The sequence below is a fragment of the Ipomoea nil genome, unplaced genomic scaffold, assembly GCF_001879475.1.
Source record: "Ipomoea nil cultivar Tokyo-kokei standard unplaced genomic scaffold, Asagao_1.1 scaffold2926, whole genome shotgun sequence".
Lineage (NCBI taxonomy): Eukaryota > Viridiplantae > Streptophyta > Magnoliopsida > Solanales > Convolvulaceae > Ipomoea > Ipomoea nil.
Window position 1 is genome coordinate 738,424 of NW_017619354.1, and position 102,583 is coordinate 841,006.

The following is a 102,583-nucleotide window of genomic DNA, read 5'->3' on the forward strand; positions in this document are numbered from 1 at the left end:
TGAAGACGGGGCTGGCTTTGGAGCAGTGGTTCGGGATCGCACTGGCCGGTTTATAGCAGCAAGAAGTGGCAGAATCGAGTGGCTTATGAACTTGCTAGGGCAACAGGTTCTTCGTCTGTCTCACAGTCGTGGGCTGTTATCCCACCTGAGTGTATTTTGTTAGATATACAATAGTCTAACTATAATGAATAACAGTATACGAGAAACCTGACCTCGTATGATAGCGGAAGCGTAGCCATGTAGATCTCCAGCCATAGTTGATGTTCCTGTAGTATTGCCTCTTAACGGTAGACCGTTAGCCATGTTTTGCCTCAGACCTGACTCAGAACCCTAGATGGTGTATTGGTATCTACTGAGCGGTCTGAGTACCGTAACTGAATGTGCTAACTAATCCATAATCCTGTATCCCATCAATCCAGGTTATATTAGGCACAGAGTTTGGTTGACTAACAACTACTAGTTATTAAGTCCAACCATACCACTTAATAAGCCTAGTCAACTTGCACCACTTAATTAAGGCCCTAATATATAATATCAATATATATTATAAGGGAAAATCTTACATTCTCCCACTTGGTGCAAGTACTAGCACAACCTTCATCAAAGAACAAAACACACGAATCATAGTGACATGTCCTCTATTTAATCAGAGTAGTATCCATTATGGTCACATGCATTTTAATTCTCCAACTTAGGTCCTTAATGAACAAACCCTATGTTTATTCTCGGTACCTTAAGGGATGTTTCTCAAAATACAATATGTGCACAACTGAAGGAGAAAACAAATCCAAATTGTACAAAAGAGTACACTGTACGATCTCTAAAACTTTATAAGCATGCCTTAAGTAGAGATCTCTTCATGTTAGCTATATTCCATGACTTCTTTATAAGTTAACTTTAAGTACTATCTCTAACAGCTAAGAGCTTGAAGTTGACACGTCTGTCACTCTCACTCATCAAAAATAGCCAAAAGATAGTCAAGTCACAGAAGCATTCCAATAACTTAGACAATAAACCAAAGGTCCAAGTCCATAAATTTGGAATCTTAAACATACACCATAACTTCCCAAATAACTTCAATGTTCACTTTAAATGAACTGAACATAATGAGTCTTACTTATATGTCTCACAAAATTGTTTTGAGCCTTACAACTGAAATGGTCCAGGATCAATTTTGAAGAAACTAAAGACTCTATTCATCACTGAAGAATTTATTAAATGACAGTGCCCCACAAGTTAAATGCTTTTGTTCTAATAAATTTCATAATATTGTTACAACATTTTCATAAATATGTTGTACAACCGAATGTTCAATAATTTGAAATTATGAATGGGAAAATTGTAAAAACTGCCCCTCTATAATATGCCAATTATCAATGTCACCCCTGAATTATGAGTGATACAAATGTTGCCCCTCAATTATCAAAACGGTGCACATATAGCCCCTCCCGTAACGGACATGTGGTTCCCCGTTAGTGTATGACATCGTTAAATCGGAGTAAATATGTAATTTAGTTGTTTTTTCCCTCCCTCGATTCGAAGTACTAGCGATGGACAGCGGTGGGGAACCACATGTCCATTACAGGAGGGGCTATATGTGCACCATTTTGATAATTGAGGGGCAACATTTACACCACTCATAATTCAGGGGTGACATTGATAATTGACGTATTATAGAGGGGCATTTTTTACAATTTTCCCATTATGAATTTATATGAACAAATACAATATTAATATTTGTGGAATCTTTTGGACTTATTGTCTAACATACAACCCAATTTGGAATGTATGAAGCCATTTAAATCCAAAAACTTTAGTGGAGTATCTTAATGATCTTTTTTCTAAATGATCACTCCCACTGATTAAAATATTCTTCAGCGAAATTAATAAAATGAACTTAATAATATACATACTCATAATTGATTTATTGACCAACTAACAAATGAAGACATAATTCCCCACCATTAGTTGGACATACTAAATAATCAATTTTTGGTTCCAATTAAAGTCCAACTAAATAATGAAGATATATTTCCCCACCATAGTTGGACATACTAAAAAAATACAAAATACATCTTTCAAAACCAAGTTAGAATTTGGCTCAAAAGATACATTTTATTATTAATGGAATCCAAAAGATGTATGTCAAATCACGTAACTTACTACAGTTAGTCCGAAGAACCGAGCAAGATCCGTGGATCAATTAATAAAAGTTGCTAAATTTTGGGAAGTGACTGAATACATGTTTTGCCAATGCAAACCATGAAACTTAGAATTATAATTGAACTGAATTTATAACTCTAAGAAATTGTGATAAAATTATCATCTAATGGGTTGAAGGATTTATTGACATAAAACTTGCCTGTGGGCTAAAGTTTTAATTCTATTAAATCCAATTAAGAAACCCTTATGATAATATTTTTCACAATTACTAAAGAGCCAGAAGAATCTAGTGACATAAAACTTGCCTGTGGGCTAAAGTTTTACTCAATTAGATCCAACTGAAAAATTTATTTATGATGAAACCATTATCAAATGAGTTGAAGAATCAAATGACACAAAACTTGCCTGTAGGCTAAAGTTTTAGTCAATAAGATTCATTACTACCATTATGATAAAAAACTTAAGAGATCATGTTCCTTTTCTTAATCCCTGTGGGCAAATTAAGAAATATGATCTAAAGTTTACATCATAAAATTTAAACTTCATGATAGAATTGAAAATTATTTACAAATAACCATAAAGTAAATAAATTGATTTATTTCTATCGTAAACTACTAAACTACATTCCGATACATAATTGCTTGTGGGCTAAATTATGACCGTAGTCTAGTATTTCATCCTGATTAATTATACAAATATAACGAAATTGCCTGTGGGCTAAATTTCATCATATTACATACAATTAATCACAAATGATATGTCTAAAACTTTATGTGATCAAAATAAACCGCTTAATATATAATTTTAACAGATTAAGGATGCTGTGGCTACTCCCAAATCAAATTAAAATTATAAGATCACTAGACAATTATCAAATTCTTGCCTAAACTTTATGTGATTAAAACTTAATAATCTTAGGTAGCTGAATATGCTGTAACTATTCCTTAATTAACCAAGATTGAAAACTTAAGAGACTTCAATAAATTAAAGATGCTTTGGCTATTCTTTAAGGAACCGAAATCAAATCACATTGGCAAAGAATACTTAAAATTTTGACAAACAGATTATACCAGATTGTGATGGGAAAATCTAAATATACTCCAAGGAAAGGTGGTTAGAGACTAAGTCTCACTGAAAACCAATTCCTTAAATAGAGTATCAATTTAAGGAGACTAGTGACTCAAGATATTCTTAACTCATGGCCATTAAAACTAGTATGTCTCCCCGATTCATATATACTTGATGTATAACTGTTTGGGGGTATGAACTAAAACTGTAGGGTTCACCTATGATTAAAGCTTAAATGGTGAACCAAATTAGCGGACTAAATGTGCTTAAATTCAGGTACTACCGCAACTAAAGTTTATGCATAAGTCCAACTTAAATAGGAACTAATATAATTCCATCTCAAAGAATGCATTGCTAAAGGCATAATAAAATTGCATAATTTAAAACATAATATTATGCTTAGGACAAATATGCATAAAATTAAACATTAAACTCATATATTCCAAATAAATTGCATAACTTAAAACAATTTACAATATGAGATTTTAAAGTATAAACTTAATATTCAAACACCGATGAGTACAAACCAAAAGAGACCCAACATTTTGAATAATAATGTACTGAATATATACTTTAACTGTAAGTCCATGGTAAAATGTTTTAATGCATAAAGATCAAATTCATGAGAAATAACTGAATTTACAAATTCAAACAATATCAAACCAAAAGGATATGCTAGCATTTGTAAATTAAAATCTCACAAACCCTAATTGCATAATTAAACTTAATATTATGCACTTAATGTGATCGAAATGCATAAAACAATCTAGAAAGTATGAACCAACTAAAGAATATGAATTTAAACAAAATATTCATTTATTCATACTTAACCAAATATGGACAGTCATAATTCAAAGACCTAAATGAATTATGAAATTAATGGCAAAAGTCAAATGCCTAGAAAATATGCTTTTCCAACATTACTAAATTGATTCAAAATCACTCTCCATAACTCAGTTAATAATAATATTATTATTATTAATGGCAAAATTGCAAATAACCAAAATAGCAATAAATAGCCATAATAATATTATCACATTAAGTAGGAGACTAAATATGAAAAAACAATGGTTAAAACCGCTAACATTTATGAATGTTTTCGGATAAAATTTTGAAAACTTAATAAAATTTGAAGTCCGAAAAATCTTAATGTCAAGAAAATTATTTTCTGACTGGAATATTGTCACATAAATTTATTTGGAAACAGTTCAAGGCACATAGCTGAATACCATAACAATATCAATGTTATCACTAATCAATTATTAATAGCAATAAATAACATTATAATCACTATTAACATTAATAATAATGACAAACTAAAGTATGGTAATGCACTTTAATGTTTCCATTTTCTAAAGATAAAATATGTGACTAGTCCAAATTAGTGGTTAACTGTAACTGTAGCACTAATTATCAATAATAACTGTAAAAGATAATTAATGGCTAACCTTAATGATGCAAACCGCATCTCTCCATTGCGCTAACAACGATGATGATCCACAAGAGAAGAAAAAACTCCAAAGTTCTCCCATCTTCACTATCGGTGTCACTAGCCTCGATGCAGCGTCCAATGGTACATTTAGAATTTATTGGTAGGACTTAATTACCAACATTAATAGTCATGTGAAATGAAGTGGTAATCATGTCAATGTACCAAATATAGCATATTACCATGAAATAATACTTATTATGAAAGGTAATAAAATAAGAGTAGTCCCTAAACTTAATAACAGTAATTAATAATGCCGAATTTTAACTTAATAAATGGCAAAACTGTAATTAAGGGATGCCAAATACTAATCTCAATTTATCACATAATAATTAACCATGACTATTATGATACTTAGGGAGACTGTAGTTAAGGTAATAACCAAATTACCATTAAACAAACAATATACCAACTATATTGTTTTTGCCATAAAATTAAAGACTTAATATTATTATTAAGGCCCTGAAACTATTGATAGATTAAAAATTAATCAACTTAAACAATAATTTGTAATTCTTAATGGCCAAAATAACAATTAAATCCTTAATCCTTAATGTCTCAAAATAGATCAAGATAAAAAATTATAGCCCTTAATCACTTAAATTAGGCTCATAAACCTCAATGGCCTAAGTAAATTATAACATGGATGGAAAATGGTCTAATACCGAAGTAGACTCAAAACTTAATATTATTACCAACGATGAATACAAAAATATGGTAGTTAGTAATAATTAAAAGTTAATAAACATGTTATAAGAAGCTATAATTATTATTTAAATTTAAATATCAATCAAAATGATGGTATTTATACTTTAATGACCCAAGATAGGTCCCAAATAGCTTGTTCAAAATAGGTTCTAAAGTCCCAGAGACATAAAACTAAAATGTGCTCAAAATTAGTGGGAAACCAAAACAAGCTACCTTAATAGGTCATAATATCTAAAATTGACCTAAGGATCCAAAATTGAGTGATAATTAATAATGAATTTATGAGTTAATAATATGCTAAATCCAACCTTAATGCATGCTATTATGAATGTATAATTATAACAATAATTTATGAATATACGTAGCATGCTTGGATGTGCAAATTAATACATTATTAACCTATATATACTAAATAAATTGCAATACTCGAGGCAATTTAATTTGCACCTTAACATTAAATTAAAATTCAAATAGCAAATTAAAACTTAATATTTGCTACAAATTGAATAATAATTTAATAATTAATTAAGGGAGAATTAAACTGAAAAATTAAGCTAAAAGAAGTCCAAAATATGATGATGGAAGCTGAAGCAAGCCCAAAATGCTAAATAGGCTCAGTTTTTTTTTTTTTTTTTAATGGTATTGGACCAGGTCTGCCCCAATGGGCCTGACCCGGCCCAAAATCATAACCCATCATCATCATCTTCTCTCTTCAGCCAAAGCCAAACCTAGCGCAGCCATGAGAACAACCAGCGCCGTCCGACAAAGAGGAGCAGCGCCAACTGCCCTCAGCCACGACGTCGCCCGTCGTCCGCCGCCATCACGCTGTCTTCCCAACGGTGGAGCTCGTCGATACACGGAAGTGACACTGCCTGAATGAGGAGAGACAGCGACGACCGAAGCCAGCGCTGCCTGAAGAAGAGGGAGACAACCACGGCGAACCGGAAAAACCAGTCCACCTCTGCCGTCTGTCCTTGTCGCGGCACCAATGCCGTCGCTCGCCGCCGTCGTCTCCAAGTCGCGATGCCACCGCCGCCAACGCCATCCACCGCCGTCAACACCCAAAGCTCGTCGTCATTGACGATGGCAACCGGCGAACTGAAGGATTTTTCCTTTTCTTTTTTCTCTTTAAACTGTAGCTCAATCACCGGAAAAACAACAAATTCGAGACCGAATCCATATAATAAATCCGGTAATTCCAAAGGCCGGCAACTCTCCGGCGAAGACAAGTAGTGGGCGAAGAGAAAAAAAAACAGTAGGCTAATTTCCCGATTAAAAAAAAAATATATGCTGAAGGGATTAATTCACACACACGTAAAATTACAAAATTATATCCTCTGACTGAATAGATATATTTTAACGTATGTATTTTAAAGAATTACAAGATATACGAAAACTCAATGTATATGAAATTTAATGTTGATTTTAGGCAATACAATCAACCAGGCAGAGATTATAAAGGCTCTGAAACCAAATGTTAGATATACAATAGTCTAACTATAATGAATAACAGTATACGAGAAACCTGACCTCGTATGATAGCGGAAGCGTAGCCATGTAGATCTCCAGCCATAGTTGATGTTCCTGTAGTATTGCCTCTTAACGGTAGACCGTTAGCCATGTTTTGCCTCAGACCTGACTCAGAACCCTAGATGGTGTATTGGTATCTACTGAGCGGTCTGAGTACCGTAACTGAATGTGCTAACTAATCCATAATCCTGTATCCCATCAATCCAGGTTATATTAGGCACAGAGTTTGGTTGACTAACAACTACTAGTTATTAAGTCCAACCAGACCACTTAATAAGCCTAGTCAACTTGCACCACTTAATTAAGGCCCTAATATATAATATCAATATATATTATAAGGGAAAATCTTACATATTTAGGGTCTTTTGTGTTCTGAATGAATGGTTTTGACGTTGTTGTGTTCAAAAAAAGAACCATTTTGGGCATGACGGACATGGCTGATCAACGTGGTACATTTGCTTCTGACAATGACAATGGTACGATGATGATGAGCAGCATCCCACATATGACATCTATACCCCCTTCTGATCATGTCTTTAAAACATGGACCTCTCCTAACGTGACACTCAATGTGTGTGGCAATGATGCACCCATTAACGTTTGCTGTTCTAAGAAGTTTGGTGTCTTAGCTGCCATTTGCTCTGTGCTGGAGAAGTACAAAATTGATGTGCTATCTGCTCATGTGTCATCAGATCATAATAGGAGCATGTACATGATCCATGCCCGTGTAAGTCTTCCTCATCCTTATCATAGTACCCTATAAACAATGAATCCCATGACCTCTGGCATGAGTTGGTTCTGATACCAAATAGAAGCATAATGTGCTCCATCTTAATTAATTAAAAACTAAATTTGATAGTTGAACTGTATATTTATGTTTATATATTATATGTTCATTACGTTCTTTTAATTCAATATGTTGAAACAGGTGATAGCAGGTGGATATGAAGGTCAATTTTCAGTAGAAGAGATTTACAAGGAAGCCGCAACAGAGATTATAGGAGTTTGTGGGTAACTGCATGCCCATCGCTGATCCATGTTGCATTGATATCAATATTGGGGAAATACTAGCTAGTGCCATGTCTTTTCTTGATTTTTTTTGTCTTTTCTTGATTTTTTTTGGGTGCGTATATGAATATTTAGTTAAATATTGCTTGGGGGACATTTTAAAATTTTAATTAATATGTTGCATGTGTGTTTTTATATATTGGAACGGTTTGGTAAAATAATTAGTCTATTAGTCAATTTTGACTTATTTGACCACTATTAGTTGTTTAACTAACAATCAATATGGGTGGCCAAGACCTTGTGGTCTAATCGCACCAAGGTTGCACTTCCATTTGGGAGGTTGTGGGTTTGAGGCTTAGTGGAGGCGACATTGATTCTTTGTGTTTCTGTAGTCAATATGAGTGTGATTAATTAGCTTTTTGTAATAACTTATTGTTTTAAAATGTTAAAATTCAAAAAGCTGCTCTAATCTAATTAAGATTAAATTTTCTTATTAATTATTAAAAATAAAAGAGGTAATCTTTTGAGAAAATTGAGGGAAAATAATGGGGTGGATTCAAATTGTAAATTCACACTTAATTAGCTTGTGCTCTTCCTCATATATATGTGCATCTATTCGGCACAATTGCTCTATACACAATTAGGCTTTATTCACATTTTAAGGGGCATGATTTTTGTGCTTAAGGTGTGTGGTTTGTGTGCTTAGTGTGAGTAATTGTTGAAATTTAATGTGCGTCAACCTAAAGCTTAAGGTGCGTGATTTTCCTTCTTAAGATGCGTTGTTTTCCTTCTTAAGGTGCGTGAGTTGTTGAAACTTAAGATTGCAACTGTCAAATTTTATCATACTCTTTTAATTTTATGACATTACATCATTGAATTTCATTTACTTGTCACAATTAGTCATTCTTTTGAAATTTTGTCATTCCATCATTTAATAAATATGACTAATTTCAATCCATAATTCAATTGAAAGAGTTTAGACGAAGAGAGAGATAGATAGAGTTCCAAAGTGTTTTTGTTGGGAGTTTTGACAACTCAAAATTCATAGTTTAATACCAAATAGGGAACTCTGCTCTAGTTGATGACAATGAAATCGAAGAAACTGTTTGAAATTTCTTATATACAAGGTGATACTTTCTAATTGATTAGTTATCAAATAATCAATTGATTATAAAACACTACAATTATATCGTGGACAAGGTCGACCATGCATATATAATAGACCCTAGTTCAAAATGGCATAATTTTATATTAAGCAATGTTGCAAAAAACGTTAGGCGCCCCCTAGGCGCCAAGGGGGAGCCTAGGCGTCGATTTTTTATTTTTTATTTTATTTTTATTTTATTTTTTTAATTAAAAAAAAATTAAAAATTAAAAATTTTCAAAATTTAGTACTAAAACATAAGGTTTTCATAGTTATTTCTTAGAAACTATTTACAAAAGTGGTTGTAAAATTGTTCAAAAGATTGTTTAAACCATCTAAATACATAAAAAAACTAAAATTAAGAGCTAAAGAAGCATTTTTTGAGAAATTAGTGGACCAAACCGCCTTTGGCCGTTTGCGGTGTATAGATCTCGAAAAAATACGCGATTTGAAAAAAAAAAATTGTCCGAATCGAACAACCGAGTCAAACATTATGCCTTCCGAATCTTTTCCGACATTTTAAAAAAAAAAAAAAAAAAAAAAACGCCGAACCGCCGAACCGGCCGGTTAGGCGGTCTAGGCGGCCGCGTAGGAGGCCGCCGAGGCCATTCCTCGCGGCGGCCTCCTAGCGCCTAGGCGCGATTTTTGCAACCCTGATATTAAGTATCAATTTGTGCATTATATTTATATAGTAATATTTTCATAATATGTATTCTATATATCTATAGTCCTAAACATTAAACTATATGCATATTATATGTATTTCTATTAACAATGTAGTATGGTCATAAAATTGCTTCTATATATTTATATACGCAAATTTTAATCTTAATTTACATAAATATTATACTGCAGATGTATCATGTTTAATAATGGGTATCATGCGTGACCATGCAGGGCGATTTATCGCAGCACATGGCGGGCGTTTGGGGTGTCTACATGATCCTTTTTTAGCCGAAGCAACCGCGGTCGAAAGAACTCTAACTTGGCTGAAGGGTCTGAATATGAATAATTTAAATTTTTCTACTGCTTTTAATTCTAGTTATGTTGATTTTTCTTATGTTGGATCCATTGTAAAGCAATGTTTAAAGCTTGCTAGTGATATTGGGAACATCAGAGTTCGCCATATCAAAAGGTCAGCGAATCAGGTCGCTCATGTACTAACTCGGACAACCGATTCCCCGTCTGTCCTAGGGACGTGGTTTGATCACCCGCCCTCGTGTATTGCTTCTCTTTTGAGTTATTAATGAAATTGTTCCCTTTTTTTGCTTCAAAAAAATAATGGGTATCATGCACTATGTGTTGGAAGACATTTAAAGGGAAAATGCTTCTTATTCTTTAAAAATGTTGTCCCACATTGGTTTTGGAAATCCCTTTTTTCCCACTTTATATAGTATTAACTCTTTTAAGGAATTAAGGGTATTGACAGCTTATGGAAAAGAAATAAAAGGGAGATCTCTATATAGTATAACTCTTTTAAGGAATTAAGGGTATTGCCATTTTTCCAAAATTTGGACGAAAAAGATTGACTTTCTAATTTGTTCCAGCAAAGCTCCTTCATTTCATTAGCTATGCTTCTTCTTCCTTATTAGCTATGGCTGGAGAGAAACAAAGTTATCCGGCCAGCAAATGCTCAATTTTTCTTCTCCCAACTCGCAGACACTGCCATTGCCGTCTTACCATCACCAAATTTCTGCCGCTTTTAGCAAAAACTCAGGTACGCTTTGCTTTATTATGACCCATGGTGGGTGCATAAATGGTAATAATGACATATGATGTGTTTGGTTAATTAGTAGACCTCTCGGCTTGTCATTTTGGAAGGGAAATGATTCTCTACCAACTCCCCTCCAAAACTTGAGTTGATGTTTAAATTGGGTTCACATTCGATCTGCTTATGACTTTTTAGGAAATTAAAGACTGTTTCTTTCTTGCATGGATTTTCTGTTTTTGAGTTTTAAATTCCCAACACAGTCTTGTATGTGCTGGAAACCATGTCTTTTCACACCATCTTCCACAACAGAATCTTGGTTTGCAAAGATACCAGTTTGGCCGGTGCTAATAAGAAGGTAGAAAAGTGGGGAAAAAGAACATTTTAATTAAACATCTGTCACTCATGCACGTACATTCCTCCTCAGAGGTTTTGTTTTTACTTAATTGGTCTCTCTAAACTCAGATTTTCTACATTGTTGTAGCCAAGCACTTTTATGATCCCCTTTTCAAAGTGTGATGTTACTTGCCCCGGCCTCATACATTCTTGATACCAAAGGCCTTTTTTCATTTTCCACCCACCAATCAAGATAGCTGTTTTAGTTTTTGGCTTTCTTGAAATTTGTTTTTGAGGTAATTTAGTTCTTTCCATTTCAGGGTATGCAGGATTGAATTCTGGAACCTGCATGGGTTAGTAATTAAGTGGAGTGAGAGGTCCATTCACTCCATCTTAGTGGATGGAGCTGGAACACTAGGCTTTGATCTATAAGTACATAACTACAAATGTGCCTATTCCTCCTTATCTTCTCGATCACCCCTATCAAAAAGGCCTTTGATTCTGCAGCTTATTCTCGCCTAAGAGCCAATTCTTGTAAGTTCTGCTCTTCCCCCCTTTGATTTCATATTCTCCAACAAGACATTATTATATTGATTTTGTGCTGCAATAAAGGTGTTGTCTTACACCTCCCACTTAGGGGTTGCCTTTACGTATTTATAGATTAATTTTTTTTTTTAAAATAAAATATATCAATATACATATGGATTATTATTTAAAACATCTTAATTAAATTTTTTTTTTTAATAATTTAGTGTTTATACCGAGCACCTTGTGTTAGATGACATGTAATAATCTCTTTCATGTGCTCGATCATGAGACCGAGCCTCAATGGAGGCGTTGTTAACTCTTTGTGTTTCATTAGGTTGAGAATGTATGTTTGAACAGATACTACAATGTAATAGATTCAATAGTATTCAAAAAAACAAAAAAGTGTTTATACGTGAATTTTATTTATAAAAAATAAATTTAAGTTGCTTTAAGACATTACTAGTTTGCTGTATGCCATTGTTTCCTGACAATGCCAAAATGCCGACGGCCATATCGAATTGTTGCTTTGAAGACATGCTTGGGAATCTGAAGCTTAAGGTGTGTGATTTATATGCTTTAAGGTGTGGGAGTTGTTAAAATCTTATGTGCATGATTTGTGTTATTAAGGTGCGTGATTTGTGTAATGAATGTGCGTCATTTTCATGTTAAGGTTAAGTTGCTTGGTTCCTTTTAGATGCGCCTTTTTAAAAAAAAAAAAAAATTCATTGATTTGAGTCGTTGATTTAAATTTGAAGGATTTAGATTAAACCGCACCTCTGCACCTGAGAGCAAATTCCCGCACCAGAAAGAGACTTGAAAATACTTTGAGCGACCTATAGAGATAGAAGTCGGAAATGCTTGAAAGTTCGAAAACAAGAACCGTCTTGGGCATGACGGACATGGCTGATCAACGTGGTACATTTGCTTCTGACAATGCTACGATGATGACGAGCATCCCACATATGACACCTATACCCCCTTCTGATGATGTCTTTAAAACATGGACCTCTCCTAACGTGAAACTCAATGTGTGTGGCAATGATGCACCCATTAACGTTTGCTGTTCTAAGAAGTTTGGTGTCTTAGCTGCCATTTGCTCTGTGCTGGAGAAGTACAAAATTGCTGTGCTATCTGCTCATGTGTCATCAGATCATAATAGGAGCATGTACATGATCCATGCCTGTGTAACTGTGTAAGTCTTCCTCATCCTTATCATACTACTTACCCTATAAACAATGAATCCCATGAAATGCTGTATGTGTGTTTTTATATATTAGACCTGTTTGGTAAAATAATTAGTCTATTAGTCAAATTTGATTTGTTTGACCACTATTAATTGTTTAACTAACAATCAATCTGGGTGGCAAGACTTTGTGGTCTAATGGCACCAAAGTTGCACTCCCATTTGGGAGGTTGTGGGTTTAAGCCTCATTGACTCTTTGTGTTTTAGTAGGTTGGGAAAGTGGTTATGAACAGGTGTTTGATTAATTTCAATCCATAATTCAATTAAAAGAGTTTAGACGAAGAGAGAGATAGATAGAGTACAGTTCCAAAGTGTTTTCGTTGGGAAGTTGATTCGTGAGGATGATATGGATGTAAATGGTGTTCAAGATTCCTTCCTATCGAGAAATAATGAAGAATGGGCTTTTCTCAACTCTGATTATTCTGATGGTGTGAGCAATGAAAATTCAGGAAAGAAAGTAGCAGATTTCCATGCATCCTATAGTGAGTCGTCATTGGAGCCTAAAGTGGATGTGGCAACATCAACAGGTGTGACGAGAGTTGTGTTATCAGGGGATATTAACGACAGTGGTGATGATGATAAGAACAATGAAGATGACGTTAAAAAGTCTGCAGGGAATCATGAAAGACATCTATGGACTGAAAGAGAGAGGAGGAAGAAGATGAGAAACATGTTCACTAATCTTCAAGCTTTGCTTCCTCATCACCTTCATCCTGCCAAGGTAATCTAGTTAAGTATTTTTATTTTTTTTAAAATACAATTATTATTATTATTATTTTTTCTTTTTTTTTGCATTTGATAAGCTAATTGAATTTTTTTTTTTTTTTCACAATGCTGCAAGCTAGTGTCTGTGTTCTTCTATTAGGAAGTCTATTATCATTAGTAGTCATATTGTAACAGGACTTGTAGTCTAGTATTTTTATACTCTAGTTCAGACTTGTATTATTGATTATTCAGAAATACTAATCCTCATCTGGTATCAGTAATTTTTCGATCCCTATTCCCATGACAAATCTCGGTGATGGCGTCGGTAGCTCCAAACGGACTGTTTCCGAGGCCGCTCTTGGGGCTCCATTGCATTCGGGTGTTTCGTTCTCCTCTGCGCACCACTTTGTTTCAATCAATTTGTCTTCCCGGAATTATCTCTTCTGGCGGACTCAGCTTCTGCCCTTTCTTGATGGTCAGGGGCTATTGGGGTTTGTTGACGGTACCACCAGGGACGGAGGGAAGTGCAAGCTTAGGGGGGCCTTGGCCCCCCTCCCCCACCCCAATTTTTTTTAATATTATATATGTATTAAATTTTTTAAAAAAATATTATATAGAATTTTAAAATTTTGTTGTTTTTTCAAAATATTTGGCCCCCATCCACTTAATTAATCTTACAGGTGAAGTTATAAATTTCTTCTATCTTCTCAACTTTTTCAGTTCTCTCATATTTTAAATTATGTATTCCATATATTGTTGATTCACATTCAAATTAAACCCCATCTAACCTACTTAATAGTTTCTCTCTCTAGAACCATGCATATATGCGGCATATACGTTATAATAAGATAATTTGTCATTAACAAAATATATGCATATTTTTCAAATTAATTTTTGTTTCTAACTACTTGTTTGGTTAATTTTTGTTTCATATTCTATTGTTTATCTTTTTTTCTTTTTTCTTTTTTTTTTTGAAGAAATTCTATTGTTTATCTTAAATACTTGTTTTGTTTGATTCTAAATCATGGATATCAAGGTGCATTTGTTTGGTTAATTATGTAAATTTGTGGTTGTGTGATAAATTTTGTATTTAATTTAAAATGCATAATAATGTAACAATTGTGTAGTATATGTATTTGAGAAAACAATTGCTATTATGTTATGTTGTGAAGAGGGTTTTTCAAGAAATAATTAATAGTCTTTTAAAACATGCGTGAATGTTTTCATTCTTTCAACCGTACAAAGCAATGTGCATTGAAAAGCATATTGCAAAATAATTTAATATAGATTCAATTATAAATGATTTATTCTAAACTTTATTGAATTTGTAATGTAATGATTATTTTGAAATATGTTAACGGGATATCAATCGTACGTAGTTGGCCCTCCGCACTATTCCGTCCTGGCTCCGTCCCTGGGTACCACACCGTGCCTGCCGCTGCCGGACGTTGCACCGACTAATGGTGCGACCACCGCCGATCATGTTGCCCTCTCTGTTGCTCGCGTTGCGTGGTTGTGACAGGACAAGACGGTTCTGTCTCTTCTCTCTCCGAGGAGATGATGCATTTAGCGGTGGGTCGACCATCTTCTTGATAGCTCTGGTTGTCGGTTGAACAAATCCTAGGGTCGACAACTCGGGCGCGTGCTCTTCCACAACAGAATCTTGGTTTGCAAAGATACCAGTTTGGCCGGTGCTAATAAGAAGGTAGAAAAGTGGGGAAAAAGAACATTTTAGTTAAACATCTGTCACTCATGCACATTCCTCCTCAGAGGTTTTGTTTTTACTTAATTGGTCTCTCCAAACTCAGATTTTCTACATTGTTGATACCAAAGGCCTTTTTTCAAAGTGTGATGTTACTTGCCCCTCATACATTCTTGATACCAAAGGCCTTTTTTCATTTTCCACCCACCAATCAAGATAGCTGTTTTAGTTTTTGGCTTTCTTGAAATTTGTTTTTGAGGTAATTTAGTTCTTTCCATTTCAGGGTATGCAGCCATGCAGGATTGAATTCTGGGAACATGCATGGGTTAGTAATTAAGTGGAGTGAGAGGTCCATTCACTCCATCTTAGTGGATGGAGCTGGAACACCAGGCTTTGATCTATAAGTTCATAACTACAAATGTGCCTATTCCTCCTTATCTTCTCAATCCCATCAAAAAGGCCTTTGATTCTGCAGCCTTATCAGCTTATTCTCGCATAAGAGCCAATTCTTGTAAGTTCTGCTCTTCCCCCTTTGATTTCATATTCTCCAACAAGACATTATTATATTGATTTTGTGCTGCAATAAAGGTCTTGTTCTTTAGATAAATGAATGACTTCTGGTCTGTAAATATGTAATTATAAACTGAAGTGGTGTTCATATGTTGGCAGTTGGATGGGGGTGCTTTCCATTTGAGATTCTCCAACACCACTGATCCAGAGCCAGGGATTACGAACTGGTTATGAACTCACCATAGATGTATTCTTGATTCCTTGAAGATGAAGAGTTTTCACTAGTATACCTTGTAGACATTTCAATAATGAAGGAATCACCCTATATTTTGGGCTATGTGAGAAGGAAATTTCAGCCACCGAGGAAGAATAAACATAGCTAATGAGGAAGAAGAAGCATTGGTTCTCTAGGTCAAATGCGTACATATACTGCCCAAAATGAGGAAGAAGAAGCATAGCTAATGAAAAGCCCATTTTGCCCCCTAAACTAAACTAGCGGCTAAGAGACGGATGGATAACAAAAGGACCTTTGCTGGATCAAATTAAAAAGTCAAGTGTCTTTTTCGTCCAAATTAAAAGTCGCGAATTAATTTTGGAAAATCGCAATAGTCGGAGGACCATTGCTGGAATTAACTCTACCAGCTTTATGCAGTTCATATGTGTTACTGATCGAAAGCAACCCGGAATTTCATACTGCACCAGTCGTCGAAATTTGCTTTTCACGCTACCAATTATCCTCGTCATTCCTGTAGACATTGTTCCATACAAATCCCAATAGTATGTTCATGTTTTAATTCGACCTATCAACTCGTTAGTTCTCGCGTGGTGTTTGCACGATAATGCTTGGAGATTGTATGTATATGAGTATATAAAATAGATAAGTAAAAGGGAGAGGAAGAACACAATTATATGAGATCATCTTTTCATTGAGCCTTCACCCTCAATTTATAGGGACCATTACAACCTTTCACATCCTTTAACATAAGTAATGAAATAAGTAAAAGCTAACAAAAGGTCACAAGTTTAATAGCCATAATAATAATAAAATAGTTATAACACTCCCTTTTGGCCATTAAATAACTATACTCATGCCTCGTTAAAAATGTCGCTAGAAAATCCAGTGGAAAAAAATCAGACAAGGAAACGAGTACACAAAGTATATTAAATCGTTGTGTTGCACCGGTTGCCTCATTAAAAACCTTAGCCTAAGAAAACCCAATGGGAAAAAACTTAGTTAAGGGAAAAAGAGTGCAACCATATGCCTTCAAATATTGGCAGTATCAGTATATATATATTGGCAGATTAATTGTCTTTTGAGCTTCCAGTTCAGTTTACTTCTTATGAACTTCTAGTTCAATCTACCTAGTACGTGGATTCAAATATTGAAGATCTTTTCATCAATCATCCATAGAATTTCTCGGCATTTTTTTAAATTTGATCATTTATCTCCCCCTAATGCCGTGAAATGATCTTCATAAAGTGTGCAGTCAGCGTACCTAATTATATATTGATCCCTTATCATGGGCTCTAATGAATTAAATAATAGATAGAAGTTTATAATCAACATATACATGCCCACAAATGTACGCTATGGTGGTGATATAGGAAAAAGACTGCACATTGTGAATAAAATGCAGATGAGAAATGTTTGGTTTTATACCACGCACTAGGTTCTAGGGGGAATAATTATGATATGTAGTACGTCAGATTGTGATATCCACAATAGCATTTAAAGCTGATGTCCCCAACTAGAAAATATATAATTGTCCAAGGCAACCCACTAGTTCATGCTATACTATAAAATCATTTGAGTCTTTAAGGCCTTTAAAAATCTATCACAACATATGAAGTACCAAAAACATATATGCAATAATCTAAGAGTAACATATAGAGTACTCTAACATATATAATCAGGTATGAAAGCATACATATCAAATGATATTATAAGGGTACACAACAATCGTAGGGAAGCTGTGAAGATTGTCAAATAAAATAGATCTTCAAGATCTCCCAAAAATCCTTATCCTCAACTTTCCATTAGGTCACTCACTGGTTTGGGAATTGCTTCGTGAAAATTCACATGATATAATTCACTCTCTCATTTGCTTAGGACAAACTGATATGAAATAATTCATTCCCTCGTTTGCTTCGGGCAAACTGATATGATATAAATTGCTTATATCTTTCATACCAATGACATTTAAATCAATCATATTATGTATGACATTAGTCCAGGATCATTTTTATAAATGGGTATACCACTCCTTAAATAACACATAATTGTACTAAGCCATATTCGGAGAGGGATTTGTCATGTTGACATCTTAAATTTAGTCAAAAGATGATTATCATAATTTATTGATAATAGCAATCCTTTCGGGATTGATAATAATTCAATTTTGAAATAGCAAACAGTCAATTTCATACGAGAGTCATGTTGTATGCATGAGAAAAATTGCATAAATAAGAATGCAAACTAAGAGAAGTAAACTTTCTTCGGAAAATAAGGTTCCAAGTAAAATTTCAAGAAGTAATATTAGAAAGTTAAGCTTAGATGGTAAGCTTAGAGAAGTAAACTTTCTAAATAGTCACTTCGAGTAGTAAAATCAGCAAAGTAAAATAACTTTGCACACATCATAATTTGCGTCCAAAAATAACTTTGCGCTTAAAAACACTTTTGGAGTATATATACTTCTCGGCCATGCAATAAATATTGCGTCTATGAATTAACTTTTTGAGTGCTTCAAGCATAAACTGACTTCTCGGATGCTTCAAGCATGAGCTAACTTCTCGGATGCTCTATGCTTCAGGCATGAACTAACTTTTTCGGCAATGAATATATTTTCATGCATTGTTCAAAACATTATCATCACACCAACCATTTCTTCATCAATACCTCATCATTTCATTATCATCATTTATCATAGTATTTGCTTCAGGCAAATTACCTAGAATCATCAAGATGAGGTGCATTCTTCGACGACCAAATGCTTTGGTGTGCGGCACGTAGGGATCAATGCCCTTCAGACCTACATTGTTAGCAAACCTGCTTCTAGATAGGATTTTACCTCGATGAGTTTGGTTGTCCTTGAATATCTTGAACACTTTGTTTCTTATTCTTAGCTCGAAAATCACACCGCACCTGTTATAATTTCAATTCGACCGCAGCCCCTTATAAAGTTGCTCAACTGGATAACATTATGTGCTTCAGGCACCTATGCAAAAACCAACCAGACATGCATGCATTTTGATTCTTCATCAACAACTAGTTATGTTTCTTAGCCACAAGGAGTGCAAAAATCAACTTAGGATGCTTCTCATAATTTGTTTTCTTATACTACTGCTAGAGTACATATTACTCGCATGAAAAGTTGGCAATGTCTTTCCAATTAAATATTTCTTTGAAACTTCTTGTTTAGAGTTTCACATGCGAGACTATTTTGTGTATAGTTGAATTATAGTTAATCACTGACTTACATTATAATCTCAAAAGTAAACATGAGATTAAACTAGTCAAAATGTGTCTAAGGAAGAACATTTTATGACTTCTGGTCGGAATAGTCCTTCAGAGACTTCCATTAATTCAAGGAGTTCTTTTTCAATCAGATACTCATTTTTTAAGGTTGTGGTTTAAGTGGTGACGTATGAAAATGAATGCTTGTGCCTTCTAGGCATCGGTGCTCTATAACTTAGCAACAAAAAACTAGGCTCAATTCTTTAGATGCCGAATATATTTTAATATCAAGAGGCCAAGCTAAATAATTGCTTCATTCACAAGTGAGCTCAATAAATTCACATTTGGCAATGGAAGGCGTAATCTACAAGACATATATCATATGTTCTCATATACATTCATAATATCACATGTCCATAGCAAAAATAAGGAATTTGACATCTTCTAGATGCAAATCAAACTTTCAGAGATGAAGTTGAACGGTAAAGTTTGAAAGAACAAATTAACCTTTCGAAAACTTTCGAAAACACACAAGAGACCATAAAAATGACCTTTCGAGTATTCAACCTTTTAGCAGAAAACAAAATATCCTTTCGGATCCATGCAAGGAAAACATAATTTTCCATTTGCAAACATGAAAAGATTTTGAAGCATTGCAACCTTTCGAATACCATGCTCATATTGCAACAATATATATAACGAAAATATTTATGTAAATTTAGCAACAACATCTGTGCAGTTTGATATGAATGTTCTTATGTGCAGCATATATTATCAACATGGTGTACATACATTGTATATACGAAAAATCACTTCTATTTACACAAACATATATATCCCATGCTTTCTTCCGATTCAAAAAAAAAAAAAAAAAAAAAAAAAAAAAAATCAGAAATCCATATTCAAGAATTTGCAAGCATATATACGAATCATATGAACATGTGCAATATAAAACCATGTAATATACGAATCATATGAACATGCTTGCCTAAACATGTATTGTAACAGATTCAGGCATACCGTTCGCCGAAGATTACGATAGAGATTCGTGCTGATAACGTGTTGTTAGGCACAGATTCAGGCATACCCTTTTACTTAGTCCCTATCAACTCGTTAGTTCTCACGTGGTGTTTGCACGATAATGCTTGGAGATTGTATGTATATGAGTATATAAAATAGATAAGTAAAAGGGAGAGGAAGAACACAATGTATAGAACACAATCATATGAGACCATTTATTCATTGAGCCTTCACCCTCAATTTATAGGGACCATTACCACCTTTCACATCCTTTAACATAAGTAATGAAATAAGTAAAGGCTAACAAAAGGTCACAAGTTTAATGGTCATAATAATAAAATATTTATAACAGTTCATAATATTTGTTCTATATAATTATAAATCTAAACATTAAAGTACATAAACACTAAACTGGATGTACATCATATCTATTTTCATTTACTCTCGGTTCATAATATTCCTTTGATATATATATATATATATATATATATATATATATATATATATATATATATATATATATATATATATATATATATATGTTGATAAAAATAAACTTTATTTGTGTAAAATAAAGTAATGCCTTTATGTATTTATAGATTTAATTTTTTTAAAAAAAATAAAATATATCAATATATACATACGGATTATTATTTAAAAGATCTTAATTAAAATTTTGTAATAATTTAGTGTTTATATGTGAGTCGAGCACCTTGTGCTAGATGCTAATGAAGGTGTTGTTGACTCTTTATGCTTTATTAGGTTGAGAAAGTATGTTTGAACATATATTACTGTACAATGTAATAGACTCAGTAGTATTAAAAAAAATGTTTATACGTGAATTTTATTTATAAAAAATAAATTTAAGTTGCTTTAAGACATTACTAGTTTGCTGTTTGCCATTGTTTCCTGGCAAAGCCAAATGCCGGCGGCCATATCGAATTGTTGCTTTGAAGACATGCTAGGGAACCAGAAGCTTAAGGTACGTTGTTTTTCTTTTTAAGATGCGTGATTCGTATGTTTAAGGTGTGTGAGTTGTTAAAATTTAAAGTGCACCATTTTAAAATCTGACCTTAGGTGCATGATTTGTGTTCTTAAAGTGCGTGATTTGTGCACTGAATGTGTGTCATTTTCATGCTTAAAGGTTAAGTTGCTTGGTTCCTTTCACCAGAAAGAGACTTGAAAGAAGGTTGAGCCACCTACAGAGACAGAAGTCGGAAATGCTTGAAAGTTCGAAAACAAGAACCGTTTTGGGCATGACGGACATGGCTGATCAACGTGGTACATTTGCTTCTGACAATGCTACGATGATGACGAGCATCCCGCATATGACACCTATACCCCCTTCTGATGATGTCTTTAAAACATGCATGGACCTCTCCTAACGTGACACTCAATGTGTGTGGCAATGATGCATCCATTAACGTTTGCTGTTCAAAGAAGTTTGGTGTCTTAGCTGCCATTTGCTCTGTGCTGGAGAAGTGCAAAATTGATGTGCTATCTGCTCATGTGTCATCAGATCATAATAGGAGCATGTAAATGGTGTTCAAGATTCCTTCCTATCAGAAAATAATGAAGAATGGGCCTTTCTCAACGACTGTGATTATTCCGATGGTGAGAACAATGAAAAGTCAAGAAAAAAAGTTTCAGATTTCAATGCATCCTATAGTCAGTCACCATTGTCGCCTAAAGTGGATGTAGCAATTCCAGCATCAACAGGTGTGACGATGGTTGTGTTATCAGGGAATATTAACGAGAGTGGTGATGATATTAGAGACCTGTAGGAAATCATGAAAGACATCTATGGACTGAAAGAGAGAGGAGGAAGAAGATGAGAGACATGTCTACTAATCTTCAAGCTTTGCTTCCTCATCAGCTTCATCCTAATAAGGTAATTAATCTAATTAATTCAATATGTTGAAACAGGTGATAGCAGGTGGATATGAAGGTCAATTTCCAGTAGAAGAGATTTACAAGGAAGCCGCAACAGAGATTATAGGAGTTTGTGGGTAACTGCATGCCCATCAGTCATCCATGTTGCATTGATAACAATATTGGAGAAATACTAGTGCTATGTCTTTCTTGATTTTTTTTGTGTTCTTAAGGTGCATGGTTTGTGTATTTAAGGTGCGTGGTTTGTGTACTGAACATGCGTTATTTTCATGCTTAAGGTTAAGTTGCTTGGTTTCTTTCAGAGGTGCATTTTTTTAATATAAATTTTCATTAATTTGAACAGTTGATTTAAATTTGATCACGGGCTTAGATTAAATCGCACGTTCGCACCTGAGCAAATTACCGCTCCAGAACCATTCCTATATATATATATATATATATATATATATATATATATATATATAGACCACATATTATTGTAATTAATATAATCCATGCGTGTAATACACAGAAATTACAAAAACCAAACTAAACCCGGAATAAATAGACCACATATTATTGTAATTAATATAATACAGGAGTATAATATATTTATTGCAAATCCATTGTCCATGTGTGGTAATTTTTGTAAGTTGGTATTAGAGTAATAATTAATTTGAGATTTTTTCCATTTTGGGAGAGGAAGTGCATACACTACTGGAAATTATAGAATTTCCGACCACCTGAAAATGATCTTAAATTAAGTTGATACCAAAAAGTCCAAAAAGTGGTCGGAAATAGCAACAAAGGTTCTTCCGGATACCAAAAGTGGTTGGAACAAGACTTTCAACTTGATTTAAGACCACTTTCAGGTGGTCGAAAATTCTATAATTTCCAGTAGTGATATGGCCAGCTAATACAAAGAAAAAGATAGAGAGAAAATATAAGTTGGTTCAATTTACGACGACGACGACGACGACGACAACGACGACGACGACGACAACGACGACGACGACGACGGCGACGATGATGATGATGATGGTGATGATGGTGATGGTGATGGTGATGATGGTGATGATGATGATGATGATGATGATGATGATGATGATGATGATGATGAGTTTAAAAGTTTATAATTTCACCTTGCATGTAAGTTTATTTTTCTTGTTATTTGTTATAATTTTGCCTAAAGTGTCCTCATTTGATTCATTTGTGTGCTTATGAGTAATTCTTGATGATGAATTAGATGAATTGAGTGAATTTTAGGACATTTCGGATGCATGTAGAGTCAATGGGAGCCAATGAGAAGCTATGAAGATTGGGGCAACACCTTTTAGAGAGACAAATTATGGTGTGTTTATTGGTCTTGGTCATTTGGACAAACAAAGGCAAAAGTGGAGCAAAAGAGCAAGAAGTTGAAATTCCCGCACAAATCGTCCACTGCTTGGTTTTTTTATCATATTTTAGTATATGATTGTCCAAATCAAGTGATTTTTATGTCATTGGAAAGCTAACTTGAAGGGCTACAACTTTGATGAAGACCACAAATACTAATTCAAAGGTTTTGAGGGTGAAAACGTTCCGAGAAGACGAACTTAGTGCACAGGCAGTGCACACTGCCTGTGGCCACGGCCGTGGCCACTGGGCAGTGTGCCCTGCATTTCTAGCCACGGGTGAAGCCACACCCGTGGCCAGCGTCTGCAACACTTGACAGCCACGATTTTACCCTTTAAAAGAGGATTTTTTTCACCCCAAAAACACATCTTTCATTTCCCTTTCATTTCTCTAGTTAGGGTTAGTTTAGAATAGCTTAGATTAGCGTCCGTTTGGAAAGCATGAAAATGATTTCATGAAAATTTTTCCGGAAAATGAGTCATTTTTCGGAAAACATTTTCCTTTCTCGTGTTTGGCTGCACAGCAGAAAATTGTCTTTGTGGTGTTTGGTTCATTTTCTGAAAAATGAGGTAAAATGGTATAATTAAACGTTTTATATAATTAATTATTTTTTTTAAAATTTAAAAATATTTATTTTTTAAAATCAAATAATATTATTTATTAAAAAATTATTTAAAAAAAAAAAAAAAGAGAGAGACGGCGGAAACTAGAGAATACTACTCTCTGGTTTCCGGCCGTGCAACGCTGGCGGTCGCACAGACCGACGATGACCTCTCTCAACCTCCCGGAGTCATCGTAGGGACCCAGCGGAGTGATCTCCGTGCTCAAATTGAAGATTGGTTGTCGGCTGTGAAGACGAGTGGTCCGAGTCGACCTTCGTCTATGGAGGTTTCCCCGGCGATGGAGGCTTTGCCTGGGCAATGGAAGGTAGTGGGAGTGCCGACGGAGTTTTAGGAGGTGGCGATGGATTAGAAGGGGTCGTGGCTATCCTCATTGGCCAGACTTCATCCCGATAACCACCTACTTCCCTTGCTCCGGCAATGTCAATCGCGGTTGATGGAGGTGAGGTTACGAATGGGGCTCAACTGGGTGTGCATTCCAGTGGGGTTCTCGGCTGGGTGGTAGTGTTGAATTGTTGATGAAGGTGGAGCTTCTTGGCCAAAAGAGGAGAGAATCAAAAAATGGAAAATAACTTTCCCAAAAAAAAGGGGAAGTCATTTTCCGGAAAATTGGCTTCATTTTCCATTGACTTCTCTTCATTTTCCTTTGACCACTCATTTTCCAGCCTAGCCAAACACCAGAAACCCGGAAAATGATTTCCAAAAATCATTTTCCGAGTTTCCAAACAGACCCTTAGTGTAGATTTGTAGTTCATGTCCATTTCCAAGCTCAAGAACATTGCTAATCTTGGATTTCAAAGCTTCAATAGAGAAGTTTTCTTATTATCTCTTCTCTTTACTTTTCATCTATGCTTTCAATTACTCTTTCAATATTGTGTATCTATTGTTAGATTATGAGTAGCTAAGTGTTTTAGGACTTAGATTTGGTTTGATTCTTGCTATTGATGTCTATTTGAGTTGTATTGCATAAATGGGATTATTTGGGTGATCTAGGGTTGTTGTGTGAAATGGGTTTGTTGAGAAATTTGTGTATGATTGTTGGATCCCAATTATATATGTTTGATTTGGAGTGTGTTTGTTGCTACGAGAGTAGAGCTTGTACACTAGCCACACATTCACACACTTAATACCCAATACGAGAGTATTTTGGGTGTTAAGGGGAATCTTTGCATTGTGTTCTTGTTTGGACATCCTTGGGTTGAATTGTCACGATAGTGGAGTTCAATGTGAGGTTGCAAGTCCAAATAGCTACGAGAGTGGTATTTGGACACTTTTGTGCATCTCACTTACCATATGCCTTGATTTAATTCCCTAATCCTTAGTATAATATTTGACATCTTAGCTTGAATCAACCAAGTTCCGGTCCTTTGTTTCACTTGTCTTATTTGTTATTTGCTTAATCATATCAACTCAACTTCTTATCGTTAGGTCTAGCTTCTAAGATGGTAGTTTTAGCTTGTGCTTAACTCCACTTTACATCAATTCCTAACATTACAATAGCCACCTCCAGTGGAACGATATCTAAACTCTATACTGTGATTTGATACTTGATGGATGCGTGAAAAACGTCCTCATCAATATGATGATGATGATGATGAAATATATTAATATTTTGCACAATTATATCTATGTGGAAGGATTGGAAGAGTAAATTCACGTACTTTTAGGGAACGTTTGGTTCACTGAATGTTAGATTCATGTGTTTGGTTAAAATTGAGGTATGTAATATAATCATGTTTGGTTAAGGATTATCTTTTATATATATATATATATATATATATATATATATATATATATATATATATATATATATATATATATATATATATATATATATATAAGCTAACAAAAAATATATATTTTTAAATCATTAGAATTAAAATGGAAAATTTATAAATATCCAAGGTTATCTTACATAACCTAAGAAAGGGAAGGGAATCACATTCCCTCCAAAATCCTATGTGGATGGAATGTTTTATTCCTTGAGAATGTTATATTCCCTAACCATACATAGGAATGTAAGCTCTGGAATGTCACATTCCCTTAGTTATGTAATATAACATGAATCCAACGCACTTTTAGTCTTTAACTATTGCAACTGTCAAATTTTATCATACTCTTTTAATTTTTTGACATTAGATCATTGAATTTCATTTACTTGTCACAATTAGTCATTCTTTTAAAATTTTGTCATTCCATCATTTAATAAATATGACTAATTTCAATCCATAATTCAATTAAAAGAGTTTAGACGAAGAGAAAGATAGATAGAGTTCCAAAGTGTTTTCGTTGGGAAATTGATTCGTGAGGAAGATATGGATGTAAATGGTGTTCAAGATTCCTTCCTATCGGGAAATAATGAAGAATGGGCCTTTCTCAACTCTGATTATTCCGATGGTGTGAGCAATGACAATTCAAGAAAGAAAGTAGCAGATTTCAATGCATCCTATGGTGAGTCATCATTGGAGCCTAAAGTGGATGTGGCAACATCAACAGGTGTGACGAGAGTTGTGTTATCAGGGAATATTAACAACAGTGGTGATGATGATAAGAACAATGAAGATGACGTTAAAAAGTCTGCAGGGAATCATGAAAGACATCTATGGACTGAAAGAGAGAGGAGGAAGAAGATGAGAAACATGTTCACTAATCTTCAAGCTTTGCTTCCTCATCACCTTCACCTTCATCCTGCTAAGGTAATCTAGTTAAGTATTTTTTTTAAAAAAAAAATACAATTATTATTATTTTTTTTTTTTTTTTTTTGCATTTGATAAGCTAATTGAATTATTTTTTTTCACAATGCTGCAAGCTAGTGTCTGTGTTCTTTCTATTAGGAAGTCTATTATCATTAGTAGTCATACTGTAACAAGACTCGTAGTCAAGTATTCTTATACTCTAGTTCAGACTTGTATTATTGATTATTCAGAAATACTAATCCTCATCTGGTATCAGTAGGTTTTCGATCCCTATTCCCATGGCAAATCTCGATGATGGCGGCTCTGTCGGTAGCTCCAAACGGACTGTTTCCGATGCCGCTCTTGCGGCTCCATTGCATTCGGGTGTTTCGTTCTTCTCTGCGTACCACTTTGTTTTAATCAATTTGTCTTCCCGGAATTATCTCTTCTGGCGGACTCAACTTCTGCCCTTTCTTGATGGTCAGGGGCTATTGGGGTTTGTTGACGGTACCACACCGACTGATGGTGCGACCACCGCCAATCACGCTGCCCTCTCTGTTGCTCGCGTTGCATGGTTGTGACAAGACAAGGCGATTCTGTCTCTTCCCTCTCCGAGGAGATGATGCATTTAGCGGTGGGTCAAGCATCTTCTCGACAGCTCTGGTTGTCGGTTGAACAAATCCTAGGGTCAACAACTCGGGCGCATGCTCTTCGACTGGTTGGCGAGTTGCAAGGATTGAGGCAAGGTGATGCATCTTTTCCTGATTACCTTGGCCATGCACAAGTTTTCATCGAAGACTTGGCACTTGCCGGCCGACCGGTGACCCTCGAAGACCAATACATGTATATCTTCCGCGGCTTCCGGTCTGAGTACCGGCCTCTGGTGGCGTTGTTGACTAGGGGAGCTCCGGTGTCCTTAAACGAGCTCTATGATTTTTTAGTCTCTTAGGCGTTCATTTGTGCGGATGACGGAGGCGGCACCATCCCGGCTCCGGTTGCCATGGCTTCTCAGCGAGGTAGACGGTCTGGTGACCAGCGTGGAGGTGGCCATTCTGGTGGTCGTCGTCGTGGCCGGGGTCGCGGCGGCCGTGGGCGTCACTCTGGATTTCGGTGTCAGATTTGTGGAGTTGATGGCCATTCGGCCGCCACTTGTTACCGGCGGTTTGAAGGTGATCCCGGGCCGCAAACACATGTTGCGTACTCGGTGGATGATGCGGCTTCGGTTGGGACTCAACAGTGGTTTCCGGACACTAGTGCGTCTAATCACGCGACTCCGGATCCGTCATTGATGACTTCTGTGGCTCCATATTCTGGTCCGGACACTCTCCACGTTGGTAACAGTAAATGTTTACCTATTGTTAGTACTGGTTCTTCTTCGGTAGCTTCCTCTCGTAAATTGTTTGTGTTATCTGATGTTCTATATGTTCCTGTGGTTGTCTGCGTCTCTATTGTCTGTGCAATGTTTTGCAAAAGATAACTATGTTTATTTTGAGTTTCACCCTGACTGTTTCTTTGTGAAGGATCTTTCAACCAAGGAGGTCTTCTATAAAGGCCAGGTTTCGGGTGGTCTTTATTCTTGGCCGATGTCTCGTCCGAGTCCTGTCGTGTTGGTGGCTTCTCAAGTGTCCTCTTCTGTTTGTCATGGTCGGTTGGGTCACCCGCACACTCGGGTCTTGCGTCAGATTTTAGATTCGTGTTCTATTAATTCTAGTTTTAGTGATAGTTCGGTTTCTTTTCGTGCTTGTATGATGGGGAAATCCTCTTGTTTTCCCATCCCTCGTGTTGAAACTACTACTTCTTATGTGTTGGAACTTATTTATACTGATATTTGCGGCCCAACGCCTTTACTTTCCGTTAATGGCTTTCGTTATTTCGTTTTGTTTGTCGATGACTATACCCGCTATATTTGGTTCTATCCTATGCGTGCCAAAACCGATGTGTATGCCATTTTTGATCAGTTTCGGTAACTAGTTGAACGCTCATTTAATCAAAAAATTATCTCTATTCAGTCTGATTTAGGGGGAGAATATAAACTTTTGCATAATACTTTTTCTTCCATGGGTATTAATCACAGGCAATCTTGTGCCTATACCCATGAGCAAAATGGTCGGGTAGAGCGTAGGCATCGTCACGTTGTGGAAACTGGTCTGGCCTAGTTGGCTCAAGCCTCGGTTCCACAACGTTTTTTAGACTATGCTTTTGAGACTACGGTCTATCTTATTATAAAATGCCTACTCGTGTTCTGAACAATGTAAGTCCTCATTTTCGGCTGCATCGTTCTAATCCGTCTTACTCCTTTTTGCGTGTTTTTGGGTGTCTTTGCTATCTTTTGTTGCGTCCGTACGACAGCAATAAATTGCAGTATCGGTCTTCTCCATGTGTCTTTCTTGTTTATCCGTCTTCTTTTTGTGGCTATCGTTGCTTAGATCCTGTAACTAACAAGGTTTTCATTTGCCGTCATGTGCGGTTTGATGAATCTGTTTATCCGTTTGCATCTTCTGTGATTGTGCAGGCTTTAGGTTCGGCTCCGGTGGCTCCATGGGGTGTTGGCAGTGTATCTATACCGCCTGTTGAGTCCGAGTTGCCCCTTGTGGCCGAATTTCCTTCTGCCGCTTTGTTTGAGTCGGAGTGGCGGACTATTTCAGAACCGGCACCGGCTGGTGGTCAGGAGGTTGGACGGCTTGCTTGGTCTCGTCCGGTGAAGTGGCCTGTGAAGGTGGTCTAGCCACGGTCTCATGTCATGGCGACACGTAGCCAGGGTCCAACGCAGCATGTTGCTTTATTGGCGGATTCTGAACCAACGTGTTACTCTCAAGCGGTTCGGTTTCCGGAGTAGCGTGCGGCTATGGATTCAGAGTTTAATGCTATACTGGTGAACAATACTTGGCGTTTTGTTAGTCCCAGTCCAGGCATGAATGTTATAGGGTGCAAATGGGTTTTCAGGACCAAACGGAAGGAGGATGGCACGATTGAGCGGCATAAGGCTCGGTTGGTGGCTAAGGGGTTCAACCAGGTGCTCGGGCAAGATATTTTTGAGACTTTTAACCCGGTGGTTAAACCGACCACGGTTCGACTTCTCTTATCTTTGGATGTTTCTCATGGGTGGACCATTCGGCAGTTGGATGTCCACAACGCCTTCCTGAATGGCAATCTTGATGAGACTGTCTACATCAGCTACTGGGATATGAGGACAAATCTCGGCTGAGTCATGTCTGTTTGTTGCAGCGGTCGTTGTATGGCCTCAAGCAGGCCCCTCGGGCCTAGTTTAATCAGCTTCATTCCTTTTTGGTCTCTATTAGTTTTACACCGTCCAAGACTGATGTATCCTTATTTATTTATACGCGTGATTTTGTTCATCTATACTCGCTTGTGTACGTAAATGATATTCTGGTCATGGGTTCTGATTCTTCCAGGGTCACTCATCTTCTTGCAGAGCTGGCATCTGAGTTTAAGATTCGTGACATGGGGGCTCCATCCTTTTTCCTTTGTATTGAGACGGTCACGTGGAATGGTAGTTTGCTTCTTTCCCAGCAACAGTATATGCAAGACATTTTGAAGCGTGCAGGAATGACTGATTGTAAGCCTCTGGTCAATCCATTCTGTTTGTCTCGTACTTCTACTACTCATGTGACTCCTTATGAGGACCCCACTCAGTATCTTTGAAGCGTGCAGGAATGACTGATTGTAAGCCTCTGGTCACTCCAGTCTGTTTGTCTTGGACTTCTACTACTCATGTGACTCCTTATGAGGACCCCACTCAGTATCAGAGTCTTGTAGGGACACTCCAGTATCTTACAGTCACACGACCAGATCTTTCCTGTGTCAGCACATGCACTCGCCCACTACTAAGCATTGGGCTATGCTCAAACGCGTGTTACGGTACGTCAACAGGATTTAACATTTTGGCTTACATGTTCGTCCGCCCTCTTCATTTTATGTGCATGCCTTTTCGGATTCGGATTGGGCTGGTGATCTGACTGACAGAAAATCCACGAGTGGCTTTGCGGTTTATCTTGGTTGCAATTTAATTTCTTGCATTTGTCAGAAACAGCGCACTATGGCTCGTTCTTCTACTGAGGCTGAGTACAAGGCACTGACTGATGTATCTGCAGAGGTAACTTGGTTGACTTCTTTATCGCTTGAACTTGGTCTACATCCGGGGTTGCCTCCCACATTGTGGTATGATAACTTGGGAGCTACTTACTTGTGTGCCAATCCAGTGTTTCATGCCAGGACGAAGCATGTGGAGATTGATTACCACTTTGTTCGTGACAAAGTGGCCAAGAAGGAGTTGTAGGTCAATTTTATTTCCACGAAAGATCAGATAGCGGATCTCTTCACCAAAGCATTGCCTAGTCCACGTTTTGCTCTACTGCGAGACAAGCTCAATGTTGTTTCCTGGCAACCTTGTGCTTGAGGGGGAGTGTTAGGAAGTCTATTATCATTAGTAGTCATATTGTAACAGGACCCGTAGTCTAGTATTCTTATACTCTAGTTCAGACTTGTATTATTGATTATTCAGAAATACTAATCCTCATCCCTTCCAAATAAATTATTAATTTATTATGTTTAAGTAATTAGTTAAGAGTGACTCTTCTGTGAAAACGTCTCACGGATCTTTATGTTGGATAAGCGTTGGTAAAACTGAATAATAATCCTACAAAATAAGGATTATTATTTTGTGTAGAAAAAGGGAAAGAAAGATGAAGAGATAGGCTCGTGTTTGGTGTAGGGTTTTTAGCATGATTCGAGCGATCACTCTTTCCTTAAAACCTTATTTGCTATCTCCCACAAGTGCTAGGAGCGTTGTAGCCTAGGCTTCCCAGGATAAAACTTGCTACGATTCAATGTTTGAGAACCCAAACAAGGAATTCGGCGAACTAGAGCAATGTGATGAACACAATTAGGCTAAGAAGATAGTAGAAGCAGAGAGTTTTGAGGCTGGAAAATATGATTTTCTATGTTGAAAAAGTCTGCTGCTCTACCCTCTCTTATATAGGGGTGATGGAATTCAATAGCATTTAGAAATAACATTAAAACACCCATGTAACAGCACCGTTGACCTAAGAATTAATTCTGTAATTTAAAATTGGAATTAATATGAAATTAAATCTGATAGATTTGTACTGATATTTCTCCTTCCTCTGATCTCTGTAGAAGAAGTAGCATTCAGGTCTGGTGTGCCCTTTTGTTAGACAGTAGTGACAAATGGGTACATACTGTCTGACTTTAACATACTTAGTCTTAAACTTTGAGTGCTGAGACTGAAATTTGGCTCTGCTAGGTTAAGCCTCAGTGATCAGAGTGGACATGCTTCCTTTCTGATAGAACTGAGTTGATCTTGATGATTGGCCTCGTTCATGACAGAGAACTGAACCACCACTAGATGTACCTTCTTTGATAAAAATAGGAGCTGACATTGAGGACTGTCCTCGTTCAAATCCAAGTCCCTTTTTATCATTAGGATTTCGACCAGAATCTAGAATTTTGTCTAAGGTTGACGTGGTATCCATCATCTTGATAGTTTTCTTCAGATCCTCCAGTTCTTTTATCAGTTTTCCCTCTCGAGATCTGATCTGAGAAATAAGGTCTTCTTTTGTAACTAATTCAGTGTTTAGTTTCTTCAGTAGTTCATCTCTGTGTTTCAGATCTTCATTCAGATTCTTGTTGATTTTCACTAGTTGTTCCCAACTGCCAACCAGTTTAGCAAATTCCATCTCTAGCTGAACATGTCTCTCTTCAAAATCATCTGATGATATGTAGGATTCTCCATCAGTTTCATCTTCTTCTGAGTGATCCTCTGTTGTTGTGAAGAAGGCTACGAAGTTTCCAACATTTTCATCAGACGGGTCATCTGTTGCTTCCTCTTCATCATCACTTAGGGTAGACACAGACATAGATTTCTTTCTTTTGAGATACGTTGCACATTCAGATTTTATATGTCCAAACCCTACACACTCCCGACACTGCACTGACCGGTTTAAAGTTTTAACTATGTCAGTAGGCGTAGTTCTGAATTGCCATGTTCGTCCAGCCTGAAACTGACTATTCTTTGTGAATGAGGACGGTTCTAATTTCTTATATGAGGAGTTTCCACTTTTGTACTGAGTCCTGTTAGGTTGTCCTTGACTTCTTCGATTGAAACCTTTCAGTATTTTCTTGAAATTGTTTGTTAACAAGGCTAGGGCGTCATCATCTATGTCATCTGTGTCAGATTCTCGATCAGCCTCAGCTACAAAAGCCACCAACTTACCTTTTCTGCTGACTGCAGGATCGTCATCAGCCAACAGTTGAAGTTCATAAGTATGCAGATTACCCATAAGCTCTCCCACACTCTTCTTCTCCCAGCCTGTGTTTTCCTGAATTGTAGTCACTTTCATTCGGAATCGTTTGGGTAGAGACCGAAGGATCTGTTTGACAACTCTTTCATCTGTAAATGGTTCCCCAAGTACTGATGCTCTGTTCATCAAATTCTGAACACGACTATGGAAGTTAGAGATAGTTTCTTCTTCACTCATCCTGAGAGTTTCGAACTCTGATAAACCCATCTGAAGCTTTGACTGTTTGACATCACCAGTACCCTCAAATCTAGTTTCAAGGATTTCCCATACACGTTTTGCCTCTTTTATCCCTGTAACCAAGGTAAAGACTGATTCATGTAGAGATCCTACAATAGAATTCAGCGCTTTATTATTCAGATCAGAGGACGACATCTCATCTTCAGTCCATGTCTCCATTGGTTTGATCTCAGTAGTTCCATCAGCATTCTGAACTATCGGAGGACTCCATCAAGTGAGGACAGTACGATAAACTCTGGTGCCTTGTGCTTGAAGATAAATCTCCATTCGAGCCTTCCAGAAGGAATAGTTGTGACCATCCAATTCTGGTGGTTTCATACTTGCATCCATCCTGAATCAAAACAGACGACCAGCCAGAACACACAAGCAGAGAGCAGTCTAAAAGCCAACAGACAACCAAGTAAACAGCTTCTTAAAGAGAGAGAAAAAGGAAAAAAGTTTTTCTCGTATGGATCAAGTCACTATGTAGACTTAAAAGCTCTGATACCACATGTAATTTTGCATATTCTCAGTATATGGATATTGATTTAGTTTCTAGCAAACAGAATACTGGACTGACTGACTCAGATGCTCAATTGATCAGTCATCCAGATATAATAGCAGATAAATTGAAAAGCGGAAAACTAAGGCAGAAAGTAAATCAACACATATGTTTGTTTACCCAGTTCGATACATTGTGTATCTACATCTGGGGGGCGATCACTGAGGCGTCCAATCCACTAACTCATAATCCAATGTACAAAGGTAGAGAAAAAACAATCTCACCCAAGTGCCTCACACAAGGTCAGTACTCAGTCTACAAAGGTTTAGTGGATTGTTGAAGTCGGAGAGCCACGCATGCAGAAGTCCAATGAAATCCCTTCAATTGGAGAGCTAACTCTGATGCAGTCCGCTTCAATGACGCAGTCCCACGTTGTTCCCACAACTGAGTGATCTTCGCGTCCTATCTTTTAAGCAACGTTGATACTTCTCAAGTTCTTCTTCATAATCACCAAGAACTAATTGTCTTGAGAAGATGCATGACAACCAGAGATGTGTATTTTATTTAGTATAGAGTGTTGCGGCTTCAATCAATGCAACCCTAATTCTTGAACTAATAAGGATATATATATATATATATATATATATATATACTTCTTTGATTTGGACACTCTCTAAATATGTCTATAATTGTAGATGGTAGGACTTTTTGTGAAGAAAGAAATCTTTAAGATTCGTTCCATATCTTTCACGTTGATCCGCTGATATTCTTTCCAAAACGGTCATCTCATAACCGCGTCCCAGCCTTTTTAGAAAACTTTCCTTTATCAGATCTTCAGTGGCTCGATCTAGCAGAGCGTCTGTTGATTGTACTGATCAGTCAGTCTTCTTCAAGGACAAACAGACACCAAGCTAAACCCTATCTTAATTTGTCATAATAATATTGTCACTTATATGTTGGGGTTTTTCTTACAAAAATAAAACACAAACAACTATAATTATTATTATTATTATTATTATAAATAGTAATATATATATATATATATATATATATATATATATATATATATATATATATATATATAATGGAATTGTAGATGCATGTATCATATCCAACTCTTAATCATAATTCTTTTTTAATTTTATTGTGAGGAAATTGTATTGGTGAGTTTAGATTGTTTGTAATTTTGATTAGTTTTTTTATTTATTTATTATTATTATTGATTAATTTTTTAAAGGCAAAATAACAATTGATACGAGACCATAACATTTATGCATTGATTAATTTTTTATAAGCAAAATAACAATTGATATAAGGTCATAACATTTATGCTTAAATTTTCATACCGTGCATCGCACGGGTAAAATACTAGTTATAGTAATAATAAGAGTGAATTTCATTTTTGGTCCTACTGTTATAGGAGCGTTTCCAATTTTAGTCCACCTTAATTTTTTTTGCCATTTTACAACCACTGTTATTGAATGTGTTCCACTTTTAGTCCACCGTTAATATTTTCGTCAAGAGGCCGTATAATCCACGAGTATTTTGGTCTTTTTATGATTGTCTCTTTTCTTTTAATCCAGGTGCTTCGTCCTCCTCCTCCGATATTCGAAGATGGCTCTTCGAACAACGAGAATGGGAAGCCAAAGCTACATCGTTTCGTTCGTTCCAACGTGGACCGGCGAGATTTTTTAGCTTTTAGGTTTAATGTTCTCATTTCTTTTAGTCAAACATAGTCTTGGATGAGAAGAAAGATCAAAATACCCCTAGATTACATGGCCTGTTGATGGAAGTACTAACGGTGAACTAAAAGTGGAACACATTCAATAATAGTGGTCATAAAGTGGCAAAAAAAATTAAGGTGGACTAAAATTGGAAACACCCCTATAACAGTAGGACCAAAAATGAAATTCACTCTAATAATAATTGGCTAATAGGATGATTTCGCATTTCTGTATTGTTATTAAGGCTGATTTTACGTTTTGTATTAAGGATTGATTTAATTTAAATAATTTAATTAAGGGTGATTGAATTTGATTTAGGATGATTTAATTTAATTAAGGATGATTATTTGTAATAGTAAATATATATAGGCTGATTTAATTTAAATGATTTAATTAAGAATGATCTAATTTAATTAAAAATAATTATTAAATAATTATTTGTAATACTAAATATATAGGCTGATTTAATTTAAATAATTTAATTAAGGATAATTTAATTTAATTAAGGATGATCATTTGTAATACTAAATATATATAGGGTGATTTAATTTAAATATTATTACTATAATAATAATAATAATAATAATAATAATAATAATAATATATTCTTCTTTTACTCGACATGTTAAATTACATGAATTACATGAATTTATTTATAAATTGGCTAATTCGTTATTATAGTATAGTATAGTATAGTATTATAGTATTATATTATTATTATTATTATTATTATTATTATTATTATTATTATTATTATTATTATTATTATTATAGTAAATAGTAATTATAGTAATAATATTTCGTTAAGGCTAATAGGATACATGATTCCGCGTTTTTGTATGTGAAAAATTTATTCTGTATGTGAATTATTATTACTATAATAATTACTATAATCTATATATCTATCTATAGATATATAATTATAATAGTAACTAATATTATGTTCTTCTTTTATTCAACATGTTAAATTACATGAATTACATGAATCTATTTATAAATTAATATGAATACAATAAATGTTTTCACATTTGGAAATTTTTTGAGAATTACATAAGTCTATTTATAAATTAATATGAATACAATAAATGTTTTCACATTTGGAGGGAAATTTTTTGGGAATTACATGAATCTATTTATAAATTAATATGAATATAATAAATATTTTCACATTTGGAGAGAAAATTTTAGAGGCAATTATTTTGCTTTAATATATATAGAGATAGAGATATAATCCATGCGTGTAATACACAGAAATTACAAAAAAAAAAAAAACAAAAACAAAACTAAACTAGGAATATTAAATAGACCACATATTATTGTAATTAATATAATGCAGGAGTATAATATATCTATTGCAAATCCATTTGTGTGGTAATTTTTGTAACTTGGTAATAATAATAATAATAATAATAATAATAATAATAATAATAATAATAATAATAATAATAATAATAATAATAATAATAATAATAATAATAATAATAATGATGATGATGATGATAATAATAATAATTATTATTATTATTATTATTATTATTATTATTATTATTATTATTAAATATGAACATTTTGGACTTTATACTACTTATTTCCTTTCAATTCCATGTATACCAAACATTGGAATTGAAATTCTCAGTAATTCTATTCCTGAAACCAAACACTTGAATTTAAATTATTACTTTATTCTCAAATTATTCATCTCCCATAGAATTACAATTCTTTTCCCACCTAATTCCCTCCCTCTAACCAAACACTTCGTAAGGATTTAATTGACGAAATTTTAAACTATTTGAGGATCAAATTAGTTAAAATTGAAAATTAGGGACTACATTGACAATTGAAAAATAATCTTGGGATCAAAATGATGATTAATTCTATATTGATATTTTGCACAAGTATATCCATGCATGTGGAGGGATTGGAAGAGTAAATTCACGTACTCTTAGTCTTCAACTATTGCAATATTGTCAAACTTTATTCTACTCTTTAAATTTTATCACATTACACCATTGAATTTCATTTACTTGTCACAATTAGTCATTCTTTTAAAATTTTGTGATTCCATCATTTAATAAATATGACAGCCAAACAGGGTATTCGATGTAGCGAATTCGAAAGCAGGAAATTCTGCGGAGAGAGAGAGAGAGAGAGAGAGAGAGAGAGAGAGTTCCAAAAAAAATTTGTTGCGCGAAGCAGATTAGTGAAGAAGATATGGATATAAATGGTGATCAAGATTCCTTCCTATCAGAAAATAATGAAGAATGGACCTGCTTTCTCAACGACTGTGATTATTCCGATGGTGAGAGCAATGAAAAGTCAAGAAAAACAGTTCCAGATTTCAATGCATCCTCTAGTCAGTCACCATTGCTGCCTAAAGTGGATGTAGCAATTCCAGCATCAACAAGTGTGACGAGGGTTGTGTCATCAGGGAATATTAACGACAGTGGTGATGATGTTAGAGAGCCTGTAGGAAATCATGAAAGACATCTATGGACTGAGAGAGAGAGGAGGAAGAAGATGAGAGACATGTTCACTAATCTTCAAGCTTTGCTTCCTCATCAGTTTCATCCTAATAAGGTAATCTAATTAAGTATTTTTTAAAAAATAAAAAAATGTCATTTTTTTTATCAACTAATTGAAAATTGTAACAACTTATTGTTGTAAAATGTTAAAATTAAAAATTAAAAAAAAATTGCTCAAAGCGGTTTTTTTCAAGCATATTTTTGAGAAAGTCATTTTGCATGTAATCAGCTATTAGCTAATTTACCAAACATCTTTCTACAATAAGTTAATGTTATCAACTAGTCAAAGCCACTAACACAATCAGCTAACAAGTATTTACCAAACACTCCCAAAGTGTTTGTTACTTGTATGTTATAAGTGAAAATGTAATATCTTTGAAGAAAAATGTAATACTACGACTGTTTAACTAAGTCAAATAAGTCAAAATTGACTGATAAGCTAACTATGTTACTAAATATGACATTAATTCTTACATTTTCATCTGAGATGCTCTCACACAAGTTTTATATAAACACTAACAAATATCTTTTTTATTATATATTCTTTTCTAGACGAAAATTAATTTGAATATATTTTTGGAAATAGGTTGACAAGTCCAGTATTCTTGATGAAGCCGTGAAGCATATAAAGGGACTTGAAAGTAAGTTGAGCGACCTCCAGAGACAAAAGTCGGAAATGCTTGAAAGTTCGAAAACAAGAACCATTTTGGGCATGACGGACATGGGTGATCAATGTGGTACATTTGCTTCCGACAATGGTACGATGATGATGAGCAGCATCCCACATATGACATCTATACCCCCTTCTGATGATGTCTTTAAAACATGGACCTCTCCTAATGTGACACTCAATGTGTGTGGCAATGATGCACACATTAACGTTTGCTGTTCTAAGAAGTTTGGTGTCTTAGCTGCCATTTGCTCTGTGCTGGAGAAGTACAAAATTGATGTGCTATCTGCTCATGTGTCATCAGACCATAATAAGAGCATGTACATGATCCATGCCCGTGTAAGTCTTCCTCATCCTTATCATACGTACCCTATAAGCAATGAATCCCATGACCTCTGGCATGAATTGGTTCTGATACCAAATAGAAGAATAATGTGCTCCATCTTAATTAATTAAAAGACTAAATTGATAGTTGAACTGTACTTTTATGTTTATATATTATATGTTTATGTGGTTTGTTTAATTCAATATGTTGAAATAGGTGATAGCAGGTGGATATGAAGGTCAATTTCCAGTAGAAGAGATTTACAAGGCAGCCGCAACAGAGATTATAGGAGTTTGTGGGTAACTGCATGCCCATCACTGATCCATGTTGCATTCAATCCCCATTCATATCAATAGGAGATCGAAATACTAGTGCTATGTTTTTTCTTGATGTTTTTTTTTGGGTGCGTATATGAATATTTAATTAATTAATGTTTGGGGGACATTTTAAAATTTTAATTAATGTGCTGCATGTGTGTTTTTATATATTGTTATTCATGTGTTGTATATATGAGTGGAGCACATGAGTTGAACTATTTGAGAAATATCAATTAAGTCATCGAACTCAAATAACTCTCAAATAAGCCATTGAACTCGAAGGAAAAAATCAATTAACATTTTTAACAAGTTAATTCTAAGTTTTTGCTGACTAGATTACCAAATGTTTATTTTATTTACGTTTTTTTTTATTATAATCTACCTACATAGTAATATATTTTAAAGTAATTATAATTAAAATAGTTTTGTATTGTCTAGATCTGATTTATTTATTTATTATGATTTTTTTAGACAGAAAATTCAGTGAAAAAATAATAATCAATCAATCAATCAAATAAACTGTTTTGATTTTAATTACTTTAAAATATAATATTGTCCAAGTGGATAATATTAACAACAATAAGAATAATAACGTACATAAAATAAACATTTGGCAATACAATCAACAAAAACCTGGAGTTAACCTGTTAAAAATGTTAATTGCTCTTTTTTCCCGGCTTCAATGACTTATTTGCTCTTTTTTTTCCGGGTTTAATAACTTATTTGGGAGTTATTTGAGTTTGATAGTTTAATTGTTATTTCTCAAATAGTTGAGTGACTTATTTGTATTTTATCCCTTTAAATTAATATCATGATTTTTTTATTATAAAAAATGTATTAAAAAAAAAAGCACGGAAAAACACTTTTGTAACGAAGAAAAGGAAAAAGACATTTTCCAATGACAATTGACAACGATATGTCGATTAAATTATTTTAAGTGGAGGACAACGCTTTCCGTGATTTGATTACCTAACTAGCCAAGCTTAGAAAAAGCCTTTCCCATTAAAATAAATTTTATTATTATAATTTAAAAAAAAAAAAAAATCACCTTCAAAACACACGGGAGTTTAGATCAGAGCTCCGTAAATTAACTTGACTTCGATGTAATATATATAATTGGCTTGTTTGGTAAATGACTCTTAGCTGATTGTGTTAATTAGAGGGTATAATTAGTTGATAACATTAGTTAACTAGTTGATCGATAATATTAGCTGTTGTAAAAAGTGTTTGGTAAATTAGCTGTTAGTTGATAGCTGTTTGGTATAATTTATTTGGTGAAATACTTAATTGAAAAAGTTGTTTGGGGTAGCTTTTTGAATTTTAGCATTTTGAAATTGTAAAAGTTTAATTAATCAAACACTTATATTGATATTTTAACTTAATCAAACAATTAATAGTAATCAAATAAGCCAAAATTAGCCTATAGTTCAATTTTTTACCAAACAGGGCCAATATGATCACACACATATACTAGGGGTGGAGAATGTAGTTTCCAGGAATCATATCATCAATTCTAATTATTGTCCACAAATTAAATGTACATATGAACTAATTAGTCAAATGCCAAAAAGGCGACTGTTATGACAAGAAAAGAGGCAGTAAAGATGTAACAAGCAGCCATGGCAATTCAAATAATAATGCTCTTCTTCTATCAACACTTGAAGAGCTTGTTTCCCTTTTAGCTACTGCTGCTGTTGGAGCAACTTCGGCCTTTGGCAACTCACAATCTCCGAAAGTCATATTATTCTGCACACAAAAATTAAATCGAGTAAAAACTTTAATATACTAGGAATCGACTTAAAATTCACATTTTTTAGGTGATGAAAGAAATTAGTAGTCACTACTCAATGGTATGCACGAGTAAACCAGCCTAAGTTGTTCATAGCTAACCAGCTTAAATCAAGAAAATCAATAGATCTCTAAATCTTATAATTATCAAGTTAACAATTGGACAAAAGCAACTTAAAATTCACCATTATAATTACCTTGCAAGAAGAAATGTTAGCGCAGCCGCAGACTAATTGACCATTTGCCTCATCTACAGCTTCAGGGGCTCCTCCTCCATCACTCCTCTGAAGATGAACAGAGATAAAAATTGAAGAAACTAAAAAATGTTTGGTTTTCTCAAGCAGAGATTATGATTAACAACAAATTAATCATTAATTAATAATTACCTTGTAAAAATCAACGGCAATAAAGTTAGACCATCTTTTACCAGAAGCTTCAAAACACGTATTCATCATGCTCCTTAATGATTCGGAGTTATGTTTGCAAGCTTGGGCCAAATTCGGGGCGCTCGGAAAATAGTTCATCAGAACCAATGACCTTGATCGGGTGTTCATGGCCGGTGATTCACCGCGATTAGGACACGAACTGTTTTTCATCCCATCATCTCCATCTATATATTATACATTCAAATTAAAACCCACTAATATATATAGTTTAAGGTACGATATGATGAAAAAAATGTTGGAAACTAACTGACTCACATTGGTTTTCTACCATGTATCTCCATTGGTAGGCGATGCCTTCGGAGGATTCTTTGGCAGATTTAGAAGTGAAAACGAGTAAACGCTGATTCTTCTTAGCCATATCATCGACGGAAGGCCAGTCGGCGCCGTTCTTTGGCATCCGAGAAACGGGGAACCAGAACTTCCTCAGACCGGCGGCATCGAAAACCTTGTTTAGTCCGTTGGGAGATGTAACGTAGTCTTCGATAATGACGGTGATTATCTCGGCGGGGTTTGCTTCGAGAAAGAGTCGAAGTTCGTTGAGCACGTTGATCGCCGGCTGGAACGCCGTGAAATTGTAGCATTTCCCTCCAAAGGAGTGGCATAGCCATATGTCGTTGTTGAAGTCGTACATATCCAGCATCAAACCCCTCACACCATTCTGCATCATATCCACCATTAACCAACATTTCGATTCTCAAATTAGAAAAAAAAAAAAAAAAAAAAAAAAAAAAAAAACAAAGATTCTTTGATTAGAAAAAAATTGTAAATGGCATGACATCAATTCTAGGATCAGAATTATTAATTCATCCCACAAACGCCGTCCATACCAAACCTCACATACTACAATAAGAAAGTCCACTTACATTATGTAATCATTTATTATATTTTATAATCAATTAAATTTGAAAAAGTAGGCGAATATGCCAGCCACAAGTTGTATGTTAGTTCTTTCTTCCTTTACCAATTCAAGTCTTCTTTCTACACATAACTACTTCCCGATGGACTGCTTCAATCTATACACGTTCCCCATAACATAGTAAAACATGTAATAATTAGAGAAAATTAATAAAAGTTAGCTGATTACTATACATACATTGAGCTGTTCGGTGATGGAATCCTGCTGGTTCATGGTGGTGAGCAAGGCGTCTCCGGTGCCCGACTTCACACCCAATTTGGCAAACGAGTTGTGGGTCGTTAGCCACGAGTACCGATTAAACGGCAACCCTTTCACCTGCGCTAGCTCATAATATAATTCAATTCATCATCACCGTATTAACTGATTCCGGATTAGAAAAAATGTTAAGAATTTTAATTGGTTACCTTGGAGAATGGATTGAGCGGTTGAATGCGAGTACAGTGAGGCGTTAGCATGCCTCCGGCGATGCAGGTCTCGCAATGCAGCCCGGCGTCACACCGGCTATTGGACACGCATCTTTCACCTTGCTGTTAACGTTTCAAATCGGAGAGTTATATTTAAGAAAACTACGTAGTATTTAATTTGCTTGTCACTCTCAAAGGAAAATGAAAATAGACAGGACAACCAACGTACGAACGACAGGTGGTTGTACACTTGTACCTTGAGAGCCGCGCAGCCGTGGAAGGCCAAAAGAAGGGCGGCGGCGAGGAAGAGAGAAGCCGCGGTTCTGAGATCCATGTCAGATCAAACGCCGAGCGCCGGTGATGATCTGAAAATTAAAGAAGAGGGGTGGGTAGAGGATGACAGAGTAGACTAGAAAAAGTTTTAAAGGGAAATAATATATCGTGTTAGGGGGGGGGGGGGGGGGGGGGGCGACTGAGGACTGAGGGGTCATCGGCATATATTATACGACAAAATAAATGGGAAAGAGGGCGGCTGTTGCCAACGTTTATACATTTGCCAGAAATCTCCGACGTAATACTTACCGTATGTATTACACGTATACTCATTCAAAGTCAACTTATCTTTAAATTTTGAACATTTTAAGATGTCAAAAAAGTAATGTTTTTATTACGTACTATAGATTTTAAAAAAAAAATTTAGCTATTATTTTCTTAAAGAATTAATTTCACTTTTGGTCCCACGACTTTTGATGTTCTATCACTTTTGGTGCACAACTTTAAATTTTTTTAATTTTGGTGCCTAACTTTGTTATTTTTATCAGTTTTGGTCCTTTTGGCGAATTTGACAGCGAAATGTTGCTGGATTTTATATTGTTAGGGGTAAAATCATCATCCCAAGGCAACATCTTCAATATCTAAACAAAATCATCCTGTAAAATCATATCTATATGTGTTTGATGATGAGAATAATGTGGAAGACGGGCAGAAACCAGACAGATCTATGGGATTTATAGTTTCGACCATTGGCAAACTCTTTTTTTCCTCTTAATATGGTTTTTCTTTTGTTTAAATATTGAAGATCTTTCCATGGGATGGCGATTTTGCCCCTAAAATATAAAATCCAGAAATATTTTACCGTCAATTTGGCTGGAAGGACCAAAACTGATAAAAATAACAAAGTTAGGCACCAAAATTAAAAAAATTTAAAGTTGTGCACCAAAAGTGATAGAACATCAAAAGTCGTGGGACCAAAAGTGAAATTAATTCTTTTCTTAAATAAAATAATAATTATTTACAAAATTAGCATCCTCACTTGCTATTTATAATAGCAGGGAAGATTGAGATATTTGACAATTATCAAATTGTACATGTTTACTAGCATATAATATAGTTGCTGTAAAATATGTGTAATAAATTAATTATTCAATATTAGCTAATGTTGGGAATGGACGTAGAGGACACCAATATGCATCCTCAAGGGCAAAAGGACCCGCATGGGCAGCTCAACTGATCACAGAGGTGAAACTTTGGAAGAATAATCAGGGATCGAGTCTTATCAGCGGCAGTGTGGGAGCAAAGTGAGGGGAGTTCCTTGTACGCTAGTGAGGGGAGTTCCTTGTACGCTGTACGCAGTGAGCACGGTCTATGTGGGAGCAATCTCTCAAAGTGAGGGGAGTTCCTTGTACGTTGTACGCAGTGAGCACGGTCTATGTGGGAGCAATCTCTCAAAGCAGTGAGCACGGTCTATGTGGGAGCAATCTCTCAAAGGTGATGGGGAGTTCCTTGTACGCTGTACGCAGTGAGCACGGTCTATGTGGGAGCAAGTGAGGGGAGTTCCTTGTACGCTGTACGCAGTGAGCACGGTCTATGTGAGAGCAATCTCTCAAAGTGAGGGGACGGTCTATGTGTGAGGGGAGTTCCTTGTACGCTGTACGCAGTGAGCACGGTCTATGTGGGAGCAAGTGAGGGGAGTTCCTTGTACGCTGTACGCAGTGAGCACGGTCTATGTGGGAGCAATCTCTCAAAGTGAGGGACGGTCTATGTGTGAGGGGAGTTCCTTGTACGCTGTACGCAGTGAGCACGGTCTATGTGGGAGCAATCTCTCAAAGTGAGGGACGGTCTATGTGTGAGGGGAGTTCCTTGTACGCTGTACGCAGTGAGCACGGTCTATGTGGGAGCAATCTCTCAAAGTGAGGGGACAGTCTATGTGGGAGCAATTTCTCAAAGTGAGGGAGTTCCTTGTGTGGGAGCAATCTCTCAAAGTGAGGGGACGGTCTATGTGGGAGCAATCTCTCAAAGTGAGGGAGTTCCTTGTGTGGGAGCAATCTCTCAAAGTGAGGAGAGTACGGTCTATGTGCGCAGTGAGCACGGTCTATGTTCAATTGAGTTATCATGAAAGTGAAGGGGGTTCCTTGTACGCAGTGAGCACGGTCTATGTTCAATTGAGTTACCATGAAAGTGAGGGGGGTTCCTTGTACGCAGTGAGCACAGTCTATGTTTAATTGAGTTACCATGATTTACATCCTCCCAAATGTGGGGCCTTTAGGGTTGGGGTTCAACCTTTTAGAAGAATCAAGAGCGAAAGGAAAGGTCCAAATGTGGGGGCCTTTAGGGTTAGGGTTTAACCTTTTAGAAAAATCAAGGGCAAAAGGAAAGGCCCAAATGTGGGGGCCCCTTAGGGTTGCGGTTCAGCCTTTTAGAAAAATCAAGGGCGAAAGGAAAGGCTTTGTAAACAGAAGGAGGTAGTAACATGGAACACTTTATTTGTCTTTGGTTTACCAAAGTCTTCGTCCTCGTCAGACCTAGAGTTCTCATCCTCAACAACCGTACCAGGGATCCTTGTCTTAAAACGCCTAAGCATTCTCATCCCTAATAGCCCAATGGATCTTCATCCTCAATCTATCAAGGATTCTCGTCTTCTATTGATCAAGGATCCTTGTCTTCAATAGACCAAGGCTTAGCTTTGTCTTCACCATATCAAATGCTCAAAAAAGTTAATTTTTAGAGGTAAGAGTGACCAATCATAGTATGCATCCTTGAAATAACCAAACAAAAAATTGAATTTTTTTTAGTACATACTAAAACAAAAAACAAAAAAAAAAAAAAAAAAAAAAAAAACAAACAAAAAAAAGGTATATTTAACTATTTATTACTCAACAACCAAATTGCCCGCAAATTAGCAAGAGTAATTGGCTCTCAGTCTGACGGCAATTTATATCCCACACCACGGCGCGCGTTGCATTATGCGTCCAGATGCAAAACGATGTCGTTTCAGATTTTTTTAAAAAAAATTTCGCTACCCAGTGTTTGGCGGTTAATTTTCCTTAAAAAAATCTCATGTTCAAAAATGTACATAATGTTATACATGAATGTACATAATTGTATACATGAATGTACATAATTGTATAACAAAATATATATACTGTTTTTTAAAAGATAATACACATAATCTAACATAATACATAGTAAACATAAACTTTTAACATAATACACATCAACTCTTAACATAATACACAAAATTTCCTGATTCGGATGTACATAATTGTATTAAAAAAAATGTACATAATTGTATAAAAAATATACATAATAAAAAATATACATAATTGTATGAACAAATATACATAATCACAACAACTTCCTACCGCGCCTCCCAAAACGACGTCGTTTCGAGAGGTGCGCGGCGCACAGTGCTACGCGCGCCGTGGTGTAAGGTATAACGATTGCAGTCTGACTCTCATTGTTGGGATAGTATCCCTCCCGAGTGTATTTGTTCCTTTTTTTCATATCCAATTTTAATAATAGAATTCCTTTGGTTTTTGTCAAAAAAAAAAAAAAAATTATTTATTACTCAAGAAGGTATAAAAACCTGAGAAAGATAAGAGGACACACCCTTATTTTCTAAATGCATGTATTCTTTGGGTTTATGTTAAATCCACTCCAATAAAATAAACATTTAATAACTATGCAAAGTTACTTATAGAAATATAAATATATGTTTTTGAATTATGGCTATGTTTGGCAAATCTAGCTAAAAAGCTATAAAAAGTAAGTTGAAAATTGAAGAGTTGTTAAGCTAGCTGATTATGCTTAAAAGTGTTTAGTAAATTTAGTTTTTTGATAAGCTGATAAACGTAAAAAGACTAAAAAGGATATCATTATAAAAATTAAATAGGTTTTTTATATATTACGGAATAAAATTTAACATTTTGAAATGAAACTATTAGCATAATCATGATCTAGCATCACATATATAATGAAGTAGCAATATTGTTGTGAATCTCCTTCATCTCAATAGAGGTCTCACTTAAATTTACGAATCGCCTTCATCTCAATCGGCGACAGTGGCGGAGTGGTAGAGGGGAGAGGCTGTATATATATTTTGCCAGAGCATCAATGGACTTATGAACGGACGATTGGAGTTGAAACTTTAAGGAATTGCTAGGCGGTAAAGCTAAGAGTTGCGGAAGAGGACGAATAAAAGTAAAAATACAGGAGAAGAGAAAAATGCCAAAATGATTTTAATTGGGAATGATAAATGATGCCATTTATTTAAAATAATAAGAATAAAGATGAAAAAAAAAAGGTTAGGAAGCTACTAACTTATTTTTTTAAACGGTACCTAAGATGACGTTTTAAAATAAATTTTTATTTTAAGCTACTAGCTTATTTTAGGAACGTTATTAGACATTACAAAACATAGCTTATAGCTTATTAGTAAATTAAAATAAGTTATAAGTTCTGTCAAATAGAGCCCTATATATTAAAATTCTTCATATATAATGAAGTTAGTTGTTAATGCCTTCTTTTATTTATTTATTATTTTTTTTTTCAAAAGAATCATACTTATAATCTTATTCAATTGAAAAACAAATTCTATACACACCCAAAATTTTGATTGTTTCCATTATACTTACAATTGTACACATATAAGCTATGGTAGAATTGAATTTGATGTCTAGTTTGGTAGGTAGCATGTGAAAAGAACATTTCTTGGAAATAGTGTAAGTATATCAGCAATGAGGTGTCTTCCATTATATGCCATAGCCACTTTTTTTTTTCTCCCAACGACCAACGTAATAAATGGCCGGTTTGCAATACTTTCATTACATACAACTATTCTAACTTTGTACTTTTTTAATTATTATTATTTATTATATATACTAATTATTATTATTGAAAGTGCGATGAAATTATAATAATGTACAAAAATAGCGAGTGCATAATATATATAATACTCCGTAGTATAGTTCATTTTTTAAAGTGAAAGTACTGTAAGAGTAAACTTAAGGTCCGTTTGAAAACTCAAAAAATGATTTTTGAATGTTACTTTTTGAATTTTTTCCGTGTTAGGTACTCATGGAAAAATTAAGTAAAAAAAAGATTCATTATAGTCAACGAAAAAGATTCAATTTGGTAGAAAATATCTTCATAATTTTTTAATTGAAATACATTTTTTGAATTCTTTATTTTTCATTTTTATTTTCACTCTCTTCTTTTTTAAGTTAGTTTTCATATTATTATTATTACCACAACTATCACCCCACCACCGCCGCACCACAAACACAACACACAATCACCACCACCACCATTATCACCACTATTGCCACCACTCAACACCAACACTACTACCACTGCCACCACTATCAGGCCAACACTACCATACCACCACCACTGCCACCGACCCACCAACACCAACATCACCACCACCAACACCATCACAACCACCATTACACCACCGCCACCAACACCACCACCATCAACACCATCACAACCACCACTACACCAACACCCCACCTGGAACCAACACCCCACCTGGAACCACCACACCACCACCATCACCACTTATTATTATTATTATTATTATTATTATTATTATTATTATTATATGTTAATTTTTTTAAAAATGATCCAAACAGAAAAAATGTAATTATAAAAAATAATAATTTTTGACATTCAGTCAAACACTAAAAAATTAAAATATTTTTAAAAAAATAAGTCATATTCTGAAAATTACTTTTCAAAAAACATTTTTTTGGTTTTTAAATTGACCCTTAGTCGATCTAATGCATTCAAATTATTTTGGCCCTATTTGGTAAATATTAGCTTATCAGCCAATTTTAACTTATTTGACCACTGTTAATTGTTTGACTTAGTTAAAAAATCAACTCCAAAATGCTAAAATTCAAAAAGCTTCCCAAAGCAACCTTTTCAATTAGCTTTTTTAGTAAAGAAATTATACCAAACAGCTATCAGCTAACAACTAATTTACTAAATACTTTCTTACAATCAACTAAGAGGAAATTTCAATTTTGGTTATATGACTATAGGGGTCTTGTTAATTTCAATCCCTGACTTTTAAAAGTGTCAATTTAGTACCTTAACTATGCAATTTTTGTCAATTTTAGTCACTCCGGCCAAATTGCCAACCAAATTTCACCGAAAAATTTTAATAGTTAAAATAATAAGGGTATTTTGGTCGTTTCACGTCTATTTTCTTCTTCTCCGGCGAGTACATCTCTTTCTCTCCCGTTTCCGGCGTTCTTTCTCCCTCTAAACCCTATCTTTAATATCATCAAGCCTCTTTTCCCCATCATCTTAGTTCACTGCATTCACTGGAAACGGGAGAGGAAGGGATGGACTCGTCTGGGAAGAAGAAAAGAGACGTGAAATGATTAAAATACCCTCGTTATTTTAACAATTAAAATTTTCCGGCGAAATTTGACCGGCAATTTGGCCGGAGTGACCAAAACTGACAAAAATTGCATAGTTAAGGTACTAAATTGAAACTTTTAAAAGTCAAGGACTTAAATTAACAAGACCCCTATAGTCATATGACCAAAATTGAAATTAATCAACTAATATTATCAACTAGTGTCAAGAGCTCAATACCTTGTGGTCTAATGGCATCCGAGTTGGACTCCCATATGGGAGGTTGTGAGTTCGAGGGCAAATTATTGTGTGGACCATAAATATCAAGTACATTTTTAATATATTAAAAGTACATTATTTTTGTACTGAAGGTACATTATTTTTGTACTAAAAGTACATTATATAAAATAATGTACCCTTAGTATATTAAAAATGTACTTTACGTATATAAATAATGTACTCTTAGTATATTAAAAATGTACTTTTTATTTATGGTCCACACAATTGTGTGGACCACGGTCCATGCAAATGATTGGAGTTCGAGTCATAGTGGAGGCTTTATTGGCGCTTTGTGCTTTAGTAGGTTGAGAGAGCAGTCATGAACGGATACTACATTGTAATAGAATTAGTAGCATTTAAAAAGCTCTAATTAACCCAATCAACTAATAGCTATTAACTAACCGTCATTTACCAAACATGCGTTATCTAATTTTTCAATCGTGTTTGGTTTAGTTTGGTTGTTAGTGCAAATTCAAGTTTGGTCAAAACTCAAAACAAATGTGGAGAGCGAGGATATATAGCACAAAAAATAAAATAACCATGAAAATCATTTTTTAATGGAAAGAATAGGTCAATTGCGTATTATTAATTTATGGAAAATCAATTTTTCGTTAAAGATAATCAAACTATATACCTTTAATATTTATTAATAGCAAAAAGAATAGGTCAATTGCGTATTATTAATTGTTCTTATTACCTATTGATAATTATATATGCATTTAACGATTCAATTACACATGGGGATTTATTGTTAATTGACATATTGAGGCAGTTGCTTGGCCTGGTCTGGATTACAATTGCATTAAGGTTTGACAACTCATAACTCATTGTTTATTACCTATATAGTAATATTTTCATAATATGTATTCTATATATCTATAATCCTAAATATTAATATACATAAACACTGAATTATATGCATATTATATATATTTCTATTAACTATGTAGTATATTCATAATATTGCTTTTATATGTTTATATACGCAAATCTTAATTTACATAAATATTACACTGCAAACGTATCATGTTTAATAATGTTTATCATGCAATATGTTCATAATATTTGTTCTATATAATTATAAATCTAAACATTAAAGTACATCAACACTAAACTGCATATACATCATATTTATGTATATAAATTTGTAAATTAAAATAAAGTAATGACTTTATGTATCATCTGCCTTTGCTTTTTCTACAGCTATGTACTGGGACGGGGTCCTGCCGGACTCTATTTCGATTCTTATATAAATGCAACCACATTGGTTTTTCAAAAAATAAAAAAATAAAAAAAATAAAGTAATGACTTTATGTATATATAAATTTATTTTTTAAAAAAAAATTAAAATATATCAATGTACATGTTATTTAAAAGATTCTAATTAAAATTTTCAATGGTTTAGTGTTTATACGTTAATATTTTATTTTTTAAAAAAAAATAAATTTAAGTTGCTTTAAGATATTACTAGTTTGCTGTTTGCCATTGTTTCCTGGGAATGCCAAAATGCCAGCGGCCATATCAAATTGTTGCTTTGAAGACATGCTTGGAAACCTTATCAAGTTGTCTCATTGCATTCTCGTTTTTTAGCTTCAGAAATATGTGTGACATTGACACCACAGAATTATATTCCTTAAAGCTATCAGGTCTAACTAACCATTACAGAACTGCAAAAACGACAAGAAGTAATATCCCTCAAGAAAGTAGCCATTCATTATTGTATGGACCGGACCATATATGGTTTAAAAACACATAAAGCACATTATTATAATGCATAAAATATATTATTTTAACACATAAAGTACATTATTCTAACTCATAAAATACTTATCTTACACAAAAATTTTATTCTTTTAACACATAAAGTACATTATACATATTCTAACTCATAAAATGCATTATTTTATTCTAAAATTTTCATTATTCTAACACATATAAAATATATTATTCCAACTCATAAAATACATTATTTTACTAAAACGTTCATTATTTTAACACCTTTGTAAAGCACGAAATTAATCAGTAATATTTTTTAATATCAAAATAACATTATTTAAAATCGTGATCCACACATCAAATAATAATTTGCCAAGAGTAGCTAGCCCTCTAGGCCTAGCCTGCCTATATGACATGTGGGCATCAAAACTATACGTGGATGCAACTTGGACCATTGAAACAATAACCAGGCTAGTTTATAGCCCATTCTTTCAGCCTTGAGTTTGTCTTCTAATCCAAATGAATATACTCCATAATTATTATATCATAGAAAATAGTTCACCTTACAAAATAAATTGTTAGCATAATATTTATTATTAATATATTGAAAGTTTATTTTTAATTCATTAAATATTTATCTTTTGTATACTAAATATTTATTTTAGTAAAATAAAAAGAAATATTCAGTATATTAAAATTGATTACTTACTTATCTGCGATTTACTTTGTAATGTAAACCATGGTGCTAGTATAATTTGTCAAATGAACACGGCTCATATTTGGCCCATTAACGTTTGAGGAGTTGTTATACTATGGATTAGGGTTCACTTTGCCCTAAACGACGTATAAATTGTGTATTTTTAATATTGTAATTGTGAACGTTTAGAATATAAATTGTGTACATAAGTACATAACTGTTGTAGAAGTAAATTTGTGAATACAATACATCCTAATATGTTAATATTGTGTGACTGCAGTATTTGAAAGGAATTTGTGAATACAAAACAAGATAATCAATTACATATATGTTAACATTGTGTGTTCATAGTATACAAATTGTAAATTTTTAAAAGGTAAATTGTGAACATTTTCTGAGTCCACCTTGCAAGGTGGACTCGGGTCCACAGAATAATTTGTGATGTTTGAGCAATGCTTATGCCGTAAACCAAAATTTACATTACAAAATGAATCACGGCAAATTATGTTGTGCAACCGTGTGCACCATGCAAGGTGCACACAGAATTGGATCCATAATTTCTATACTATAGATCCATAATTTCTACACGGATATGTCTTCCGGGCTCTGTAAGGGAATCGACCTGGATAGGTCAATACCGGGTGGCTAACCTCAGTATGATAACCTTGTCAGGAATATAGCACCACACGTCACAAACCCCTACGGCCCCGACCTTGACCGTGCATGCGCACCACATGCACTCCATGTCAAGGGCTCAGATGTTGTCCCCTCCCCTCTCCTATAAATACCGCATTTATTACTGAGAGATAGATCTTTTCACCTATTTCACACCCGAGGACTATTTACCCGCAAATTACCGACCTACTGTCAAAGGATCCCGAGCATAAATACTCCGTTCTCTATACAGTATAGCAACCCCTACCTTCGTATATACATTTATTTTTAAGTAAAGTATACTAAAAATAAACATATATGTTTCAAGATTTAGGTGGATACACATTATAATTTAGCATGTCTGGGAATTGATTTACACCGTCAAATTAAATTGCATGTGATACTAGATTTAAGTTGAACATACATGAGACGAAACAAAAAAATTGGTTAAAAAATGTTGTCGTGAAGCAAGCAATTAAGGTGTTTGGGTTACAAAAGGCTCCAAAGAACCCGTGGGCAAATGAGAGAGATGATGATGAAGCGGCCGGGTAATGTGGTATCCTTATTTGGCAGGTTGCGCCGCTCTCAAGCAAGAAGCATCTGCAACCAGTCATGCGGGGCCCACATTTATCCTCCTTCATCGGAACATCCGACCCACACATCCACAATCCATTAATTGTTGTTTTGCTTAGGTGGCCGGAGATTCAACTTTGAAGTGGCACCGACCGACTGTTCTACCTTACATTAATTTCTGCAACCCTTCTTTCTTTCTTGCTGCTTTATTCTATTCCCAACGATGGATAAAATGGCTGACTTTATTAGATTCGCCCAGAGATTGATTAAAGAGTTTAAACATGAGTTTAAAGTAATAATAAAGTAATAAATCTCAAGAGCTTAGTGTACTGTATAGTACATACTATGTATGACATGCACGCAAGATCAATATAATGCCTTGCTTCCTGTTGTGAATGTGATACTTGGAGTGTTTCTTTCAAGAAAAGATAACCCTAATTATGTCCCGCGGACCCAAATATTCATATCCCATGATTCCATAAAAGAGAATTAAACCCTCATCAATATCTTAGAGTTACTGCTCCCCACAAGTTAGAGTTTTGACCTTGAGCTCTTCAAAGTCTGGGGATAGATTTTTTGTGTGCACGGAATCAATTACAGCTAGCGATTCACATTAAGGTATAGAATTAAGAAAGAAAATTTAAGGTCTGCATGAGTAGTTCAACTGATCATAGATGTCAGGTGAAATTTGTCACAAAACACCAACAATTGAATCTCACCAAAATAAGAACCGTCAAGGCTCTCTTATCCCAACGAGGAAATATAGGGGGCGAAATGGGCTCTTTGTGCCCAATGAATAAAAGTCTAACCTTTAATGATCAGTTAACTTATCATGATTTATCTTTTCACAAAGTATCGGAGTTAAAATTTTAGGATAGGTAATTCCACCTTTTATTATCACAAGACAGGAAATTTAAGCTCGTTGTGCAGTAAGTAAAGGTCTAACTTTGTGATTCAGCTAAGTTATCATGATTTACATTATCTTAAATACTCTGTTAGGTCGGGGTAAATTTGAGTAAATTTTTTATGTACAGTAAACAAAAATCTAGTCTTGTAAGGGGGCGTTTGGTTCAGGTTATATAACATAACCAAGGGAATGTGACATTCCAAAACTCATATTCCTATGTTTGGTTCACATTATCTCAGGGAATCTAACATTCCCCAGGAATGTCACATTCCCTCCACATAGAATTTTAAAGGGAATGTGATTCCCTTCAATTTCTAAGGTTATGTAAGATAACCTTGGTTATGTTAGTTTATCTCTCTCTCACACACACACACACACATAAAATTATTTTTGTAATTATATATTTTTTTATTTTTATTATGTTAGGTTAGCATATAAAATAATTTTGTTTCTCAAGTTCAATATTTTAGTTAATATTTTAAAATCATGTAATTATATATGATACCATTATCTTATTTATTTATTTTAATTTTTAAATTTATTAAAATATATGAAAATATGTTAAGGATATTATAGTGTGTGAATAAAGATAACCCTAAACCAAACATGATTATATTACATACCCAATTTTAACCAAACACAGGAATCTAACATTCCCAATAATCTAACATTCCCAGCAATCTAACATTTCCTAAAGTAATATGACATTCCGTGAACCAAACGACCCCTAAGAGTTAATTCAACCTTTTGGAAGAAAAACAGAAAATCTAAGGTCCCAATGTGGGGTTGTGGCACTAGTAGTCCAAGCTAGTCAACGTCTTTATAATCACCACCCTGCTGCCTCCCTGCTCATTTTGCCTAGGTGTCTCTGCGTTCAACCCTTTCCCACTTGAAACCTCGCACGCCACGCCACCCCACCCCATCCCGTGCTCCCTTTTCTTGTCTCCTCACTTCGAGGCTCCGCCATGGCACTCTACACGCCCGCACTCTCTCTGGCTTTCTTGATTTTTCTTCAAATGCACCTTCCTCCAACAATGGCTGATTCAGGTATCTTCTATCTATCCATATCTCTGCTCATTTCACCACTTTCACCTCTCTCTCTGTGGGATTTACTCCAAAAGCGCTTAACTTTGGACTTTCTTTCTCATCTGTTTGGGTAAATTAATGCACAAATGTTGTTTCGCCATTTGTCTGGTGTCGAGAATGCTAATATTTCCCTTAAATTTTGAATCTTTATCTTGTGTGTGTCTTACAAATTTCAAGTTTTGGGAATAAATGTGCAGTTTGCCCCTTAGATTTGAGTGGCTCCAACTTTACACTAGCTGCTTCCATTTGCTCCACCAAAGAAGACAGAGGGAAGTGTTGCCGCTTCATTAATTCCATGGTGGCTATCTCTGTTGCTCGATACGCTAATGAAACAAGCAACCTCGGAGTTAATCTGGAAGTCTCAGAGATTTGTCTCCGCAGCATTGCACAAACTCTACAGCTGTACGGGGTTACCAAAAACGCCACTGTTTTCTGCGGTTTTGGGACCAAAATTCCTGTCAACTATGAATGCCAAGGTCGGACCACTGTCACCCAAATGCTGCAGTCTCCCAAATTCTCCGAGGTTGCTGGGAATTGCAAATCCCCTTTGTCGGCGGGAGGGGCTTGCAAGAAGTGCTTAAATGCTGGCATTTCTTATCTCCGGAATCTTCTGGGTGTGACTAATAATACAACGTTAAGCACTTGCAGAGATGCAACATTTGTTGCACTTGCAAGCCCGGTTGACAACGCCACTGCTGTTGACATAGCCGGCTGTTTCTTTGGGGTTCAAGGGCTTGTTCTTCCCCCAGGTATAATTTCATAGTTGGATGGCACATTTATGCTCACATGGGTGATGCTCTGATACCAAATTGAAGCATTTGTTCTATCTCGACTAAATGCTTAAGCTGATAGTTGGATTGCACATTTATGTTTATATATTATATATATGCTCAATAGGTATGCTCAGGTGTGAAGCACGAACAAACCAGAATCTAAAAAGTTGCATTGCATCTGTTTACAAATGAATTCATCTTTTAATGATTTGTTAATTCGATCAGCTTTAACATCATCAAGGTAATGACAGAATGTTATTTGATTTTGTTCTACTCCTTTTGCAAGTTTCAGGGCCATCTCCGCCACTACATTCACCTCAGGTGTCTCCGAGTCCACATGTTGCTTCCAGTCCAACTCAACTTTCCTTGACAACATCCATAAAAGGGGAGCACCATCGATACCACCTGACATTGGTTCCAGTTATCGGCATAGCAGTTACAGTATTGGCTGTGTTGATGCTTCTTATACTTATTGTTCTTATCCGACGGAAAAGCAAGCAACTGGAAGAATCTGAGGTTGATAAATTGTCTTCAAAAGCCTTCCCGCCTAGAAGATTTCAGGAAGGTACAATTGCAGGCTCGTCATGACATGACCATCTTAATATTCTTTTTTTAATGTTAAGATATTTTAAGAGTTTTACTAGATGTACTCTCAAATGTTACTCTCTGATGTGGCGGGCTATGATAAACTACTTTTTCCATGCGAGTCCCAATACAAGTGTCTAAATCAAGATTTTGTGTGTGGGAGTAAAAATTGGGAGTACACGTAGCATTTTCCATATTTTAACTTGTTTGTTGATGGACTACATACGTGAAATGCATGCAGGGTCCACTTGTATGTTCAGAAAATTCGGCTACAAGGAGACGAAAAAGGCAACAAACAACTTTAGCACAATCATCGGACAGGGTGGATTTGGCACTGTGTTCAAAGCTGAATTCGGTGATGGTTCTGCGGCTGCAGTGAAGAGGATGGACAAAGTCTCTAAGCAGGCAGAAGACGAGTTCTGCAGAGAAATAGAGCTACTTGCTCGGTTACACCATCGTCATCTTGTTGCTCTAAGAGGCTTTTGTGTCGAAAAACATGAAAGGTATTCTTTCACATATATAAATACGTATGCCCCTCGATTCGAGTGAGAGTATATTCATATTCTTGTTTAATTTTAACTTGGCATTCCACCGATACTGACAAACATCATCATGCAGATTTCTCATGTACGAGTATATGGCAAATGGAAGCTTAAAGGATCACCTCCATTGTATTCTTCTTATCTTTGTATTTATTTTATTTTATTTCCCCCTTTTTTTGGGCTTATTTTACATAAAGTTGTTTCTCAGATGGGAAAAAAACTGAGAATATTACAAGTGGTTTTCTGTGGGAAATCTACCTACTGAATGAATAGTAATATGCAAATCAATCGTATGGCAGGTAGAAAAAGGCATGGGGAAAAGGGGAAATAAAATCGAGTTCTTTTGCATTCTATATCTTTCATGTCACTGTGATTACACAAAAGAATGTGAATTGTTTGATTTTATTTCTTTTCTCACTGCCTAACGGTCCTTTTATTTTTGAAGCTCCCGGCAGGGCTCCTCTCAATTGGTGTACCAGAATCCAAATTGCAATTGATGTGGCAAATGCTTTGGTATTGATTGGTTAATTATTCCAAATAACTTTCAGATTTCGTTATGGCTCAGTTATCGTTTTGACGACTAACTTTCACCTCCATGCAGGAATATCTCCATTTCTATTGTGACCCTCCACTGTGCCATAGGGACATCAAGTCGAGCAATATTTTGCTGGATGAGAACTTTGTTGCCAAGGTAATTCTAACCAAACTTTTAATCAACAAACTGTATTTTTTTCTAAGAGTACACTAGATACACTATCTTTGCCTTGAATCGTCTTCCAGGTTGCAGATTTTGGCCTTGCCCATGCTTCGAAAGATGGCTCAATTTGTTTTGAACCTGTCAGCACAGATATCAGGGGAACCCCAGGTTGGAAAGAGCTATTTTGCAATGAAATAAGTTTTTTTTTTTTTTTTTTTTTTTCTTTCTTTATAGGCTAAAGATACGATGTTGTTGTAGGTTACATGGACCCTGAGTATGTTATCACACAGGAGCTTACTGAGAAAAGTGATATATATAGTTATGGAGTTGTATTGCTAGAGCTAGTTACTGCAAGACGAGCGATACAAGACAACAAGAATTTGGTAGAGTGGGCCCAAATATACATAACGTCTGATTCGAGGATAACTGAGCTTGTGGATCCCGACATTGGAGACTCTTTCGACTTTGATCAACTTCAGACCCTAGTGGCAATCATAAGATGGTGCACGCAAAGAGAAGGGAGTGCGAGGCCTTCCATCAAGCAGGTCCTCAGGCTTCTATATGAGTGTGCAGACCCAATGCACAATGGGTTTGTCGAAGAGTATGATGAAGTTGAAGGTAGGGGAAGGACGAGCAGAACTAGAGGGCATAGTGGCGATGCAAGATGTCTAGCTTCCTCGTCAAGTACTTCCAGGTCGTATTGTAGTAGGAGCTTCCTAATCGAAAGCGGCTCTCCAGAGTCTCCTTCCAATATACCGTCCTTCTGAGATCAACCATCAAGTGTTACGCTCTTCTAAAGTGACATCTTGTGGTCGACCAAGTTGGCCAATATATCGTACAGGAAGCAAAGGATTATAGATCAATGCAGTTTTTGCTGAAGGGAGTGTAGTGTTCTTGTTATAGAGCAGCCACTTATTCAAACAAATGTGTCGTTATTTGGCTTGCACGGGCTTAGCTCGCTCACTGGTTCAGTAGGCAGTATGGAGTAAAGGCTACAAGCACCAATGTATTCCTTGTACTATAGAAATCTTATTCTTTTGTTATGATGGTTCTTTTGATGATTGCCGGAAAGTTTAAAGGGAGGAATTAGTGGTATTTTCCCCTTTATGTTTTCTTCTTCTATTGCCACAATGGGTCATCAGTGTTTCTTGAAATCATTCAGGTTTGATTGTGAGTTTATGCATCACAGTGCAGTTCACAAGCTAGGAAGATGACACATTTGCCATACAGATGTGTAGTTTTCAAAAAATTTTAACAACTTTGTTCTAAACTGGAATCATATATCTATAACTGCTATCAGTGATGATACAGAATACATCAGTGCCAACATGGACAAGGGAATATTCTCTTCCCAGAATACACAAATTTTGTGAGTTGCAGTGAAGCACTAATCTCAAGGGGGCACCCCAAATCTCTGTTTAAGCTAAAGACTCTAAACACAAAACCTAAAATAACTGCACATCTGTTGGTTGTTTAAAAGTCTGGCAACAGCATTTGCAATCAATACGACGAAAGGGACATCTACAGTACCATTTCCATTCTTCAATGAGGTTTGGCAATGGAAAACACCAAAACAGCGTCCAAAAGAACGCCTGTACTCGTAGGGGACACTCCAATAGTAAGGTATCCTTTTCAAGAGATGGACGAACCTCTTATCTAGAGATAGCGCTTCATTTGATTCAACAAACTGCACAGAAGAATCCCTTAAGCAGGAGTTAGTCAGGAATGAATGATAAAACAAAAGTAGACCAAGTATCATTAGGCTGCCGAAAGAGCTATGGCACAAATTTCAACTGCTTCTAAAGGCCATCTTGTGTAGTAATCTGGTGTATACCAACTTATATGCTACAATGCTAAAATATGCTGCTTACTCTTTTCCCATGAATATGGGCAGTAAAGGCAAATGAAGATGAAAAACAATACATATATATGTTATAAAGCACCATATTTCTGTAAATTACACCCCCCAGCATGGCTAAAAAGATGTCTGCAAAGAACAACTCAAAGTTGTACTTATGAATATTATATATAGAAAGTTTGCCAAGATGGGCAGATCAGTTTCAGCAATTTCATCATTAGTATTAACTGGCAATTCAAGACCAGAAACACCAACCACACAAGACTTTTTCCTTTCCTTCAAACTTTATGAAACTTTAGTACAGTAGAAAGCTATGAAAAGGAAAAGGCCAAAACAGGCCAAGTGCAGGGTAGAACAAGCATACCTCAGGTACAGACTCTAAAGGAAGTAGAGACACTATCAACAGAAATTGTCAACTCTTTCTAGCCACCAACAGCAGTCAAAAACTTTCTTTTGCTAGCAGGTTCCTCACGTACAACCACCACATCTTTTACCTTATCTAGCAGTTCTTCCAGTTCATTCACACCCAAGCTCTTGTAATCCAGTGGTCTCTTGTACCGCTGCTGATATATTGCCTCAAAACAGCCAAGGAAAATTCGACATGAATAGCTCACTAAAATCTCTTGGAGCTCATACTTGAACTTCTCAAGGCTCTTGTTAGTAATTTCTGGTAGTGTCACCATTTCTAAATTAGATTTCTCCGGTCTTCCCCTATGTTCTTCAACAATTATTTGTTCATCATCTGAGAACTCATCTGAGGATCCAGCTCCTATTGTGGCCTTAGTGTTATCTTCCTGAACACCTTTTCCTTTTTTATCTTTTTTCGCTTGATTCTGTGGAGGAGCACTTGGTCCAGCTCTTGTGTTACGGAGATAGACAAGCTTCTTTTGACCTTTCCCCTCCACAGCCAATGCATCACCAATCTTCTTCAGAAGGTTTACGAGTTTGAATGCTCCGTACTCTGACACATAAAGAGGCCTGCCATAAAGTTTCTGGTATTCCGCAGGAAGGCGTGTAAGAGGAAGACAACCTCCACAGAGCTCAAGCAATTTCACCAGCTGTCCCTTCAAACCATTGAGATCCCCAGGCTGAATCCATGTGAAGTCATTCTGGTCATAGTTGGAAACAGGTCCAGCTGAAACGTCATTTAAAGCAGATGGAAGACTTTGAGATCTCATACCTGCAGAGTAATATGGCACAGAAGTTGAAGTACTATTGTATTCAGCTAGAGTCTGTGAAATCATCGAGTAGTCCCTTGTACTGCAATAGCTCTGTGAGACTCCTCTGTAGACTATCGCCTCTTCTTCATTTTGAAAATCTGAGTTATCATTAATAGGACATGCCATAAGAGCACCAGCAATGTCTGTTGTTCCTCCACGAGGAGGATACAACACCTTTTTGGGAGGCAGAAACCCATCACCACGAGCCACACTTGGCCAGTCCCAAACAAACCTTCCTGCATTACAGAGAGCTGATGAAACACCCACCCCAGAAGGAATGACAAGAATCACAGTATATCCACGTTGACCAAGAATGTGAAGCGCAGGAGAAAAATCCACGTCCCCAGATATAAGCATAATTGAAGAGGGTGGAAGATTGTCAAGAGCAAAAAGAAACATGTCAACCAAGATGGCCTTATCAGCAGCATCTTTCCTTCCATTGGGAACATCTATAAGTTTAACCCCCGTTCTCTGACAACCCTCCCTTAATCGCCTCGGGAAGGCGTTAAAATCTCCATAAGCAGAAAACATTGTGACAGCTCCATTAATTACAGGATGGACATGCAAAGCCATTCTTATATTTCCAGCCACATCTTCTGGGCGCACATCACTTGGAACTGGACAATTCTCTATATCCCAAAGAATGGCCACAGGTCCATTCAAGCAATCAGAACTCTGCTGAGGATGAAGAAAGGTGGATCTCATGTTGGCAGTTAAGATGGCTTTACCACTTTTATCTGATGATTCTGAAGACAGGATAAGAGGCAACGCATTTGAATGTGCCATCAACTATCTCATAAAAAATTCACTGCAATCCTGGCTTCACAGATAGTAAAAAAGGCACCAAAAAGACAATAGTAAACGTTTTGAACAACTAAAAGATCAACATAGGTCTAGAACATTTTAACAATTGATCCACCAATGCCATACTAGAAAACAGTATTCATATAACAAGGAAATCATTGATGAGCTTCTCATGATAATAAACCGTTATTGACCTATGATATTCCCAAATTTCCTTTCCAAATATTAGTCATGTTTCAAGGGAATGAACAACAGGGGAGAACCATAATTGTTGTTTTTATTTAATAAATGCCCTCTTAACTAGTCTCCACTAACTATAAAAGGAATTTAAATGTTTTGAAAGTATTTATGGTTCTTTTTTTCTATTTCAAGAGTTTTGTACCAGAAGATACCTCTCTTGAATCACAGTAGGTTGTTATTTATGGGAATCAGTGAAGGATACAGCTATTGCAACTTAGACGAGCACTAAATACTCAGTTGTAATTATCCAAGAAATTCTACTCGGTTTCACACACACCTGATATGCCTACCTTGCATAGAATTTTTTTTGCAGTTCCCTCAGCTTCTCTGCGAAATTTCTCTCTTTTTCCACTCAATTCCCCCACAATTTCGATTAGCTAAGCGGTTCCAACTCTAGCTATTACACAGCTCTACCTACCGGCAAAAGCTTTCTTTGATTTATATATAAAAAAAAAATTAACGAACACAAGTCAAGGTTTAAACTTGAAACCCAATGAATGTCACATCAAATTCATAGCCACAGCACACAATTACAATTTACAAACACCAAATTGATGAAATTCGTGACATGACTAGTGATTCAATCGGCAACAACTAAAGAAAAAGACTTTCGCCTACTGGAAAAAAAGGGGGGAAATCCAATTATCTATACTCAGATATTGAAGGATCTAAGGCACAATCAGAAACGAGTTCCGATACAGTGAGTGGTGTCAATAAACAAATCGCAAAATCAAGATTTTATTAAATGAAAAAAAAAAAAAAAAAAAAAAAAAAAAAAAACGACGAACCAGAAAGAAGCTTACGCGAATCTGCCGCGGAGCCGATGATTTAAGCAGAAATATAATAAAGAAAAAAAGGGTTTTGCAGCGTTGCTAAGGATGAAGAATTGTAGGTTAACCGGAGAGGATTTCGGACCAAACCGGGCCGGCAAAGGATAGAGAATAGAGAAGAATTCGGAATCCTAGACCGCCTTCCTTCGGTGCGCTGTAATAATAGTACCAAAACTTTTGTGCTCTATTTCCCGTAAATTTCGTAACTGTGGTTTTAAACTCTTTTAATCTTTTTCACGCAATTAAGTTTCAATTCTTTGTGCGTTTTAATTTTGAATTTTAAGTTTCAATTCTTTTTGCGTGTTTAAATCAATAGTTATAGTTATGTCATCATGGACTGCATATACATTTATGTATTTTTTTGAGTCAACTTGAAAAAATTAAAAATTAAATATATAAATTAATAATTACAACTAATTAACCAGGTTCAATTCGGGCATCTACCAATGAAGAAGAAGAGTGGTGTTACATTGATACGAGATCCCGACTCCTTCCAAGTATTCTGGTTGTTCCGAAGATGGGTGGTGTTTGTAAATATCTCTAAATATAAAATTTAATGACGACTAAAAAGTAAAAATATAAAAAGCCTCAATTAGTGACATTTTGTTTATTTCATCATCAATTAATCTTTTAAATGACAAGTATAATAGTATACACAATGGTCAATAAGTATTCTTTTATTGATGCATTTTAGTTTTCACCGCCAATTAAATTTATTCATGACAAACATAATTGTATGGGAAACACACATTTGCTAACCAAATATTTTACTTCGTCACAAACTATTGTCGACGTTTTTAGTAATATTTCGTTTCAAAAAATATGCATGTATTCCATGATATTATCAAGACCATGCAAAAACGTCAGTAAACGTAACATTTAGCGACGATCCGAGTTACATTTTTATTTCATCAGTAAAGATATTTGGTTACTTTTTTTTTTTTGAAGTTTTCAAAAATATTGTTAAATGTTAACATTCTTGTAATGTTCTAGCTGTCGTCAGTTAATCGTCACTACTACTATTAATAATTGGACATTTAATCTAGTAATATGATTCTCGCTTTGAGTGCGAGAGGCATAGATTTTATTCTCAGAATGCCCCATTTCCAGTTTGTAATTGTTGTTCCTGTTGACACGTACGCAAGGAAGCAATGCCATGCTTTTGGATGGGATCCAGAAATAAACGAGAACCCATCCAAAACTAACATTTACACAAAAAATCAACGAGTGGGCATTTGGTCTAGTGGTATGATTCTCGCTTAGGGTGCGAGAGGTCCCGAGTTCAATTCTCGGAATGCCCCTTTTCCATTCAATAAACTAATTATTCAGTTTAACATATCTAAATTTGAAAATGAATAAATTCAAAACCTTTGATAAATTGGGCATTTGGTCTAGTGGTATGATTCTTGCTTAGGGTGCAAGAGGTCCCGAGTTCAATTCTCGGAATGCCCCTTTATTCATTTAAATTTAATAAACTAATTAATAATTATTCATCTAATAAAATTTGCTAAACTGGGCATTTGGTACAAAATTGTTTGTCTGGAAAAAACACCAACTACTACATTTATATCTACAATTAGAGATTAGAAAAACAACAATACATCTATCCAATTCTCTATCTATATACCTCTACCACCACCTATCTACTCTATCTTCACTATTACGGTCTATCTTTACACACACAACTAATCGTACCAAGTATTATTTTATCCGTTATTCTTATCTTCCGAATTTTATTACCTATCACTAGTATTATTTATAGGTTAAAAAAAAATAGAATTTCAAATAACTCTGTCCTTTAAAAAATAATATGAGAATTGAGAAATAGATGCTAATAAAAACATTTTTTGTTTGTCTGTCATTTTAAAAAGAAAAGAAAAGAAAAGTACACTAAACAGTAAACAAGCCCTAATGTTTAAACTCAAATAGAAAGCTAATTTATTATTATTATTAATATTGACAGGTCAGCCAGAAGATTTCTTTCGTCTATGATCATTAATCCTCTCGATAACATGTTTATTTGAGAAGAGCATAACTCCAATATTCAATCAACATTCACCAAGCTTATTTGAATACACAGGAGAAACAAAAATCAAAATCTACAGAATATTTATCCACTCAAATTTCTGTACAAATAGTCTCTCATTATAACTTGGTTGCCCTGAGACACGGATAAGATGCAGTTTGACAGCCCAGAACACATTGCAGTGGGAAGAAAGGAAGGAAAGAGCATAATTTATGATGAGCCAGCCATTCATAATGTTTCCATCTAAGAGGCTAAAACCCTCTCGATGGCATTGACGTAGAACTCCTTGGGCATGGTACCCTATGACAGAACCGCGTTTCTCCCCATTCTTGAACAGCATCACCACTGGCACAGCCTTGATATCATAGTCCTCAGCAATTTGCACGTCTGAATCCGCATTGAGTACAAAGCATTTTAATCTTCCTGAATAATCAGTTGCAATTTCATCCATCACCCTATGGACCATCCGGCAGGGGCCGCACCAACTTGCATAAAATTCAACAAGAACAGGGACATCGCTGTTCAAAATCATTTTGTCCCATGACTTGCCAGTCACGACTGCAGCTGTACGTGCATCATAATGTAAAGCAGTCAATATAGTTTAGCCTTCCAATTTTCACCATAAAAAAGTCATGTCAGAAATGTTTTATACATTAAGGTGCAAAGACCAATTCGTTAAAATCTCAGGTTTGGAAGTTATTGATGATGGTTCAACATCAAGTTTTCAGCAAATCAAAAATCAAGTTGCAGGAACTCCAGTAGGCAAAAGAACAATAACTAGTTGGTTCAGTACAACCTTTAATTAAGGCCTCTTTCAGTGAAAGAAAGCACATAGTTTCACAAACCAGTATGGTGTGGAAAGGTGACAAAATGATCACAAGTAAACAAAATAACAAAATAGATAGACTCAGTGTGGCATAATTAAGAGTTTGGAGGACAAGAACACACAATCAAATGAGAATTCCAAAACTAGTTTAGGTGCGAAGAATGGAACTAACAATAAAATGACCAAACAAAAAGAAGATCAACAGTGCTTGAGACCCTGATAGCACTCACAATTCACATAAAAATAGGATTAAGTTTAAGTTCAAACCAATTGTTTCGAAATTAAGGATCCCTTGCCAAAATTTTATGATCATCCATATAATTAAGAGTATCTATCAGATCACATCATTTTTCCGTAAGATAAAAATTAAAATCATGAACCAATAAGCATTAGATCATAGTAGAAGCATTCTCAACTAACACAAAACCTAGAACGCATTAGAAACTCACAATCAGATTTGATAAATTTAAAAAACACTCATACGTGAGAGAGGGATTAGAATTTCGACCTTTGGCGTCACGATGGCAGACCACGCGTAAATGGAAGGGGGACTTAGATTGTCGAGGCCTAACGTTCCGGTTGAGCAGAAAGGAGCTGCCGATGCTTGCTCCGTTCAACTGCGGTGGAGAATTGGACGGTAACGAACAGAGCGATCGTCGGCGGAGAGACGGAGGGAGCTGTATAAAGGGAGGAGTGATGAAGTATAGAGAAGTAGCCATTTACGCCCTCAAAATCTCAAAAAAAAAAATGCAGAGATCATCCGTATATATCTTTCGCCGCAAATATCTTTCAAATGAAAATCGACGTTTTCTTTGAGCCGCAGAACAGAAGAGACAGATTGATTAATAATTAAGTCGCCGATTTTTTAGGGAGAGAGAAAACGTGATTATTTCGGATTCTGGTGGCGATGGTGATTGACAGATACATCTCTCATTTTCTACAGGATAAAATAAGAGTCAGTATTTATATTGTATGCGAATATCTCGGGTAGAAAAGTCAGAAGCAATCAGGCGGGGAAAAATTAAAATATTTCACGCCCGGTGGGACTCGAACCCACAATCGCTTGATTAGAAGTCAAGCGCCTTATCCATTAGGCCACGGGCGCTGTTATTTAGTTATGAGAAATTTAATTTAAAAATGAGAGTTTTTGCCGTACGCAGATCTTGTATTCTTTCTTAAGAGCCCAGTCACGCTATTTTTTTTAATACTATTAACTCTATTACAAGGTAATATCTGTTCTATACTTTTTCAAACTATTGCAGCCTAAAAAATCAATACCCCGCACTTCTTTTAATTTGAGAGTTTTTACGATTACATTTAGTATACCTATTTAGACAAATACTGTGACAATCCAAAATTTTAATTTTATAAATCCGATTTTAAGAAATTTCAAAATAGCCATTTTTACACCAAATTTTTTTTTCCGAAAAGAACGGTGTTTGAATAAATTATTTCGAGTGACTTTTAAATAAAATCCAACACCGAGAGTTTTAATGTCAAAATCCTAACTTTTCGGGTACTTTGCGTACCAAGTTTTAAACTGAGAAAACTATCTGAGTGAAATCGGGAGATGACCGAGAAGCCTAAGTCAAGTGTTTGACTTGAAAACATTTTTGAGAAAATTATCTTTTAACCCCAAACTATTTTAAATAGCATTTCTAGCCTATGGTCCATGAAGCATGGTAGACTACAAACCATCCAAAACTTGTCTGATTTCTTCTTCATGCCAAGTCCTATTTACTATTTTGCCATCAACCAATCATTGGCATTTATCCTAGGGTTTTGGACCCTATATAAGCATCCATAATGCCTTGTGTTTTTCTAATTTCCTCCTTACCTTCTCCAAACTCTCTGTAGAAGAAAGACAACAAAGGCAGTAAGTATTCCACCTTCCTCAGCCATCTATTTCATTCATCTTTCCCTTAAGGTTTCATCTTCCTTTGTTTAAATCTCTAAAGTTCTATCTCTAGGTTTGGGTTGTATGGTTGTATGAAGAGTCTAGAAAGTGTCATCTGAGGAAGGAAAGGGAACCACACAAGAGAAAGAAGAAGAAACAACAAAGGTATAACCCCATGGATTCCCAATCTCTTTTTGACTCTGTGAAGTCACTGATATATGGTTAGAAATGAGTAGAACTGTTAGAATATTGTGTGTTTGAGCTATTAAACGACTTGTTGATGTTGTACAATGTGTTGGTGATGTTTTGGAAGTGGAAATGTGTCTGAAAATGCATTACAGGTGAAGAAAAAGTCTCTGGTGCACAACACAGTGTGCACCAGATAGAAGTCACGGGCCTAGCCAACGGCCCACGAGGGGAGCCGCTGGCTAGAGCCGTGACGGGACGGCCTTAGGGCATGGCCCTAGGCTGCTGCCGAGGCGGTCCTAGGCAGCGGGGCTCCTCTAGCCCCGCCGCAAACCCCGTTGGTTTTGTTATGTGCAGTGGCCGAGCCCTTGTGGCTCAGCTACGTGTCGTTTCGGACTGGGTGTCACGGGCCTTTGTGGCTCGGTACCTTGGGGCCGTCATGATGCACATTTGGACTTTGATTTCGTTGAATTTGGATTATAAATGAGCATTTTATGATTGAATTTGTGAAGCAAATGTGTTACAGTAATGTTTCAGTGTTTGAAAATGAGGAGTATTAGACTTGGCTTTGCCTATGTGAGTTGCTTGATACTATTTGATTGTTAAATTGAGAAGCATGATCATTAATTGAATAAGTCTTGTTAGAAAAGCATGCATGGATACGCGTAATGAACAAGTTAAGTTCCTCTAGACCATTTCTATTTTCCGAAAGAAAACGACACCACAGATTTAAATCAGACTGTTGGGGCATAGGATCCGATGCGTCGCGAAGGTGTAGCATACATTTCTTAACGGGTCCAGCACGGAGCAAGAGAATATCATTTATCGTGCTAATCTGAGCCATACCTTTCTCACCATCATCTTCGTACCTTGAGGAGAAGCATTCGAAAAACTTTCGATCAAACACAAGCCACGCATGCTGCAACCAAACACCCTTCCATTGAGGTGAGGACACAGCAATTCTGGCTGCGTCTTGAAAAGTCTTGAAAAGGCAAGCACCGAAAAGTCTCGAAAAGGCAAAATCCATTCCTTCACTTCTGTTGGCAGCTCACTTATAATCTCACAAGATTTTGGGAACAAAAGACATTTTGATGAATTTGGAAAGAAAACGAGAGAAGTATCATAAACCCTTCCTACCTTTTTCTACTGTGAGTTTGGAAGAATACCGAAAAACTTGGTTGAGTTGTTATAATGGAACGTGGATCGATTATGTATTTTTAACATTAAAATATAGAATTTTTAGAATATAAATTGTGTTTCTAAGTGCAATATATTATATATAATAATTATAGAAAGGAATTTGTAAATATAATTCAAGATCTTCCTGTAGATACAGAGTAAAACAATTTTAAGCAAATTTGAGATTCTTCCACAACCCGTGGCGGAGTTAGAATTTTTCTTCAGAATACAAAATACATTATAAACTACGGGATAATAGTCCTCTATGCTTTCTCATATTTTGAAATTGTTGTAGAACTGCTTCAAGACCTTCTCGTAAATACAGAGTAAAACAATTTTAAGCAAATTTGAGATTCTTCCACAACCAATAGCGAAGTCAAAAATTTTCTTCAGAATACAAAATACATTATAAATTACAATACAAGATTTATGATAAACTACGAAATAATAGTCTTCTACGTTCTCTCATATTTTGAAAGCGTTGTAGAACTACTTCATTTGAAACTTGATCAAAAATATCTTTTTTAACATGGGTATTCTACCTCCTCCATTAAATTCCTACTTGGAAGTGTATGTCACAAAATTTCGTGAGCCTTCCCGTAGTATCTGTTTATGTATGGAGACTGCAACAAAAGATTCACAACAAAATTCAACTTGTCAGAATGAAGCATGTTTGTAAGTTTTCATGAATTTGCCAGGGTATTACTTCACATTTTAAAAAGAGGATTATAAATTGCAGATTGATAGCACAGAGACAATCAATCATTCAAGGTGAAAACAGCAAACCAAACAACTAGTACATGTACGCTACAAATTATATGATTAGAAGCACTACATAAAGAAGATTTTCATAGTTAAAAAGGTGTCAGGAGGAAGGTTGAGGGAATTAAGGTTCTGCTCGGGTTATCCATTTTATTTTCTATGGAAAAAAGGTTATCAAAGCTCAGAACTTATTATCAGGTGTTTACAGTTCCAATCTATGATTTACACCCGAGCAACTTTGTTTTAACGACCCCAATTTATGCTGCCATAAATGCACCTAGACTAATTACACCTTGATAAACCTCAAAATATGCTAGTTTCTAGGAGCTTTTTATAGGAGTTTCGCATTCGTTTTCATATAGAAGTCGTGTTTTTAGAGCAAAATATCCTAAAAGTACAACTTAGCACAGAAATACCTTCTCGATTATAATTTATCTATTTTCAGGTATTTATGGACAAAAAACGTGATGAAAAGACGAAAATAAGCAAAGCCTAGACAAATGCGCGAACAAAGACCGAACACGCCGCGACTACGCACAAGAAGAGGGACGAAATGGGAATTAATCTCCATTCACGCCCCTCCTCACGGCTTGACAACGCCGTGAACGGGAAGCCAAGCGGAGCTAAAGGCTTACACCTTATTCACGCCGGCCTCACGGCGTGAGGCCGTGTGTGAATACGAGTGTGAATAAAAAGGCAAATTCAACATTGGAGGAGTTCAATTCATTTTTTGTAGGAAGTTCTTTTAGATTTAGAGAGAGATTTTCTAGGGTTAGAGTAGGATTCTAGAGAGAAACTAGGTCTACAATAGCAAACATCTATTTTCACTAGATTTGGCTAGAAAAATTGGAAATTCAAGGCATTTGGCTAGTGGATCTTCATCAACAATTTGTATTTTGTGGTTCTAAACAATTTGGGGTAAAATCTATTTTGTGCTTTATTGTTATCTCTTTTTGCCCTTTGTTAGTTGAGATCTTAATTATGCTTGGCTAAATCTAGTGGGTAGGATTGTGGTGTAGATTTGTATTGTAATGATGATCTAACTTGGGAATATTGTGGCTTTTGATTGAATGTTAACTATGTGGATGTCTTGTTGTTGAGGATGATCTTTGTGACATTCTTGGGGTGAGCCCAACTCCATGGATGGGATTGGAAACCTATATCTAGGCAAGAGACTGCTAGATCCGGGTAGCCTTGATCCTTTTCATTTCCCCGTCTTCGATCCAAGAGGGCAAGACCCAAAAAGAAGTGAGTGCAAAGTGTTTGCTTAAATGCCCCATAGAGAATGAGAATTCCTACGGGTGGCGTGTAGACCGAATCGGCTATCGCATTCGCAATTCACTTCTCTTGACTAATAGCACACGCAAATCTCCCATTTCAGGATTGACCAATCGCACAATGCAATCGAAACCCAATCCTCTAAGCAGTGTTGCAAAAATCGCGCCTAGGCACTAGGCAGTCGGCCACCTAGGCGGCCGCCTAGGCGCTCTAGGCGCCGATTAATCGCACTAAGCGCCCGCCTAGGCGCCCTAGGCGGTCCCCAGGCGCCTAGGGGGCGCCTAGCGATTTTTGCAACCTTGCCTCTAAGTAATCCCTACTCCCGCTTAGTTTTAATCTAGTCTTATTACTTTCTTTGCTATGATCTTCCCCGCGCACACTCGCCCATACACCACTTACACTCCTTGCACCTAGTTTTCTCTTGAAATGCACTGTGACATATGATTGTTTTGCACTATACTTACTCCGCATTGCCATCCTTGAGTACGACACTCGGGGTGGTTCTCACTCCCCGTTTTAACTCTTTCTACCTCTTTCCATACACGACCCATGCACATCTAATCTTTTGACGACGCTTGCTAATAGAGAACCATAAACAAAAAGGAAAAAAATATAAATCATGATTATGACCTTCATGTATGATACATCAGGTGAGGTCACAGGATAAAACTTGTAGAATCTCATATCTTCAAATGCAGCCTTTTTTTCCGCGCTCATTTCTGCTATTGCCTTTTTCCGGGCTTCCCTTGCCTATACGAAAAATTGATCTTGTGCTCAAAACACAAAAGATAGGATATTTCTCCTGAAAGTATTAGGAAATAGAAAAAGGGAAGATGAAAGAAGGGTGGGGTTTGCAGGAATCTTTAACCAAATACCTCACGGTTAGCTTTTTTGGCATCACGGACCTTTTCCTTAATAAAGTCCTGATATAAAAAGAAACATAAATATATAAGTAAACTAATTTAAGATCATCAATTACCAAGAGAAAATACAATACATATAGTTCAAGATAATGTTACGTGCTTATTGCAAATAATAAGTTTACCTTGAAGGCATCTTTTTGATCTTCCATCAACTCCTCTTCTTCAATAAGTTTGTCTGTAAATTCCTATATGATCAACAATCAAAGTCAGTAGCAAGGGCATGGTTTGTACATACAGAAATACATGCACTTTTCTGCTCAAGTAATAGATACTTCACGGTTTATCTTTGGTGCTGGGTTAGCCCACAACTTATACTCCAAAAAACATAAGCTATGCCAATTATTAAACAGAGAAAAAGGCTTCCACAGGCAAATAAGAGCTCCTTTTCAGAAAAGCCTCTTTTCCAATAAGCTCCAACTAGGCCAAAATAGAACTTAATAGAGTATTAAATTATTTCCATCATCACCTAAGTTTTAGAAAATAATGGTCAGTGGTCAAGAGACCTCTTAAAGTTTCAAATGATAAACATCTGTAAAAACAGTATAAACAAGTATCAAAGTCTTATACTGGAGAATACCTAAAACATACTTTTCATCCGGGCATATTTCCTCAATTAAAATAAGAAAATGTATAGGAACTTCTTTTAAGAGTCAGTTGACTGAACCAATCACAGATAGAGGGAGAAAGGATGGGAAAGTGATTAAGCCACTTACATCAACTTCATCTAATTCCCAATCAAACTCGCAGAAAACCTGGAAGAAAGCCCTATTACAAAGTATAAACAAAATGGAAATATATAGTAAGAATGCCACCTAATATCTGTAGCACTTATGTTTCAGAATTACAAGAAATCTTACAGGTTTGGGTTCTCCTGGAAATATAATCTGCACAACAGTGCTCTGTTCAAGCTCATCTTCCTTGAAAGGCTGGTAGAAATCTGTCAATGACAATTGAAAATTGTCAGTGAACTTCTAACTGAAGCAGATCACTAAAAAGAACAGCCCATAGACAGCTGCTGATGTAATGATTTCAAGAAATGGCATATTGGCATAAATACATACTTGACTCAAATGCAATTGTTCTATAATTAACCAGCAGAAAATTCTGAACCATATTCATGATTTCATGACAGTAGTAAAAAAACACGGGCCAATTAGGAAGTGACACACAATGTTGCTAGGTTTTATCAATGACGATCAATACAGTAGAAGGCACATACATGGTCTGTGTAAAAAATTTATTAAAAAAAAATAGCAGAATACAAGTTGTGCAGGCATTAGAATTTCATGGGTGAATGATGAAATGAAGCAGACTTAGAGCTACTATGATTTGTACTGGGGTGTCTTTCCTAAGAAAGCTGTCTTCAGTTATATCTCATAAGGTACACCAGAACCGAAGCAAGGGAATGTTGCTAACATCTGACATTGGAAACATTCATTAAGTGACAGTTAAAAGTTACACAACAAAAACAGAATACGTAATCCTGGGTTGAACCTACAACAGTTATAGCCAATTGATTTAAAAGTCAATGTAGCATTAATAAACTCAAGGAAAAAGTCTACAGCCTAAGTACATAGCCGAGTATTTGAAAGAAAAGCATCACTGACAACATAACAGATATAGAAGCAAAAAAAGCAAATCTTTAGCAAGGGAATATATGGTGACTCACAGGGTAGGCAATATTCAAACTTCTTCACACGCTCCAACTTCAAATGTTTTAGGCCAGCCCTATGAAAACAATGAAGAGGCATTAATTATATAAGTGGTGTGCTTTGGCGGCCAAAATTTGTGCTACGCAAACTCAAAAGAAAGGGAAAACAGAAAGAGGGAGAGGAAAGGGGAAGATGAACTAACACATGTTTTCAGCAGTCAAAATTTATTTTTGGTAGAAACACCTAAGTTAGCAAAGCAACAGTAGAAGTGTTCACCCTAATTACAAAATGATAAACTACATGGAAGCATAAGAATCCCAAAAATTGTTCGCTAAAATGAAAGAAACTCAAAGGTGAAGTAAAATCTTTAGATGGACCCAAGTTTATGAAAAGCATTGTAGGTTCACCCAAAAATAGTGATGGTTGAAACCAACAGAATAAACTTCCTAAACAGAATTTGAATGTAGGATGAAACTATACCTTCTTTGGGTACAACCCAATATAAAAATTTGGGGTTTGAGTCTTTCAACCTGAGAATCCCTGAAGGAATAAGAAAATTGAAAAGAATCATTTGCTTTGAAAAACGAACATATTGGGTAGGAATCCTTTTAATAGGATTGAACAAAAGATGACAATACCTATTTTCCAAAGGTAATGTATGGAACCCAATCCATTTTCATCTGTTTCATGGGCACTATTTCTTCAGCTTCCATTTGTACAGAGGTTATTCCAATTTTGTCTGAAGGTGGAAAAGGTGAAACCACCTGTCCAAGAAGAAATGTGGAAAGAGAATTGAGGAAAACCCAAATACTAAAATGCAGTAAATTATGACATATATGACAGTCTTCTTTTGTGGTCCAACATTCCAATAGATTGAGGAATACATAATTCATTTGTTTTACAATTTTCATACATATATTTATGCACTTTAAAGTAGAGAATCATATGAACAGAGCTTCGAAGCTGAATATCTTTATAGCATCTACCTTGGGATGTAAGAAAAATGGTAACAATAGCACAAGATAACTATTGAAGACAGATACTTGCAGTTGCAAAGAATATAGAATTCCAGAAAAGATGTTAATGATAAAAAGAAATATCAAATTGCATTATTCATTATGTCATAACACACGTAGGAAACTTAGAACAGTTCAAAACACAACCAGCAAAAAGACAACTCAGAGCTTGACAAGTGTAATATAAAAAGCTTAGGAACTTACAGCAACCACAACTGGTATGCATGTAACTTTTGGTTGACCTTGGTATGAGACCAATTGTGCTGCAATGAACAAAGAGGAATTAGAATAAGATAATTGATAGCAAGAAACCAATATATGGTACTCACAGAATGGATTATTGCAAATGATGAAATAATGTTGTTAATAATGCATACAGTGTAACAGGATTTCAATGAAAACAACACAAATATCATTGCAGAATATTTTTGTTCATCGGATAGAAAGCATAAATTCAATTGACTGGAAAGCTATTGTGTGCACTATCTACAATCTAGTAAATGAAATTAAGGAACATCTGGCACTTACGTTCTGTACAGCCAAAAAGGTAGACTTTTTTTCCATATAACTTTCCGCCTTCTTCAAAGGCTTCCTGTTAATAAGCACACACAAATTCAATTCAAGTCATTTATCTTCTCTATATAGTGTCAACTATGCAATTGAAAATTCAAACAATGAATTTCTAGACAACATGACAAACAAAAAATTTATTGCACATTAATCCACTAACCTCCAGATTTGAGAAGTTCCCTTTATACTGATAGACCATGTCCAACTGATCCCACTGAAAAGGGGGAAACACAAAGAACCAAAGACAATGAGTGAAACAAGAAGCATTGTGCAATCTAATACCTGTTGAAGATAAGAAAGTTATCAGAACCAAACCTCAGTACCAACAGGGAAAACTTGTTGCCATAGATCCTCCTGCAAACACGGAATAAAAAAATTTAAGCAAACTAGAGATTCTTCCACAACTGAACCAATTTGTTTCCACTACAATGCTGAACTGCAATTAGCCAAAGCCTTTCTCAGAATATCCAATTATAGCAATACTTTGGTAACTGGTCAATAAAAAATATTTTTTAAAATACCCATGAGATAAAACAGAAATTATATAAAAAGCATCAGCTACTTAATTAAGACAATAAGAAAACAACTTCAGATAACATAATACAAGTCATTTGTTTTATACACAAAGTAAGGCATTTCTAGGAGCAAATGATGCATTTACAGTAATGAATCAGTAATTCATTCTCTTTTCTCTATAATTGGAACCACATAAACTAAATTAGAGGCTAAGTGAGACATTTGATTTTGTATCTAGCAACCTCCTCTCATACAGTTCCAATAAAGATTTCAACAAACTAAATATGCAGCTATACACATCTGCAACAGATGATTAGTACAGAAAAATCAAGCGTCCTCACCAAAGCACCAGATAAAATAAATAAAAAATAAAATAAATAAATAACAACTTGAAATCCAAATCAATCACCCAATGTAATTCAAAATAACCCTACACTATGGAAACTGGAGGAAAACGCAAGTAGAGAAAACGAAATATGCATACCAAATTGCGCTTCTCGGGGAAGTACTCGGTTTCAGTGTCCTGTTTGGAAGTCCTTGCTCGTTTAGCTCGAGGCTTGGTAGGTTTTTTGCTGGGCTCGCCCTCAGCCAAAGACTTGCTAGGCTCTTCCTTGTCATTGTCCTCCTGAGCAGCAGATTGGCTCTGCTCCTCCGCCGACTGGCTAGGCTCCGGCTCCGGTTCGTTTTCCTTCTCTTCCGCGGATTTGCTCTGCTGCTTCCTCTTCGTGGTCTTCTTCTCCTTCGCCTCCGCAGGAGCTTTGTCCTTCTGGCTCCCCTTTCTCTTTGCAGGTCTCTTCATTGTCGACATAGAGAGAGAAAGTGTGTGTGTCTGTATCCGAGTGTAGATATAGAGAGAGAGAAGAGAAGAGATGAGATTGAAGGGTTGTAGACTTGTAGAAGAGAGGGGGCGAATTTGAATTGGAAATGGTTAAAATGAGATGGTGGAAACCGGAAAGTGGAAGAATCTAGCGAGGCGGAAAGGGTATATATTTGGAGGGGCTAGCGTTATTTAGAAGCGATTGCCATTTGCCTGAATACCAATCGTTATGCTATGGATCCGTGTTACAGTATACATTGTGGACACAGAACGGTATCGTTATTTTTCACTATTTTTTATTTTTTAATTTCAGACGTTTCGTTATAGAAACATATGTTCATAATTTTATCACTATATGTTATAATTGTAAGTTCATAATGTTAGAACTCTGTGTTCATAATTCCATAATTGTACATTCATAATTTCGTAACTGTACATTCATAATTTCGTAACTGTACATTCATAATTTCGTAATTGTACATTCATAATTAAATAACTGTAAATTCATAATTTTCGAAGCTCTATGTTCATAATTTTATCACTATATGTTCATAATTGTAAGCTCATAATGTCAGAGCTCTGTGTTCATAATTCCATAACTGTACATTCATAATTCCATAACTGTACATTCATAATTCTGTAACTGTACATTCATAATTCTGTAACTGTACATTCATAATTTCCGAAGCTCTATGTTCATAATTTTATTACTATATGTTCATAATTGTAATTTCATAATATCAGAACTTTGTGTTCATAATTCCATAACTGTACGTTCATAATTTCATAACTATACATTCATAATTCCACAAACGAATAACGTCATTAACACCTTAACGGTGAGACAAAATCATTTTTTTTTTTAATTAGAAGGCTGTCGTTTTCCCTGAAAACGACGTCATTTTAGACTCGTGTCGACAATGCATAGTGGACACGAGTCTACAGCATAATTTGCCGAGCAATTTATATCCTGCACCACCGCGCGCGTTGCATTGTGCGTCCAGATGCAAAATGACGTCGTTTCAATTTTTATTTTATTTTTTTTGAAATTTTGCTACCCAGTGTTTGGCAGTTAATTTTCTTTAAAAAAAAATCTCATGTTCAAAAATGTACATAATGTTATACTAGAATACACATAATTGTATACATGAATGTACATAATTATATAACAAAATACACATACTCTTTTTTAAAAGATAATACACATAATCTAACATAATACATAATAAACATAAACTTTTAATATAATACACATCAACTCTTAACATAATACACAAAATTTTCATGGTTCGGATGTACATAATTGTATAAAAAAATGTACATTATAAAAAATATACATAATTGTATAACCAAATATACATAATCATGTCAACTTCCTATCGCGCCTCTCAAAACAACGTCGTTTTTTGTTGTGTGTTATTGTGTGTTTTTTGGTTGTTGGAAGTATCATATGTCCCTGTCTGAGCGTTTTTGTTGAAGAAAGGTGGGTTGTAATCAAACAATGTCTTTTACTTACTATAAATTGCTGCCAGTGCTGGCCTTTTTTGTTATGTTTATGTTATCTTATCTGTAGTTGAGTTGTTTTGCCAAATAATAGCCAAAGGGAGAGTTTGTTAGTGTTTTATTAAGAAAAACCCCAACATATAATTGGCAATATTATTATGGCAAATTAAGATAGGGTTTAGCTTGGTATCTGACCGTCCTTAAAGAAGACTGATTGATCAGTTAAGTCAACAGACGCATCTCTGGATCAAGCCACAGAAAATTTTATAAAAACTGACTGATGCAGTTATTAGATGATTGTTTTGGAAAGAATATCAGCGAATCATCTTTTGAGGTATGGACCGAATCTCCTTGAAGAATCAATATCTTTTCTTTCACAAAGTCCTACATTTTACAACCAGAGTTATATTCGGAGAGTGTCCAAATAAAGAAGTATATATACACATATACTTTCAGAAGTTAGGGTTGCATTGATTGAAGCCGCAACACTATATACTAAAAAGATACACATCTTTGGTTTTTATGCATCTTCTCAAGACAATGAGTTCATGTTGATTACGAAGATGAACTTGAGAAGAATCAACACTGCTTAAACAATGGATGCGATGATCACTCAGTTGTGGGATCAACGTGGGACTGCGTCATTGAAGCGGACTGCATCAGAGTTAGCTCTACATTGAAGGGATTTCAATTGGACTTCTGAATGCGTGGCTCTCCGACTTCAACAATCCACTAAACATATGTGTTGATTTACTTTCTGCTTTAGTCTTCCGCATTACGCTATATCTGTTTATCTATCTGAATGACTGTCTGAACGACAGAACAAGCAGCAAGGGATTTAGATTTACTTTTTATTTATTTATTTATTTTTATTATTATTATATTTTTCAAAAAAATCAAACGGCATTCAGTTCAGTTCAATTTTTTATCGAACAATTCGAGTCGGTTTTTACCAAAAATTCAATACCGTTCGTATACAAGAATCCAATACCGTTTGGTTGTTCGGTTCAGTTCGATTCGAGACTACTAAACCGAATTGCTCACCCTTAAAGTTAATTACCAAAATGGTCCTTTGACTATAATCAAATTACTAATTTGATCCCAAGTTAACGGTTGACTAACAGTCAAACAAATAGAGAACCAAATTAGTTGAAATTTTTAAAATTGAGAGACTCATTGGTTAAAAAAAATAGTTAAGGACCAAATTGGTAATTTTACTATAGTCAAGGAACCATTTTGATAATTAACTTTTTTTTATTTAATGGTCTAATTGGACGAACTATACAAATTCAATAGTCTATTTAGCGTTTTTGTCCTTCATGATCTGGCTGCAAGCCTTCACAAGCTTTTTTATCTCCCAATATGAAATATCAGCAAATTAGGTGAGTTGAAATCCCCAATGTCTCACATAGGAATAGATTATTAGTATATAAACTGAGAGATTACAGAACTCAGATTACACTACTGTCACATTGTACAACAAGCACCAAATATCAAACTGGAACCTTAAAGCTAAGAAGACCCTTTCCTTAATTTACAAAATGACAGCTTATACTTCTCTATACACAACTAATTTATCACGCCCTGAATTGGATCATAGTAAACTATTCACTGAACCTGCCTAACTACATATGAGGTAACTCTGTTTGATCTTATGCTTCTTCCCAATTCTTTTACAAAGGTCCGGTCACCGTCCTCCTCAAGCATCTCGACTTGCCTCCCCATGGCATATTCACTTTCTCGTTCTGCAAACAAGTACAACATGAAGCACGATGATCAAGAATAAATCCCGGGAGTGAGATTCATTGTGAAGTTTAGACAACCAAGCATAAATCCCGGGAGTGAGATTCATTGTTCAACAAATTATGCCAACCCTGATTGGGATGGGAGTACGGGACTTGAATCTGAGACCTTCCTTATGAAAAGCAATATTGTAATACCATTATATGCTCAAATGTAGCAACTACTAAGTACTAAACAAAATATAGATTTTTGCATCATGAAACTATGAACAACATTCAACAGGCAGGCAAAGTCGTTTTTACCTCATTCTTTTGCATCTCCATGAGTTCGGTCTGCAACAACACAGAACACAAACAATCACAATCATAGTTTTCTAGTATAATTTTGTCAACACAACAACGTTTCGCTCAGATGGTGAAGTTACCTGTTTTTTCCTCAGTTCTTGGTTTGCTTCCTTTAGTTTTGCTACTTCCGCTTCCAATTCTAAAGTATAGGCCTGCCATATTCATGCAACGGGAAAATCCAAACCACGTGTTATTATTCATCAACTTCAGAATCACCAATCTATCATTAGAAGCCACAATATGTGTGGTGTTCGTTTTATAAATCACCTGCTTCCGGGCTCGTGATCTTGCAGCAGATTCTCGATTTTTAATCATTCTCCTTCGCCTCCGTTCCACTACTTTCTCTAAAGAGCCACATGCTTTCCTCCCCCTTCCACCTTCATTGAACGCAAAAGGTGAAGGGGACAGCGAAGATGTATCCAAATTGCTCTTAGTAACAATATCTGAAGACAATGGATTCCTAGGCGATCCGCCTATTGCTGTCGTTGCCCCATTGCATAAACCCGCCATCCTCATTGCCCCGCCCTGCATAACAGAACCCTGAGCAAGACTAGTGTTAAGAGGACTCGACATTCCAACGATAGGGCCCCCTCCCACCCTCGGGCTAGCCAGCTGAGCGGTGTTCCCTAATTGCATAGGGGAGGCGAAAGCCACAGTTGTTTGTTTAGAAAACAGCGGTAGCTGAAGCTGGGACGATTGGGTACCACCTGCATTCATCATTAAGTTAGATGGACCAGGAATTGCAGCGTTTTTACCATTTTCTGCAATTTGTTTGCTCAAACCGCCCCCCGGGTTTTGAGCTGGCTGTTGAAAGGCTATACTATTCAGTTGACTCAAACCACCGGATAATCCAACACCATTGGGTTGAACTTGAATGTCCTCTCTCACAACCCCCGCTCTCGCCAGAAACTCTTCCAGTGTCATTTCTCCCAGCGTAGATTGTCTCTGCCCAAAGTTTGACACCCCGCCACCGTTTTCATCGTTCTTGGAGACCCCCGTCTCTTTGTGGAAATCTCTCCACACTTCATCAACCGTTTTCTGGCTAAGCGTCCGAGGCAATGTCAAAGAGCCTTGTCTCTGCAAGTTCCCACCGGGGGGGATACTTGCATCCGCTGCACTAGCAGAAGATGCTATGGCTTGAGACTCCTCAGCTGTCCAAATATTCTTCAAGAGATCCTCCATGTTCATAGACCCCAAATCCTTCCCAAGTCCCCCATATGTCTGGAGCTCATCAAAGGTCAAAGAGTATATCGAAGATTGTCTAGTCAATGGGAAAGGACTGGCTGGCTTGTCTCCATTGCCCTCTGGCAGTGGCATCTCCCCAAAGTTCTTGAAGTTCATATAAGACCCCATAACTGGGAAACTTGAAACTGATCATATGAATGATAAATAAGCAGTAAGTATCAATTAAATATGATTAGAATTCAAGCAGTGAAATAACAGTTTTCTCTTCCTCCTTTCCTGGTAAATGTGAGGAGAATGAGATTGCAATTTAGACTCACAGACAAAGGGCATTTTCTCATCCTCTTTGCTTAACTTTTCACCACACTCCCAACACAAATGTTTCACCATAAAAAGCAAGAAAACATCAATAATTCAACCAACAAATCTAAAGGCATCAACATTGTCTATACATAAATTTAAAGTGTCCTGCCAAGTTCTACTCACTAAAAAACACAAATCTTATGCAATTAAATGACAATACATCTGATTATAGACAGAATTTAAATGCATGGTTTTTAAACCCCAAGTCAGTAGAATTGCCATCACTCTTTCAAAAAAAAATGTTATCTTCTTTAAAAAGAATAAAATATATATATCTCTCTTTGAAAAAGATAGCTGCAAGATCAGATTTTGACTTCACTAACTTCACTGCTCCAATACACTTTCCCTTGCATTCAGATCCCAGATCAATCAGATCAGATTATCAGAAAGCTCAAGTCATAAGAAAATTGCACTATAAGCTTCAATACAAAGCAAAACCATTCATTCATTCTTAAAGAATCCGCCAACTCTCTAAAACAACACAATCATTACATGCATCAGAACAAATCCAAACTAAGAAAATCCCATCATGTCTTCTTTTTTTTTTTCAATTTCTTGAGCTGATTAACAAGAACAGTGTCCAATTGTCCATTCCATATGATCAAGATTTGGGCTTTTGTCTTATCCCAAGAAGAAAATGAAACAAAACCCGGAGAGAAAGCAAGGAAAACAGCAGCCCCGCAGAAATTAAAGAAGAGGGAACAAAAATTATATATTACCCTTTTAACAGAAAGCCAGACAGGCGGAGTTGGGGAAGCGTGTCGTTGGCTTCTTCTTCCTCGCCGGTTGAAGCTTGGTGGAGGCGACAAGTGTCTGTTGCCCCTTCATAGACACGAGTCCCCCCACGCTTAAATCTCCAAAAAGTCACTCCGATTTTACCAAAAATTATTTTAATGTTTCTGATCAGTTACGTGCCCTCTGTATCTTCCGCAACGTGGACCAGCTGCGAGGATGCTGTAGCCTCGAAGGAGACGTCCGGCCAATGGGAGAGTGCTAAGTGGGAGATTTTCCACCGCTGATTTAGACTTTCCGACATGTCCATTAATGATAGATTGTGTTAATCTTTACCTCTTTATTCGTTGGCTTTAGGGTAGAATGGTAGATCCTAGATAGAGGGATTATTCATTACAAGATATTTTTACCTTTCTCTTTTTGGCATCTCTAACTCCACATTTAATTAAAAATTTAAAGTTATTAAATTAACATAATTGTATAAGTACTTTCTCACATAGTATAAAATATATTATATTAATTAAGTAATTGTCGTGTAAGTGAATGATTAAGTTAATAAGTAATTTAGTCCGATAATGATTTAGTTATTCAGTTTGACTTTAGCTGAATATCTGCCTATAATGATGATAAGTAAATTTTTAAGCAAAACGGTCATCTCACAGCCCCTATAATCAAAATACACTACAACATATAATCAATGATGGCGGTTCCGTGATAGGGCTCGTATTGCTTGCCAATTAAGCCATTAGTAGATCGGGTATCCCCCTCCCCAACCTCCCAAAAAAAATAAAGATGGCGGTTCCGGTTCCTTAATTACGAAAACCTTAACCGTTAGGAATTAGATCGGAACCGGAACCGTACGGACCACGAACGGTTCCGATTCCAGTTCGATTAGCACAGTTTCGGTTACGGTTTGAACTAGAGGTTCGAACCGAACCGTGGTCATCCCTAGATAGAGCATGATTTTCGTACATAAATGTCACGAGTTTCATTATTGTTAACACTCTCTCAATCAAACTCGTCACACAAAGTTCTCCTACTATGATTTGCGTCTTATTACACAAGAACGAAGTTTACCAATATCTACTCTCAGGTGATGTCTTGAAAATCGATTACTCTTAATTTTGTAATATGTAACTACTAATCAATACATGTCGTAGCATTTTTTAGTAATTAATTACATATAAATATAAATTATATAACTCTAATTAACAAATTAATCTAAAAACTGATTAAAACTTTTTATATAAATAACATTATCTTTTTAAGATATGCAATCTTTTTTAGTAATAAAATGTCCTAGGAGTTGTGAAAAGTTCAAAAGCGTGGGTGCAAAGCACTATAACAAAACAAAAAAAATATTTGCACCAATCCTAATTCCTAATGAACTTATTTAATGAGTTAATAAAAGTAACAATTATAATGCATCTAAATGATCTAACACTCTCAAGTCTCAATTTTCTTTTTGGCCCGTGCCAACAGCTTAGACATCTCCATCTATGAATTTCTGAATGGTTTTGAGAAAGCAAGGATGATGCGGAGGAAAGAGGGTGAGGAGAAAGAAGAAATGAGGTTTTTACATTATGAATGGTTTTTGGTCTGAATATTTGGGGCCCGCGTGGAGAAGAAGGGGCATTTGAGTTGCGTTCAGCGCAACTTGTGCGGTGCCAGCGAGCGCATAATTTTTTATATTTGGTTTGTTGGCAAATTTGTTTTTTCCTCTTCCCTCTCTTCTCTTTTTTAATCACAATTGAAAAAACTTCTCAAAAATCACAACTGTTAGAGATACTCGACATCATACATCACTCTGTTAGCTCAATTATTTATTTCAATTATTTGTTAGCTCAATTATTTCTCTATTTTACCTCCATTTATCTCCTTTTCTTTTCCTTTCTTTCTATAGTTTATCTTTTTGGAAAATAAAAATCATTGGATTGTGGCCTTGTGGGCAGACCTATCATCTGATAATTTACCATTTGAAAAAAAAAATAAAAATTAAAAAGAAGAAGTTAGAACACCATGGAACACAAATTTACTTAATTAGTAGGGGCAAGAGTGAAACTTCAGATATTTTGTGAGATTTCCTTAATAGTTGCCTATGGCCTAGGCCTGAGGGACCATCGTAGTTGTTTTATTCATATTTGTCGTGACTTGTAACTTTATTCATTATATATATTATATATATATAAAATATATTTGCATCTCGGTAAAAAGGTACTCCGTAATTAAAAATTGACGAATTTTTAAGTTTATTTGATATTTAATTTAATGTTGTGATAACATATAGTATACACAAAAAATTGTATATTATTTTAAGTGAAAATTACACTTTTATCTCTAAGTTATAAAATAATCGTAGAATACATCCCTAGTGTTGATTATGTTCATTTTTCGTTTCTAAATTATCATTGGTGTTGCACATTTCGTACTTGAGTTATAAGGTAATTGTATGATTCGTCCCTAAGTGTTGGTCATGTTCACTTTTCGTCCCTAAGTTATCATTCACGTTGCACTTTTCGTCCCTGAGTTATACTAAAATTACAAATTTCGCCCCTAATCACTACTGTACTACATAAATGGCATACTACGTCACTTAATAGACGACAGTGTTTTAAATAACTACCGTCTAATATATTGTGTTATACTACGTCACTTAATAGATAGCGGTTGTTTAAATAACTGTCGTATATAGTTGACAGACACGACGGTTGTTTAACCACCGTATATAGTTAACATACACAGCGGTTTGGTTTTGAAAACTGCCGTAGAAATTGTATATTTACAACGACAGTCACTTACACGCGCGACACTTCGAAAACCGCCGTGTATGTGTAAAAAAAAAAAATCGTTGGTGGTTATTTAAAGTGTATGACATACAAAAATTAATAAGGTATATAGGTCGGTTATTTAAAAAACCGTTGTCTATTAAGTGACGTAGTATAACAAAATATTTTAGACGGTGGTTATTTAACAAACCTCCGTCTATTAAGTGACGTAGTAAATCATTTATGTATTAGTGATTAGGGACGGAATTTAATTTGCAATTATAGTATAACTCAGGGACGAAAAGTGCAACGCCAATACTAACTTAAGGACGGAAAGTGAGCATGAACAACACTCAGGGACGAATTCTACAATTATTCTATAACTCGTGGACGAAAAGTGCAACGCCAATGATAACTTAGGGACGAAAGTGAGCATGATCAACATACAGGGACGAATTCTACAATTACCCTATAACTTAGGGACGAAAAGTACAATTTTCTCTTATTTTAATTTATGAGAAAATTTGATCTAGCTATTTGAAAGTATGCTGTGGACATATTCGTTGTAATCCTAGTCAGCAAATGACCTCAAATAGGTAAATAAGTTTAGGTTGTCTATGAGAGAAGTTTAGATTGTCCATAATTAATCATTTCAAATCAATAATTTGAGTTAATACCCAAAATCGTCCTCGACTATAGTGGTTTTTCTCAATTTCGTCCTAAACGACTTTGGTGACCTAATATCGTCCCAGACTTTTGTGTTTCGCTCAATTTAGTCACAGACTTTTGTGTTTTTGCTCAATTTAGTCCCTCATTTGTTATTCTGTCCATTTGGTGTTAAATAAATAGACAATTCAGTAATTTTAATATTGGCATCTCTTTACTCATAGACATGTGAACTGCGAAATCCCTTTTTTTTTTACGAATTACTCCCAGAATTACTCTTAAAACTGCGAATATAAAATTTCATTTGCAGGTCCGGGAGTAATTCTGGGTGTAATTCGTACAAGAAAGAGGAATTTCGCACTTCACAAGTTGAAAGTAAAGAGAGATCAATATTGACATTATTGAATTGTCCCTTTATTTAACACCAATTTGACGGAATAATAAATGGGGGACTAAATTGAGCGAAACACAAAAGTCTGGGACGATATTAGGTCACCAAAGTCGTTTAGGACGAAATTGAGAAAAACCACTATAGTCGAGGACGATTTTGGGTATTAACTCTCAATAATGTCAATAGACAATTCGCACAAAATTTACATTACTTTATATTACAATAATTCGTTTTAAAATTTTGAAAATAGAATTTTATTTTATTGTATTCAGTGAGTTGTAAAAAAAAAAAGTCACGTTATTTTATTCTTTTTTTTTTTATTAAAAAAATATTATAACAAAACGTATTTATAAAAGTTTCCTATAATTTATTGACAATGTGTGAGATTATACACTATCATTACATTACTATTTGTTAATATTTGTACTGCATTGTTCACTTTGGGCTTCAAATTTTGGATGTTTGTTTTTTAATCTCAATTAAATTTGTAATTTAAATAATTTATAGTTCTTTAATGGGAAAATGACACTTTTTCCCCCTGAGTTATATACCTATAGCATTTTTTACCCCTAAATTATTGAAGTGGCTGTTTTCCCCCCTGAAATGTTAAATGGACATATTTACCCTTCAACTAAATATTTAATTTATTTTTTTTCTCCAACAAATTATGACCATAATTTGGTTCGAACCAAACAAACACTATAGCAACCAAACCGAAATATTCTAATTACAATTTAGAATCGAAATCCGATATTTAGAGTTTATTAAAATCGTGAACCAGAACAGACGGTTCATGTTCCGAACTGAAAAAATAAAATACATATATTGTTGAATTTATACTATTTTAAAATAAAAAATAAAATTTTAAAATAAAGACGGTTCAAAATCACGAATCGGATCTAGAATCGCCGGTTCACGGTTCAAGATTCAATTTTTTTTTGATACATAATTTTAATAAATTGACATTTAAATATTGGATTCTAGATCTGAATTATAACCGAAAACTATTAATTCGATTGCTATAGTATCCGGTTCAATTCAAACCGAACCGTGGTCATCCCTACGTATACGCAATAATTTGTTGGAGAAGTAAAATAAATAAAATATTTACTTTAAGGGTATAAATGTCAATTGAATATATCAGGGGTGAAAAAGCACCACTTTTAGAATAACTGAGGGGGCTAATGTGCTTACCTAAATAATTGAGGGGGAAAAAGTGCTATAAGTATATAACTCAGGGGTAAAAAGTGCCATTTTCCCTTCTTTAATTATGTTATGTTGTATGATATACTATTCATAAAAGTATCAGAATATGTTCATCTATTTTGAGACTTGAGTTACCGTCTATATATAAATCATTAAAAAGTATACACTTGTGTCACTCAAACAAATCTCACACAACAATTAAGAGTAGATGATGGGGTTATCAGTTAACTCAGTTCCTTTGGTTCACGATTGATTTTTGAGACATGGTTCGATGCTTAACAAGTTAAGATGTTAATAAAGTATCTTGTCTATACTCATAACAAGATCATTTCATAGGTCATAATTGCTCTCTAGCACAACGTCTAGCTAATTGATTAAATTTGTTAATTAGAAAGTGTCACGTTAGCCTACTTATAAGGCAAAAATTTGTGTAGACAATCTTTGTTTGTAAGACGGTTCATGTGAATATGAAAATGTAATACTTATACTAAAAAATGTATTACTAATCAGAACTAAAAATGTTTATTACTTATATGAAAAATTGTAATACTTTTGAAGAAAAACATAATACTTTTACATTTTGATATAAAAGTATTACATTTTTCGTCATAAGTATTATATTTTCTCTTATAAGTAACAAAAACTTGCCAACATTATTTATAAGAGAAAGTGTAATAATTTTGATGAAAAATGTAATACTTTAACATCAAAATGCAAAAGTATTACACTTTCCCTTATAAGTAAGGGACATTTTATTCCTAATTAGTATTGCATTTTTCAGTATAAATTACATTTCCATATTGACCGACCCGACCCGCATCATGTGTGACCCTTATTATAAATACTAATATTTTCTACGCTTGATGCGCAAAATAGGTGTCTAATATTAGTACTTTATATTAAAATCTTAGTTTATTTAGATTTTAGATATTTATATTATAAATAGTAATAATAATAATAATAATAATAATAATAATAATAATAATAATAATAATAATAATAATAATAATAATAATAATAATAATAATAATAATAATAATAATGTAGAATATTTTTATAAATTTAATATTTATATTTTAAGAAATAACTAACATATAACTCCAATATATAATGTGTATATATTATTATTATTATTATTATTATTATTATTGAAGAAGATAAGAAAATATTATTATTGTAGGGTAAGCCCGTTTATAATTGTCGCCGGTTCTGTTCAAACAAAAAAAAAAAAAATCAATAAATAGTTCATGCGGAAAACCGAACTTAGAATCTTGTGGTCACTAAGTTAATTACTAACGAACTTTTCTGGAGTTGCACATACTATTCATATTACAACATCTATCATATCTAAATCCACTGTCCGGCCTCTTAGACACGACTTATTCAATATTACTTATGTTTTGTGACGCCTTCTTGAACGTTGATTTGTAATACAATCACTCTACAAACTCTAGATGATATAATTTGTTGAATAAATTTCTATCTCAATCTAATTTAAGAAATAAAATTTTGAGATGAAGAATTCAACTTTTTCATTCGTATTGGGCAACCATGAAATTTTTGCCCGCATGGAAAATTCAATTGGTCATATAGATGAAGTTTGAGAACAACAACAACAATGAAATTTATGGGATCCGTCACCATTAATTACCTGGATCCGCTACCATTAATTGTTCGCACAGGCTTAACTCACTGATTCAGTAGACAATATTTTAGAGAAGAGACTAAAGTTCGAACCTTGACAGCAATAATGTGGTGATTATGTTCAAAGTAAACAGATCTCTTATACGCACAAACATTTGACCTTATCAACTGAGCTAGTGAGTTATCCTGATTTTACTTGGGATTGAAAATTCAAACTTTTGGGAGAAGTGTCTTCAAAAAAAAAAAAAAAACTTTTGGGAGAAGGAAGACAACGAGAATCATGCGGAGCCGTGTTGGATAGATCACTATACTTTGTCCGACACTCCGGTCTCCGGTGATTCCATTACGTGTCCAAATGCTTATCACCAAGAATCACGCATCGCCGTCGATCGTCGTGGTAGGGCCCACCCCTCTTTAGTCAACGCCCCAATATGCTGATGTCAGGTCTACCGTTCACACCCTGCACCTCTCATCTCCTCCACTAATTTCAGTAATTTGTATCGTTTTTTTTAATCCGTAATTAAATTAGTGTACGTATGCTGACGCATGATTAATCCATCCAACGGTCCCATCTCCATCTCATCGCCTTTGTAGGAAACTTGTACGGTAAGCAGAAATTATTTTTTTCACGCCTAAATGTAGTTGAGAAATTGACGTAGGCTTATCGCATAAATTATTGCATTATCCTGATAACAATTAAAAAACCTTATCGTTTAGGAAGATCATATCATTACTATGGAACATTCTGGAGGGTATATTTTTCCTTAAAAAATATTTCTAATGTTATCTCTTATTAAAAATATAAGGATAAAGATATATGACTTGACCAATAAAATTGCTGTAATTTCTTGCTCAAAACTAGCTTCCAAATATCAAAAAATAAAATTTAAGTATTAAAACTTAATGCACATCCCTATTATTTCTTTTTATATTTTTTTTTTCAACTTAATTTTTTTTGTACAAATAAAATTAATATTTCAAAATATATTATTAAAAATGCTCTAATTGGTATATTTTAAATAGCATTCATTTGTCAATGATTTTGTGATATAGTGGCATAATGTGACTTTCCCAAATGAGAGGTAACGTATACTACATTGTAATAGAGTTAGTAATACTACAAAAATAACATTCATTTTGATATATTTTAATTTTCTAAAATATAAATATATATGTACATAAAGTCATTACTTTTTTTTTGGGTAAGGACATAAAGTCATTACTTTAGTATAATATTTATGTAAATTTAACTTTGTTTTTATGAATATATAAAAATAACATTGTCACTATAAAATAAATGAAAATACATATAATTAATATATATTTGGGCATGTAAATTAATTGTTATTAATTTTCGAAAGATTAAAGCAACACACATAACCTTCATTTACTAAAGAAATATATTATCTTTGAAAGTATTATCTTTGGAAACCTAAAACAACGTAACTCTAAACCTAAAACAACACACACACCCATGTTCTAGCCATGTCTTGCTTTGAACTCAAAATATTTGCATCTTTACCCCCTCAACTCTAAACCCTATAGTGTTTTACACCCCATCTTTTTCATATTCATCTTAACCCCCAAAACTTAATTTTCACCTTATCCCATGTTGAACCCCACCTTCTAGCATTTGCACTTCAACCCCCTAAACTCTCTGTCTTGTCCCACTTCGGACCAAATCTCTCTAGCCTTTGCATCCAATTCCATAAACTTCAGCTTAATTATGTCTTACTTTGACCCCCTTCCCCATATCCAATTAACGTTGGGCACGTGCGCAATTCCTCCATCAATACCAATAACAATTTTTAAAATTAAATTACTATAAAATTTATATCTAAATAAAGTAAATATAAAATGGTATAACGACAATTAAATAAATATAACAATATATTTATGTCTTTATAAGTAATTTTATATGTTACTACTTAAAACTACCTAACTAAATTACCACTTACCAGACATCTCAGTTGGGTAAAACAACTAACACTATCTTCTATCAATTATCAATTAGCACAATTCATTATTCGATAATTGCCAAACACCTCCATTTTAAAATAATCTTTACGAGTCTTTTTTGATAAACAAATACATTAAATAGAATAAAAATGTAATTAAATAGATATATTAATTTTATTTGTTGTGAAGAAAATGAGAGTTGTCTTTTATAAATTTTGAATTTAATATATTTATACTATTACGTTACAATACTCTTTGTGATTAACATATTAAGAAATTCCTATCTATCGATCAATACTCATGTTGAATTGTACATGAAATAAACATGTAAGTATGTAACTATGTTTGGTTGTATTATATACTATCATTGTCAATATTGATAGTACCTAAACAATTAAACATATCTAATATTTATATCAAGTATAATTTGATATTGGTATCAATCAACACTTAAGAAAAAAAACAAGCATATATATTGTTATATATTTTTATCTTAAAATAAAATGCAGTATTATAAAAATTATAAAAGCTTGATAAGATCATAAGATTGTGGAGAAAATATATTTGAATTCAGGCGAATGAATAGTCTGTTCCGTATCTCAAAAAATAAAATAAAATAAAATAAAATAAAATAAAAAAGTCTGTTGGTATGTGTTCTCGCCAATCGTTATATCATACACCACGGCGCACATAGCACTGTGCGCCGCGCGCCTCCCAAAACAACGTCGTTTTGGGGTAATGTTGGGAGGCGCGGTAGGAAGTTACTGAGATTATGTGTACTTGTTCACAACGTTATGTGTATTTGTTCACAACGTTATGTGTATTGATTCATACAGTTATGTGTATTTTTTATACAATTATGTACATTCTTTTTATACAATTATGTACATCCGAATCAGAAAATTTGTGTGTATTATGTTAAGAGTTGATGTGTATTATGTTAAAAGTTTATGTTTATTATGTATTATGTTAGATTATGTGTATTATCTTTTAAAAGAGTATGTATATTTTGTTATATAATTATGTACATTCATGTATAACATTATGTGTATTCTAGTATAACATTATGTACATTCTTGAACAGCGGGTTTTTTTTTTTTAAAGAAAAAACTACTGCCATTCACTGGGGCGAGAAATTTCAAAAAAAAAAAAAAATTAAAACGACGTCATTTTGCATCTGGGCGCATAGTGCAACGCGCGCCGTGGTGTAGGATATAAATTCAGTCGCATTGTCCTCTTTTGGGCTAATGCACAAATGGGTTTAGAGAAAGTTGAAGGGAAAAAAAGGTAAGCCCAACAAGCCCCAATTATTGTAAAATGCTTTAGCGGCTCTATAGGGCAATTTATATCCAACACCAACTCAGATGCAAAACGATGTTGTTTTATTTATTTATTTTTTTTTTTTGAAATTTCCCGCTCCAATGAATGGCAGTACTTTTTTCTTTAAAAAAAATCCGTTGTTAAAAAATGTACATAATGTTATACTAGAATACACATAATTGTATACATGAATGTACATAATTATATAACAAAATATACATACTCTTTTTAAAAGATAATACACATAATCTAACATAATACATAATAAACATAAACTTTTAACATAATACACATCAACTCTTAACATAATACACACTAATTTTCTGTTTCGGATGTACATAATTGTATAAAAAGAATGTACATAATTGTATAAAAAATGTACATAACTGTATGAACAAATACACATAATTGTGTGAACAAATACACATAATCACAGCAACTTCCTACCGCGCACAGTGCATAATAACGACACATAATACATAATATAACGACGTCGTTTTGGGAGGCGCGCGACGCACAGTGCTACGCGCGCCGTGGTGTAGGGTATAACGATTGGCTCTATAGTCTTTCATAAAACTTGCTAAATTTATGATAAATACTCAAGCTGAAGTAAAAAAATGTTTAATTTAGAAGGTTAGTCAATAGTCTAATAAGTATGAGAATTGCTTTTCTTTCGAACCTTAAAAAAAATTGATGGAAATATTTGTAAAATTAGAATTTTGAGTGGTTATTTTGTGGTATAAATATATGTGAGGTTATTTATGTTTTGGGCCGTGTCAAAGCGGATATAGGTTCTTCTAAGTGCGACGAAGAAATTGATATGTTATGTGCTTAAAATAGATAATGGATTAATGAAAAATTGATTCTCGAAGTATATTCATTTGAGTTGGAAAAATAGAGTTGAGAAGGTTTGTAAGAAACATTTGTCCCACATTGAAAAGCGATGTGGTTTTGCACTAGTATATACAATTTCCTTGTTGGATGGGCTTGAATTTTATAGCATAGAGACTCTTTTGCGCGCAGAGTTAAGAGAGGATGCAAATCAAAACATGAAAAGGCTCGACTCTTGTACACCTTTATAAATGCATGAAAGTCGTCGGGGTCTGTCAAATTGCCTCAGGGTTTACTGGTTAAGACTTGTCTTTAGAAGTTGTGTTCTTAGTTGACAAGTTCCTAATTGTTCATATTTTCACCTTGTATTTAAACTTATTTTGCTTGACATTTTCTATAATTTTGCTCAAAGTGTTCATCATTTCATTTATTTATATGTTTAGGTGCAATTCTTTAATTGAGAGTTTAATCTTTAATGGTTGTAACTATTTTGACCTCAAGTGTTATTTCATATTAAAGTGAGGGTTACAAAATTCAATGTTAAATGTCATTAGTGCTATTCTATTTCTCCTACAAATATATGTATTGGGCAGAAGGTTTGGATAATGAATTTAGAACTTCAAAAGTTTTATTTTTCCTCTCCACGAAACTCTCTTTACTTAAAAAAAAAAAAAAAAGAGTTTGCCAACACTTCACGAATAAGTAGAACATATATGTTGATGGAGTACAGATCCAATGGGCCTAGGGCCCGAGAAGAAAAATAGATAAAAGGAAAAGAGATAAGGCCCAAAAAGAAGAAAAGCCTAGAGATAGATGCGGATGAGTCCAAAGAGTCGGCGCGAGTGCAGAGTCGACATGGGCAGGGGGATCGGCATGGCAAGATAGTTGTTGGCATTTAAGAGGCCCCTTTTAAAGCCCGGTCAAACATGCCGTTGGGAGGCCCAGTGACGACAGCCCAACGGTCCCTAGAGCGCAAATTATGTTGTGCAACCGAATGCACCTTGCAAGGTGCATACGGTTGCAAAACGGCGCCGTTTTGGTTAAAAAAACGCGCGTCCCACTTAAAGAAGAAATCAGGTTCGATTCCCGGCAATAACATTTTTATATATCCAGAAATTCATAACTATATAACCACAATTTCATAACTATATATCCACAATTTTATAACTATATATCCACAGTAAATGAATGAAGTAAAAATCCACAATAAATGAATGAATGAAGTAAAAATCCACAATGAATGAACTAAATCAGGGCCGGATTTTAGGCTGTGCAAGCTGGGCTACCGCACAGGGCCCCCAATTTTAGAGGGGCCCCAAATTTTAGAGGTTCAATATTTAATTTTTACCTAGCTAGTTTAAAAATAAAAATTAAAAAGTTTTCAATTAAACTTTAAAGGTTTTATGAAGAGATGGTAAGAATGTGTATTTATTGTATTTTAACTTGGAGGTCAAAGGTTCGAAACTTGCATGTATTAGTTTTAAAAATTATGATTTTGGTAGGGCCACATTTATTTACTAGAACAGGGCCACCAAAACTTAAAATACGGCCCTGAACTAAATATCCACAATATATGATTGAACTAAATATCCACAATGAATGAACTAAATATCCATAAATTCATAACTATATAACCACAATTTCATAACTATATATCCACAATTTCATAACTATATATCCACAGTGAATGAATGAAGTAAAAATCCACAATGAATGAATGAATGAAGTAAAAATCCACAATGAATGAATGAATGAATGAATGAAGTAAAAATCCACAATGAATGAACTAAATATCCACAATATATGATTGAACTAAATATCCACAATGAATGAACTAAATATCCATAAATTCATAACTATATAACCACAATTTCATAACTATATATCCACAATTTCATAACTATATATCCACAATAATGCTATTGCTGAGAGTCGAACCTGATTTTTTTTTTTTTAAGTGGGACGCGCGTTTTTAATAAAAACGACGTCGTTTTGAACCGTATGCACCATGCGCATGGTACATTCGGTTGCACAGCATAACTATTGTCCCTAGAGTTAATGAGCCAATTTATGGCCTTTAAATGTAAGCATTCAAATTACCCAAGGGATGACCCACTATAAAAGGGGCTCCTTGAGAATGTAGAAGGAGACGAGCAAAAAGTGAGACTGCGAAAGCAGACCAGCAAATATACAAGAAACTATTCACTTTTCATGGCGGATTATTTAGCTTTATTTCGAAAGGTGAATCCACCAACCACGGTTGTGTTGGACCTCCATGGGCCCAAAAACCCTAGAACCAATATATGTATTGGCAGAATGTTTGGATAATGAATTTAGAACTTTATAATTTTTATTTTTCCTCTACACGAAACTCTCTTTACTTAAAAAAATAAAAAATAAAAATCTACCAACACTTCACGAATAAGTAGAAGTGTTCACCTTGTTCACATTCGTTGAAAGCATTATATTTGAGTGATCATATATAGTGTTTTAATTCATTGTATCATAGAAGATTAATACTACAATGCTCATAACACTCTTAAATGGTAACAAATTAATTTTAAGAAAAAAATGTGTGTTACAAGACGGAGTAAATTTTCGTTCTTCACCATTTATTGAGATTATTTCAAAAAGTCAAATCCCTTTATTTTATCTTTTTGGGCTTATTCACCAACATATTGGATAGTCTTTTTTAAACTTATGAAAAAAAAAAAAAAACGACAAAAAATTAATTTAATAGGTAAGAAAATCTCCCAAATTTAAATATCATTTGATTTTTTTTTTTTTTTTTTTTTTTTTTTTTTTTTTTTTTTACGGAATCGATGTAAAAGCATATCATATAATAGCATCTTCAATTGCTTTGGTTTATATTATCTCAATTTTTTATAGGCCTCATTAGCTACCATCTAAAAGAATTCATTCTTCAGAATTGTTCAAGTTTTTTCTCAATTTTTTTTTTTTTTTTGGGATCTACCTACTACACGTTAACTATCTTTAATTATTTATTTTAGTTATTACCATTTTTAGTTTGAAAAAAATGCCAAGTGCCGTCATTCAAACCTTTGCTCTTGGCAATGAGGAAAAGAAATAGACAAATAGAGTGGTGGCCAATTTGTGATCACTCCCAAGCAATTTAGTGGATGCATGAAAGGCATGTGTCCTTTAGATGCTCTACATGTCACCATACATTTTTAAAAGACAAAAATACATTTGTAACGTTATTTTTAAATTTTCTCTCTCCTCTAAAAATTCGACTTCCATTAATGAAAGACTCCAATAAAAAATTTTAAGTCAACAAAACAAATTCTCAAAATTTTTCATATGAAATGCTCCAAGCAACGTTACACAACCACTCAATGATAAGTGTCGTGGAAATTAAAGAGCAAACCACATTATGATAACATGAAAGCATAAATGAAGTCATATATTTACCGAACACGCAATCATATATTTATGTATGCACCTAAGTTTTGTTTGCTTGCAATTTTGGCTATAAGTTGATGGTTGATCAAATTTGCTTGTGTATAGTTAAATAACTAAGTTAATGTGAATTTAATTGGTTTTGTGATTTTCTAACATTTTTTTAGGATCAAAGTTTAATGCATTAAAACGGAAGTAATAATGGTCTCAAGAAAAAAAGGAGGGGAGATCAATAACTCTTTGCAACCTGACAAAGAAACGGTCTCTCGAGCAATAGCATGGACTGCACGATTCGTAGATCACCTAGCAAAGTAAAAAATCACATTATGAATCTGGGGTGCAATTTATTTTACATCGTCAATAATAAAACCAAACGAAGAACTAAACGAATCAGAAGACAAAGCGTAATAGGACAGTTGAGAGTCAATCTCAACATCTACGTCTCCCAGGTCGAACTCCTTCAACCAGCTAAGTGCCTCTTGAATACTGACTACTTCAGCCTCTTTAACAGTAAATGAACCAATAAAATTCTTTCCTTTCGCTGCAATGAACCGCCCCTGTTCGTCCCGAATTATCCAGCCCATACCCATCACACCGTTTGTTGAATCCAAAGCCACGTCCGTATTCAGTTTAATACGACCATAATCTGGGGGTTTCCAACATTCCTGAACATTGTTAGGCTCAACATTAGACTCATCAAGACCATAGTTTAAGACTTTAAGTATTTCGTAATTTATTGATATAAAAGTGTTTTTGCTACTTAATTAATTAAATAATGTTTTTTTAAATATGAGAAGAAAAAAGAAAATTACATAAAACAAGATGATTTATGCACCCTTACAACATTCACAAAGATTAATGGGTTTAAATCTTTTTGGAATTCTAAGTACATATACACAAACTTGAGTGTGTGAGCGGTGAAGTCATCCACTGAGAATGTGAAACCTCTCATTTAATATGAGCTATTATGATTGATCTAAAATAAAAGATGAGTTGTTGTTGTTGTTTTAAAAAATTGAACAAGTAACAAAATTTTTACTTTTAAGGTACATTTAAAAAAAAAATGAAAAACCAATTTAATATGGAGTAATTTCAACAAATTTGAAATTTAAAGGAGATATAAAGCCCGCTTCGATAATATATTCGCTAAATATGTTGACATGTAAACTACAATTACGAATTGCTAAAATTACTTTATCAACTCAATAGTCAATGATATTACTTATTTGAAATCTCACAAAATCATATACTACTAGCAAAGATCAAAATGATTTTAAAAATTAAAATATGTGAAAAAAACACGTGTTACTTACAAGAAAACAAATTTTAGATAGTAACACACTAAATCGTAAATATCATTGATCGGTTCTTACGTAGTTTCGTTCCTTCACAATTTGAGCTCAAAAGTGTATTCATCCCTTTAAATTTGTCATTGTCCTAGAATGAAAAAAAAAATAAAAAATTATAAAGTAATATAAAATTATAGACCTATCATTTTCTAGGATGTTTTCATACACAAATACAACATTACGGTCTAAAAGGGACTACTAGATGAAATTTTATTTTATATAATTGACATTGTTAAGTATATATTAAATATAAATTAAAGTAAATACTTTTTCTGTGTGTCTAATTTCAAGAAGAGTTTTATTACATCTACTTCAAAATTTTACTCTATCACTTTTATTCCATGATACGGTAACCATGGATATAATAAGTCTCGAGAAAAGTGTTTCTACATCAAGAATTTGTAAGAAGAAGTATAACTATTTGGAGTAAAAAGTGGAAATCCATATAATATTTTTCTTAAGAATTCACCCCTAATTTCAAAGAAAATATTCTTTTTATTCTAAATTAGATGGTTTAGGACCAGATTTTGAGGAATAATGATTGAGGTGGAGGAGAGAGGGTAAGGTGAGAGAAAGTTTGAGTTCCTTACCGTAAAATGGAAATTTTGTGAGTCAGGTGGGTCCCAACAACTTTATTAACAGCGTTGATTCTGCGCGTTGGAAAAAAGTAGCGTGCCCAACGGGTGCCTGCCGTGCACTCACCTGCAGGATGTGTTACGCAATACTTTTTTTTTTTCTTTTTCTAATTTTGTTTTTTATTATTTTTTTTCTTTTTTCCTCTCCTCCCACTCTCTCTTTCCTAATCATACACCTGTAAAACCTCTTCTAATCTGGAAGGATCTTTTGTTTTTGGAGAAGGATCTTTTGTTTATTTACCCGTGAGTTGTAATGTTGACTTTTGCTGAGTTGGAATTTTGGGCCCACTTCAGACAGTACAATATCGGGACCCACAAGCCCAAGTGGCGAAGTTCTAGTCGACCACGTCATTCGAATTTGAACAAGAATCTCAAAATTCTTCTAGCATCCTCGGAAGACATAGCAGGATCCAGCTCAGCCACCCCGCTTCTGGCGCCGCCATCGTTGAAATTCCTTTATAAGCCATCGACCCCACCTCCCCAGAGACCATTTATTCTTTCAAATTTCAAAACCCCCAATCACGCAAAGCCCCAATCAGAGCCGCTTTATCGGTGCGCCATGTCGGAACCTAAAGCTCCACCGCCGCTGCTCAAGCACAAATCGTGGTCCCCCGACTCCCACCGCGATGAGGCTTGGCTCAGGCGGAAGGGGAATAACCGTGCGCGACGGGAGCGGAGCAAGAGCGTGACCGACGACGACTTGGATGAGCTCCGCGGTTGCATCGAATTAGGGTTCGGCTTCGACCCCGATTCGCCCCGTTCGGATCCGAAACTCGCTCGGACTTTTCCGGCTCTGGAGCTCTATTGCGCTGTTAACAGGCACTACGCCGGCAGCTTGTCGCGGTCTTCGTCGTCGACGACTTTGGCATCAACGGATTCCGATACGGCGTCGTTGGTAGGAAATCCCCCGCCCGGTCCGATTTCTGATCTAGGTAATATTTTAACGCATAAAATTTGCAAATTCAGTCATTTATTTGTTTATTTTTATGAAATTAAACCATAAGCTTATTCCTCATGATGTTAATTATACTCAATTATGTTATTATAAATATAAATAAAAATAAAAAAATTAAAATATTTTAAATTATTTAATATAATAATATTTTTGAGCTTCTATTGGTCAAGTATTTATTATTTTTATAGAATACAAAATTACAATTACAATTAAAATTAAAATTAATATTAAAATTATAATTTTATATGGTTAATATAATCTCTAATTATGTTCATATTCAAATAAACTTATAGAGAGAATTTACATAATTACATTGATTTATTCTTAATTGTATTTCATCTATATTATAATTTTCACAATACGAATAATAACTAAGATAATTACATTTGGAAAACAAATTTCAAATTTTATATGTGTAAATTTAAACTCTAATTGAACACATTTTTTATATTATTATATAATATATAACTTTTTTATTTTTCAAAAGTATATTTTTATATGATTATATAATATATAGCTATTTTATTTTTTAAATGTTGTGCTTTTTTTAAAAAAAGTAATAAAAGATGTTGTGGCATTAATTGTAACATTAATTATTTCTCAAAATATATAGCTTTATTATATAAAGGATTTATTTTGATGTTATTCTAATTTTTCTTTATTTTTAATTATTATTTATAATTTGTTATTAATTAGATAAAAGTGATGAGCCGGAGATATTGAAGACGAGATTGAGATACTGGGCGCGGATGGTGGCATGTTCGATGCGACAAAATTCACCAATTTTGTGATCACAACCAATTCTGGACGGAGTAAATTTTTTTATATATATTTTTTGGAACCAAAATTGTAAATTTTCTAATATAATGGTAATTCGCACAATTTTGACTTGGATTCAATTGAAAAAAGAGTAGCATTACTATTTTGAGTATTTTCCCCAAAGCTCTTCTCTACTTAAAAAGATTTTTGAAGCAAAATCTCGCGACGTCTTAAAATTTTTCTTTATTTTTTAGCACAACTTATTTTTGAAGCTGCTATATGCATTTTTTTTAAATACTTTTTGAAAATACAAATATCATTTTACAAAAGAAAAAAAAAATCACAACATTCTCCTGTTTTGCACATTAATCATATTATTTATGCTCTTGCTAATAAAAATCATTTTATTTTATATAAAAAGATACAATATTTTTCTTTGTGGAACACTCTAGAGCTAGATTTTTTCTATAAATTTAAAATCTTTACGTAAAGATCAAGTTACAACCGTATCAAACATAAAATTTATTATTTTACTAACTAGAAAATATTTGTTCTCAATACATATTGATAATATAATGGCCCAAACGCCCAAACGGACTAATAACGTTGAATGTCCAAAATAGATATCGCTATGTGTTTGTTGTTAATAATTTATATATTTTAAATAAATTTAAAGTACATAATATCTTAATTACATATAACATGGTAATAAGTATAAACACATAAATTGTTTATTGCAAAAATATAATATGTTAATTGCATATACATAAGATGTTGATTAACATGTTATATGCCAATTGTTAATATATTATATATCTGTAATTAATATTTTGTGTATGTAGTTATCATGTTATATATTTGTAATTATCATGTGATATGTCTTTATTTTATTTGCAGGTACATAAACGATTAATGTATTTACATAATATGTCAAAATTAGAGATACATAATATAAATGTTAATTTTAAATTATGACTCACAATGTAAGGTAGACCTTATCTTCTATTTATGGTATAATAAGCGTGGTCCTTAGAGTTAATTCAATCAAAATCATTGCGGATAATTAAGGTAGGGTTTACGCATTAAAAAAATGCAAAAAATAGTGATTTTACAATTATGGTATGTTAATCATGTCAACTTCAATCATTTTCTCTTTTCTTAATTACATCCTCATCCCATTAATTATGCTATTATACCATAAATATTGAATTACGATTAAAATACATAATTACCATATACATTATATCTCATCTACTATAAATAATTTTTTTTTTTTGAAAGGGAATAAGAATAACTTTATTAAAATAGGTGCTCAATACAAAAAGGAATCACTGATAACCAACACAACGAACCGGGCTGAGAACGAGTATAAATAATTATGATAAAATAAAAATAAAATAAAATAAAAAAACTTAAAGGGATCAACTTAATGCACATCAATACGACTGACGTCATTGATCTTCATCCTCTAATTAGAGATGTCAATTTAGCCCGCACGGGTTTAGCTTAATGGTTCAATGACAGTATTTGGATAGATTGATAATTATGTTCAAAGTGGATAGATTCTTTGTGCGCATCGGCATTTGGCCCTGTCCGCAAATCATTGAGTCACCGTGATTTACATCCTCTCAAATGCTCTGTCGGGCCGAGTTGGGGATTCAACTTTTTGGGATAAGAGATGTCAGTTTAGCATGAAATTGATGATTGACCTAATAGGATTGAAAAATTTAAGGTTAGAGATGAAATATTTTAACCGATAAAAAATCAGTTTTACAAACTCCATAAGTTCGGTGGCTCGAACGAGCTATCTTGAAATTTAGTGGGCTAACCTGATAGCGCGAACTACTTAAGACAATTCTTTGTTACATAGGTGATATAGAGTTAAATATACATGTAGTTTATACATAAATGTATCTTTAATATTTTTTTATTATAAATTTAAATATTCAAAAACAAAAGTATTTTTTATGAAAATAAATAATGATAAATAAAAAATACTATAAATATTAT

General features: G+C 34.7%; 8 protein-coding genes, 3 non-coding genes and 1 pseudogene across 20 annotated transcripts; 6 read left to right on the plus strand and 6 right to left on the minus strand.

Annotated features, from left to right (window-relative positions):
* The first annotated feature begins 7,391 nt into the window (after positions 1–7,391).
* LOC109161655 (transcription factor bHLH95-like) lies at positions 7,392–7,973 on the plus strand. The gene is made up of 2 exons (XM_019310146.1): positions 7,392–7,685; positions 7,887–7,973. The coding sequence occupies exons 1-2, from the start codon at positions 7,392–7,394 to the stop codon at positions 7,971–7,973; spliced, it is 381 nt and encodes a 126-aa protein (XP_019165691.1).
* Positions 7,974–30,271: 22,298 nt separating this feature from the next.
* LOC109161656 (uncharacterized mitochondrial protein AtMg00810-like) lies at positions 30,272–32,044 on the plus strand. Its single transcript, XM_019310147.1, has 4 exons — positions 30,272–30,455; positions 30,533–30,846; positions 30,924–30,992; positions 32,036–32,044. The coding sequence occupies exons 1-4, from the start codon at positions 30,272–30,274 to the stop codon at positions 32,042–32,044; spliced, it is 576 nt and encodes a 191-aa protein (XP_019165692.1).
* Positions 32,045–37,634: 5,590 nt separating this feature from the next.
* Positions 37,635–66,925, minus strand: LOC109161975 (thioredoxin M2, chloroplastic-like). Of its 2 annotated transcripts, none has more exons than XM_019310579.1 (5): positions 66,519–66,925; positions 65,269–65,742; positions 48,821–48,831; positions 38,429–38,439; positions 37,635–37,645 (listed from the first exon to the last, which is right to left on the minus strand). In XM_019310579.1, coding segments are annotated over exons 1-5 (708 nt in total). In that variant the 5' UTR covers positions 66,730–66,925; the 3' UTR covers positions 37,635–37,644. The 2 variants fall into 2 exon arrangements, with proteins under 2 accessions (XP_019166124.1, XP_019166123.1); XM_019310578.1 differs by having other exon boundaries at positions 65,269–65,748; positions 66,519–66,918.
* On the minus strand, positions 40,946–43,498 carry LOC109161974 (PI-PLC X domain-containing protein At5g67130-like). Its single transcript, XM_019310576.1, has 7 exons — positions 43,306–43,498; positions 43,050–43,172; positions 42,823–42,960; positions 41,985–42,387; positions 41,670–41,893; positions 41,481–41,567; positions 40,946–41,241 (listed from the first exon to the last, which is right to left on the minus strand). The coding sequence occupies exons 1-7, from the start codon at positions 43,381–43,383 to the stop codon at positions 41,074–41,076; spliced, it is 1,221 nt and encodes a 406-aa protein (XP_019166121.1). The 5' UTR covers positions 43,384–43,498; the 3' UTR covers positions 40,946–41,073.
* Positions 55,365–59,431, plus strand: LOC109161972 (probable receptor-like protein kinase At1g49730). Of its 2 annotated transcripts, none has more exons than XM_019310568.1 (9): positions 55,365–55,570; positions 55,807–56,358; positions 56,669–56,947; positions 57,209–57,470; positions 57,586–57,638; positions 57,955–58,022; positions 58,111–58,200; positions 58,290–58,374; positions 58,465–59,431. In XM_019310568.1, exons 1-9 carry the CDS (start codon positions 55,489–55,491, stop codon positions 58,971–58,973), a joined length of 1,980 nt encoding a protein of 659 aa, XP_019166113.1. In that variant the 5' UTR covers positions 55,365–55,488; the 3' UTR covers positions 58,974–59,431. The 2 variants fall into 2 exon arrangements, with proteins under 2 accessions (XP_019166113.1, XP_019166114.1); XM_019310569.1 differs by having other exon boundaries at positions 56,675–56,947.
* Positions 59,466–63,354, minus strand: LOC109161973. 6 transcript variants are annotated; one of them, XM_019310573.1, is made up of 3 exons: positions 63,117–63,339; positions 60,429–62,100; positions 59,466–59,893 (listed from the first exon to the last, which is right to left on the minus strand). In XM_019310573.1, the coding sequence occupies exon 2, from the start codon at positions 62,068–62,070 to the stop codon at positions 60,487–60,489; it is 1,584 nt and encodes a 527-aa protein (XP_019166118.1). In that variant the 5' UTR covers positions 62,071–62,100; positions 63,117–63,339; the 3' UTR covers positions 59,466–59,893; positions 60,429–60,486. The 6 variants fall into 6 exon arrangements, with proteins under 6 accessions (XP_019166118.1, XP_019166117.1, XP_019166116.1 ...); XM_019310572.1 differs by having other exon boundaries at positions 63,132–63,338; XM_019310571.1 differs by having other exon boundaries at positions 59,466–59,909; positions 60,429–62,104; positions 63,132–63,329.
* On the plus strand, positions 64,388–64,459 carry TRNAP-AGG. Its single transcript has one exon. It is a non-coding gene; the product is annotated as a tRNA-Pro (tRNA).
* On the plus strand, positions 64,539–64,610 carry TRNAP-AGG. The gene has a single exon. It is a non-coding gene; the product is annotated as a tRNA-Pro (tRNA).
* Positions 66,926–67,042: 117 nt separating the features above from the next.
* On the minus strand, positions 67,043–67,115 carry TRNAR-UCU. The gene has a single exon. It is a non-coding gene; the product is annotated as a tRNA-Arg (tRNA).
* Positions 67,116–69,717: 2,602 nt separating this feature from the next.
* Positions 69,718–76,952, minus strand: LOC109161597 (annotated as a pseudogene).
* Positions 76,953–79,711: 2,759 nt separating this feature from the next.
* Positions 79,712–82,827, minus strand: LOC109162143 (ABSCISIC ACID-INSENSITIVE 5-like protein 5). 3 transcript variants are annotated; one of them, XM_019310854.1, is made up of 5 exons: positions 81,899–82,631; positions 80,664–81,766; positions 80,477–80,548; positions 80,355–80,384; positions 79,712–80,054 (listed from the first exon to the last, which is right to left on the minus strand). In XM_019310854.1, exons 1-5 carry the CDS (start codon positions 81,966–81,968, stop codon positions 79,983–79,985), a joined length of 1,347 nt encoding a protein of 448 aa, XP_019166399.1. In that variant the 5' UTR covers positions 81,969–82,631; the 3' UTR covers positions 79,712–79,982. The 3 variants fall into 3 exon arrangements, with proteins under 3 accessions (XP_019166399.1, XP_019166400.1, XP_019166401.1); XM_019310855.1 differs by lacking the exon at positions 81,899–82,631 and adding an exon at positions 82,661–82,827 and having other exon boundaries at positions 79,801–80,054; XM_019310856.1 differs by having other exon boundaries at positions 79,801–80,054; positions 82,217–82,631.
* A 16,503-nt stretch (positions 82,828–99,330) lies between these two features.
* On the plus strand, positions 99,331–100,740 carry LOC109162105. Its single transcript, XM_019310796.1, has 2 exons — positions 99,331–99,791; positions 100,511–100,740. The coding sequence occupies exons 1-2, from the start codon at positions 99,419–99,421 to the stop codon at positions 100,603–100,605; spliced, it is 468 nt and encodes a 155-aa protein (XP_019166341.1). The 5' UTR covers positions 99,331–99,418; the 3' UTR covers positions 100,606–100,740.
* Positions 100,741–102,583: the final 1,843 nt, after the last annotated feature.

What these genes read in the sequence shown, in the direction of transcription:
- LOC109161655 (XM_019310146.1), top strand. Translation starts at nt 7,392, where the DNA reads ATGGCTGATCAACGTGGTACATTTGCTTCTGACAATGACAATGGTACG. An exon ending in TGTACATGATCCATGCCCGT is followed by an intron (nt 7,686 to 7,886) that starts GTAAGTCTTCCT and finishes ATGTTGAAACAG; the next exon opens with GTGATAGCAGGTGGATATGA.
- LOC109161656 (XM_019310147.1), top strand. Translation starts at nt 30,272, where the DNA reads ATGGGTTCTGATTCTTCCAGGGTCACTCATCTTCTTGCAGAGCTGGCA. An exon ending in GCGTGCAGGAATGACTGATT is followed by an intron (nt 30,456 to 30,532) that starts GTAAGCCTCTGG and finishes GACCCCACTCAG; the next exon opens with TATCTTTGAAGCGTGCAGGA. An exon ending in TTCGGATTCGGATTGGGCTG is followed by an intron (nt 30,847 to 30,923) that starts GTGATCTGACTG and finishes TGCATTTGTCAG; the next exon opens with AAACAGCGCACTATGGCTCG.
- LOC109161974 (XM_019310576.1), bottom strand. Translation starts at nt 43,383, where the DNA reads ATGGATCTCAGAACCGCGGCTTCTCTCTTCCTCGCCGCCGCCCTTCTT. An exon ending in ACGGCTGCGCGGCTCTCAAG is followed by an intron (nt 43,173 to 43,305) that starts GTACAAGTGTAC and finishes AAACGTTAACAG; the next exon opens with CAAGGTGAAAGATGCGTGTC. An exon ending in CGCTCAATCCATTCTCCAAG is followed by an intron (nt 42,961 to 43,049) that starts GTAACCAATTAA and finishes GAGCTAGCGCAG; the next exon opens with GTGAAAGGGTTGCCGTTTAA.
- LOC109161972 (XM_019310568.1), top strand. Translation starts at nt 55,489, where the DNA reads ATGGCACTCTACACGCCCGCACTCTCTCTGGCTTTCTTGATTTTTCTT. An exon ending in GCCTAGAAGATTTCAGGAAG is followed by an intron (nt 56,948 to 57,208) that starts GTACAATTGCAG and finishes AAATGCATGCAG; the next exon opens with GGTCCACTTGTATGTTCAGA. An exon ending in AGATATCAGGGGAACCCCAG is followed by an intron (nt 58,375 to 58,464) that starts GTTGGAAAGAGC and finishes ATGTTGTTGTAG; the next exon opens with GTTACATGGACCCTGAGTAT.
- LOC109161973 (XM_019310573.1), bottom strand. Translation starts at nt 62,070, where the DNA reads ATGGCACATTCAAATGCGTTGCCTCTTATCCTGTCTTCAGAATCATCA.
- LOC109161975 (XM_019310578.1), bottom strand. Translation starts at nt 66,729, where the DNA reads ATGGCTACTTCTCTATACTTCATCACTCCTCCCTTTATACAGCTCCCT. An exon ending in CTGCCATCGTGACGCCAAAG is followed by an intron (nt 65,749 to 66,518) that starts GTCGAAATTCTA and finishes ATGCACGTACAG; the next exon opens with CTGCAGTCGTGACTGGCAAG.
- LOC109162143 (XM_019310854.1), bottom strand. Translation starts at nt 81,968, where the DNA reads ATGGTGAAACATTTGTGTTGGGAGTGTGGTGAAAAGTTAAGCAAAGAG. An exon ending in TGAGAAAATGCCCTTTGTCT is followed by an intron (nt 81,767 to 81,898) that starts GTGAGTCTAAAT and finishes TCATATGATCAG; the next exon opens with TTTCAAGTTTCCCAGTTATG. An exon ending in TGGAGATGCAAAAGAATGAG is followed by an intron (nt 80,055 to 80,354) that starts GTAAAAACGACT and finishes ACTTGTTTGCAG; the next exon opens with AACGAGAAAGTGAATATGCC.
- LOC109162105 (XM_019310796.1), top strand. Translation starts at nt 99,419, where the DNA reads ATGTCGGAACCTAAAGCTCCACCGCCGCTGCTCAAGCACAAATCGTGG. An exon ending in CGGTCCGATTTCTGATCTAG is followed by an intron (nt 99,792 to 100,510) that starts GTAATATTTTAA and finishes GTTATTAATTAG; the next exon opens with ATAAAAGTGATGAGCCGGAG.